The sequence below is a fragment of the Echeneis naucrates genome, chromosome 12, assembly GCF_900963305.1.
Source record: "Echeneis naucrates chromosome 12, fEcheNa1.1, whole genome shotgun sequence".
Lineage (NCBI taxonomy): Eukaryota > Metazoa > Chordata > Actinopteri > Carangiformes > Echeneidae > Echeneis > Echeneis naucrates.
In genome coordinates this window covers 12,709,284-12,819,908 of record NC_042522.1, presented here as the reverse complement: position 1 = coordinate 12,819,908, position 110,625 = coordinate 12,709,284, and the positions used below count along the sequence as shown (strand labels likewise).

General features: G+C 40.9%; 11 protein-coding genes and 1 long non-coding RNA gene across 16 annotated transcripts; 7 read left to right on the top strand and 5 right to left on the bottom strand.

Annotated features, from left to right (window-relative positions):
- Positions 1–324: 324 nt before the first annotated feature.
- LOC115052435 (uncharacterized) lies at positions 325–1,292 on the bottom strand. Its single transcript, XR_003841357.1, has 3 exons — positions 1,150–1,292; positions 727–816; positions 325–619 (listed from the first exon to the last, which is right to left on the bottom strand). It is a non-coding gene; the product is annotated as an uncharacterized LOC115052435 (long non-coding RNA).
- Positions 1,293–2,312: 1,020 nt separating this feature from the next.
- fbxw5 (F-box and WD repeat domain containing 5) lies at positions 2,313–10,980 on the top strand. Of its 2 annotated transcripts, none has more exons than XM_029516037.1 (10): positions 2,313–2,415; positions 3,692–3,887; positions 3,966–4,123; positions 4,380–4,563; positions 5,070–5,218; positions 5,310–5,666; positions 5,775–5,958; positions 6,115–6,262; positions 6,737–6,949; positions 7,953–10,980. In XM_029516037.1, exons 2-10 carry the CDS (start codon positions 3,701–3,703, stop codon positions 8,236–8,238), a joined length of 1,866 nt encoding a protein of 621 aa, XP_029371897.1. In that variant the 5' UTR covers positions 2,313–2,415; positions 3,692–3,700; the 3' UTR covers positions 8,239–10,980. The 2 variants fall into 2 exon arrangements, with proteins under 2 accessions (XP_029371897.1, XP_029371898.1); XM_029516038.1 differs by lacking the exon at positions 2,313–2,415 and adding an exon at positions 2,460–2,479.
- An 886-nt stretch (positions 10,981–11,866) lies between these two features.
- On the bottom strand, positions 11,867–22,298 carry traf2b (Tnf receptor-associated factor 2b). Of its 2 annotated transcripts, none has more exons than XM_029516040.1 (11): positions 22,144–22,298; positions 18,449–18,651; positions 17,388–17,466; positions 17,093–17,191; positions 15,094–15,255; positions 14,934–15,008; positions 14,532–14,606; positions 14,131–14,355; positions 13,734–14,037; positions 13,366–13,514; positions 11,867–13,272 (listed from the first exon to the last, which is right to left on the bottom strand). In XM_029516040.1, exons 2-11 carry the CDS (start codon positions 18,622–18,624, stop codon positions 13,054–13,056), a joined length of 1,563 nt encoding a protein of 520 aa, XP_029371900.1. In that variant the 5' UTR covers positions 18,625–18,651; positions 22,144–22,298; the 3' UTR covers positions 11,867–13,053. The 2 variants fall into 2 exon arrangements, with proteins under 2 accessions (XP_029371900.1, XP_029371901.1); XM_029516041.1 differs by lacking the exon at positions 22,144–22,298 and adding an exon at positions 21,725–22,076.
- coq4 (coenzyme Q4 homolog (S. cerevisiae)) lies at positions 15,943–27,441 on the top strand. Of its 2 annotated transcripts, none has more exons than XM_029516043.1 (7): positions 15,943–16,018; positions 22,877–23,029; positions 24,527–24,623; positions 24,715–24,817; positions 24,932–25,061; positions 25,669–25,762; positions 26,754–27,441. In XM_029516043.1, the coding sequence occupies exons 1-7, from the start codon at positions 15,970–15,972 to the stop codon at positions 26,932–26,934; spliced, it is 807 nt and encodes a 268-aa protein (XP_029371903.1). In that variant the 5' UTR covers positions 15,943–15,969; the 3' UTR covers positions 26,935–27,441. The 2 variants fall into 2 exon arrangements, with proteins under 2 accessions (XP_029371903.1, XP_029371902.1); XM_029516042.1 differs by lacking the exon at positions 15,943–16,018 and adding an exon at positions 18,147–22,465 and having other exon boundaries at positions 26,754–27,440.
- A 1,250-nt stretch (positions 27,442–28,691) lies between these two features.
- On the bottom strand, positions 28,692–34,278 carry bspry (B-box and SPRY domain containing). The gene is made up of 6 exons (XM_029515873.1): positions 33,742–34,278; positions 32,963–33,061; positions 30,951–31,181; positions 30,749–30,774; positions 30,538–30,662; positions 28,692–30,154 (listed from the first exon to the last, which is right to left on the bottom strand). The coding sequence occupies exons 1-6, from the start codon at positions 34,111–34,113 to the stop codon at positions 29,619–29,621; spliced, it is 1,389 nt and encodes a 462-aa protein (XP_029371733.1). The 5' UTR covers positions 34,114–34,278; the 3' UTR covers positions 28,692–29,618.
- Positions 34,279–37,754: 3,476 nt separating this feature from the next.
- Positions 37,755–43,219, top strand: zmynd19 (zinc finger, MYND-type containing 19). The gene is made up of 6 exons (XM_029516167.1): positions 37,755–37,964; positions 39,647–39,706; positions 39,787–39,893; positions 40,504–40,644; positions 41,145–41,325; positions 41,467–43,219. Exons 1-6 carry the CDS (start codon positions 37,914–37,916, stop codon positions 41,608–41,610), a joined length of 684 nt encoding a protein of 227 aa, XP_029372027.1. The 5' UTR covers positions 37,755–37,913; the 3' UTR covers positions 41,611–43,219.
- A 3,728-nt stretch (positions 43,220–46,947) lies between these two features.
- On the top strand, positions 46,948–53,054 carry tmem141 (transmembrane protein 141). Its single transcript, XM_029516083.1, has 5 exons — positions 46,948–47,095; positions 47,204–47,270; positions 51,339–51,422; positions 51,542–51,652; positions 51,808–53,054. Exons 1-5 carry the CDS (start codon positions 47,042–47,044, stop codon positions 51,867–51,869), a joined length of 378 nt encoding a protein of 125 aa, XP_029371943.1. The 5' UTR covers positions 46,948–47,041; the 3' UTR covers positions 51,870–53,054.
- Positions 53,055–55,032: 1,978 nt separating this feature from the next.
- Positions 55,033–65,172, top strand: sapcd2 (suppressor APC domain containing 2). Of its 2 annotated transcripts, none has more exons than XM_029516610.1 (6): positions 55,033–56,011; positions 59,199–59,332; positions 62,485–62,631; positions 63,081–63,182; positions 63,810–63,926; positions 64,023–65,172. In XM_029516610.1, exons 1-6 carry the CDS (start codon positions 55,243–55,245, stop codon positions 64,149–64,151), a joined length of 1,398 nt encoding a protein of 465 aa, XP_029372470.1. In that variant the 5' UTR covers positions 55,033–55,242; the 3' UTR covers positions 64,152–65,172. The 2 variants fall into 2 exon arrangements, with proteins under 2 accessions (XP_029372470.1, XP_029372469.1); XM_029516609.1 differs by having other exon boundaries at positions 63,807–63,926.
- A 3,884-nt stretch (positions 65,173–69,056) lies between these two features.
- On the top strand, positions 69,057–69,968 carry hcar2 (hydroxycarboxylic acid receptor 2-). The gene has a single exon (XM_029516437.1). It carries the CDS (start codon positions 69,057–69,059, stop codon positions 69,966–69,968), a length of 912 nt encoding a protein of 303 aa, XP_029372297.1.
- Positions 69,969–70,625: 657 nt separating this feature from the next.
- LOC115052036 (zinc finger protein 558) lies at positions 70,626–74,669 on the bottom strand. Its single transcript, XM_029515919.1, has 2 exons — positions 74,276–74,669; positions 70,626–73,197 (listed from the first exon to the last, which is right to left on the bottom strand). Exons 1-2 carry the CDS (start codon positions 74,475–74,477, stop codon positions 71,606–71,608), a joined length of 1,794 nt encoding a protein of 597 aa, XP_029371779.1. The 5' UTR covers positions 74,478–74,669; the 3' UTR covers positions 70,626–71,605.
- A 912-nt stretch (positions 74,670–75,581) lies between these two features.
- Positions 75,582–85,788, top strand: LOC115052456 (PH and SEC7 domain-containing protein 4). Its single transcript, XM_029516564.1, has 16 exons — positions 75,582–76,037; positions 77,827–78,570; positions 78,859–78,940; positions 79,077–79,410; positions 79,534–80,568; positions 82,006–82,086; positions 82,187–82,299; positions 82,398–82,456; positions 82,547–82,636; positions 82,740–82,783; positions 82,905–83,077; positions 83,540–83,610; positions 83,766–83,911; positions 84,032–84,176; positions 84,618–84,764; positions 84,864–85,788. The coding sequence occupies exons 2-16, from the start codon at positions 78,043–78,045 to the stop codon at positions 85,149–85,151; spliced, it is 3,336 nt and encodes a 1,111-aa protein (XP_029372424.1). The 5' UTR covers positions 75,582–76,037; positions 77,827–78,042; the 3' UTR covers positions 85,152–85,788.
- Positions 85,789–93,978: 8,190 nt separating this feature from the next.
- Positions 93,979–101,651, bottom strand: pax8 (paired box 8). The gene is made up of 11 exons (XM_029516484.1): positions 101,633–101,651; positions 99,104–99,269; positions 98,756–98,953; positions 98,421–98,497; positions 98,069–98,194; positions 97,514–97,689; positions 97,128–97,248; positions 96,684–96,923; positions 96,177–96,278; positions 94,839–94,928; positions 93,979–94,049 (listed from the first exon to the last, which is right to left on the bottom strand). Exons 1-11 carry the CDS (start codon positions 101,649–101,651, stop codon positions 93,979–93,981), a joined length of 1,386 nt encoding a protein of 461 aa, XP_029372344.1.
- Positions 101,652–110,625: the final 8,974 nt, after the last annotated feature.

Genomic DNA, 110,625 nt, shown 5'->3' with positions numbered 1-110,625 from the left:
AGGATTTCTGTTATTCTAACAGCCGATCATCATGGCATCATCATGTGCATTCTCATTAGATTAGTTGATTAACTGAAAAACTCCTATTAACAAAAACACAAAATCTTGTTTGCAGTTACCTGTTTAAATACCTTTTTATAATTCAGTCTTTTCCTGATAAATAAAGCAGTTTTTGCCTTTATTTTGTCAGGAAATTCATTCAGGCAGCCGTCTTTTTCATCCACAATGATGCAAGATACTCAACCACAGAGACTCATCAAAGAAAAATAAACGTCTCCTGAAGAGAACAGAAAGAAGCACTTACGGAACAAACAATTATGATCTGAACTACCATTTATTCAGTTTATTAAATTAGATTACCATAGAGGTCACTGGTATACACAGTAGATGTAAGTCATTCTGGGCCACTGCTGCACTTGTCAGCTATCAGACGTTATCCAGCTTCCCAACGGGAAGTTTTCAGACAAGTCATCATTATAACAACAGCAGAGCAACACAGACACTGACATGCATCAGGTGGAAAGATGAGTCCATCCCTTTTGTTCATTCTGAAGGGAAGGATTAGGGCAGATTCTTTTGGATGATGTTTGATCCCCAGAGACGGTCCACACTTTCTGTTCTGAGTGAAGAAAACAAGTCCATTCAAAACTATGAACATTATTTCAAAATGTTATGATTATTTCAAATGGTATAATGGTATAAATAATATGATGCAACGAGAAGCACCCCCATGCTGGTGTAGACATCCTGCTGCCTTGTGGTCCTTATCAGAGGAGCCACAGCAAGAAAATATCCAGCTGGCCACATGGCACAAACCTGTCAGAAATCAGATTATTAAATGGCCATTTTGTAACATCAGCCTTACCTCTGTCAGGTCTGTTCTGCACAGATAGTGTTGTTGCAGGTAACCTGATCTTGCCCGTATCAGGTTTAACATGCTCTGTTTCATACAGTACGCTATCCTCCAATGCATTTTCAGCTCTTTTTGTTTTTACATAATTAAAATTGAAAACTAAGAATAAAGTTGTCTCTGGTAAAAAAGAAGCCACAGTTCACATTCTTAAAAAAACAAAAACCTTATACAAAACTGGCTGTTTCAAAATTTGCATTACTTTTGTACGCTCTCAAAGAAAAAGCTTGAATACTTACCGGAGAATATTAGTCACAGCATTATGCCCTTATTTCTTTACAAGTTTGCCTTGGAGTCCACCACTGCTGCTCTCATGCAGTCAGTGTTATAATGTGTGTGATGTGCTCACACAAAAAGCCAACGGCACAGTGTTTGAGCCTCTGATAGATGTGATGCTCGCTGTGGTGTCAGTGAGCCGAGAGCCACCACACAGAGATGTGTATCGTATGACTGCTTATATGGGCTTTTTCACGTTTGTGCTTGGAAACAGTGAACAAAATGAGGATCAGCGTAGAAAGTCATGTGTGTAAGTAAAACAACTGCAATAAAAATTATTAGTCATGTTTTTCAGAAACAATTTTAATCAGAGATATTATGACGTTCATTTTTAAGCAGACATAACAATTCTTCATCAGCTGTTTCCACTGTCTTAAAATGTGCCTGGAAATTGACGTTTGCTACTTTCTCGTTGACACATTTCATTATGTTTCCTACATACTTGTAATGCAGCACTGATGACCATTACCCTCTAACATCTTTTACTGGGAGGTGCAAAGTAACTAAATGCATTTACTCACATACTCTACTGAGGAAGAAACTATTTTGAGGTATTTCTACTCTATTTGCATTGCTTGTACTTCATTGTATTTATAAAGTTAGACTTTCACTTTACCAGAAAACACTTTTAAATCTTTGTTTACTTTGCAGACTAAGATTCTGAATATCAATAGCTTCCAAAAAAGAGATTAAAAAATATTTTTCATACATAAAGTAGTTCAAAGAAGCTCGACGCCAATATTACGGTATATAAATAAATTGAAAAGCCATTTATATGTGTTCTACATAACGAGATCTTTTGCTTTATGTTTTAAATATGATGATGCAAATCCTCATAGAGCCTTCTTTTACTGTTAAGCTGTAGAATGCATGATGATGATGATGATGATACTAAGGACAGTTATTTAACTCATTCATTTCCTCCAGTATTTGATCTAAGTCATGTTATTAGGTTTTTCATAAAGTAACCTGTCCCAAGACTATTTTTATTATCAACCATTAAAAAAGAAGAATAAAAAAAGACAGCAAATTTAAATCTTGAGTTGAAATGAAGAAAACAGAAAACACCAGCTCCAGGCTGGATAGATCGAGTCTTGCTGCATCGATGTTTCTGGGATCTGCTCATCGGGCCTGGCCGCTGCCGGAGGATTGTTGTCATCTCTCCGTGGTTAGCCTTCAGCGTTAGCTAGCGATTTGACTTTCTCCTTCGACACACTTTGGTCCAGCAGGTCGGTCACAGTTTATGTCATCGCCTTTCTCCTCAGCCAAACAGAGACAACTAAAACAACGAAGGTGCCGATGAATGAAAGCAGCCCTTCGTCGTCAAAGATCAAATCGTCCGACGCAGCTAGAAGTTGAAAACAAATGTCAGCCAGCAGCTAGCTCAACGTTAGCTCGGCAGATATCTGTGGTTAGCTTAGCTGAGAACGAACCGAGATTAATCAGCAAACACTCACAAACTCCTTTGAAATCAGACATATTACATATTGATAATGTTCTACAGCTCAGCGTGGAGTCTTTACAGTTTGCTGTCATTGGAAACACAGTGATTTATTCGTTTTTACGAGCAGCGACAAAAATGTCCATGTAAGGAAATTTTTCCCCCGACGGCTTGTTGAGCAAAACGGAAAAGACTAAATGTATTCACGGCTCACCGAGAGTGTTTGTTGATGTTAATCAAGTTTACACACAGTGATTATTATTTTCTTTCTGTTTTTAAACTAATATTAGTCAGGCTGTATTTCAGGAAATGCCACGCTAACATGGCTCTGTTCACGGAGCGACTCTGCAGGATTTATCCCTGTGAGAAACGAGGAGAAGCTTCAAGTCCATTATTATTTTAACTTTAGATCAAAAGACATTTTATGTCACCAGATATTCATTGTGCAGCTCCGTGCTGGCTGTGATTGTGATACACAGCAGAAGGCTAAACCCTCTCTGTCAGATTGTACAGGTGGGGCCTGATGTTATTTCGACCACCAACCCCCGAAAAAAATCTTATTGGCTTCCTTTTTAGTTAGTTAGAATGTGTAACAATAACAACTTTTGCGTGTTTATGCAGATCTAATGAGGTAATCTAGGAAATAATATGCTTATATATATTTTTATGTGAAATTAACCTGCGTGCACATTTTCTTAAAGGAAATATATCTAGTGTGATTATGACTGGACTCCATGTTCTAAGAAAATATTTATTAAAAAAATAGAGCAGTTTGTGAATGTAACACTGAAATGATTAGTAGAAAGAGGAAAATTGCTCAGAATCAGTTTAATTCACTTGTTTTTATAGGAAAGCTGCTAAAATGAAATGAATGGGTTTTGCTATTAGTTTGACAAAGCAGGGCACCTGAAGGAACTCAGACTGTTTACAGTTTTCTGACGTTCAATATACCAAGCAATGAATCGGTTAACTGAAGATGTATAATCAGGAGAATAAATACTGAAATTGCATGCAGTTACACCAACGAACCTGCGGGGGGCGCATGTGTGTGTCTTTGTGCACAGGATGTTATTATGGAGTGTGGCCCAATTCTGCCAGACAGCCTGGTGTTGGAGATCTTCCTGCGTCTTCCCCATGATGCTGTACTGAGAGCTGGTCTGACCTGCAAACAGTGGCTGGCTGTCTCCAGAGACGAATTCCTATGGAGAGATCTGTTTTATAGCTACTACCGCATCCCCCGCTCTGTGCCCCGACACCCATGTAAATATTTACGGAAGTGTTAATAACAAAAATACACGAGTTAAGTTTTAAAGAACTAAATATTTTTCCTCTATGCAGCTGCTGTGTCATGGTACAGGGAGTTCAAGCGTCTATTTGACTGCATTCCCTGTGTGGAGGTTCAGACGCTGAGAGAGCACAGCGACCAAGTCCTCCACCTGGCTTTCTCCCACAGAGGTCACCGGTTCTCCTCCTGCTCCAAAGACTGCACTGTTAAGGTAGAAAGTAATTAATGTTACTGTCATCCTGGATCTGTTGTACTTATTCACTGCCAGAGTGACAAATGACTGCTCTCAGTATTCGGTTAGTATGTTTTTCAGACCTATTGTAAATAAAAAAATATAAATAAATCAGTTTCAGCACAGTGCCCCTTATAGAGCAGCTGACAATGCGCAAACCACCACCACCACCATCATCATCATCATCATCATCATCAACTGATGTCTAAACCTTCCTCTGCTTTCTTCTGAGCAGTTGTGGGACACAGAGCGGCAAGATGGAAATATCTCATTGGTGCACAGCTCCAGCATGCGCCAGTTCAATTGGGGCTACACCCAGTTTTCCCAGTTTAATGCCGATGACAGCCTGCTGCTCGTTTCTGGTGTTTACCTGGGCCCACACAACTCCTCCTCTGGGGAAATTGCGGTCTTCAGCCTTGGTAAGAACCAAAAATACCCCATTTTACTCAACAGTCATAACTTGTCTGAGAAATATTACGTCGGAGCATCATGTCATATGAATCAACCTTTTAGATTAGACAAAAGAAATAATTTCATATTAATTGAAACAGTTTTTTCTGCATTTATAAGGCTTGATGTATGTAAATTAAATGTTTGAAATAGTATGTGTTCATATGAGTATGTTTCATCAATTTACAGTGGTCATTACTGTGATACAGTAATGATAATAATCTTCTGTGGCTCTGTAATAAAATACACTCTATACCAGATGTCTTTTATTATGTTGAAAAAGCATCCAAAATGATTTTAGCCTCTGTAAATTATAGTAAATCAAATGAAAATTTGAGTTGGGAACTAGCCAGAAACTGATCTGACTTGAAGCAGAACTGTTTAATGGTAAAGCATGGACCCAGCTCTTTCAGCAGCTGTGTTTTCACTTCCCTTGATATCGGTCTCACTTGCTCCATTTTGCTTGCCATTGCAGAAAATTACATGCTCTTGTCACGGGTGAGGAACAAGCCGTATGACGTGTTTGGCTGCTGGCTGAACGAGACCCATCTGATCTCTGGGAACCTGCGCTGGATAGGCAACATGACTTCCTGCTCTATGCTCTGGCTCAATAAAGCCTTCCAGGTGGGAGCTTAATACGGCCCAGACAGGAAGATTCTTGTAAAATTAAAATCAACACATTTCCACTTCTTCCTGTCCATCTTTTCTGCCATAGGATATTGAATCAGAGAACATCAACGTGGTCAAACGCCTTTTCAAAATCCAGAATGTCAATGCCAGCACCATCCGCACCGTGATGGTGGCCCATTGCAGTCGTCATGACAACCCAGACTTGTTGCTGGACTATGAGGCCCAGGCCCAGGCCCAGTCTCAGGCTCAAAGGCAGAAAGGGCAGCAGCAGCTGCACCAGCCCCTCCTCTTTGACCTGGGAACCTCTGGCAGTGAGGAAGATGAAGAGGAAGAGGAAGTGGAAGAGGATGAAGAGGAGTGCCAAAGGGAAACAAAGTCTCGCCACCTCCCCACGGCCCGCCTCCGCAACTCCACCATTTCACCCTTTGAGCATGTCATACAGGTGAGCCTGATGTAACACTTTGGCATTTTGAAGCATTTTTTCAGAGGTAACATAGCTCTTCATTCTGCCTCGTATTTTGTCCTTTTCTTTATTCTTCACCTTTTTCAGACTCGTAAAAATGTAGCACCCACGGAGCTAGAGATTGAGAGCCAAGTCGCCCAGATGATGAGCAGAGCACACACAAAAGCACGTGACACAAGCCTCATTGAGCCCTCTGACTCCAAGGAAGGAGAGGACAAAACTTACCTACTATTCACCACTGGCAGCCTTACATACTCTCCTCACCAGATAGGTACAATTGTTTCCAAGCTGCGGAGACTAAACCAGATTTTTGAGTTATGATTTAAGTAGAATCCAACTCATTTATTAAGCTGTGTTTAAAAACAAAAAAGATCTGACACTGCTGTCTGACATCTCATCTGATGTAGTAGCTGCTCTTCCTCTGCAGGTATTAAGCAGATTAAGCCTGACCAAATGACAACTTCTGGTCCAGTCCTTGGCAAAGAGCGCAGTTCAAATGAGTCCTTTGATACCCTGGACCACGTCATTGATATCCATGGACACATTATCGGTATGGGCCTTTCTCCAGACCACAGGTAAATAAACAAAGATGGCTTTATGGCTGCAAATTTATGACAGCGCCATTTTCATACTGCCTGACAGCACAGCACACAGTTATGTTTTAGAGAATTATTTTTGAATTGGATGGTGGTTTGAGGTCACATTAAGTTGTTAAAATTAATGTGGCCACAGAGAAAAACATTTTCTGTGATTAACTTGGAAGGTTTGACTGGCTTGTATCGAGCTCTAATCTCAACCCAGCAATCATCAACGCCTGTAATGAATTTTAAACACCACCTGTGAGCCAGGCTTTATCTTCCGTCAGAGCTCGAGCTCACTGATGAGTGGGAAATCCCTGTAACTGTGTCTTAGCAGTCGAGTGGAAGCAACAACGGCAACATGCTCTAGTATACACATCCTAATACTTTTAATGCAGCATTAAACAATATTTAACACAATATAACCTCTTTGCAAATTAACAACTTTCCTCACTTCCATTAATTGCTCAGGTACCTTTATGTAAACAGCCGGGCCTGGCCAGCAGGATGTGTGATCTCTGACCCCATGTCTCCGCCTCCCATCGCTGAGGAGATAGACCTGCATGTCATTGATCTGAAGAGTTTGAGAGAGGAGAGAAGGAGCCTCCGCGCTCACCGAGCCTTCACGCCGAATGATGAGTGCTTCTTCATCTTCCTTGATGTCAGCAGAGACTTTGTTGCAAGGTGTGTGACAGACTGTTGTTAAAAACAAACAAACAAAAAAATCCAATATATTTTTGAATATCTTTCAGTTGCCGAGTTGCAACATTTAACACAATCCTGTTAGGCCAAGAAGTTGTGGTGGAAAAAAATCTGCTAGCACTATTCCTGACTGCTCACATCGTAGTTAAATTCAACTGTTATTATGATGCCACTTATTTTCAGTAACTGAGCAGTTTTTGATGTTTGCTTGTAAATGAGAGAGACAGTGATGTTAAACTGTTGTTTCTGTAAAGGCGACGATCATCATCAACATTTGGCCTAATTTATTCACAGGAATAAAAGTAGGTTTTAATATAACAGATCACCAACTGAAACTAAACAGTTATTCAAAAACGCTGTCGTGTGAAAGCTACCAACAAGTACAAATGCTCAGGACAGTATGATAACTCTAATAAAACTTTATGGAGTAGAAGTTTAGAAGGCCTGACATCTTTATAGAAATATGACATTTTGTTTAAATGAGCATAATATTTACAAGGGAATGATACCTTCCAACGAAATACTTGACCTTCTGTCTCTGATAGGCTTGACAGTTTCGTTATGCATAAGCTGAAAAGTTACATAATTACTAAGTATATGGTTCTGCTGTTCAACATATAATCATGATGTCTAGGTAATAAAAATTGAAAAAGCATTTAGTTACAGTTTGACCACATGTTCGAGCATTGATTTGGGTTTAATTTGATCACGTTGTATATTTCTGCTGCATTTACCTCTCCAGTATTAGTTTTAGCTGTGATTGAAAAGCAAAAATGCTATTTATTGGTTAGTGAAAGAAAATGAAGCTGCAACAGAGAATTGGGAGATTTTAATTTTGTATAATTTGTTAAGGCTGAAGACTTAATGTAGCACTACCAAGGACAAAACGTGGTGGTTCAAAAGCATATATTTTAAAGGTCAATTGACACTATATTGATGTTGTGAATGCCTTCACTGACTTATGCCTCCACTGTCCTACCTGTAGCGGAGCTGAGGACAAGCACGGCTACATCTGGGACCGTCACTACAACATCTGTCTGGCACGCCTTGCACATGATGATGTGGTGAACTCGGTGGCATTTAGCCCCGCTGACCAGGAGCTCCTTTTGTCTGCCAGCGATGACTCTACCATTAAGGTTTGGCGTTCACCACGCATGGTCCGCTTAGCGCAGTCTCCCTCCCGTCCACCAAGGCCCCGAAACCTTCTGTCGTCCTGGCTGAGCCGCAACAAGAACTCCACATCGGCCAACAGTGTGAATGGAAAACCATGAGTCAGGTTGGAAAACACTCAGTGGGGTGGGGGTGGGGGGGTGTGAATATATATGCACTCCATGTATGTGTACAGCGTGGTTACAGTCAGCGTTGCTGGAGCCCACAGAGTTATATTACAGCAGTGCTTAGTGTCGTCATGTGACAGGAGACTTAATGTGACTCAGGGACACATGGGGGAGCTGTTGCCCCAACAAAAGACAGAGCCTGTGTGGCTGCTGTGATGAAGTGTTACTTCAGATAGTGTGCCATTGACGCCTTCACTCCCAAGACAGATGTTCAAACTTGTCCCAGGAGATGGGTCATCTCTTGGTTGTCATATCCTGCTTGTCATTACTGTACCTGAAAATTATTTTTTTTCCCCCTGTATCAATGGATTTATCCATGTGATGGCTTCAGTATAAATCATCACAGTTTCAAAAGAATAATAAAACCGTTTTAAACCAAAAGGGGAAGAAGACATTAAGCTGAATCTGCTGCAGTCTGCCTCAGTTTTTTAATGATCATATTCTTTTGGTGGTACCAGGATTGATCAATTACTGTTCCATACAAAGTAGAGCTAATTTCACCTAGAATATTTAGGAACAGTTAACATGAAGCATCACTGTGAACAAAAATTCTTGTTTGTGAAGAGCCTACATTATATAGAAATGTATTTAAACAGTGTCTTTCGTTAGTTGCACAAACTGGGACCCTTTAAATTTGGCGAAAGACTGAGGTTGAGTCACAGAAACTGTTCCCTCTTGGACTTTTTTTTTTTTTTTCATAAAAATAAATTATTTTCTTTTCTCACAAATAGATAAATACATCAAGAATGTCCAAAATTACAAAGTGCGCAACTTTGTGTCTCTCTGAACTAGATACAGGTGTCTGTGGTCATTTTAATGTGTTTTTACCCAATTGGCCTTGTTTTTTAGCTAATTTATTCAAAATGTTATTTTTATGTACCACATTGCCACACCCAGAGACAGATTTTATCCTATTAAATAGTCTGCACATTAGAACAAGAAAAGCTACTTATAATTATCTATATATTAACATATTGGATATATATTTGGGGAGAAAATCATTCTAATAACATGACAATTTTTTTTATTTACTAGTTGTTTTTTTTATATATAATATTCAATATTTATAATTATTCAATTTGGAAGTATCATTAATGCTATATAAAGAACAGTAATTGATCTGAGCCACATTAAAACGAAACTTGATAAAACAGGTGGAATTTCTTGAACATTTCAAGCCAGTCAATATATAAATTTAGATGTAATACACCAAAAGTATCCGCTCACCTGCCTTAACTCACACATGAAGTGGCATCCCAATCTTAATCCAAAGGGTCTAATATGATGTTGCTCCACCCTTTGCAGCTATAACTGCCAGGGGAATACTTAGGTGAGGACCCAAGTGCAGGAACAAGAAGAAGGTTGCAGGCAAAATATATTTTAATGACAAAATGAAAAACAACTAGGAACAGAAAGGAACAAACTCCATACATATACTCAAACCAAGAAAGACTATACTGTAATGAATTCAAAGAAACAGTGGTGAATCAGGACTGGGACCAGGGATGAGAAACCAGGACTTAAATATACACTGAACTAAACGAGAAAACAAGACACAGGTGAAACACATTAATGCAGGGAAGGTAATCAGCAGGAGGGAAGAGAGAAGGACTAATAAAACAGGAATAATGGACAAAATCAAAACTGAGTCACAACAGAAACTAACTCACATGGGAGTTCAAGAGCATCAGGCCTTCTCGTCCAACATCAGTATGTGACCTCACAAATGCGCTTCTGGAAGAATGGTCCAAAACACATTTCTAAACCTTGTGGAAAGGCTTCCCAGAAGAGTTGAAGCTGTTATAGCTGCAAAGGGTGGACCGACGTCATATTAAACCCTTTGGGTTAAGAATGGTCACTTAAATTCATGAGTCGAGGCAGGTGAGCGAATACCTTTAGCAATATAGTGCATGTGTGGTACACCCTATAAGTAGAACATCCCATTTAATTTTCTAAAGTATTATGACCGTTTCGTATCTTAAAATGTTCTTTCAGTGTCAGTGATGTACGTAGAAATAGTGGGGGAAAACCTGCCACCTGCTCTATTCAATCTGAAAGTCCCAAACTGTTTGTGTGTACATAGGTTAGCCCTTTACTTCCCATCATGCTAGTACTCTGTGTCAAGGTTTCTTTAATGTCATCATTCAAACAGAAACAAAAACACAAGTTTCAGACTTTTGTTTTTCAGTCCATGAAACCAGTGCAAAGTTCAGGGACTTCACCTCTTATGAATTTAGTTTGTTTCCAAGGATATTTCCAAACATACATGCATGTACAATTTTTACAGAAAATTCCAAAAAATCTCAAGAGCTGAATTAGTGATGAGTCTTGCCAGTAGTATTGTGCTTGTTTTCAAATGTGTGTGATAACTCATGGTCTCTCTCTTTTCAAATGTTGTTTTTACTGTAGCCCCATCTTTTGAATCATTTTACTCCCCTTAAATAAAAAAGCATGCCCTTAAAGGCCACACGTCTCCACAAGTGTCAGATAAAAACCCCTTTTCCAAAAAAAAAAAAAAAAAAAAAACTTTAGCTCAAGTGTGTTTTTTCGAGTTTGGTGAGTGTGTTGCGTGCAAGAATTGTCTTGCTACCGGTTTTGTGCTTTAAAAAAAAAAAAGAAAAAAAAAAAGAACTGGTCCTAAAAGAAACAAGCAAAAGAACATTGAGTTCACACAAGCCCAGTTGAGTCACTCAACAATTCGGCTGGTTACTATAGAAGCTATGCGGTGTATGCAGGTCATACAGCTTTGGTGATTCTTAGAAATATTTGTCATACGTTCTGTGTGCTCCATTTATCTCTGATCTGGGAGAGTCCCTAAACAACCAGCTTTTGAGCATACCAACATGTTTACATGCAGCTAGGTTATCTGTTAACATCTGAATTATGCTACCTAACACAGTAATGACAAAATAAAAGTACTGCTGCAACTCTTTATTTATTTTAAGCGTTTTAAGGGTTTTCCTCAGCCAAAGACCAGCTTTCAGAGCGATATACTGATACTTTTCAAACTCACTTTTTTCTCTTTTCACATTGTCCTGCCACATCCCCCACTGCTCCTCCGGAGCGGGAATCTAATGAACAGGTGACAAGTGCATGTAAGAGGGCAAATCTTGAGGCCAAAATTTAAACTGGACTTTAAACAGACAGTAAAACATGCCCCAATTGGTATTGAAACCGGTTTGAATTGAAATTCTTTTTTTCTTGTCTGCGGTTTTTAATGGCGCAAAAACCAAAATGCCAAACCATAACACGTTTCATTTTGACTGTGTGTCAATGCATCAGCCCATTTTAATCTGTTTGCGGTTATTTAAAAAAAAAAAAACAAACAGAACATGTCTCACTTCTCTGCTATAGCACCGAGTTAAAGCTTGGGCAGGAAGGATATACTTTGATGCTATCCTGAGAAGAGCAACTGTGAGATTTGCAGTTGCAAATCAACACATACAGCTGAAACGTAAAACCCATACAACAGCCGTTTCCTTCTCAACATATATTTTTTGGGGGAGTTTTATTGTCTTCGTTTTTGTAATATGTAACTTGAAACTAAGAATGAAACTGGCTGCTCTAGAGGGGAAACTTTTCAGCGTCTTTTTTTTTTTTTTTTTTGCCACTGCTTCATTTGCAAAGCTAAACACTTGGGAAATATAATTAGGTTAATTATTGTGATTTCCCGGTATTGGTTTCTGTCAGTCTTTTTCTATCTTGTGATGTGTTGTGATTTGTCCCTGACATTTCCTAAGTGGGAACTCTGTCAATGTAACATTTCATGTTCAAAAGGTTTAGTATCACAAATAAGACCTTTCACGTTTATATTCATGAAAACAGATCCTGTTACACATCAAAACCGCAATTAGGCCGCATAGTTCTTTGTGTGACTGAACTGACCTTTTCTTTATGAAGTTTCCCATTTTAATGAAAATAATGCCAGCCCATTGTCTAACCAAGGAAAGGAAAAATACCTCATGCCCACATTCATGGCAAGAACTAAACACGTAATTGTTACCATTACAGAAACTAGTGGCTTAGCAAAAGTTTTCTGTCACATGATTGCTATGTCGTTATTTCTTTTCAGTATTATGCTGCTGGTGTAACCGTAAACACTATCATACCACATCTGCAAAGATCGCCTACAGTAGCCCACTGGGGGAAAATCAGCAGGCTTAACTGATGGGAAGAGACTCTGGGTCTAATGATATTTTTGATCTGAAGATTAAAGATATGGACTTTCTCTGGAACAAACAGCAGCCTGGCTGGTCATACCAGACAGAGATGTAGACCAGAAAGCGTGCATCAACTGTAAACAAACATATGAACTAACGTACACAGTCAAAAGTCTAGACAACCTTTCCTATTCATTTAAATAGGAAAAATGGTGCAATATATGCATTGGAGAAAAAGGCAACAAATATTGATTTTTAAAACATGTTATATAGTTCAAACTATTAAGACTGTTATACATGTTTGATATAGTAAAACATGTGGAATAAATGTACAACAGTACACACACCATAGGAACATAGCTATTTCAGAATATTTAATTATATTTATGATTATATAACAAATAATTGGCCCAGGCACTCAGATTCTGGGGCTTCTGAAATATTATGCATATTTATAATATAATAATATATAACATAATATAATATATAATATAATAATAGTAATAATGTTTTTAATTTTTTTATATATATTTATGTATTTATATATATATACTTTTTTTTTTTATGTGCCGCTTCCACAGCCTGCACTTTATAATCCAGTGAGGTCCACAATGGCTTTAATGAAAATGGTGTCATCTTTCAGATAGGGACTCTTGGAAGCCAGTTTTGCCAGTGGACAGAACAACGGGCAGCCACTGGCGATGTTCATCTCACTGATCGGCCGCTGGAAGGAAGTGGAGGTGACATCAGGACGGAAAGCATCAATAATGTGCTCCCTGTTGTTCTGATCCAAAAGCATCAGGGTTACCTGGGGAGTGAGGAGGAGAGGGACATGAGATTGAAGTGTCACCTATGGGTGAAAGAATGAATGAGTGAGCAGACCAGGTACACTGCTTCCTACCTTCTGACTGAATGGCCATTTGAGCAGAGCATCACACTTGCCCCTCATGACAACAAAGAAGAGAGAAAGGTGTGTTCCTCGACCTGTTCCGTCCCCATTCAAATACAGCCTCAGACACATTTTGTAGCCATATTTGCTGGAGTAAAATGCTGAAAATGGGAGAAAAAGCATGAGACCACAATGTAATCAGTGCTTTAAAAAACTCCCTTTGAGTCAGCATCTGAGAATAAGAAGAATGTGGTTCAGTGGAAAGCCACTTGTCTGGAAGCCAGAAATGCCATAAAAGTCAGGTGAATAACCTTTAAGCTCTGGCATAGCCTATGCCACGTGAAATGAATCTCAGGTAGAAATGTTGTCTTTCATCTAACCTGGTGAGAACATTGCAGGTGTTCGACCAGCCACAGCCTCCTGTCTGCGACGAGAGAATTCAGAGATCTTCCACACAAATATTCCATCATAAGTGCAGAACTGGAGTTCTCGTAGCATCTGTTCAGTCTCAGACAGCTGCAAGTCTCTCATCGTCAGCGTTCGCTCGAGCTGTCGTACTTTGTTGGACAGATTTTCTATCTTTTCTTGGTCTAAACGGTGTTGATGTGAGAAAGCCTCCAATGTCACAGAACTGCGCTCGACTTCCCGATTCAGCACACACACAATGTTTTCTAAAGCATTCACCTGTTGAGGACAACATGAAATTAATTTAGATCTTTACTTATCAAATACAAACAACAGTGGTTCCCAAATAACTTTAAGTCCATTGAGACCCACTTTTTTTTCCAGATCCACAGACTGTGTGGAGGCTGCAACTCCAGTGCCCATAGCGTCTCCCTCCTCAGGAGCCCTGTATAGGCTCAGGCCAGAGTCCTCCTGCCACTCCCCTGGGCCTGACACCTCTGGACGTGCCCGAGCAAAAGACAGCACCATGGGCAGCAGCAGACGCAAGTGCTCCATGGTGCTGCTGTGCTCATGGTCACTGAGCTTCCCATTCTCTACCTGAGAACCAGAACAAAGCTTATTTAGCTGCTGTAGAGCGTTAGAAGATCATTTTATTTGAATGCTGAATTAAGATGGGGCGCATTTAGCCAGGCTTAGCATCAAGACTTGAAGCAGGATGAATCATTTCTAAACTCATATGTCTTTTCTATACTTTTCAAAATGACCATACATACCACTGATTTGCAGCCCACTTCGCTGAATGGACAGGCGCTCTTTGACTTGGCACATGTTCTGCTGTGATCATTGAACTGAAGGCAGAAAGAATGAAGAAAAGTTTGAGTGAGCCACATTGTATCTACATAAACTGAAAGTCAAACACAGGATACTGAATCGAAGTGGCCAAAAAGGCAATACTGAAGTGCCTATAACATCCATTAGAGACCGTAATGTTCCTATGATCACTTTGGCGTATAGATCTACATTAATAGAAGATTATAGTAGTTGGCTGTCCTCGTAATTTATCTTTTTTAATGGCATGTTTACTGTAGCTGTTATGCATGTACACAAGGCACACGAGGTGACAGTTTTTTAAGATATAAACTAGTCTATTCAGTCATTTGTATGAGTGCTCAGACCTTCTCTCTTGGGATCTTCTTCTTGCCGCAGTCTTTGCATTGTAGGGGAAATTTCAGGCAGATTTCATCATGGGCCTAAAATACACCATTAAGGGGAATATTATTATGTGTACATTCAATTCCTTCAGCCACTTTGCTCAAAATAATCTCTGTCTCTCACCTTGATGTCTTTAAAGTTGAAGATCATTTTGCAGTATTTGCAGTTGAGAGTCCGGGCCTCGCATTCTCTTTCATTGTGTCTGTCCTTCTCCGTGCGAAGGATCGAGGCTTGGCAGGCTTCGCACTGTATCCGCTCAAATTCACAGCGACCTTCATGCTGAGCCTACACACAGAGGAAAGAGTCTTCGTCAACATCACATACTTTTGTTTACGTTATTATTGCTTTTCAGTATTATCAAAGAAAGACGTTTGAACTGGTTGGGGTGGTGTAATGTGATGATTGCCTAAACAAAACCTGTTTATCCTGGTGATCAAGACACAATACAAATAAAACGCATCTCAGGTAAAGTTGTGTGGACCGGGCTGGCAGCAGCACTGTGGGAAACAAGTAGTTCATTTTGGTAGAACCATTTATTATCTCAAGTGCATAAGCAAGCCAGCAATTATGATTCTGTAATTATCAGCCTTTCTATGATTGTTTTTTTTTTTTTTTTTTTTTTTTTTGTAGTTTGACTTGATGTTTTTTTTTTTTTTCTTTTTCTTTTTCTTTCCCACAAGTAACCCAATGAGAGGGTTAGAGTTAGGGTTAGACTGATAGGTAAGATTGTGTTATTTGTACAAAGCAATCATTAAAAAAACTATATACAAAGGAAGTGAAAAAACAAACAAAACATACGGTTTGAAGATCTGACCTCAAAGAAAAAAGAAGCAAAACTAGAAAATGAATCACCAATAATAAAAAAACTGTACCATATTACTCAGGTTTTGAATATGTTTAATAATTCAACTAATTTTTGAAATAATCCGGGAAACACAAAGGGGCGGGGCTTAACAGTTGCGCGGATTCCGTTGGAGCAATACGCAAGTTCCTTTCAAAATGACTGCCAGCAGCATGCAGAGACCGCATGCCACCTCTACAATCAAAGGTAGGACAACCTGTTTTTCGCTTTCAGCCATTCCACGCTGACAAACTGACTCAAACCATAACTCGAAATATGAATCATCATCGAAAATGTTCGAGTCAGATCCCACTCCTCCCTATGCCACAAAAACACAACATTAAGTCTAGTTTTCCAGCTTCGGTTTAGGCGTATGTTGCTAGCTTATCGAAGCACGAATGTTTCCATGAGTATTAACCAAGACATCAGAAACAAGAAACAAGAGCATGTCACACATTAATAGAGTACTTGGACCAACAGCACACAATGATGTGGTTCAAAGCAGAAACATGCTGAATGAATGAGAAAGAGGAAGGCTCAACTGCTAGCTAATCGAAGCCAAATTTGGGCACAATGCAAAAACATTTTCTGTGTCAGAGAGGTGTTCTCATTTTGAAATCATTTCCTCCCATCACATCTGTAGAATCTCACCAAAGAGGATCAAAGCTGATAAAAACCACGAACTGAACTACAACCACAGCATTTTCTACATAGCTTTAGTAAGACGTGGCAAACTTAAACTAACACACTAAGTCAAAAGTCCTCCAACACTGAGATATTTTAAGGAGAGTAAAGTGCAGACAGAACACAATGAATAATCCTGTAATTCTACAGACCAGTCTGACATGGCTTAGAGCCAAAACCTTTCTGTTGTAGGTTTTTTACGGCTAGTACTATTTAAGCAGTTTCATAATCATGTTATGATCAGCGAAATAACCGAACAGGAACAATTTAAAGGGGTAATATGATGATGGTCATGCTCCCATTTGATATCTTGGTGCTTTCCCAGTATGCGGTTGTTGATAAGTAAAATACGCTGGAAAGTCCCTGACATCGTTTAGTTTCACTTCCTGTTTTTGCAGCTCATGTAACTCAAACACATTACTGTGAGACCTTTAGGGAGGAGGAGAGCACAGAGCTCATACAAAGCATGATAGAAGAGAGTACAGAGGCTGGTTGTTTTGGCATGAAAATAGAGTTGACACTTGATCCAAGGTTTAATATGGGACAGTCAGAGACAAACATTGAAGTCAAAGCCAGAAGCAAAAAATAGAAATTTACCTCATACTCTTTTATTGACCCTGTCCAATGACAGCCCTGGTTCAAACACCTAGCAGGCAAACTCGCAATTTCTCGGCCTGCTGCATTGTCTGGAAATGCCTAGGAAAGAAAAGACAAAAAGAATTGTGAATCATAAAGGCATCAGGACAGACAAAAGAGGTTGCAGCGCAGGAGGTTTTGTTGCACGAAAATCCCCATCAGATTACCACATAAACAGTCTGGTATTTCAGACAGGGGGGGTGGAGGAAGTTAGCAATAAGGAAGATGGTTGATCACTGAATAGTTTAACACTTACCTCACTACTATTCAGAATGGACATAGGCTCTTCATATATTTCCTCTTGATGACAGGCTTCGCAAGGCTTTGGGCCAGAACTACCAAACAAAACAGGTTTGTGACTTTATAGTGAAAAACAGCAGATTGGCGCCAACAGTCAGCAACAACCTGTTGATCCACTACTGGAACAACTGCTGACCTATATGGATCATGTGCTCAGTAGATGACTGATAAATTAATGCAAGGGCAGAGAAAAAAAAAACTGTAGCGCTCTACAAAATGCAGCAATTTTCATCCTTGATAAGGTGTGGGATGTAGATGACAAAAAAGCATTAGTTATTGAGGGGTTGAGGAAAAATTAATGACTATAGCTAACACAGACAAACACACAAAAAACTGTACAAAAAGCACATGTGAACATATCATTAGAATCAGAGGAAATCACTTGATAGCTCACACAAAAATAAGCTTGGTTTTTGGACTTATTTTTTCAAATGTATAAACACAATTTTGCCAAGTGCTTTTTGCTGGGGCATGGATGTTGAACAATGAGCAATGAGACTCTGTTACATCTGTGTTTTTAAATATTAGTTAGTTTAATAGTTTAATTAATATTGGATTCTATGAATATCTTATTTTTATTGTTAATTTTCAATGAAGATCAACATTTTCTTTCACCTTATATCTAATGACACTACAGTTTCATTAGATATAAGGTGATATACATCGGTTTGTTTAACATAGCACATTCAAACCACACAACCAGTGAGTCAGCAACAGGGGAAAAAAATGACCACCAAAAAAGTGAGTCAGCATCTATGCCAGATTCCAACCAGCAGTCAGTCAGTGACTGGAAAAATAGATCATCGTGATGAAGGATAGAGGTATCCTTTGTCCAGTCATGCGAGGGATGAGTCTGCATATAGTAAGTGATCTTGAATGCAAAAAAAGTCCCAGAAGCGAGCAGAGAAAAGGACACAGGGTGTATTGAAGCATGTCCAGTAAGAAGATAAGCATTAGAGGGTGGAAGGGGGTTTGCATTTCACACAGTTGTAGGTGGTCTGATGACCTCCAGTCTACCTGGTGAGCTGCTTGAAACAGTGTACACAGAAGCGGTGCCCACACTGAGCCTGGACAGGCTTTCTCAGGACCTGGAGACACTGCTGACATTTGTATTTATTCTCCATGGGCACTGACAGCACACTGAGGGGGATCCCTGGTAAGGAGCTGGGGCAGTCCAATGAGATTCGGGCCATTCTCCTCCATCAATCTGGTGCTAATTCCTGTGAATAAACACGTGCAAATAGTTGTGTGCAAATTAAAAAGCACATCAGTCAAAAAATTTTGCCACGTGTTTTCCCAAAGAGGCTCGTAACCACTTAATGAATGCTTCCAGTGGATAATTATTCACCAGAAAATGACAAGCTACAACAAAATCTTAGGCGTTGGTCTGTCACATAATCATAGGCGTGGACGTATCATGCCTATGATTATATACACCATATTTTTGAAAGCGATACCACGGGATTTCACAGTGCATGTAATGTAAAGCCTTTCAACTGATGCCTTTACAATGCAATAAAAGCCTGATTTGTCACTCTGAAACTAGGAGACTATTGTGCAAAAGTAAATTTGAAATGAAAACAGTGGGAATTCGTCCAATTCTATGTAAAACTGGTAAAATTGGTGAAGCTACAGTCAAACTTAAAATTTCAAGGCATTTTGTTATATAAAGTTGTGGCCAAATTTGTCCTTCAGTGACTAATATATTATTATTTTCTGCTGTGGGAGACATGAAAATATCTGCACCATGGAAAAATGGCTATTTTTATCGGGAAAGTCTACATCTACAAAAGGTTGAATGTTTAATCGGCAGATCTGAGAACAAAATTTCCCTAAAAGACATTGAAGCATGTGACATCGAAGGCCATTGGTCTCAAGCCACATGCCCTAGGTACACAAGTATATGTTTGCTTAATCAAACACTGAAGTTTAAGATAAGCGGATCTCGTGTAGTCAAAAGTTGGAATTTATATCTGGGTTAAGAATCGTGCTTATGCTACCATCTAGCGATCATTAAGGGCTCTCCCCACTTATATAACACGTGGATATAAGTTGGGTTTGATCAAAAAAAATGTTTTTCATTTCCATAACAATGGTGTCATGTAAAGCTAAATTTAAAAAATGCAACAATATGACATCACTATGTTTCTGATTTCATTTGCATTCTTTATTTTTTTTTAAATCAAGGATTACATTGTGCAAACCGGAGTTGGAGAACAGTGGCTGGCATGCTAACAGCTGGGTGACAGATGAACTTGTATTATGTACAGTTTAAATAACGTCCCTGGATCCTGCAAACTTTTCCATGATTTAAACAGGTTTAAAGCCATATTAGTGCCAAATATCAAAAGCAGCTCAGATTACACAGACTATGAGCAGCACTAGCCAAGCAATCCAGCAAAATGAATATTGACGGTAACATCTAGATATTGTACCACTGCATAGTTTTGCTAATAAGATTTTGCTTGGTTGGTGATTCATTTTCACAATTTGATTCACCCGCACTACATCCACCAAGAGTACACATAAAAACTCTGTCATGGGGAAACAGGAAGGAGTTTTTCCACATAATCCAGCAGATGCCAGTAGATCATACCACCATATCTAGACCGCCCAACCAAAGGTGGAATGTCAGGCAGAAGTGTGTCCCTACGAACATGAACAGGTGGCAGCTTTGCATGCCAGGACAAGAGAAATGCCCCTGAAATATTTCTGCTGTTATCACTATGCTAAAAAGAGATGGATGATAATTTGTAGTTCAAATGATTTCAACTCTGCAGAACAAAGATCCTTTTGAACAGTGCCTGTACCTACTAATCACCATATTTGACTATTTTTTATCAGTGTCACTGACTGCTGGAGGGCAAACACACCTGTTTACACAATTATAAACCATATCTGCAATTCATGATTTCAAAACACACTATTTATTTTGCACGAACTAGCTTTCATAGAAATGTCATGCCACGTCAAAAAGAAAGCCGTGCAACCTTTAGACTAAGGCGGGGAGAAGCTTAATCATTGTGCATTTCCTTGTCATGAGAGAGTGATTAACTTCTCTTTTGTAATGCTTAAAAAGAGTAAAGATCGAAATTCCTCTTTGTGTTCAAAAAGGAAATCTCCTGAACCTTCTGGCATGGGAAGAGAGATTAAAAGGGGTTTTTGGTCCCCCCCCCCATAAAAGATGAATGAAACTGAAAACATTAAAAGGCCCATTGAATAATTTCAATAGCCATTTGAGTCTGTTAATAGTAATCCACCAACATAAATAACATTAATGTTTAACTCTTCCTAGAGCAAGTTACAATGAAAGACACATATTCAAAAAGGTAATAGCAAGATCATTTGACTCTTATCATGAGGACAAGATCATCACGAGTTAAGTGGCATATGACCAGTAATGCAACAGTCATTAATGATAATTGCTCATCAAACTGACACAATATGTCAAGAGAGACTATGTCACAGATATTACCCTTTCTTCCAATCCTAAATCAATTATTGTTTTAAGTTTATAAGTATATTTATAATTATACGTTTTCAACATTTTAAATTAATATTGTGCATATTTGATAAATTAGTATTACCTTCAACTGATTTCTGCACTCGAAACTTCAACTGAGAAGTGGAGCTTTGAGTAGTAGTACTGATGTTATGATTAAACAGCATATAGTCATTTTATTCCTTTTGAGATTACTTGTTAATTTGAAGAACACCAGCTAAGGTGGGAAATACGAAGCATTTCACCACTGAGAAAAACTTTATGACCCGTGTCTCACAGGTCAGTCATTTCATAATGACTGAAAGTTCACTGTTACTTCTGGGGAAATTACAACCAGGTTTCTGTGATCCATCTCTGTTCAACTCGACTCTTTCCAAAGCAGAAGCACAAGAAGTAGGATAGTTCAGTAAAAACACGATGAAACACGAGCAAACACGAAAACCAGCTCCACTCCTGTGATTATGGAAAGTCGTCATTTCACAAACAGCTGTTATTTAGTTTCGTATCCATAGAAACACTGAGCTAAAGCTTCAGTAAAAACAATCATTAAATCAAACAGTTCATGTAAAAAAAAAAGTAAAAAAATAAAAAAAAATAATAAGCCAATAAGCACAACACCAACCTCTGCTATCATAAAGTTACGCACATTAACGTAAATTAAACGCACAACAATGCCAGGCCCCACACCACAGGGAGGCAACACCCTCCGCCGTGTTCTTGCACAATATTCATCTTTCGATCCTGCCAAGAGTCGCCAGACTGATGAAACTTAAATCGGAAACTTTACTCACCGAGTGAACTTGAAGTTTGTGTTGTTTATAAGGCCAGCCTTCACGTTATGAACAGCCCTGTTTTATATAGTTGGTACACACCCGCCCACGTCACCGTGACCTGTCATTCACTGTTTCTCTGGTCATCGGGATGTTTACTTAGTGCTAGTTCACTTCTACCATTACATTTTTTTTTTTTTCACTTATTTTGGGTCTAAATTTGGAGGCTTTTGTGGCGACACACATACGAATTTGATTCACGACACAACTTGTGTGCCTGCGAGAATCTACGCAACTTTTCCGCGGCTAGGTTAATGCTATATTAGGCTGTGTTTGACTGAAGTTGCTGCCAAGTTGTGGCTTTAACCTATGAACCGCAAAGTCACCCAGCTGCTGGCCTGCTCATCTGTGACGAAGAAATATGGGCTCGGCTAACTAACCTTTCCGTCTCGTTTTCGTTTCTGTGGATGAGGAGAAGACAGTTTGTCCCGCACGACAACAGGAGGACAGCTCAACCTTCGCTACGACGCTGTTTACAATTTTTACTTGGAAGCGCTCATTTCGTCATTGCCGGGCAGCTCGAGAGATCGGAGTTGCCTTCTCCTCCTGCGCGGGAGACGCCGCGCAGCTCTGGAGATTAAAGCGAGTGTACCGCAACTTCCACGCATGCGCGATACCGTTGGAAAAAAAAAAAAATGTGGCAGTTCCTGAGTAGACTCGTTTTACGATTAAATCGGCGACCCGACGTCTTGATCCCCAAAGGTACGAGTGTGCACAGGTGTGGTTTCACAAGCTGACAAAATATCATTTAAATTCAGCAAACGGGCATGCTGCGTCTTTATTACAAAGTTTGATTAATATCAAAGCCTAGCTGCTAGCATAACCTTGCAGGGGAGGGATGTTAGCTCACTGCACTGAGTTAAAATGAATTAGCCTAATCTTATTCAGTGCAGAGAAATAAACAGCTTCTCTTTAAGGGTCATCTGCAGCTATCGATAACTACGGCATAAGTCCTTATTATCGTTTCTTCTGCAAAAAGCCAAAGTGTCAATGTTCACTGGGACCTCTGTAAAAAAGTTTCTGTATCAGTAGACTGCTGAAGTAATAAATGAATATAAAGTGGTGCATTATGATGAACTGGTGGCGTAAATTGCTGTCACATTGCTTCAACAGTGTCTGTGCAGCAGCTGCACAGTAGCAGCAGTGAGTTTCCAGACAGCTGCTATAATGGGCTGTATCCTGGACACATCTCCACCACCCCCATCCAGAAAGCCCTCCTGGCTGTTGGGTCAGGTGTGGCCGCTCTACGAGACCCCTACAGACACGGTGAGACAATCCCATCATCCACATGAGGTTCAGGTCACATTCTCTGATACAGTTAGTCTTCAGCTTTCTTCTTTTGCAACAACCCCTCACCCCCTTTTCTTCTTCACAAAAACAGCCTTTCTGCTCTGTGACTCTGGTTAAGGTCATTATTTGAATATCACCGGTCACACCCCATGCCCTACCCATTTCCTGCTTTTCCTCTCTCTATCCTGTTTCCCATATCCTGGAGCCAGGGATAGAAACAGCGGAAACTGCTCTCCTGATGTTATGCTGTAGAAAAGTCTTCAGAATTCTTTGGCTTGAAAACTGATTGTGAGAACCTTTTCTTGTCTTTATCTCCCTATCAGAGAATTCTATCTGAATCAGAAATAAATCTTTTTTCTCACCATCTTCTTCATCAAACAAGGCACGTGCTGCTGGTTCAAAATATCTGCATCAGTTTGAAAGATGATTCACTGCAAATTACAACCAAATGTAGTGACAATACAAGCAACAACACAAACACACTGCAAATACTCAGATATGAATGGAAGGGTTTACAAAGAGAGAAATTCTTGAAATGTTCATCTTTGGCAAAATGTGGGTCTGGAAATGTTCAGCGAACAGCAAAGGTCGGGATGTCAAAATCAATTCTGGACAACTACACTTGCATGGGGATCTCACAAAAGACATTTTTTGACCTGTGTAATGACTTCTGTGATATCAAGAATTTGCAGCATGTCTGGTGTTTAATTGCGAGAGACATATTTAAAAATTTGCTTGTTGAATTTGCACATTTCTTTGTTTATTATTTGTATGTAGTCGTTCCACTGTAGACATGCCTCCAACAGTGTAAAGCAACATTCATCATCTTTATCATCATACAATACCAACAGGGACTGTATTGAAAGTTTCTCATGTACAGATCTCAAGGTTTTATTCTCTTGAGACCATTGTTATTCTTGGAAACAGAAATGAAAAATACTGTAGGTTCAATACTGTGAAACTCTTATTGAGGAAGAGGGCACTAGCACCTGACATGAGGGCTACTCCTACTGACTCCTAGTGCACAGTAGTGGTTAATCTCATAGAAATGCACTTATAATCTTTTTCTCAGCCTCCTAAATCCAGTTCATTCCTACTATACACCCCAAATATCTGATGCAGGCACCCTGATTAAAAAATTGTGGTCCCCAAACTGGGATGACTTTGAAGATATCGTTACATCTGGTACTCCCAGGCTGTTACTCTCAATAAAACACCTCATTCAGATAAACATTTACACTGACCATCTGTTTCACAGGCTGTGTGGTGCCCTGTGTTATGAGTAATTTGATGTAACTCATTTGAGAAATAGTTGCATGCCCTGTAAGATACAATATAAGTACACAGACTCTAGACTGTATTACAAGATAAAATGTTGGCAAATAAAACATTTGGCAACAGCAAAACAACTGTTTTAAGAACTTGGGACAGTTATTGTACTTAATTCCCTGGGTCTTTCTTTGCATTTTACAGACATGGTTGCAGTGCTTGGAGAAACCACTGGGCACTTAGCATTGATAAATCTCAGAGACAGAATGAAAAATGACCCTGAAGGCTACACTATCCTAACGTGAGGTGTTATATCACAATTTGGTAATCTTCTGATTTAGACATTTTTGAATAAGATTTTGTCCTGTTTCGATATGGACTGGTTCTTGCAGAGAGAGGCCAAGGATCCGGTTCTCAACACTTGATATGAACAAGATGGCTTCATTGCCTGATGGCTCTTTTGGAAAAGAATATTTCAGTTTTCTGGAGGACAATGTGAGTGAAATGTTGCATGCTTAAATTATTTTGTGATGTAGGTTTCATCACATTTTACACTGGCTACTTTTCTCTTTTGCTTTTACATTTGTATCAACATACTTGTTACCTCAGCATGTGACTCCTGACACCAGGGCAGATGTGAAGTTTGTGGACAATGAAGAACTAGCTTATGTCATGCAGAGGTACAGAGAGGTCCATGATTTGTTGCACACCTTACTGGGCATGCCCACCAACATGCTGGGTGAGTCACATTTCATGAAATGTAAACAATTGCAGCTCAAAACGTATTTCAAACATATCTCCGTCCTGTTGAAGTTTTTCATGGGCAATCAAATTCTATTTACAGGAAATACAGATACAATCCAAGAATTTTTTACCTTCTATAAATAACATTTAGGCATGGGAAGAATTATCATTATCATTAGCAGACAAAACCCCATCCAATTAAAGTGGAATCCAGTTTATAGAGCACCAAAAAATAACTTACTTCAAGTCAATTTACATATGGAGCAGGTCTTGACTAAACTCCTTAGTTATTATTGAATTATCTAAAGAGACTCAACAAATCCACCCATGAGCAAGCAGTTGGTGATAGTGGCCAGAAAAACGTCCTTTAAGAGGCAGAACCAGGTTTAGGCTGGGTGGTCATCTGCCTCAACCAGTTGAGTTGAGAAAGCTAGCGTTAGCGAGAGAGAATTGCAATGATTCTCTAAAAGGAAAAAAAAAATCTGTTACCTCAGAGGTTGGTTATGACATACTGCATCATTCATTAAGTTCTTGCTTGTTCTTCTTCTCTGTTGGGCAATTTAGTTGTCAGTTTCTTACTTCATTTCTGCCTGCTGTTTCAGGTGAAGTGGTGGTAAAATGGTTTGAGGCTGCTCAGACTGGGCTTCCAATGTGTGCTCTTGGAGCCGTATTGGGGCCACTTCGACTAAATTCCAGGTACAATAACTTTTGCCACAGGGTTAGGGTTAGGATGTTCAATAAGGCCTGTTATAAAGCAGGTGTTGCAGATGGTGTTGTTTTTTGTTCAGAAAAAAAATTACAAGAATAGTTAGGTGAAGAAAGAAAATCAGGAAGGTTACAGAGATTTGTACAATACCTTGGAAGTTGTTCCACCCACGCACACCTGAACAGCTGTCAGTGGAAGGGGTTTTTTGAAGCTATTCAACCATCAGATACTGGCAATTTTCCTGCCCAGGTGCTGTAACACACATGAAAGGAACCCCTACTCATTGTATTCACCTTCAATGTTTGTGGTACATTCACAGTAAGGAATAGAGCTCACTGCTCTAGGGCACAAATGTAATGAACATTTGAGTGAATGGATCTTCCAAACCCTGACATTTAATACTTGTGGCTGATGAACAGTCAAACTAAATCTAAGCTATCCAGACCCTTTCAGTTTTGTTTTTTTTTTTCCACATTTATTCATTTTGCACTCTTAAGGTAAGCCCAGTCATCCTTATTCTTCAGTACCCCAGAATGACCAGGCAAAACATCTATGCATCTCTCAGCCAAAACACGTTCATGGAACAATTCATCTTGAAATTCACAACTGTGAGCAATTTGGAATAATTAACAAATTTTTCTGCATGTTTTTTGACTGTGGTGTGTAGACATGCAAAACATGGAAAACCACCTGTCTGCCCTTAAAGCAAAAGCGTAATCTGAGGGATTTTTTTCTGAATTCAGCACACAAACATAAATCAGGAGTTGCTATTGCCTCAGCTGCTAGTGTACACACAGAACAATGTCTTATGAAACTATAAAACCGGTCTTTCTTTCAATAATTAATATTTATTCATTGCAAAACTGAACTTTCTCTTTAGGGAAGTGCCTTTATATTGCAGTTAAAACTGAGTAATTGTGGCTAGTTTCGTTTTCGCTGTCAAGTAACAATGAAATTGTCTTTACTTGTGTCATCTTATAGCCGTTTACAGACACTGTTCACATCTTTGGGGCCCTGGGCTGTCCGAAACGGGCAGCGGGCCCGATGTGTCCTCAGTATCTTTTATGAGAGGCGATGGGAGCAGAGCCTTGAAGACTTGAGACAAGAGCTCAACATTGAACCACCTCCTGTCATGCACAGAGGATTCAACAGGAGCTCATGAAGAAGACTCAATTGTGGATAAACCATGAATCTCATTTACTTATTTATGTACTAGTGTGACACAGTGGAATTTTTTGAATGAACTTCTCTAAATTTGGAAATTTTGTGCTTGGCAAACTGTGGTCCGTTCCTGCTTACAGTACATTCTCTATGTAGCTTTCCTGATGCTAAATAAGTTTTTGCTTTACATTTGAAATTATTTTGAGCGACGCCGTTTTAGCTGAACACAAGTATTTGTGATTTTCTAACTGTCAGACAGCTGGTTGTACAGTTGCCATCCGGTCCTGTGATGGTGACGGTGAATTTTACAAATCAGAAATTATAAACAAAACATGTTTGAACTCTTCCATTAAATCCTTTGGAACAATGTAATACTTGTTTTTACTCAATGCATTGTGTTTATGGCAATGGGATATAAAATGTGAAGCCCCGTGATGATACATTTTATGCACAATACTTTTTAAAAATGTTACTCAGAGCAGCCTACGGTTGTATAATAATGGCTGAAACCAGACCTTTCCACAAATAGATGTATATGGAAAGCATGAGACCTCTAACTGGTTGAACAAATTACATTTTTATGAAGTTTCCCCTCGCTTAAGTATTTATGGGGCCCTTGTGCCAAACTCACAACTTTAACAATCTTCTCCATACCCACATCACTTGGACATACTACACATCTTTCATTCCCAGAGTAAATATTGAGCTTTTATTTCTGATCTTTCTTCCTGTAATAAGTCTTATCCATAAGGGTATGGATGAATGGCAGCAGGGTTATGGGTTGGTATCATAAAACCGAAAAGTTGATAGTGACTGAAGATTAGTCTTGTCAAACCAAGTTTGAACTGGATTTGAATTACTCAAAATCAGATTTCATCAGAAACAGTACTTTCGATATGAATCATTTTGGCCTCCCATTCCAACACCTGTTGCACAAGTCTCAATTTAACAGATCTATCCTGAAGCTCAAAGTTCTTCTTACTGTTTTAAAAGTGCTTACTCCAACCACAGTAAAATACATTCGTATACAAAATGAAAGTGATCACGAGCAGGCGAAATGCTAACCCATAATTTTGAGTTAGTTACATTTTCCCTCAGTGCCAGTGTTATTTAAAATCGCACACGTAGTCAGCAGTTATTACTCGCTTACTCAGTTTAAGGGTCTTCTGAGTTCTTCACTTTTTTCAGTCACTTCCTGTAACTATCCGTGGTCCTGAACTTTTCATTTTTCACCCTATTACCTCACTAATATAAGGTGTCATCCTTAAAACACGAATAAAGGCTTTGTTTGACGTCACTGCCCCCTGGTGGTACAAAGGAGCTAACATCCTCTTCTTCAACTTTCAAGTGTCAATTCAATGATCTTAATCACCAAATAGATTTTTTGTTTGATTTGGAAGTAAAATTCTCTACTTAACACAAGCAACAGCTAAAGCAACCACCAATGCTGCCGGTTTTAAGAGCATCCTGTTCACACTCATTCATTCACGTCTGGAAGCTTCCTAGTTGCTGCTTACTGAAGCAGTTGGATGTAAAAGAATCCACATTGATTTATTCTTCACCACAACCTTGCAGGGACCAGCCTACTTCTCTAACAGTTAGATCACTGCTAAATGTGAAAAACTGTAAATTGAATGATTTTGAAACTGAACTCAATCTTCTAATTTTATTGACCATGATCAGTATATCTACAATGACTCTGTTAACATGTCTTTCTGCAGAGTGCCACTGATATCAAAGGATGACCTCAGAGTCAAGTTCAAATTCAAGTATCTTTATTATCCTCAAGGGGAAATTCTCTGTGCAGCCAGCAGTACTTAAAAAACACAGAAAGACACGCCACATGTCATGGCGAACAAAATACATGGAAAACAATTCCTCAAATGCATTAAAAACTAATAGATTACAATGTGCTGTTTAAAAAAGCAATGGCTGTAGGAATGAAGGAATTTTGTGCCTGTTCTTTTTGCATTTGGGCAGACTGAACCTGCGGCTTGAGGGAGGCAGCTTGAAGTCAGAGTTGAGATGGTGGTAGGGGTCGGCAAGGGCCTACCTGCTCTTTTCAGGGTCCGATACCTGTACAGAGTGGAGGTTATTTAGCTTAGTTAATGATTTTGCAACACAGCTTAACAACACTCCGCAGTCTACTCTTAGATTTTGCAGAGAGGGCTCTGTTAAAAAACGTTAAAAAATCTTAGTTTTCTAAGAAAAAACATCCGCTGATTCCTGGGAAAATATTACTGGAAGAAAAAAAAAACAACAAATAAAATACTGATGACGCTTATTAAAATGTCTATTACAATCAGAATACAAGAGTTAATCTATGACAATCTGCTTACAGAGCATTTGTCAGGTAACATTTACAATAGTCCTGGATCCAGCAGCGAAGGGTTAGTCAAGTTAATTATACAAACAAACATATAAAACAAAAGCAAACTTCATAAAAAAAAAAGCCAAATTGTCAGTCTCAATAGTCCATCTACAGTATAATATGATCGACAGGTGGCGTGTTAGAGTTAGACCCCTTTAATCACTGAAAACTGAAATAAAAAAATGAATGAGAAGCTACCACTGAGACAAGAATAAATAGAATCAGAGTTTTCATTATTGTTCAGATGGATTAGCTTCAACTACTGGTCATATGTATATGAGGGACCGTCTCCCAGCCTAGATGTAGGCTGCCTGTCAGTGCAGTATGGTGATACTGCGGTCAGTCACGGCAAACACTGGCAGCAGTGGGGCACTAAAGTGCTGTGTGACGCAGTACAACACCGCACTAGAGTCTGGCTCATAAAACAGCAAGGTCTGACTCGGCCAGTCCAGCAGCAGGCCAATCCTCTGTGGTGTCTTCACCACCTGCAGGGGCAACTTCCTCCCCGCATGAATGAAGGAGTAGTCCCTGTCGTAGTGAGACAGCACCCAGGAGTTAGTGTTGTAGCCCAGCCGTGCCTCATTCCCAGAGCCTTTACGTTCCAGAGAGGCGTAGCAGACCCCGACTTTAAAGGCACCGCTCTGGCCTACATCCACAACCCAGCTGTGGGTGCCGGAGGATATTGACACTGAACCGAGTGCATTGGGCCAACAGTCGAATCGAGCTGGATCGTAGAGAGGAGACTTGCGGGCTTTTTTCTGCAGGAAGGTCAAAGTGCAGGAGTCATCAGACAGGGACAGGAGAGGACTCACGGTGCGCTCGTCAAACTTCAAATGAGGCGATCCATAGGCTGCGGTAGGAAGGAACAAGATGTTACAGGCCACTACATCACCATAAGCACACTTCATGTTTTAAGGCATTTTGAAAATGTTTTTTCTTTTGCACATTTCACACCACAACCCAAAGATGTCAAGGGGACGTCAACTTCATCAAGATTTCATACGACTCGTTATTTTTTAGGCCTCTCTTCAAATGTCCTTTTCTCAATTTTTACAAAGATCGTTTTAAGAAATCTGCACTCTTCATTTGTTAAAATGAAAACAATTAAGAACAAGACTGACATTCTGCTGCTGTGGAGGAGTGTATAACGCATTTTCAGATATTTTTTAGTCCACAATAACAATATTACAGCTACATTCACCTTTTTTTACATTTTTTTTAAGCTCTACTAACCATTTGGCCCAAGAAGCACTGCAGTGGCCCACAGGCCGCTCAGCAGCTTGCTGTCACTGCAACCTGAGTTTAGGTTGAGCTGGTCTGTATCGCAGGGCTCCCCAACCCCTTCTGCCTCCTCCACCCTGACAAACAGATAGAAGTGAGATTAACTCCTGTACGTCCCAAACAAAGAAAATATATTCACAAATGTGTCATGAAAGAATATTACCTTTCAGCAATGTCCTGCACACTAGTCTGAAAGATGAGAAAGGAAACAAGCGATTAGTCTCCTGGGGATTAAGATTGCTGTCCAATACATGTATCCTGCTATCTGAGCACAAGTTCCTCTATTCTTCCCACAGCAATCAGTCATCCCTGAACTTTCCCATTCTGCTACATCGTGCTCCTCCCTTCCCTTCCCGGGCTCTTACCACCAGCTGTGTGTCTGGAGCATGCGTCAGTGTGTGCACCAAACATGAGCGCGTGTGCGACAGACTCGCCAAAGCCTGGTTCCAGTGGGCTTTCTGGGTGAGGAGACATTGCTCCACCCGCTCCTCCTCTCTTTGCACCTGCTCCAGGAGACGTTGCTCCTCCTCCTCCAGGGCTTCACGCGCTGCGCTGACCTGGGCCAGGACCTGTTCCCTTGCCCTGCTCGCTGTTGCCTACAATATGGAACAAACTTTTTTAATATCAATTACTGTCTAAGTAAAGCTGACGACCTAGAGCCAAAGGCCCTGAGGCTCTGTGAGTGTGGTCCAAGATGAGTCAGAGGATTGCCAGAATTATTACAACAATGTTGAGGGAAACTTTAATGTCTGTTATTCATTTCACAACAATCCATTGAATAGTTGCCCAGATATTTCACTATAACCCAAAAATCATCAGCATTTCAGTGCCAGTTCAATTGGTAGATACTGATAATTAATTTGATAAATCCTTTTTTAGCTGTGATGCTATTTGCCAAGCCAAACACCAGAGTAGGCACTTAACCTGCAGTAAACTATAGATGTCTATTACATACTTTTCAAAGTCATGACATAATGTCAGATGTGGCATCGTCTCACATCTCACAGTAGAAGAAGCACAGGCATCCATTTATAATGTTATTATTAACCAAGCATCAAAAAGAAATGTAAAAATATTGCTTATCAATTTTAGGAAAATTACACAAAGGCATTTAAATACATATCACAAGTTCCATCTTTAATCCGCTGCATCATTTCTACCGAATAATGCTGTGGTCTGATATGAATGATAGCCAGTGAATAACTTTCTCCCCTCTAGGAAATGGCTCTAAAAGCTAAACTTTCTACTTGAGGGAGCTAAATCTATTTTCTTGAGCTCATAGTTGCTGACACAAGTTGTGAGACTCAATGGTGATCTAAGTATCCTTGAAGTTTAAACCTTCAGGTACAAGTGGATCAAGTAGTGCCCAAGTTTCTGTGTCTCAGCCAAGCAAACACTTGAATGGCATCTGACACTTCAGACTGGCAAAAACATCAAATGTTACTGAGATTTATTGACAAGGCTATTGACAAATAACACAGATTTGATCTTATTGTTGCAGAAAACTTTGTTTTGGGTAACTTGACTCAGAGGGTAGTTTTCTTTCTAATGTGCTCTAGTTGTTTGGTTGTGGTCTGTGCTTTACGGTGTTGCCTGTAAAACTGTGAGCCCATTCTGTTTGAAAAGGTTAATAAATATGGGTGCAGAGAAAGAGGAGCTCTTGTACAACCTTGGCTTGGAGGTGATAAATCAGCAAAGGCAAAGTTTATTTCAAGGTGAGGGAACAAACTCTTATCTTATTTAACCTTTTAGAGCTGGGGGGTTACCTCATTAAAACAAATTGTACTTATATGTCAACCCTTAGATGTCAATATAATTGTTATGGATGAGAGGGAACTGAGATAAAGACACAATTATATCCATATACATAACCGTCTTTTATATTAAAAAGATTTTAGACTACAGAGATGTTCATCAAGGATAAATGCCAAACATTCACTGGTTGCAGGTATTTAGATGTGAAGATTTGCTATTTTTCTCTGCTTTGTGTGTAAACTGAATGTCTTTAGTCTTCTTTAACAAAAAAGGAATTGTGTCACGATGTTTTAATTGTTTTAAACACCTAACAATAAATTGAACAAACTGAAGAAATGTTCAACAGATTGAGTGATAACTCAAGTAATTATTTGCTACTTCAGTATTAATGAAAAATTAATTGCATGCATGAATCCCACATATGTCTGCAAAGCATGTCTATGTTTTCAAGCAGAGGAGACAGCCAATGTCAAAATAGCATTGCATTACTTGTGGCAAAAGGGTGGGCCACACTGACTAACATGTGTATCGTTGTTAAGGTTGATGATTCAGTTAATTAAGTTGGAATAAGTCTGTTATTAAGTGTGTGGCTGAGTGGGTGGCAGCCAGAGATACTTCTCACCTGAAGCTTTTGTTCTTTGGCTGTCAACACCTGGTTGATAAACCTTTCAATCCTCAGCGCCTGCAGTTGGATTTTTTCACACACATCCACCAGATGGTTCTGGTGAAATCACACACACACACACAGAGGGAGGGAGAGAGAGAGAGAGAGAGAGAGAGAGGACACACACAGCAATATTTCATCAACACAAGAACCTGAAAATCATCAGCGTAAGACACTACAAGGAAATTCTGTCCTTTCAAATTCCATGTGGAGTAATCATAAAGGAAAACCATATGAGGGATATGACACACCCAAGACAGGATGAACAAGAAGCCAACACACATTATACATATTGAAATTATGTCAGTACAATTTCTACATGTCTTCAACAAATGCTTGTAGTTTCATTCCAGCTGCTGACCCTGACACAGTAACTGTGAAACAGACAAATCCACAGTTTGTCAAGTTCAGTGAAAAAATCCCTTAAATCTCCCTTAAAATAAACTTTAAAATACAGAAATATTCCTCTTTTCAAAGAAGGCTTTATGAGTAAAACAGATATGATCAATTACAATAGTAAAATCTAAAGCATATAAGGGCAACCCTTTTCACATAAAGTGAAAGTAACCTTCCTGGGCTATTTTTAACCCAGCAGGTGCCCTCAGCAAATAAAGAACATTCACTTTGCATAGTTCCGAGTTTTGTTTTGTTGTTTTTACAGGCTGCCAAGTAAAGACAAGCTGCTTTCTGGTCCCACGGGGGCCGACAGCAGGCTGTGAACCGGCCCAGACACTCACCCTCACTGCGGTAACTCTGGTGGCCACAGGGGCCACAGTGTGTCCGCGGCAGGAGCCCACCATGGCGCACTGAGAGCAGACGAGTTTCTGCTCGGTGCCGCAGAACCAGTCCAGCTCGGACCCGTGATCCACACACACCTCACCGGATCCGGACGAGATCCCGGACTCGGTGGTCACCGCCGGAGAGGCCGAGTCGCCGCCGCCGCCGCCGCCGCCGGAGGAGCTCCTCGCCCCCTCCTCGTCCTCCGCACCGCCGGTCAACATGGAGAAAATGGGCTGCTCGGAGTCCATCCCTCTGCTCCTCAGAGAGGCCCCCGGGTCACCAGGCGGGCTCGAACATGTTAACTCGCAGGTGAAGAGCTCTCCCGACATGGCAGAGAAACGCGACAGGTGCACCGGCCGGGCAGCAGACTGAGCGCAGGCACGGCTCTGTAACACAGGTGTAACACAGGTGTAACAGGTGAGCGGAACACGGAAGTGACAGGAACATCACAGTATCAGAGGTCAGGCTGGGGAGAAGAAGTTCTGCTGCTCTGCTGTTTGGTTTGGGCGTCAGCTAATGACTGCCTCTAAGTCTTTAAGTCATGCTTATGTATATCGCAATCAGGGAAATCAGCCAATCAGGGAACTCCATTTATTGGATGTAACATAGAAATAAATTACTTTATATCTCAATTCCTCTCCGATATTTTTTCCTCCCTGCTTCTGTTTCCTAATCTTAGTCTTAACTGTTATCAACACTATTTAAATCTGGAAATATTAAAGGCTACTTCTTTGTTCACTGAGTCAGTATTATTGAATTAGTAAACATCTGGTAAACATTGATCAGATAAAGGTTTGGTTTGGAATACAAAATGACCACCAGTTTTGGTTTTTAGATCAACCTATAAGATTTTAGGTAATTTGATTGTATTACTCATTGTATCAGTTATAATATTAACATGCAGCATTAACATCAATGCATCAGGTATTTGAATGTACAACACATAATTCAGTTAATTAAAACTCCAACTACAGGAGTTCATCTTTTTCTTGGAGTGTCAAACACACTTTCTAACGTTTTTTGATGGTGATTAAGGTTTGATTTCATCAGTAATATTTACAATTAAAGCAATAACATTAAAATCAATCAGCAATTATTCTCACTTCACATTTTAAAATTTGTCCTTATATGAGCATACGGATTTACCTTTTTTGGGTGAGTTTTTTGTTGTTGTTGTTGTTGTTGTTGTTTGTTTGTTTGTTTGTTTATTTCGAGAGGATAGACTCTTATAGCAGTCTCATATTCAAAGATGTTCTCTAAATATAATTTAATTTGGGATGTCACTTATATTTAGGGATACAGTTGTAAGAAAAGAGTGTAATTATTTTTTTAAGAGCGGAAGGGTGTAATAGATTTTCTATTTCATCATCTAAGAACTTGCAGGGCTCAGAGGTGCAGCCACACCTCAAAGACAACACAGTTTGCACACAAAAACCACTGTTTGCAAAAGCGCTTGATTATGATGGGGAAAACAACCCCAAGGTAAAACAACTGTGTATATTATTAAAGATGGTGTGTAATAAAAACAACCAGATCCATTTGTCGAAATATCTCTCTGGAAGGTGCAAGGTGTGACATCCCAACAATGATCTTTTTATTCCCAAATCAACAGCAAGACTACAAACGAGACGAAAATAATCTCCTTATATTTGTATATAATGTGTGACATAAAAAATGAAATAGCGACTTCCCATTGTAATTAAAAAGCTGTTTATTGACTTTGTGTTCTTTTCAAACTAAAATGAAAGACCTCTTTTTATGTTTGAGGAGAAACAGCACACATACCTCTCCCACTCCTCCCAGCTCTACCCTTGTTGGTAACTGGAGAGGAGTGACTGACTGAATGAAGAAAGGCATGCCTTAGGTGGGTTTCTACATATTGTACTTTGAAGCAGAAATAGCAGAGGCACAGGGACACCATTGTTTCACCAGCAAAAAAAGCTGACATTAAGAGTAAAACTAGTAAACACATATGGGATAGATATTCCAATCGTGTATCAAGCAACAGATTTCTATGTTTAGAAGAAACATCACAGCATTTAAATCCTTGTACACTCCTTCTCGGTAAAGGCACAAAAATAGTACTAATAATAGAACAAGAACAAGAACAAAAAGAAGAATAAAATGTATTTTTTTCCATGCCTGACATTCTGAACATTTTATCCAGCAAACAAAAGTCTTCTTATTTGACATATAACACTTGCTATATTGCCAGGCAATAAGACAGAATGTATATACATCCTACAGGCCTGGCAATATATAAATGCCTGGCTTAAAAACATATTTTGCTATTATAAGGTTGTTTCCTGTACCTGACTTCCTTACTCGGGTGCATTCAAATTGATGGAAAAAAAGGTTTATGTAAATGTGTTTTGGCTTGGTTTTTTGCATGTTTCTACTGTCATGATATCATGCAGAAAAATTAGAATGGACATAAGACCTGAATATGATTGCATAGCCTTTACCTAGCCAGATGTAACACCATTAAGTGACAAAAAATAGTTAATAGTTGAAGATCACATTAGTCTAACCTTTTTCTCGTAAAAGCTCTACATTATGTTATATTGTTTTTCCAGTTTTCGACAGCCCCTGACACGAGTTTCCATGGCCATTTTCTGTAATACACATCCTGATCTCCAGAGGGTGCTCTACTCTTTAATAACACAACAAGTTCGTCAGTTTCTTCACTGAACACATGAGCTGTGATTTACTCAAGATGCCGGTGATCACGTCATAAATAAAACATTGAAATTATTTAATTAACCAATGCACAAGATACTGTGATAAAACCTCTTTAATGCTTTCATAATCCTACTCTGCATGTCTTTGTCAAATCATTTTAAATGTATCTGCTGTTATGCGGGATGCAAATTTTGGTGTTTTTACTTATATTAACTCAGCTTTATTTGCAGGTATTTTACTTTTAACATGAACTGTTGTATGACTTCGTCAGGAGTACTATTAAAGAATAATAATCCCTCACGGAGTCCCAGTTTGACATTAGAATTTGCAAATACAATGTTACCGGTGCCTCAAGGTGCACCATAGTAAGAGTTTGTGGTATAAGCCGTTCCACAAAATACCTGTCTCTGCCATCCAAATGAAAAGCAAGCTATGGAGAACTACCATTCCTGGGAAAGTACTGCTGGCACTGGGAGCCACAGTACCAATGTGGTATAAGAGTAATGTGCTGCAGTTGTTGTTGGCATTATTAATTTAACAATGTAAAATGAGGATAATAGATTACAAAGAAACTTTAATGCAAACATAAGTAAGTAAAACCAGATCTAGCTAAAATATTGGTATAAACTTAAATGGTTAGAAATGGAGCTAGAAAATAACAATCACTGACATTAAGAAATCTCCAGGTGGAAAAAAGATAGACAGGAATCAAATTATTTTTAAAAAAGAAATCTTCAGTTCTTTCGCTATGAGCAACTGTATTCTGCATGTCGTCCTATCTCTTTACAGCGATATAATAGAAATTTCCAATATAATAATCAATTACTTAAATTAGTAAAGCAAACATAGGAACAAAAAAAGAAAACAACCCACATAAATATGCGTATTCCTTTGAGAAGTTGTTACCGGCCATGCTTTTGCAGTGGTCCGGGTGTGGGGTCGATAAACTCAAAGCCCTGCGTCAGGCCTATTTTCGCAGCAAACGTCATAAACAATGACGTCAAAGACATCTGTAAATAAATCGGTTACGGCTTTTGAATAACGGCAGATTATCCCACCCAGCGATCAAACATTTCGCGGGAAAATGGCTGGAGAGAGTCACATGAGAATGATGATGTAGTAACGGAAACAGACGGCGCTTGAAGATACTCGTTTCCTATTGGACGGCGTGATCGAACGTCTGGCGTTGAGAAAAGTAACGTTGAATTTGATTGGACGGCGTGGTACGGCCCCGCCTCCCAGCAGCTCTGCTTGGCTTTGCTGCGCCAGCGGCGGTGTGTCACCGAGTCTGGGCTGCTGCCGGAGAGACCCGGAGTCCACCAACACCCGACCCGTCGACCCACACCGGCCGCGCAGCGGGGCTGAGGGGCTGCCCCGGCTAGTTTTAAACCTGACTCATCCCAAGGTTGGACCCCGCGCCTCCCTGTCACCACCGCCCGTCCTCCTCATGTCGGACTTCAAGCTCGGGATCGTGCGGCTCGGCCGTGTGGCCGGGAAGGTGAGCTGGATCCCAGGACTGCCATGTGCGGCCGGGGGAGGGCCCGCGGGGATCACAAAAGGCGCTGGGGAAACAATTTTAGCGATGATGAGTCGCTGGTAGTAGATACTGTTATCGGGCCTTTGGCGACGCCAGAGTAGGCGAATTGTACAGATTTTAGCCGCATTTGAGCGGATTGGGAAAGCCGGCCGTGCCGAGCCAGAATGTTATCTGTACATCCACCGCCGCACAGTGTCGCCAGGAAGCTAAAGCTAACTAGCATGTAGCCGGTTGCGTTAGCTGTTGGCGATCGTTTAAACGGTGAAATAATGTCGGAGAGGTAACCCAGTGGACGCTTTTTGTCAGTACTGGAGTCCGGCAGTGTTGATATCGAGAGCCTGGCTGTTTTCTTGCTCGTTGCGGCTCATGTCACGTTAACGGTCGGAGGCTCCGTTAGCTGTGCCACGCTAGCTGTTATTTGGATTACACGGTTGTGTTTCCTAACGAGGAAGCCGTCGCCATGCTCCATCAACTGATCCTATTGTGACAAAGCGCCGGCAGAGACGGCACGCAGCAGCCGTGGCCCAAAACCGAATCTGTGTTTTGTTTTGTTTTTTTGTTGTTTTTTTTATGTCTCGCATGAAGATATGTGATGACCGCGGCTTTAATCTGTGGCGGAATATCGGTCCGTAAATGCTCCGGGGCTGCCGGTGTCACGAGACCCCGGCAGCCCGACTGTGGTGTTTGGCCACCTGCTGAGTGACAGCGCTGCTGCTCTGCTATCAGCAGTCACACGACCAATTTGCATGATGCGAGTCCGGCGTTTTAGATCAACACAATAGTCTGGCAGTCTAGACAACGTGTCACATTGCATGTTTCGACCTTTTTGGTATGTGAGCTGCACCGCCCCGGAGTTGGGTCCCATGCTCGGTGTAGCGTCGGTCGGCCGAGGAGGATTCCTGTCACGTGTATTTGTAAATTCCACCTAGTACCAAAGTCCAGGTAGCCCTTGAATGGTTAAACTTTGTTTCATCTTTGTCACAGACGTGTTGCATCTTCAGTCGAATAATGTTAATGCCAACCAAAAAAAAAAAAAAGTGAAATGCACAAAACATTGCTTGACTCGGTTTTCATTTTGTTTGATGGCAAAAAAAAAAAGTTTGCGATTGTTGTCATATGCAGGGCGAATCACCAAATATTCCAGCTTCCTGCAACTTACTGTATAGTCTTAAACCAAATAAACTTTGCGCTTGTGTGTGCTAAAGCCGGACTTGATGTAGTTTTGCAGGGACTGATGAGTGGTGAAATGTTTGCAGAACTCCTGAATGCTAATAGCTACAGCTAAAAACTGTATGTTCTGCATGAGAGAAGTATCATCCCCTGGAAAATGGCTCTTTTCCTAGTACTGATTTAAAGCAATTATTGTGTTTTTAAATGATATCTTCTTTAATTATGTAGTTAATATATAATTATTTTGGGGGCCAGCTATTTGGTATTTAATAGATAATTATAATTTTGAGATGACAGACAGCTTACATTATGCTAATTGTGCCTATTGGATCCTCTTCTCCTATTGGCCCTTTATTTCTTTGGCTCTCTGTATAAGCTCCCAAAACATTGTTCCACTCGTCTGATTTATGGTTACAGATCAAAGTGTTAACACTAAAATACTTTCTTTCCCCCTCTCCATTTGTTCATTCCAGACAAAATACACACTAATTGATGAGCAGGACATACCACTTGTGGAAAACTATGCGTTTGAGGTAAATATTAGTTTGACAAATTGCTTCTACGTCTTTCCCGATCATGTCAATATAAAACCATGGCAATATTCCCTTTCTAGGCACGCATGGAGGTAGATGCGGATGGCAATGGGGCAAAGATCTTTGCCTATGCTTTTGACATCGGCAAAGGTCGCTGGGCAGGAAGACCGCTGCATGAGCTGCTTTGGTAAGTAGTTTGCTCATTATATCCAGTGGAGTAAAAAATGTTTCTTCTTTTTTTTTTTTTTTTTCCCTGTTCAAACATCTTGAGTGAACCTTCTGTGCTGACAAGAATCCTTACAGTGAAGTTTCCCTTGATTAGACCTGCTGATCATAATCAAACCAGAGGTGATTGGGGGTATCCAGATCTTATTGTTTACTGTCTGTTAAAATCAAAATGATTGCTGTGAGACTGAGCTCGAAGCAGTTTGTAAAACAAAGTAGAGATGCACCAAATGTAAATCCTTTTGTGTCTCTCTACATTCACATACAAGTTTGTTGTAGCTGACCGCTGTTGTCCAAGGTAGCATTTGTACAAGTACAAAAAAATAAATCTTCACAGCAATTTGGTATACAACAAACCTGTGATGTTGCAGAGTGATAGGTCATAAGTTTCTCAAACTTCGCTAATGTGTATCTTCCACAGCAATGTCAAGGTTGCTGTTTTTAAAAACAAAATTGTGTGTGAGCTGGTGATAATGGGTTTAGTAAGAGAAAGGAAGTCATTAGAAGGTGAGTAGTGTTACTTTCTCACAAATTCCAACTGACTGATGATCTGCATATTTGTCTTGACCCAGGGAGAAGCACAGAGGGGGCATTGCACCCAGTTTTCAAGTCATCCACATCAACTCTGTAACAGTGGACAACCGACTAGATAACCTGCGACTGGTGCCAGTGGGCTGGAGCCCTAAGCCGGAGGAGATTTCCAGCAAGCAAAGGTCAGACCACAGCATTGCTATTGCTACTTTACAAATGGCTGAATTCTATGCACTGTAGAAGGCATTACACAAGCATGAAGTTTCATCTATAAAAGAAGCCAGTCTGACATGTTGAGGTCTCAGCATGGCATGTGCCTGAGCAAAACAGGAATAAATTTTCTCAGAAAAACAAGTCACTATTTGTGTTGTTTATTCCCTGTATCCTTTCTTTACTGTCGGTCACTTAATTAACCTTACAGTAGTATCAAACTAACATTTAGTGGCTTTTTTTTTTTTTTTTTTTTTTTGGAGAAGAGTAAACAAACAAACAAATAATGAAATAAATAGCAAAAAACAACATTTTGTTGGTTGCAGGTGAAAAGAGTAGTGGCAGTTTAGAAAAGTACAAGTTTGGTTCATTTATTATGTGCCTTGTGGAAAGGACTAGTGATATTTCATATATGTTTTTGTTGTTTTACATGTTCCGCTTGCCTAACAGTTCTTTTTATGTTCCTTTCCAGAGAGCAGTCTCTGTACTGGCTGGCCATCCAACAGGTGCCAGCAGACCCTGTGGAGGAGCAGTATCTGGAGCTGAGCCGCACACGCTACTACAACGCTAATGGGGAGCTGGTGGAGGAAGAGGAATGCTCCTGCACCTACTATGAGTGTCATTATCCTCCTTGTTCACTCATTGAGAGGAGGGTATGTAGTGTAACTGACACTCATGATTTTTATTCATTTTGAGGCAGACCTTTAGATCCCATCCTCACTACTTGCATAGCATCAAGGTAACAAAGTTCCTCCTCACACCCAATACTGACCTTTCTCCTTATCTTTCCGCAGCTGCGGGAGTTTAACATCTGCGGCCGCTGCCAAGTGGCACGCTACTGTGGCTCCCAGTGCCAGCAGAGGGACTGGCCGGCCCACAAGAAGCAGTGCCGTGAGCGCAAGCGGGTGCTGGCCCTGGAGTCGGAGCCTGAACGATGATCTGCCTTCATCCTCGCCTGGGAAAGGATGGGGGAAATGGGGAGGGGGAGAGGGTTTGACTTGTGGGACAGGAGCGGGGATGATGTGCAAAATGGGGAAAACATCTGACAAGAGACTAACGACGGAGGACAATGTTGGTTGCTTATTTGTTTGGATTCAGGGGGAAAAGAAGATGGAGGAGGGGAAGAAAATAAAGCAAAAAGACATCTGCCACTTCCCAGAACTGGTAGTTCTCCATAGCTTGCTTTTCATGTGGATGACAGAGAAAGGTATTATTTGTTTTGTTTTGTTTTTTTCCCTTTATTTGTTTGTTTGTTTCTTTATTTTCCTCGAGGAAGGGAATCCTCGAGCTCTACCTGCTGCTATGGTTTTGTATGTAAGGGGAAAAAGTTGTCTTGTTGATGAACTGGACAAGCTTCTTTGGACCACAGGCGAGCATGGACAGTTGTTGTCATCCACTTTTGTTCCTCCACCCAGCCACTGGGTGTGGTGACATCTGTGCAAACGGGGGACCCTGGGGCTACAGTACCCGTCGTTCAGCTGGTACAATGGGACATGGACCTTTTCACTGTATTGCTCCCTTTCTGACCTCTGGTGCGCACGGCTGCCGTCTTCATGGTCATCGACACTTTAACCACCTCCCTCTCTGTCGAACTCACCATGCAGCCAACCACGACACACATCAGATAGATTTCACTGATTGATCACACTACCAGTATTGAGTGTGGGTGTGCGTGAATGTGTGTGTATGCTTGTTTATGTATGTGTATGTGCTGCCAATATGTACTGAAGGACATTGAATTGGTCAAGATCGGTTATGGGCTGGAATAATGTTTGTCTGTTCTCTTCTTCAAGGGGCCATATTACAGTTTTAAATTTCATATTTAATCAGGCTGGTGGGTTAAATATTTTCACTGTTCTATAATAAAGTAGCTGCCAAATAAAGGCTTTAATTTTTTTTCTAAAAGTTTTCTTGACCCATGATCTTTTTTTGTTTTGTTGTTTTTCTTTTGGGGTTTGGTTTTTTTTTATGAGTTTGAACTTCTTTAAGATGTGGTGCAAAGTTTTTAATTATTTAAAAACTAGATTTATTAAACTTTTCAAAAACTCAGCATTTTGAAGGTTTTCCAGGTAGCATTCTAAAAGCTGGTCCTGGTGTTATTTGGTACTTTGATAGACCTTTTTCATGATTGCAAAATTATCTGCTGTTCTGAAGACAAAGTCTCTGTCACAGTTCTGTGATAATCGAATGGATTCAACAGAAAAAAATAATCTTTACCAAAGTCTGCTCTTCTCCGGTTTAGCACTTCCTTATCACTTGGTATGAATCCCTCCAGTCAGTCTTACTTTGCTGGTTTTTAACACACGTGTCTTTTCAACGGTATTTTTACATCTGCAGGGTCATTGTATGTGTGTTATGGTCAGGGCGGGTGGGTTGTACTTAGTTTCTCATGTGAGAGTTTGCTCTAAGGGTTATGTTTCTTGAAGAAATTCTATTAATGGAGCTATATTTATTTAAAACATTTGATTGTGAAACATGTTTTTGTCCTGGTGATATTTGAAGGCAAACATAATGAAAAGTGACAATGTGAGACCTTTGTGTCACATGCTTGGGTGGGGTGGGGTGGGGGAATAAGCATTTCATCCCCATTACTTGATATATATGTATTTTTTTTTTCTTTTTCTTTCCTGGTCCTGAATGAATCCTCATGGTTGCCCTTCTGGATACTCCATGAAAACATTGCACGCCATAACTGTCACCAAATTCTTCCACGTGAGAAATGTTTTGGAGTGTAAAACTTGAATTCTTCTCATTACATTTTATTTTGAAGAGTGGTTTTGTGAGCAGAACCATTTAGTCCAAGTTAAATTATTCTGTCAGATTTATCTTCAATCACCTGCCTTCCTAGTATCACCTTAAATGCACACCCGCTGAAACGGATCCTCTTGTGTCTTAGGTGAGGCGTCCAGACACTTTAAACGCATGTGATTTACAGATGTACATGCGACTTGATTGTTTCTTTTCTGTGTGTGTGTGCGTGTGCGTGAACAGGTCTTTGACACTGCACTAAAATCTGGCTCCCATGTTAGCTTATTTGTCATAAATGGTTTGAAGGGAGGGGTGTGATTTGGACAGCGTGTACAGATTGTGTCTGAAATCTTTTTGTTTTGTAAGAATATAAGCATTAATCACCTAGAAATAAAGAGCTACAATATGTGAATGGAAGTACAGTTGGGGATAACTGACAGTTGCTTTTCCAATGTAAAATGATAATAAATAAAATGAACCTCATTTGTTGGAGTGAGTACTGATAAGTACAGGAGGAGATATGTTAATAAGGTTCAAGAATGCTTTACAGCCTCAGTGGGTTCATATTCAGTGCATGGCAGCCTTGTCATAAAGTTCTCGAAGCTTTGTCCTGCTGGGGAAGAAAATTATAAAAGCAGAAACCGCTTCTGTGGACAAGCAGACTGCAATGATCAGAGTTCAGTCTCAGAGTGGGGAAACAATTTAACCAATGGCTTGTGGGTAAGAGTCATATCCAAAGACCAAATGTCTCATTTTAACCAAAGTCAGTTTAAAAAGATACCAATGAACCAGACTGAGCGAGGAATGGCTTGGGAAAGGACAGAAGAACAGGAGTGTCCACAGAAAATTTCAGGAAATGGTCCTATTGTTTATATATCCAGCTCAGATCAGTGCTAATATTCAGGTGGATGTGATACCATATTAACATGCTCAGTCTCAGCTTCAATTTGAATAAGAGTTCAATATAGAAACACAATTTTTAACACGTTAGGGTTTAAAAACTTTCTCGGTTTATCTCGAGTTCAAGCACAGAAGCAGCCAACATGGGCAGCTTTGAGAGCTGAGAGCTGCTAGTGAATTCAGGTGACAACTTTCAGTGATAGCAGGACAGAAGTGAAGGAATTAATATAATATACATTTGCATAAACAGCAAAAATCAAACACAAAACATCTCTGGCATTTCACTTTTGTTATGCACTTTTAAGCAGATGTAAATACAGTTTTGTGTTTATTAATCCATTATTATTATGTTCATGCCCCAATTTTCCATCGACAAACATTAAATTGCTTCAGACGAAGAAAGAGTTTGTAACAGTTTCATTATCACGGATTCATTTGTCATGTAAAAATGTCAAACACTCAATTATTTCATTAGCTTAAATTTGAAGCTTTGGGCAAAAGGAAGATGTGGGGAACTTTTAATTGGTATTCCATTACCATTTTCTGTCATTGGGTTAAACAACAACATTCACTGGGAGGCAAATTGCACTCAACTCATTCTTGTCCTCTTCTGAAACTCCTTCAATGTGCGTTCATAGTGATCATATGACGACATGATGTCTACTCTTTGTAGAGCTGAAGACAATTGGAAATGCAATAATTGCAGTATTTAATACCACTCTTGGCCTCATGTTCAGCCACCTACAAATTCAGAGCACCTATCCGTCCATTCATTATCTATACCACTTATCTGTCAGGGGCACAGGGTGGCTGGAGCTGATCCAAGCTGACATTGTACAAGAAAGGGGTCACCCTGGGCAGATCGCCAGTCATCACATGGCCGATAGACTAACAGACAAATTTGCACTCACTGTCGCACCTCCAGAAGATTCAGAGCCACCAATTAGCCTATTATGTCTTTGAACTGTGGGAAGAAGCCAGAGTGGACCCAACCCACAGGGAGAATGGGCAAACTCTAGGCAGAAAGGCCCCAGACTCCAGTTTTAAACCCAGAAACTTGGGAGTCAATAGTGCTAACCATTTCACTATGTCCCGCCAACAGCAGAACATTTTATACTTATGTGTTGATGATATAGGATGAACTGCATGAACTGTGTTGTAGCTGCCAATCATAAATTTAACAGAATGAGAGTCAGTGGAAATGATATTGAGACTCTTGGCTACTTGATTTGGATGAGGTGGGGGCCATCATGCTGCTGTTGGAAACTTGATATTTGACCCCCCACTTAGACCAGATTTACCAGGCTGCTGTTCAGCCAGTTCATTTCCTTCACTATTGCTCCCCCCTGATTTCTCTGTTGTCCACAAAGATGTAAATGCTACTTTAATGCCATTAACCACCCAGTCAGCTGCTTGACTTCTCTCAGAGATGGTAGTATTAAGCTGTTCTTCATCGCAGTGTCTGGAGCCCTTTGGCTTTATGGTACCTTACTGTTGTGATAGGAAGTTCAGATCTTTTTGCTGACTCAGGTCTTTTAATCTCATTCAGTAAAATGGACAAATCTTTTTTCAAGCCATTCATTCATTTTGTTCATTGGAGCCAATGTGGCGCTGTAGTTGTCATTTGAGTAATGACTAAAAGAGCACAGCTTTGAAACACTGAAGAGCAACATGACTTGTTACTCCCGAGTCATACAAAAGATTAGTTCAGAATGACATCACTGCCTTACTGTGACACAATACATATATCCCACTTGTTTTTTTTTTGTTGATGTGTTGCCTCACCCCCATTTTTTACTTTGTTTTTTGCTCTTTTGATGTCTTTATTTTACTCTGATAATTAACCTACTTTTATTTAAAGTCATTTCTGTTTTACCTTGTATGTGACAAGGACCAGATGTTCAGCTGCTCCACTGTAGCTGTGTGGTAACTCAAACTCTGTTGTCCCTTGTGTCTCAGTGGGTAGTTGGAATCTCTTCAGCTTCTTTGTTTCCTATAAGTTTTGCTGCGGTCTTCGGCAGAGCCATCTGCCTGTTCCAGATCACTGTGGTGTCAAAGATCAACAGCGGGGTCACAGAGGTCAGCGTTGCAGCAGGCCTGACATTTCAAAGAAAAGTTACTCTAATGACTTAATTTCAGCATCATGTAGTTGCATATCTGTCAGCTATTAGTTTACAAGTATGATGATGAGGGGTAAAGCTAGCAGAATAACAGAGGCAGCTACAATTTCTATGTATAATGTAAATCTAAGACTATAAAACATGCATCCTTGTAATAATTAAATGATGTAGGTGGTTTCATTTCATCATTTTGATAGTTGGAGGAAAGACAAGTTTAAAACATGTACTTCAATCTACTTTATTTACCGATGCAATTTAAATCTATCTATCTTAAAATGTAATTTTATGTAGTACTGTCCTTTTTTAGGAGCTAATGTCTATAGATCTAGGTTCTGTATATTATATTATTTCCAAGCACGTCTTCACATTTCTACGGTTATTTTGTGCATTTCTTTTTCTGTGCTCTTGTTTCCAGGAGCTGAAGCTGCAGTGTCTCCTCCGGTCCTTCAGGAGGAGCCGGAGTTGTAGTCCAGCTGCTGCCTCCTCTCTTTCGCTGGTTTTTCTTGGTTTGTTCGTGGACAGTGTCATAACATTACAAGTGAAAACTGTCCGTCTGCAGAAACGGTAAATGCCCTGAAGGTCCTTCCTGACAGGACCGAACATGGTGAACCTCGGACTGACCAGAGTGGACGACGAGCTGGTCGCCAAACATCCGGTGGGTTTTTACTCATCATCGGTTTACTCTTTTACTCTGCTGACAGCTGATTCCCCAGCAGACTCCAGTGTAGTAAAGGCTTGTGTTGTGTTGTGTTGTGTGTTTCAGGGTTTGGAGAGTTATGCTGCCTGTCAGTCTCATGCCTTCATGAAGGGAAGTGGGACGTTTGTTCTCGGTAAGTCGTCTTTGGTTTTACAGATGGCCACTGCTGAACGTAATTACACAAAGAAACGACACTGTGTTGTTATCCATTCCTCCATTAGATTTCAAATAATGGATCTTTGTTTGCATAGATAGACCCCAATTTACACTAACAGGAAGAGAGGTTATCCTATCTTATGAATTTCAATTTGCATTATAAATCTGAATAACCAGTAATAACTAAGGTAAGGTATTCAAAAGAAAAATCATACAATAAATAATTGTAGAGTAAAGTAACAGTGTTAAACAAACATCTGAGATTGTGCAAATCAATAAATAAATGGATAGAAAAATTCAATAAAAAACCAAATTTCAAAGGAAGGTCTAAAATTTAGCTCACTAACCTATCTTACCATCTTTCCTTCATTGTTTTTAAATCAGTCCCTGATGTGACAGAAATGAAATGAAATAAAACGATCCTGATGACTCACAACGTACACCTTGGAAAAAAGGCTGATAAATAGTAAAAATTGAGTTTTGACAAGTGTTTACCACAGGAGGGAGCTGTGCACTTCTACTATCAGAACTGTTTTCTTACATGTTGCACACTGAATTCAACACCGGAAACACAGCTGTCAGTTTAGCATAACCTCTGATATTCCTTCAATGTCAACTTTTTCTTCTGGTAAACTGAGTTACTTTTTACTGCCGTTCTTTATTATTGTCATTTGAGTCCAGGTGTTTTTAATGAAATTGATTGGACTTGATTAGGAAAGGCACACACTTTTATTTGGCCTTGTTCTGTCCATTTATTTATTTTAGAGTCTTTTGCACTTTGAAATAGCGCTATTTTCAATGTTATATTTTATCTTGGCTTGTCACTTGACAGTGTGAGAGCCGTATTGGATCTGTTGGATTTGGCCTTTGTCGTTTCACCTAAACAAGAACCTTCTTAGCAGCCTAAACATGCCGCCAAACCTCAGAAACAGGTGTGGCCTCTGGCCCGTTGATCGTATCTTGCAGCTTAATTTACTGTTGTTTTCATTTAACACATTGAAAAACGTTAATAAAACAAAAAGCAGCAGAAACACTAAATAATGTTTATGTTTTTATTTGGACATTTATAGTTCAGACAGTTCTCGTAAACCACAGATAAGTTGACCGCTCTTGTCACCAAGATTGAGAAACGCAACAGGAGCAGGCACTTGGCTACAGTGGAGAGGGAAAACTCCCTTTAAGGGGAAGAAAGCTCTGGCAGAACCGGGCTCAGGTTGGGCAGCCAGCCATCTGCCTCGACTGGTTGAGTGGAAGGGGGGTGAGAGAGGGGGGAGTGAAATGGAGGTGAGAGAGAGAGAGAGAGAGAAAACTGCAAAGTGTCGGTGCTGCTGTTAGACCAGCATTCGGTCAAGAGCCATTCTTTGGCTGCAGGAACATGAACTGGTTCAATATTAGGCACCGGCCCTTAAGCTGCTCTGGTGAAAGAGGGTCACTTAGCTGTGGAGTAGTCCTTATAAAAAAAAGTCCAGGTGTAACATGAAGGGTCTTTGTATATTTGGGGTTGGGGGGTGGTTACTGTGTGGGTGGGGCAGCAGTTGGTAAGTGGGTGGGCTGCTGGGTAGTTGAGTTGGATCGCTTGTTTCTCGGTCTAAAGATGGAAGTCAGTGTCTTGTGCACTCTGCGGAAGAACTTTTGAAATGCATTGTTGCGGCGACGTTCTGTCTTGATGGCATCAGCGTCAGTTTGGATGACAGCTGTGGCTCCATCGGTTGGTGCAGAGTCAGCTGATGGGCCTGCATCGTCACTGGAAACTGGCAAGTGGCGGTTGTTTGGATGGTCGTTGTTGTGTAGAACAGAGCTGTCTGGCTGTTCCTTGGCTGGAGTGGCTGCGTCTCTGGCCCCATCAGGAAGGCTGCTTTCTGCTGAGGGTCCAGGGGACTTGTTTGACTCTTTGTCGGCTCTGTTGGTCGGGTTTGAGGAACGTGGAATGGAAGCTGGTTCCCAGGATGTCTTTGTATTAGGATGGTTGTTTAAATGATCACAGTAACGTTTCACAGGTTGCCGTCGGCGACGCAGACGTCTCCTCACTCGGGGTCTATATTTTGCGACCCTGGTGACAGGCTCGTCACTGAAAGACTCGATGTCAGCGTCGTATCCGCAAGAGTGACATTTATAACTGTGAGTGTTAGGGAACCTGAAACAGTTACCCTTACTGACTGTGTCACTCTCACTTTGACGGCCTTCAGTTTTAGCACTGTAATCCTGGGCATCTGCATCATAACCGGAAGACGGCGGTGAATCTTTTCTGTCATTACTGTTGTCATCTGATTCATCTGAACTTTCCCGTGGACAAACAGTCATCAGCTGAATGGCAGTATCTGCATAGGAGCTGGCTGCCGTTTTCAGGTGATCCATTGTTACGAAACTGTGTTTTACAGCTTCTTCGGGAGTGATTCTCAGGTCATAATCTGGACACAGGCAACTTCTCAGAAGGTCTAAAAATGTCCTCCTGTCCTCATATTCAACATGGTCTGCTGTTGGTGTATAGGTCATTACAGCATGCCTTAAGTTCCGGGCAGAGTCAAAAAGCCTTCTATTCATCTCTGGCTTCTCACCAGTCACCTCCTGGAACTCCTGCGGTGTCCTTAGTCTCAGCCCTGTGGAGCCATCCCGAATGAAAAATGCCCAGGTCCACATTCCATCAAAAATGTGGTGGTCGGCTGGCTGGCCAACCATTTGGACCATGGTCTTCATCCAGTGATATTCACATCTGTAAGGGAAGAGGTCGGCACCAAAGTACAGGAACGCCAGGATACAGCCCACTGACCACATATCAACGGATTCGGTCAAGGGGAGTCCCAGGTTTACTTCTGGAGCTCTGTATGCAGCAGTCTGCATCATCAGTCCAACCTCCATTTTGCTGCTGTGTGTGGCCAAACCGAAGTCGATCAGCTTGATCTTGAATGGTTGATCCTTGTGATTCACAAGCATCACGTTGTCAGGTTTCAAGTCCGTGTGCATGATGCCAATACTCTTCAGGGCTTCAAAAGCGACGAGCAGCTGGTGGGTCACAGGACGGAGTTCATTAAGATTCAGCGGCTTCCATTGTCTCTTCTTCAACAGGTCCAGAAGGCTCATGTCCAGCATTTCGAAGGCCAGACAAAAGTGGCCGTGGTACGTGAAATCGTCTATGAATCTGACAATATTGTTCTTGTTTGGGTCGAGGACGCTGACTGCCTTCAGCATGGCCACTTCTCTTTCAATGAATTCATCTTTGTGGCCTTTGTGTATTTTGATCGCCACGGTTTCGGATGTGTTTAAGTCGATACACGTGGCAACTTTTCCAAAGGCACCCTCTCCGTTAAAACCCAGTATCTGGTAGAAGGTGGTGTTGCTTTGCATGATATCTTGTTCCTCTGGTAGATCTTCAGGGCGTGCCCGTGAAGTTTCTCTCTGCTTTCTCTTCTCTTGTGTCGGTGAAGGCATCTTTGCAGAAAAATCTTCAACTTTTCAAGCGCAGTGTAGGTCACCTTTGTCTCACTCTGAGGGCGATCAGAACGAACTGACCAAGTTCATCTGAAGGTACTATATATATGTTTCTTTGATGCCATAGGTGATGTCATAGGTGATGTCATGGCAGATGTTAAGCATCAAAGGATCAATGGAGATTGATGGAATGATAGAATTGATAGATTGATAGAATGGAGATTTAAATAAAAACAATTTGCCCTGACAGGTGTGTTCCTTTCCTAATCAAGTAAACACAGCTGAACTCCAATGGAGGTGTAGAACCTTCCCAAGGATGATCAGAAGAAATGGACAGCAGCTGAGTTAAAACAAACGGTCTGAATACTTATGGCCACGTGATATATATGTCATTTGAGTCCAGGTGTTTTTAATGAAATTGATTGGACTTGATTAGGAAAGGCACACACTTTTATTTGGCCTTGTTTTGTCCATTTATTCAATGATGAGAGGACCGTCTTCAGACTGGCTCTAAACCACAGTATATTGATCAAGGTCTTGCCATGTTAAAAAAAATTGCAGGAAGAAATTAATTAAAAATCAAAAAATTGAAATGAAATCATGAATTTGTTGTCTGTAGGTGTCGCTGGCTTATTTGCCGTGCAGATGGCTCTTCAGAAGAAAGTTCCTTATCCCCTTCAATGGAACCTTCTCGTTTCAATAGGTGAGAGGGGAGGCATTGGCTTTAATGGATACTCACAGAACAGACATGCATCTGCGCTAACATAAAAATGGAAACACTAATGATGTCTCCGCAGTCCGTTTAACTTGCTGTCTTCACAGTGGGGTCATCAGTGGGCAGTTACACAGTGACTCGATGGGAAACACAGAAATGCTCAGACCTCTGGCTGCTGCTGGAAAAAGGAAAAGTCCCGGACAGATCACTGCCACAGTGTGAGTACAGTGTGTGGCTGCTTGGTTTTCTTCACTGCTCATATTGTCCTACGCCTTTTATTCTACGGCCCTTCACGATGTACCAAATAAATGCAGTTTCTGGAATTTTCTGCTTAGTATTTACCTTTATCTATGTGTTTTTTTTTTTTTTTCAGTGTCAAATCCAGAGGAATCCAAGGGAACAGGGAAAACAAAATACGGGGATGTAATGGACTGAACATGTTTAAGTACTGTATATGACTGCACCTTTTTTGAAAGTGTACTATTCTGGAGATGTCCAGATAAACTATTTGATAACTTTCAAGGGAGCTCTGTATTTTTTTTTTTTTAACTTTCATTTGGATTTTCTGGAGCTTTTGAATTTCATAACAGCATTAATGTGTGGCTTCACAGATGAATTTCCCGAATCAGAGGTCAGGAATTAGTTTGGGTTTTTGTGGGGAATCAGATATTAAGCTTATGATCCGCTGTTATTATTTGGACATGTTTGTTTGACATGTGACAGAATTAACACTCCACTGCCAACCAACCAAGGCATCAGTTTTCCCACCTCATGGGATTTAGACAGTTGTGTGTTTCAGACCTCATGGGCCAACTGACCACTTTTGGTCTTCAAGCGTATGATCTAAATTACACATTGATTCGGTTGGACTACCATTTCGAACATCTGCCATCAACAGCACTGGAAACATTTAACACATCAATCTGCAAAATTATGTTTGAGTGCAGCACTCTTTATAAAGATATACTTTTGGTTGGTTCTGCTGTCCAAATCCAGAAAAACATTTCTTAATGGAGGCAAATTTCAAAAAATTTATACAATTTTTACAATCTATGTAGATCAAATCAAAGAATCAGCTTGTGGCAGAAAACATGTATAAAACAAAGGAACTTTTTTTTTAAGTTATGATGATTATATTCTGTTATTTGCATAGCTGAACTAGTTTTGCACATGAAGGTTTTTGTAACATGAATTCTGCACCATGCAGTGCAGGTCACTGAAACAATGGAGCCTTTCAAACATACTTTAACACCTCAAGCAAATTAAGCAGCCAAAGTCCAGGATGCTTGATTCGTGGGGAGCAAGCTAAAGGAATTCTGAGAACCTGAAACAGAAATGCTGGTGGAGTGGGGAACCTGTCAGAGTGAGATATAGAGAAAATGCAGATGTGGGAGACTTTCATAGTAAAAGCAAAATAAATAGGGGAGGATTTTGACTTTGCTTTAATGTTCTCTTTTTTCTCTCCATCTCTGGGCAGACCGTTTCCACCCCCTCTCTCGCTTCCTTCCACTCCCGTCCTCCCACTTACTGTAATTCAGATCTAATTCAGCTCCTCGAAAAAGGAAGGAAAAAAAAAACAACAAAACAGTCTTTAATGAATAAATAAGCGCTGTCAAATAGCAGGACTGACTGGCCAGTTGGGCTGAAGATCTGCCCATTAACTAAAACGATGAGTAGTATGGAATAGACGATTAGCATGGTTAATAAATCCTGAAGTGTGTGTGTGTGTGTGTGTATTTGGCTGTTCTGTGCAGAAGCAGTAATGCCTGTGCGTGACTGCATAAGAAAGAGAGACGAGGAGAGCTGTCGGTCTGACTCTGAGTCGAGAGATCACAATGATATGTGCTGCTTCTGGACTGTGTGTCTTTCTCCTCTTTCCTCCACGGCCTCTCTTTTTTTAGGTTATATAATCTGATAATAAATATTACTTGCAACATTTCTGCTGGTCCATGTGCAAAAACCAAAACCATTCCTGGGCCAGCTCTATACTCAGAATCTGTATTATTGGATGTTTGAGCATTGGCTGGTTCTGCTCTTTGGCCTAAAGTCATAATCAATTCCTATGAATTAGTGTGTTAACAAGAACAACTGGTGTATTACTGATTGTCAAAGGGAGGGGTTTTTCATGTGTTCGCCCTGCGGTGATTTATTGATTTTGTATGTAGTCCTGCAACCTCTGTCCGGTGCATTTAATAAATGTAATGTGGAAAATAAGTGACAAAGTATCTGCTCTAACATGAACATTATGCTTTTACATCAGGCTGGAATATTACAAGGAGTTATTTGGGACAATGTGACTTTGACAAGAGAAGTTACTTAAATTTTTTGGAAAATTTAAAAACCCATAGTGCTGTACAATCACAGCAGATGGACTTGCACCACAAGTATAAATAAACAAAGGAATAAAATGTGTCACAAAGTCTAAATCAATTTAAAAGAAATCTGAGATACGAGAGAAACTGGATAAAAACCAGATTAAGCTGCTGAAGTTTTTGCAGTTGATAATGGGATGAGAGTGCAAGTCTGGGCAGATCAGAGATAAACACTGGTCTATGCATGGACTGAGAGTTTCTCTGCGTGACTCATTGCTGAAGACAGAAACAGGAAAAGTGTCACTGAGGTTGTAGAAATGGCTACAAAGTGTTTTCACTGAGTGAGAGTCGAATTGTGTGCAGGGATAGTGCAGATTTTAAGCCTGACTGAGGGAAGATCTTGGTATAAATCATGTTACATAACACCAGAAATGATGCACGATGAAAGAGTCTTTTCAATGGGAATGAAACACAGCACTTTCTTTGGTAAGACTCTTGTGGGTATAAACCACTCAACTTCATAAAAGTCAGAGTTATACAAGCCATGTGTGATATATAATATAAAAATCTGAGTAAAAGGCTAACTCTCACGCTGCTCAGGATGCCTGATTCTTAGGCTTTCTTGTGAAATGACATTGCACCACCATAAAATGGTAAATGTTCAGCCTATACTCTCTGACATAAGAACAGAAATACTTGTACAGTACAACAGAATGCACTGCAGTAATGTCACAAATTCCATCAAAGGGGTGTCGAAAACATTTGCTTTTGCTTTTTTGCATTTCATAATCTCATAAAAAAAAATGTACAAAAACACAACCTTTACAGCAGATATATCAAAGCCCAGATAGAAATTGAAAAAAACAAATCATGCATATTATTCACTTAACTAAAACTCAATTTCAGGTAAAATTCCTGTATTAAAAAAAACAAAAACTGGATACTTATCCTGGAGTTTAATTTTAACACCGACTAGAAAAATTGTGAAGCTCTCCTTTGATCATAAAGTTGTAAAGTTGAAGATGAAACAAAGGAGTTGTGTAGCCCATGATGGAGTGTGTGTCTGTGTGTGTGTGTGTGTGTGGGGGGGGTGTATATAATAATACCAGGCTTTATGAATAACGTCTCAGCAGCGTTAGCAATAACAAAAGCACAACTCAAACTGGAGCTTACCTCAGCACCGCACCAATCAGAGCCGAGCTCGTGCGCACCGCGGCCAATGGCTGGTCCCGGGACGCTCGCGCACAGCCGTTTGAAGGGCGGTCCCGGGGCGAGAGAAGGAAAGTGGACCGGAGAGCGGCGGAGCGGCCGGAGCCGACACACGGTGGCACACTGCGTGATAAAAAAAACTCATTCTGATTCAGGTTTGGGAGGTTTTAAAGCTGATTCCGTAACTCGTATAACTCTGCATGCTCAGCGGTGTGTTGGTGTGAAGTTGGCCAACTTGTGCTGGACCGTTTTGGTTCGTCAATCGGAGGACACAGATCGGGACCTCCATGGCGTTGATAGCGACTGAACGCGGCTGTAAGCTGAACGGGACGTCGGCGATTTACGGCCGAGTTGGGCCGGGAAAGGAGGCGTTTCCAGGCAAGGCGGAGGGCTTTAAAAGTGCCAAAATGCTACCCAAAGAGACGGGGTATCCAACAGATGGTCTGCCCAAAGCCTTCCTGCACAGCCTGAGGACCCTGTTTGACATTTTGGACGACGGCGGACGGGGCTATGTCCACATCTCAGAGATCGAGAGCCGCTGGCAGGGCGCCGACACCCAGGACCTGCCCGGCGGGGTGCTGAGCTGCCTCAGGAGGGTCACCCCTCCGCACGGCTGCCTCACCTTTGAGCGGTTCGTCGCCGGACTGCGGTACTCCATGCTCAACCCGGAGAACAGCGTCCACCTCAAGGCCCAGGCTGCCGTGCATCCGCAGCAGGCTCCGAAGCAGCCCCACAAGCCCGCTCCGCTGTCCGCATGCAGCGTCGGGACCCGGGTGGAGAACAAGGTCCGTCCGCTGGGGACGAGCAACGTGACCAACACTCAGCAGCCCCGGGCCAGGCCGGAGGAGGGGGCCGGGTACCCCGCGTGTGGACCGGCGAGGTACGGCGCTGGCTTCGAGCGGCCCGGGCGCAGTTTGGAGCGGATTCCCGTCGCTCCGGAGGGGGGCTGTTACAGGACCGACCCGGGCATCGCCACTAAACCCACAAAGCCCCAGCAGAGCCGGGTCAGGTCCATTGAGTCACTTGCTCTGGAGTCGCCGCAGCTCCGAAGACCAAGTAAGTGGCACATTGAAAGCCAATGTATGAATTACTATAATTGATGTTTACACTTTCCAAAACACTGAAGAAGTCTTTCAATAAAATACTGAAAAACAGCACATTCACAGATCTGAGATGCTTTAACCAGCTAAAGTCACAATAGAGATGTAAATCATTTATCATCTTGAATTTTTTTTTCCTATTCATTATCATATTAGTCAACCACTTTTTTGTTCAAGGTCCATGCTAGCTGCTCTGTCAGTAACATCTCCATCTCAAGACTCCATTCCCACTGTAAGGATTTAGTCTCTTTGTTTGTGTCTTGGTTTGGATCCGCTCCTCCTGCTGTCGCAGGCTTGAAACAAAAACTTATTTGAACACCAAAAAATGTGCATGAAAATGAGTCAGGAATCTAGCCCCTGGATACCCACGATCACAGAACAGAATACACTTGAGACCTGATTGTCATGAAGAAGCCATTTAACTGCATGCATAACTGAGCTGACATGTCCATTGCAGTTTGCCAGCTCATAATATTGTGTAATTGGATGCAGCCATGCATGTAGTACACACAAGTGAACAATGTCTGCATAGCGCTTTCGTGTCAACATTTTGCCATCCAGCAACAACAAAGTTCAAGATGGTAACTTGTAAAGGGAGCTTAAATCAGAACAGGTCAACAAATGCCTTCATTGGCGTTTGATAACTCAAATGTCGCAATTACGTCACAGCTCAAACAGGCCTGTGTGAGGGACCCTGCTTCATAGTTAGGTCCCCATTTGAATAATTTGCCTATGTTAACCTCAGTTCAGTTCAGAGATCATGTCAGAAATTCACAGGAGACATTTATCCGCCTGAAGGGTCTGGTTTGCGGTGGGAGAGCAAAGTTATCCCTGCTGGCCGTCTGAATGGGAATCATGCAATAGTCGTTTGCATGTATCATGTGCCTAGTTTTTTGTTTTTTTTTTTTCCCTGGTGTGCTGGATATAGATTAGCGAAACTGCCAGTTCTCTTGCTCATTATCTCTCACTATTCCTCTTCTGACAATCATACAAGAGTCCTTTTTAGATGCTCTCTCTTTCCTTCACTCTCTCACTCTCTTTCACACACACACGCACACACTCAAGTGGAGTCTGTACAAATTTGCATGATCTCTATACAGCAAGGCCTGTCTAGAGCAATAACATTCTCCCACTGTCTCATTTAGGCCCTCTGGGCTTTCACTACTTGAGCCTGTCATGCTAAGGACAGTGTTGTCTTTGATTTATGAATATATAAAGTTATAGTTGATGGACAGAAAGAAAAGTGCACACACTTATGTGAGCTTTCAATCAGCAGCTGTTTGTGGTTTTGACTATTTTGAATTATTTAAGGGAAATCTTGATCTAAACCGAAATTGGGTGAAGGATTTTTTTTTGTACACGAACTAGTGTCTTTAAAAACATGGAAAAACTTGAGTGCATTGCATAAAACCCTAATCTCAGCCTCATTTACCATATTTTGGGATGAATTGCAGCGACTCTCCACCAGACTTTATCACGCAACATCAGTGGCCAACGTCACTAATGCCCGTGGCTAAATGGAAACAAATCCCAACAGACAGGTTCCACATTTTTGTGGAGAGCTTTTACAGGATGTTACACTAATGGATGTTATAGGTGCAAATAAATCCCCACAGTAATGAAAGGTTCACAAAACATGCATGGGTGTGATGTTTGGCTGTCCGCATTTTTTTTGTCCAATTAGTGCAGGGTGAAGGACTCACAGTTTCCATGATGTAATCTCTCACAGGCAGCCAACCCTACTGGATTAGGCAAGATTACAGCAGAAAGGCAAGAGTTTACTGAATCACTGCATCTGCAAAAACCTCTCCAACACCCTTGACATAACAGCAAATTCCTGACACTCTACTCTCACTCCTCCCATCTTTTTGGGAAAGGTCAACACAGATGGTATGCCCTTTCATCTAAAATCTGACAATGACACAACAGTAGGTATCAGGGAAATACCGCAAGGGAAAAAAGAATTGTTCTCAAAATGTTTTGCCAGTTTTTTTTTTTTTAATCCCACTTTGACAATCATGAAACAGAAAAATTAACAAACCCTTAACACCCACGAGCAGAGCAGAGAGTTAAAGGAGAGAGTGTAAACTTGCTTTATCAAAGATATTTATTATGTTTGGTGTTACTGAAAAAAAAATTTTATCTGAAAATTTTAGAGATGTTGAATACCAATAAAAAAATTAGAAGTGCCAAAAAAAGTCTAAAAATGTGCCAAGTTCACTGTCTGTTTTAATTTAATTAGATCTCTATATCAATCATCTATATAGCTCAATAAAAAAACAATCTCTTTCTTTGTCTGTTTCCTGATCACTACAAATCAAACAAGTCTATCTAAACTTTTAGGCCAAAATAAATAAAATAGTATCTACTTCTGAATGCCACACTAACAGGATTTGTTTAATTTCCTGCTTTTAGAGTTTCCAAAAAACCCGGCCTGTGGTATTGATTTCTGAGATTTAATCTCTACATTGCATTTGATAGTCCCAAATCTCAGATAAGCTTTTCTTTGATCTCACTGAATTCAACCATAGTTTGGTGAAGTAATAGGACCAGATTAGTTGCACGTAAAATCAAAGTTTACTGAAGCCTTTTCACCTTCACTGCTTTTGTTATGAGTATGATCTCTCCCTGTGTTGAGTACATTAAATCAACCTGACTTGCTGATGTTGCAAACATTTGTGGAGTACAGCTCCCTCCTGTGGTACACACAGGCCGGCATTTGTCCTAAAATTTCCTCTCACTCTCCTCAAGCCAGACACACCTAACAGAACCAACTGTTTTGTAGATGTACCTTTTACTGCTGTTTATTGACTCTGAACATAAGAATTAAGTTTGAGTTGTTTCTGCATCAGATTCTAATTCTGGCTCTGATGACAGTGAATCAAAGTTTGGCTGTTTGAGTGAGGAATAATTCAACAATTTCTAATTTCTTCATCATTATTTCTACTTTACTATTAAAGCTTTACATAAAAGCGTGTTGTATTCCACCACATCAATTCCTAAATGATTAACGTGCGCCACAATGTTTTCTTTTATTCTTCCCAAATAACGTCCGGCAGGTGACAAACAGGACTGCAGTAGTTACAGAGTTCATACCAGTGTTATATTGTAATTGAATACATGTGTCTTTTTCACTTGTCTAGGTGTTGGGAAATCAGGTTTACCAAGATCTCAGAGTGAATCTGCAACAGGATTTACTGGAGGCTCCAGAAGACACGGGCGGAGTCGGGATGAACAGAGACGACACACCATATCCAATGGAGTGGATTATGGCATGGTTAGAATACAAACACACTCAGAGTGTCTCCAAAGTGTCTTTATAAACATTTACGTGCATAGTTTTCATTAATAATCTTTTTCATATTGTTTGGTTCTGGGTTAACATTAGAGATGAGGGGATCTGCTGTGAATGTCCCCTTATTTCTATTAATCCTGTAATTCACCTGTAAAGAATTGGGTTCTTCTAGAGTATTGGTGCTTTTTGTGTATATAGGTGAAACCACAATCTGCGGAAACTTAACTAGAGCTGTAACAGTTGGTCAGATAGTGAAAATACCAAACGTCCTGATTTCAGATTCTCAGATTTAAATATTTAACGATTTGGATTGTTGGTTGACCAAAACAAGGTATTTTAAATGTGTTGGATGCTTTTTCTGGCTTTTCTTAGGCTGTTAATCATTGATGGAAACAGTCTTTATTTGTTGTTCCGGCAGCTGTTTATATTGACAAAATGTGAGAAGCGCTAAACGACACTGAGATATTTAAGCAGCTTTAATATGTTGGATTTGTTGTGTATTTATAGTGTTTTTAGTTGAGGAGTTGTGTGAAAGCAGCACTTTGAGCAGGACAGATTTAGGAATGATTGGATGTGGTAGGGATTGAGGAATTTAGAGATAATAATATTGTTTGTTTATGTGGAATGGTAAATAGTTAAATAACATAAATACCAGGGAAATGTAAAAAAGGCTTTACAGCACTGGCTCTTCTCCATTTCACTTTCTATTGGACCCCACAATCCCCTCCCTGTGCCCCCTGCCTCCCCTTAACTCTGCCCCTCCCACCTCCAGTCCAGAGCTCACTCTCCTCTCACTCTTTGTCTCTCCCCCTGCCTCACCATTTCTAATTCTCTCCAACTCGCCTCTTTTCCCTCCTTCTCTGCTTGTCTGTGTCGTCGTCTCTGTCTCTTTTTCCCTCGGCCTCTGTGTTTGTAGAGGCAGACTGACCAACTCCCCTGATTCTCCCTCCCTCCCTGCCCCTCTCCTCCTCCCCCTTCCCTCTGTCCCTCCCACCCAGGCCGACTTGGCCCGCCGCTGCCCTGATGGTAGTGAGCCGGGTTGGGCCCAGGGGCCTGGTAGAAGTAGAGGACCCGCTTGGCCGGCCTGGCCCAGCCTGGACGGCTGTGTGGGCTGCCTATACTACTGTCTTCATCCCCCTCAGCAGTAGCCTCTACAGCAGCAAAGCCCTGCACTTTTTTCTCTGGGTGAGTAATATGAGAGGAAGCCAAGGAGAGGGAGAGATGTTTGTCAAGGATAGAGGTTCTGTAATAAGTATATTTCAGGATACAGTGATGTGTAATACATTGCTTTAATATACACTGTGATTTAAAAAGAGGAGATTAAAAGTTTCAGCATTTGGACATTCAGTGTCTTGATTAGGAACTGTGCTTGTTTTTAAGCGATTTTGGGGTGTGTTTGTGTGTTGATTGTGTAGCCACTGGGTTTGAAATAGCGATGTAACAAAGAGCTTATGTGACAACAGTATTTCAACTCTTTTATTATTTATTTTCCAGTTGTGGTTTCTCTATTGTGATGATTTGCTAAATGTTTGTATTTTATAACATTGTAAGTTAAAACATTTTGCATTGAGAATTTCCAAACTTTGGCTCAACAAATGTGAAGAATATCATGAGCATTTTCAGTGTTTTAATAACAACATTAGATAAACTAAGGGTTGTGGATAATACTGAAAGAAGTAGCTAGTTACCAATTGAATCAATGTTCCCTGGTTTTATTTATTTATTGCTCCTTTCCTCTTTATCATTCAAAGTTAAATGAAATGTGGTTGTTTTCCTTCTGTTAGGTTGACAAAAAGTAGCAATTTCAAGACATCACTTTGGTAATTTGATGGCATTTTGATAGGGTTAAAATAGTGTTCAGGGTAATTTGTTTTTGCAAACTGAACTGTCCTTGTTTTACTAAGTTTGGGACATTTCGCTTGTCACTGATGGCTCTATTGTGAAGCCTTGAGGTTTCGGACTATTCAGTGCTTTTGTAGATAATGTTTGAAAGGCTTTCATGTCTGTCTTTGTTTTTACCTAAACAACTTAGAACATGCATTGGGTGTCATGTTATTGTACGTGCTTTGCTGTCTGTATTCATTCCCACTCATGCAGTCAGCAGAGAGAACACAGACATACATGCACAGACTTCTCTCCAACCTTTCAGCCATTTGCTGTGCTGCTCCCTCTCACTGTTCTTTGCTCTACTCTTTTCCTTTTTCTTCCTTTCTTTCTTGCAGTGTTTTCCTGCCTGTGACCCACCAAATTCATGCAGCCTGACGCTGGGTCATGCTTAATTTCAGACACAGACCAGAGACCCCCTCTTTTCCCCCTACAACCATCTTCTTGTCTCTCTGCCATCAGGCTTTATAGGGAAAGAGCAGGAGTTTGTAACAGAGGGTTTGAATTTGGTCTGCTTTGTCCTCTGTTAGTTTACTGTCGCAACATATATTCTGGTTGTATGAGTGAAGATCATAGGAATGTACTTAACTACCCAGGGGACAGAGTGATGGAACGATGGGTGGATAGAAAGATGACACACCAGGTGGCTGAATGCCAGCAAAGAGGCCTGCACTGTGGCAATCTGCCGCATGGACAGCCTGGTCAGCACAACTCAATGCAGCCTTGCTGGGGTGCATACACACATACACATGCATCTCTCCATCCTTTCTCTTTCACACACACTCAAACACACTAGAGTGGCCATAGCTGAAGTGGGTCCGCTGTTTACGCCATTCTTAGGTTGTTGTGCGGTTGCTATGACACCGGACTGATTGCTCCTCTAAACATTGTTCAGGATGGGAGCGAGTCGGGGACAATTGGTATGGCGCCATTGTCTCCACCAGCACAAAAGAGTTTGGTTCAGATGCCCTTGTGAAAACATGGGAACTTGTCCGCCATGCAGACGACTGTCAGCTGAAAATCATGATTAGAATTAATCTTGGCAGGAGTCCTATTGTGCTCTCAGTGATGCCATAGGAAATAAGAAAATTAATTTTTTCCTTCTGTTTGGTCTCTGAAGTTTTGCTTGTTTTTTGTTTTTTTGGGTTTAATTAATTGGGTTTTTCTCGTTTCTTTTCTACTATTGCATTCCTTCCCCATCCCCCTGTCATCTCTCCCCACTTTCCTTTTTTATCTCTCGACTCACATAGTTGAAGCAAATGAAAGAGTTGGAGCAGGAGAAAGATTCCCTGCTGGCGGGCCTGGAAGTGGTGGAACGGGCCCGAGAATGGTACCAGGGCCAAATCCACAATGTCACAGAGAGACAGCGGCAGGTCGGCCAGAGCTCCCACTGCACGGTCAGTTCAGACACTGCTGTGAAACTCTCAGAGCTCACAAGCCGTTGGACATGTTGGACTGCTGTATTATGTTTTTCAACTATACGAGTCACTGACCAAAACATCATGAGGAGATATTTTCCACACACATTGCAGATTAAATAACTATTTTGATCTATCTGTAATATTCTCCAATCCATCTAAATTATTCAATGTAATGTAAACTGAACATTATAGTTCACAACAGTTTACTGATTTTGGAATCATTTATAAACCATTAAAATATAGTATTATTTTCTGGTACCCATTTGATGACCTCAGCTTGATGTCTCCTTACCGACTGTCCAATTTTTTGGTTGAGATTAGGCCATTCTCAAAGGTATTTTTGGAACTGTAGGCACTTGGTAACTGAACAGCTGATCTTTGACTACTTTGTCAGGTTAATTTTTGTGTCTGTTTTCGCCACCTAGGATTTTTTCACAGAAGCTAATCAGAGTCGCATGAATGTTCTCATTCCCAAACTTCAAGAAGTCAACCACTGCCTTAATGACCTAATTTCCTGTACTGGAATGGTGAGACTTTATGGCTCATACACATTTTTACTTTGTTCTGGTGATACGGGGATTTAAGTGCTTCCACAGCAATGGAGGCAGTGCTAACTGCCAAGATTATATAATAATATAAAGGGTTCAGTCTTCAGTTTTTAACGCTACTTTTCTATCTATCAAGCAGAATGTTTGCACCTCAAAAGACAGATTTTGGGTGAAATGTCACTTTAAGATTTTAATTGACCAGAATTTTAAGGTAGGGCATTCTCTGTGTTTTAAAGCAATAAAGACCAAGACCAAAAATTTCATCTAATTATCCCTCTTTTATCTTATTATTTAGGGCTTATTAATTTAAGATGATTGAATATGTAGAATATAACTGAATTAGAGATGATTTGAGATTTACGGCAAGTTAGCTTGTCCTGTTAGTTAGCAGCATAAAAATGTTGTTAGATGGCAATAAGAGGAAGTTACCATTGTTACTGGAAAGTTATCTGACCAAAAGCTGGATACTGTAAATGTTTCTCAAAATAGAAATAAATGATGATGTGTCATGACAAACCAACTTTAAAAAAAACAAAACAAAACAAAACTTAATGATGATCTGGCATTGATTTTTATTTAAAAATAGTCCTCTTTGCTTCCTAGCAGTCCTTTCCCTCAAGTGGTGCTCAGACTACAGCGCTCACAGTGAACTCCCAGCCTCCACCTCCAGCTCCTCCACAAGCCATTCAGAGACTGAAGGACCAGAACAGACTGCTCACACAGGTTCAACAAAATCTGCAGGATGCTAGATAGATACAAGACACTGTAGCCTTCAGGATTAAAGTCTGACATTCACTAAATTTCCTTTTTTTCATCAAGGAGGTGACAGAGAAGAGCGAGCGAATCGCGCAGCTGGAACAAGAAAAATCGGCCTTGATCAAACAGCTTTTTGAGACTCGAGCCCGTAGCGCACAAGACACCAGCACCATGGATTCCACCTTCATCTGAAAACCCACCACCATGACATCACAATATTTCTAGGAAATGCTGACACATCTGCACTGGTCTTTGTTTACCCCACTGACCATTCGTGGCAGTGATGTATCTTTAGCCATGACACACCAAAACCCTCGACTACAACATGTCACCACTCCTCCCTAAACCCAACCATGAACTACCTAGGTGTGAACACTCCCAAATAACCCAAGAGTCGAAAGGCTCTCTTTTACTCGATGCCTTCATGCTCCCTGCACAAGCACTCCCACCAAGCTGAAAAGACTGGAAGACTCCTGAGACATGAGTTGGTTCCCATGAGATCCCTTCTCTCCATTTCTTGCAGCATCTGCAAGATCTCCACTCCCACTCCCAAAAGACTGTTGTTTTCCTCCTGTTGCTTCACTGCACAGGCAACCTTATTAATAGAAACTTTACCTTGGTATTCCAAAAAGGAATTGGACAACTGCGGAAAGAATATCTCCTGCAATAAGATGTTGTATTTGTACAGTTTCATATGTAAACAAATCAGCTGCATCTGCTTGCTTTGACCTATCAATCACATTTTACAAATGTGGTCCTAAATCTCATTCATTATGATAAACACTTAACCTTTGTCATCAGTATTTCCTTCCTTTTAATGCAAATTAATAATAATGTTTACCCAACATTTTATTGTTTTTTGGCTTTTAATTTCAAACATTAAGAGAAAGGAATGGCTGCAAGGAACAGTTTTACTGTGTTTTTTATTAGCATGTTAATTGTTATGATGGTTTCAAGATTTGGGTTTTTTTTTTTTTATTGTATTCTTTAAGATTGAAACAGATGGGATGGTGGTTTACAAGCCAACAAGATGTTGTGGTGGAGACAGATGAGAGAAATTTGCACGTAGAAGAGAGCAGAGGAAGAAAAAAAACGGTAGACAGTGAATGTGTCAGAGTTGGGAGATTTTCAGTCATGTTAGCAAAAAAAAAAAGATAGAAGAAAAAATATCACTTTGGCTCTCCTTAGCTATTTCCCCTCTGTGTCTTTTACAGTGGGTTCTTTGCATGGGTCATATTTTCAGCTATAGAATATTTATCTGAAGAGATTTCTGTTTGAAACCTGGAGATTCAATGTTAGCACAGATGTAAAAAACATTTTTGTTTTTCTCCAGAAACTGTTGACATTAGACTGAACTGAAAGAAAAACAAAAACATTCAGCTAACCACAAGTTTACAAAAGAAATATTTAGTTATTGGGTGATGATGGAAAAAAGTAGTTTTATAATGGACTTGTTCGGTACCGCTGGGATTTCTGCACATAACATAGTTATATACTGTTGATGTTTCCCACTTGTTTGATTGTATGTGTCTTGCTGCTCAAGTTATATTATGTGAGTGAAACTCTTCCTTCTGCTTTCTACTGAGAGTTCTCAGACAAAATGTTGAAAATAAATATGACCAAACGGTGCCGGTGTTGTTTGTGTGTCCATTGTTTTTCATCACTATTGTTAAAATGCTGCAGTCAAGCAGAAGAAGAACTTTCTAGACATAAGATGATTTATTTCCAGCTTTGTATTTTTAGTTATTTTAATTCTGTTTATCTGTTTTCACATTTATTGGCTGAGCATATGTTTTATATATATATATATATATATATACACAAAGTCAATAAATGATTTGATTAATGTTATTGTAAACAATTCTAACTCACCATGTGGACATTCATGAAAGTAGACGGTTATATAAACTTATCTAGAACTACAATATTGTAAAATATAACATATATACAATGGGTCAAACATAGTCCAATGTCCAACTTCAACAAAGTTAAACAAAGGTAGCTAAAATAAAATATAAAAAAATGAACGTTTTAAACACAAGTAATATTGACATACATTTGTTACAGAAATATTGTACAATATTTTGTTATCTTGCATATGTTGAATATTTATTTTAGTCATAAATAAGCATGTTTTTGTTCAATGGTCTGAATATTTAAGCTCATTTGTGTTTGTGTGTTTTGGTTAACCCTCCTTCCTTTCCTCTCACTCATCAGTGTGTGTAGAGTTTTATGTGTGGACAAAAATTGCTAGTGTGACAGGTCAAGCTGGAACAAAACTGCTCTTACACCTTTTGTTTGGATTTTTGTACAGCGAGGTGGTGTTTTCTGTAGAATTGTGAACTCTAAAAGTTCCCCCTTAATAAAAATTAAAAAAATATGCTAAACATTCAACAATGTGAAATTATAACAAAAAGGCACTAATAATGAATGGCTGGTGAAATGGGCCTGTGCTCCTGCAGGGTGTTTCCACTCTGATGCAGAATTTAACAAACCTGTGAGGAAGAAACACATGTACACATTTCCTGTGACCATGACACTAATATAAATAGGTCAGAGAAACACACACACAAAGGTAAACAAGCCGGGGTGGGGTTGAACATATGACCTGTCAAGCTGTTCAAACACACAGTAGGGTGTAATGTGAAGACAACACAACCTGTAACGAGGTGATGAGTGACAAAATAATAAACAGGCTTTTAGACTTCAATGTTAGTTCACATTGTATGATGATACTGTTGAATGAATTTGATCTACACAACAGTCTGTTCAAGGCCTCTAAAGACAACGGTCAGGAGGTCAAAGGTCACCTGAAGGGTCATTCTGTATTCCTCAAAAGCAGCTTAAATGACAGAAACAGTCTAACAGAAAGTAAAAGCGCATAATCTACAGAGTAAATGTGAACTACAACGAAGGAGAAGATTAGTAGGTATCAGTCCCTCCTCTGCACATTGGCTGAGGAGAAAATCCCTCCGACAGACATCACACCTTGAAACATGTCCGTCTCATGTAACATATTGCACATTGTTACACCGGTATGAATCAGAAGTGATTTTCTGGACTATTGCATCACTTGTTTACTGACAATTTTCCGTCAGGCGCCATTTGTTTGTTGCATCATTGCCAATCAGTGTGAATGGATGAACACGTCCTCCACACAAACCTATGTGGTGCTCCCCAACACCCAACCTCCCCAAAAACAATATGTTTCATTCCATTCAACTGATTCATCTCCTTAGTGTTTTAGGATTATTTAAATTGTAAATCATAAAGTGTGTTGAATGTACAGGGGCCAAACAAGGGAGAGATCTGCTGCTTCCACACCCTCGTCCTGACGCTGTGATTGGAAGATCAGATGGAGCAGGATCCCTGAAGTGTTGGGTCATCTTCCAAAAGATCTTTTCCATTTGTTTTACGGAGGAGGCTCAGCATTTGCTCACACTGGGACAGATGCACACAGCGCTTACAAGGATTAAGCTGAAAGTGGGGACAGTCACACAAGGAAGGTCCGGCGTTATCCTGTTGACCAGGTCAGTGTTATTCTTCAGAAACGAGGCAATTTGTCACCTTTTCTTTCAAATACAAGCACTGTTCAGAAATGTCCATTAATCTCTTCTATACTGAAACCGTTCTGTTTTGCCCCATCCAGGTTCTTTATGGTAGCAATAATCCTGCACAACAGACTTTATTAGTTCATATGATCTTTAGGAGTCAGGCTTCTATTTATAGTCAGTTGCACATTTACATGTCACCTTAGATACACAGATGGTGCGATGTGCTGACCAGGAACAACTGCGTAGGAAGACTTTAAAGCTGCATTCATTAGAGAGCTGAATGTTGAAAATACATAGATCAGTCGAAGACTAAGTAGCACATAAAGGTAAGAGGCTTCATTCACCATATAAAGCTACATAAAAATCACATTGTGGAAAATCTATCTTTTTGAAGTGAGAGCATTGTATAATGTTGTGGATTGAAATGAAACAAATAAACAAACTTTTTTTATTATTTAAATTTTATACTTTTTCTGTTAGTGTAGTTACTGTATCATTTTTAATACATTTTTCAGTAGATCATCTCCTTTCTCAAACCAACTGTTTAAGGAGACTCTATTTTGCAATGTCTGATAAGATTTGACTGTAAAATGGCGCTGAAGTTCAGATATGGGATTTGGGTGACTCTGTGTCTTTGCATTAACAGAGCAGGTGACAATCTCCAATAAGTTATACTTTTATACTGTATTTCACCTTCACTTCATTATTTTGCAACCTTTAATAAATATAACATTCTAATCAAATTGGGGTATCACAATAACAGCAATCCAATATCTTCTATATGAATGTTAAGTCAGTAAAGTATTTATCACAGTGATCTGAAATGAGAACTTAAGTGACCAAATTAAGTCCCACTCTCTGGAGTCAACTGCAAAAACACATTAGTGACACATAAGTATTTAAAGTCCTGTGTCTGCTGATTTTTAATATACACAGTACAGGCCAAAAGTTTGGACACACCTTTCCATTCAAATTAATAGAAAAGTGTGTCCAAAAATTTGACCTGTGTGTGTGTGTAGACTGTTTTTATCAGGGTTTGCATAAAAAAAATCAAATTTCATTTGCTGTGGTTTTATGGCACTGAAATGTAATCACAACATCCAAGCAGGAGGATTAGTGATTTGTAATTTCCCATCTCTGTCTGTTTTCACTTCCTTGTGCTTGAACAGTCGGACTAATGGAGGCTCAAAATCCCCACCCACACCACAAGGGGAAAGTTCAGTTATCAGTTCATGTATTTCCTCAAACAGAAGTCAAAGTCTGAACGTGTCCTTCTTAATATCGTGCAGGTTAGGTTTTATATGAGGTTTGTCCTCGTGGATATGTCACCATTCAGCATTTACCAGGGCTTCCCTTACTTTTCCGACCAGCATCATTGTAGCACTGTGTGTCTGATATTGTAATATTCCAATGTGAGCCCTGTGTATGTTATCACATAACAAACTGAGACTGAACATCATGTCAGAGCTCTTTTGCCTTTAACAACAGAACCTGATGTGTTTTTCTGACAGATCTACGTTCCTCCAGCTGGGTTCCTGCTGTCATGGAGGTTTTATACATCAACTCCTCTGTGCTCTTGGTCTCTCACAAATCCCTGAACTTTACCTCTGCTGAGAAAACAGTGTATGACCAGTGCAAAGATATGCCTGCCGTTCTCATTTGGTACCTGGCCCTGCAGTTTATTAACATGTTCCTGGGCATCCCGGCCAACCTCATGGTGCTGTGGCTCATCCACAAGAACAGGGGCGACTCCTCTACCTCAGACATCTTCATCCTCCACTTGGCTGTTTTAGATGTGCTCTTCTGTCTCATCCCTCCTCTGGAACTGGTCAGCATTGTCTTCCTCAACACGAGCAGCACATGGTACGTCCTGCGCTTCTTCTATGGCATGAAAGACTCCTCACCACTCTTCCTCTCCTGTATCTGCCTGGACCGGTATGTTGCAGTAGTCCACCCCATCACCTTCACCAAGCTAAAGGACCGCTATCATAGATCAGTCCTGGCCCTGGTAATGTGGCTGATCACTCTGGGCTACGCTGCTGCCAAATGTGTCGGCAACATTATCAACTTCGAGAAGGTCTTCACGGCGATGATCCTTGCAGCGTTCGCTTTCATGGTCTTCTGCAACATTGCGATTCTCTGGGCACTGCAGCACTCTGGCTCCAGCAGAGACGAGATGCACCCTGTGAAGAAACGAGCCTTCAAAATGGTCCTCATCATTCTGGCCATCATAGTGTTCAACTATTTCCCTCCTGTGGCACTCTTCCCCTTCCAGCACTACTTCTCTCCTGATGTGTTTCAATGCTATATTCACTATTTCGCCTTTGGCTTGATGGACTTTAGTAGCACCATTCAGCCCATGCTCTACCTGTCCAAGGAAAAGATGCCATGGAGCCTTCACTGTTGTCACACTGGCACAACTCATATTCAGAAGGATAGTAATGTCCTTACTTGAACACTAATTAACTTAAAAAGATGTGAACATAAGGAGCAGACTGCAAAGACTACAGGACTTGTCTGAATATGCACAAACTTAATCAGCAGCAGCTTATTACCTTAGTTAACTCTGGTGGTTGTACGTGTCCATGTTTAGAGGCAGTAGACTTTTTCAAGCATGAAATGCCAAATATTAACTGGTTCCAGCTTCTAAAGCGAAAGAATCCTCTTAAAAAAAGAAAGTCTTTCATGACTGGAAATATTGTTTTGGTATTCAATCTGGAAAATAATAATGGGGCCTTTTCCACAATATTTTTTCAACAGTCTTTAGTTGCGCAATATCAAATCTCTTTCACCCAAACGTGGGTTGAATTTGCTAATTAAAATACTCATTTCCCGATTACTTTTTGCACTTGGACCACAGAATAAGGCACGTGTAGTGATATATACAGTTTTTACTGGCTTTTTTTGGTTGCACAAAGTGTTTAAAATTACTTTACAAGTTATATTTGCACATTTAGTGGACATATTCAGATTTGTTACCCATACGTTGCCTTTAAGTTTAAATAAAGGCCATCACTCAAGGTCAAAGAGACAAAAAAAAAAAAAAGCTTGACGTTTTCTTTCATTTGGACACAAATCACACAAAGGAGACACAATACATTTGGAGTAGCAACCACTGAGTTTGCTACATACAGTTTAATATACAATGCTCAGCAGGTATATTAACCAAATGCCACAATTAACAATAAACATGAGCTTTTACTCCTGTGTGTCATTTGCACATTATAAATAGCTAGAGATGCTATCTCAGGCAAAAACATAAAGCAGATCCACAAGAAGCTCCATATTGTTTGTGATCAGCATTGCTTGAAAACAATTATTCATTTACAACTGAAGGCCGTTTGCTCAATACTCATTATTTGTTGTGACATTATAACAGATTAGAAAAGCTATATACAGCTATATTATAAATGATCTTCACCTTACATCACTGAGCAGCACACATCGCTAATTCTCTGGCTACGAAGTATATAAACATATGTTCTGGAATTTAATTTTTCAACAATTAAGATTTTAATTTCCACACATGGAGGTCATGAACCTGGAACGCAGTGTCTTACTGGAAGACACTTCAGCAGGGTAAATAAACATACTGTTTAAATCTGATACTCAATCGTTTGGCCTTTCTTATAGAGCATTTCATAAGCATTCAACCAATGTTTTGGCAACACACGGCAAGTCTAGATATGTTTTTTAGGGTATTAGGGAATATTTCAGTTGATCAATTAAAACAAAATAATTCATATCTAAAACAGCACAACAGACTGCAATGGTAGGGGTGTGTTTTTACAGGTACCTGGAAGCCAACAAATTACGGAGTCAGGAAGTCAAAACTGATTTACAGATAAATTGCATGGATTACAGGCAGGGGGGGAGAAGTGGTTAGCATACACAGTCATAAATTGTACTGTTGGCATTTCACAATCTCTCAATATCATTGTCCCATATCTGACCCTTGCCCAGCATCCTCTGTGTCTGGCCAGTCTGTAGTGCCCTCCTTCAATGTCCAGCAAGTTTTTCTTTTTATGAGTCAACTTTTCAACTGTTTGGTTCAAATACTTATGTGTCTGAAAGTTTCTCAGAGGCTGCGACCTATTTTATTCCAGAGCCACTGGTGCTTCCCTTAGACTCACCCTGCTGTTCATGGACCTCATGGATCTTTAAGTGTTTTTTCAGGGACGACTGGTCTGTGTAGGTCTTTCCACACTGGCTGCAGAGGAAGAGCCTCTCTTTGGTGTGGACCAGCTCGTGTCTCTTCAGATGGCCTGCCCTGCCGAAGCTTTTGTTACAGTATGTGCAAGTGTACTCTTTCTCCCCCGTGTGAATCCTCTGGTGCAGTTTAAGGCTGCTAGCCACTGTAAATTTCTTGCCACAGTCGTTGCAGCTGTATGGTCTCTCTCCTGTATGCATTCGCATGTGTATGGTGAGGTGGCCAGACTGGCTGAAGGTCTTCTTACATAGCTCACAGCAGAAGGGCCTCTCTCCAGTGTGAACCCTGTAATGTGTTTTGAGGTCGCCCAAGCCGTTAAACCGTCTGCCACACTGAGCGCAGCAATATGGCTTTTCGCCAGTGTGGATCCTCTGGTGTATAGTTAGGTTTCCTGAATTGTTGAATGCTTTGCCACACTCCTGGCAACTGTAAGGCCTCTCCCCAGTGTGAGTCCGCAAGTGAACTTTGAGCTTGTTTAGCTCGCTAAAACGCTTCCCACATTGTGAACAGCAGTAGGGTCTCTCTCCAGTGTGTATGCGCTTGTGTATCCTGAGCTGACCAGAGTGTGCGTATGTTTTACAGCAGAGGTTGCAGCTATAGGGTCTTTCTCCTGTGTGGGTACGCCTGTGGGACCTGAGAAGATCAGCCCGTTTGAAGTGTTTTCCACAGTAGCTGCAGACATGGGCCTTCTCGTTGTTGTGAGTCTTCATGTGGGCGTTGAGTGAGGTCTCTCGGGTAAATGTTTTAGGACAGGAGGGACAAGGCAACATATCACGGATCTCCAAAAACTCTGCAGGAACGGAGGGTGAATTGTCTTCCTCCTGTGTCTCTTCTTCTGGCTTTGAAGCCTGTGTGGTCAATCCCTCATGAATTCCTTTTGAGCCAGAGTTGTAAGTCAAAACTTGCTTCATTTCCTGCTCAGAGAAACTATCTTCATCTCCATGTTGTAACACCCCAATCTGCTCCTCCTCCTCTTTCTTAATTAACTGTCCATCCTGCATTTGGCTATCAGAAACAATGGTAACTTTAACATCACCATCTGTGCTTCTGGAGTCTTGCTCAGGGCCTGAAGATGGTAGCAGAGGTGCATAAGGATCTTGACTGTCACAACTAACCTCTGTGCTCTCATTTTTCACTGGCGTCATAGTCAGATTTTGAAGGGATAAAGGCTGTGAGAGGTATATAGCACTGTTTTCATCCAAATCAGGCTCTACTTTTACAGATACCAAGCTTTGTGTGGGCATAAGCACCTCTGCTGTGTGTGGACATGGTTGCTCGACGTTATTATTAGTCTGCAGAAAAAGGATGGTCGAAGATGCACCACTCCTCATGTTTTCTGTCTGCTTCCTCCTGCAGCTCTTTTTGTCACTGCTGCATATGGATACTTTGAACGTGCCCTGGGCTGAACCGGTCGGACCATCGTTCCATTCTGAGGCTGAATCCTCCGTGTCTGTGGCATCTTCTTCATGTACATCTGCGAAATTAAAACCCAAACTAATGAGCTTAACGATACAGGCTGTGTGTAAATAGACTAAATGATTACCTGCCAGAAGATATTAAAAAAGGAGAAAAGAAAAAAAAAGAAGAAGAGAATTCACAGAACAACACTATGTTCATCAAGTAGATCAACTTGAACGTATAAAGTTGTTGCATGGTTGACCTTTTTAATGGTTTGGTGTGCGTGGAAAAAAAGTGGAAATACTATGAGAATAGGTGGAATTTTAGCTGTTTATTTTAGAGGAGACATGTGGCCCCGGGTAGGGTTAGGTCATTTTTTGGAGCACATGCCTTGACTGCAGAGGCCTCCCGGCCACAATGCAAACCAGTGGTAGGCTTGTGCCAGTCCCAAGCCCGGAAAAATGGGGAGGTTTGCGGCAAGAAAGTCAAAACTTTAGCCAAATCAATCATGCATGTCACGGAGCTGACTTACATGTGGCGACCCCAAATACAGAAAAGCCGAGAAAGAGAGAAAGGGGGAGGGGGGGGTGTTGACTCCACTTGGTTCCGGAAAAACTTCATGGGAAAAGATCCTGCTGACCAGGTTGTGGATGTTTGTCTCGACATTTTAAGGTTGCACAGACATTTTAGTGTGTGCTGTGCATTGCTTCTTGGCTCGGATTAGTACATTTATTTATGAGGGGCTTCTGAGTTGTTAAAACATTTAGCACAGGCAGGATACTGTGATGGTAATGCTACAGTATAACAACTCCTACATTACACAAACACTTCAGGGCTGCCACTTCAGTTTCGGTTAACTTTTCAATTCTTTGTGTAAAGAAGTTCAGAAAATAGTGTAATTAATAGATGAATAGTAAAAATAGTGTAAGATACATTGAAATTACTTGATATGTAATGAAATCCTACTTTTCCTGCCAAAGTAGTTGCCGGATGATTAAAAAATGTGGGTTTAAAAACCAGCCTTGGTCTGATGAAGCGGCTGCAGCATTGTTTACTTCTGTTTACTGTGGTGCCGCTGCCTTTGTTTACTTGTAGATAAACAGACATGGACGGTCGGGACGAGCCTGAACAAAAGGTCACCGGCTCCAACTCACCGAGGAGGGCTGCAGACTCTCTGCTCTCTTGTGCAAACAGCAGCCTCTTCAGGTCCTTGTTTTCGGACTCGATCCTCCTTATGGTGCCCTGGTACTCCGACAGGGTCCGGTCCACCGAGTCCAGGATGTCGCTCACGGTGGCTCTGAAGATCTCATTCAGAGACGACTCCAGGAAGAATTTCAGGTCGCTGGACGTGGCCATGTTGGACCAGGCGGCTGCGGCTACAGTCCACTGAGCGCAGGCAAGCTGTACGAGGTTTAAAGTGTCAGCACAAATAAGGAGGGGAAAAAACAAAGAAGAGAAAAAGACTGATAGGTGGAGGTGTGTGTGTGTCTGTGTGTGTCTGTGGCCTCTTTGCTGTGCTGTCGTGTGCGGAACAAACAAAGCGGGGACTGGCGCAGGAGAGCGACAGCTGAGAGAAGCTCCCCAAACCGGCTCCGACCAGCCCACAGCGCCCCTGGCGGTCCGGAGCGGGACCCCAGGCAGACCTTATCGGGACCAACCGCGTTGGTGATGGCGTGAAAATACTAACAAGACAAACTGCAAAACCACGGCAGTCATAATAGTTTACTCACAAAAATACTACCAGTGCCACCTCTAGAAAAGTAGCTGCTACGGCTTCTAGCAAGGACGCTAGGTAATGCTAGTGCTTTAACGCCAACGGCAATTCAAAGAGCTAATCATGCTAATGACACAGTTTAATAGTAAAGCTAAATAACAGTGAATACACGTTGGATAAAGGAGCTGCTCAGGTGTATTCATTTGATTAATTTGTACAACGTGATCATAAACTGGCTGTAAGTTAAAGTTAACCGCAACAAGAGCACTATTAAGTGCTAATATGTAGTATGAAAAGCTAAACTTTGATGGCTAAATGCGACTGCTAATGAAGCTAATTCAGAATTTTTGAAACTGATGGTAGTCATGTAAGTAAAGTAAAAACTTTTATTTTTTTTTTTACCTTTAAAATGGTTAACCGCTGAAAAGAAACAAAAACTACGAGGACAGAAAGAGAAAGAAAACCATGTGACCATGTGTTAAATATGACAAACAAAAGCAGTGATGTTGCGGGGTAATTTTTAAAATAAAGAACCACAGTCTGTATTTAGACAACAGGAACTAACGCAGCATTACACTGCACATTGGATACAGACACCTGGTTGTGGTGTCCTATGCAGGAACGACATGGAGCCACTCCCTTCACCTGACCTATGTGGTGCTGTGCTTGCATGCCTTCAGGACAGGAGGCGTTGGCCAAAACCTCTCAGGTGTCTTTGAGTCCCTCTTTCTTCCTCTGTGTTACCATTCAGCGGCTTTCTCCTTTTTACCCTCCTCTAAATTCTCCCCCTTTCTCCCAACAGACGTAGCTGCACAGGGGCAAACAGGACTGAGGTCAACGGGAGGCTGAATGTGATATCCCCGAAATGGACAGGAATCGCGAAGGCGGGGGAGGACGAGTAGGACCAGACCAGGACTTGTGACTTGCATGCATTTTAATGTGACACCTCAGACTGCAAAGCTGCCTGCCTTTTTAAAGAGCGGATGTGAGGCTGGTTTGTTTCGCGCAGCAGGTTTAGACACAATCAACTGAGGGGTATTTGTGTGCTTGTGTGTGCGTGTGAATGTGTCTGTGAAGGCACAGCTCTCTGACAGCAGCATAAACCCAGTGTTACGCAGTGGTGTGTTCCCTCCCACAAGACTTGACTTAAACCCTCACAAGCCACTTGATCATATGATGCTGCTTTAAAGAGCCTGGAAGGGGTAAGTCATTCTTTACAGTTGAAAAGATTCTTTTTAATGAGGTCTTTTGTAGTTCTTTGGGGCTTTAAAATGATCAAGTTTACATTTGCACCATGCTCACTTATAGTTATGAATGAAACATTGGGCAGCGTCTATCCTCTGTAGATACACTCTGTTTTGGACATGCATACATAAATGCATAAAAGTCATTTCACAACTTTCACTTCATCCAGGGTATGTTCCTCTTTTTATTTTTCTCTCTTTAATGGTTTTTTTTAGTACTTCACTTGACACATGCTAACCAGCCGCTCTACTGTCACAAGCTTTCAAATCTTGCTATTCATTGTTAGCAACTTCTCATGGTGCTCTTGAGTTAGAATAAACTGTATGTTGTCAGAGTAATTTTATTTTTGCCAAGACTAATGTCTTGTCCTTTTCTTTTTTCTGAGGCAGAAAAATGTTTCACAGAAGGTCTCCACAGTAATCTAAGCATTTCAGCTACAGTTTGTAGTATCAACAATGCTGTCAAACATTCTAGATCACAGACAGCCGATTATCTGTGCTATCATGTGAAATGCTCAATATTTTGTCAAAGAGCTGTGACAGATTATAATCAGTCATGTGTAATGCTTGACAGCTCCAAGTTATTTCAAAACTTAGTCTTTAAACTGGAAACATCAGGAGATAAAATTTTGCATTTGTAGTAATGTAATGTCCTAGTGTGTCAACTAATTCTGTTTCCAACACAGTGTTTACAGATGATTTTTGTCACTGATCTTTGCTAAGTGTCAAATGTATACTGTTGCACACTGACAGGAACTGAGCACCCACACGGGAAATGTGGTCAAAGTCTGTCCCGGATGTTGGCTATATGACGTGAACAGAAAAATGAAGACAGACATATAGCTGTAAAAATGAAGTGTGAAAGAGACAGGGAGAGATGAATCTGAGATCAAAGCCAAAGATTCAGCTAGGCAGAAAAGAGCATAAATGACAATGTGTTAGCTCTTCATTTGCTGGCCTTGATGTCGTATGAAGAGATGACCTTGGTTTGTGTTGAAGACACCACAGTTTAACACAACTCTGTACCCTCAGCCAGGGTCCCAGGGCAGCACCATGGTACAATGATAAACGCAGGGTGTAGACTGTTAAACTGCTGAACAAAGATAACCCCTCAATGCCACAGACTGCCTCCATTCGTAATCCCCACACTTACACCTTTGTCTCTTTGCATTTTTTTTTTTCTTTCTGTTGCTCTCGCTCACTTGCTGTGCTGATTTTCAGTGTCTGTGGTCAGGAAATGCAAAAAGCATTTGTGACATTTCATTTCAAAACTGTACTCTGCACATCTGCATATCCTATGACAAGGAGTTTAAAAATGTCACGAATGATCAAGATGGTCTTAAAAAAAACCTCCCAACTTGATTAGGTGGTTCTCATATAATCCACTGTAATTCTGAATTCAACCAACTTCTCACAGATAAACTGAAAAATACAGCACCACAGTGAATAAAAAAAAACTATATTTAGAATCAGTCATCGCTATCACTGTAAAACCAGTGTACTGAATGCCTTCCTTTGTCTGTCAGCTATCAGATGTTCTGGATGTTCCCCTAAAAATGTTTTTGATGTGATCTTCAAATACTTAATGAAGAAGTTTAAGAGAACAATTTTGTTTTTGTCAAGCAACACCAGAGTTTTCAAGCCACATACGCTTGACCCATAATTGGAGCACATTTTCCTTGTGCTGCTTAGGTTTGGGGTGTGGTCAACATTTGCAAGCATTAATGAGTTCTCTCTTTTGTTACAGATCTGTGAATGGCAACAGCGGAGGTTGTAACATGATTTTCCATTTTGGATTCATACATACACACAAAATGAACATCCAAATGAACTTCATATAACTGAGCAGGACATTTTGTAGCACACAGCATTTAAAGTTTGGTTGTGTTTTACCAAAACCCACAAAACCTCAAACTTCCTCAACCTCCAAAACAGCGGAACTAACAGAGAGAGAGACACGCTAATGGAGGAAGAACTTTTATACTCCTCTCTTCTAGATCATACAGATTCAGTCTTGCAGCAGCACCAACAAGAGTCATTGACCTCTAAACAACACCAGCACATCAATGGAGAAAAGGATCCCATTGTTTGGGGCGAGACAGAAGTGCAAATAAATCAGGCACATGGGACAGATCAAGTCAATCTCACCCCGAGGGCGGGAGAAGAGACTCCTGACGAGGCAGAACAGTGGGAGCAAATGCCATGGTCAGTACGCCCCATGACCTGTACCAGTCCTCGGATTTCTTGTGCCACAGTGCAGTGGGACATGCCCGATCCCTTTACAGAGACGCCTTCATTCATAACTGATAAGAGCTTGGCCAATGAACTGAACTATGAGGAGGTGACGAGTTCAGAAAATACTTCCCTATCACTTCACCAAATTGAAGATGATCATGCTGAGCTGCTTATACAGGCAGAGAGAGAGGAACAGGATGGGTTTGATTCAGAGCTTCTGAAATCTAATCGAGAGTGGATAGGAAACAGCTCTGAGGTAAGTACTGAACGAATGTAGATATTATAAAGAGATTTATTGCTGCCATATTGCTATTGTTAAGATTGTTGTCTATATGTCCGCGAACTCCCCTGAGACACAGTTTCCTGTGTTTTAACCCTTTCCTGGTAGTGTAGCCACTGCAGTCTTAATGTCGGCAGATATACATATTTTGGTTATTGTGCCTGGTTGGTCATGTTATTCAGATGAGGTTAAGAATATAACTGGTATAATCACGAGTTTTTCTTAAGCTTGTTCATGATTGATGGTCCGTGTTGCAATTTCCAGCCATGTGATGCTGCAGATGTACAACAGCCATCGACACAGGAAAAGGAAGGTTCAACACATGAGCTGACTGACAGTAATAATGGTATGTATTACTCAGAGCAAGAACTTTACACAAAACTCTTTCTGTTCATCGATAAGTTTGGGAATGCACAATTCTCAAATGTCATTTGTGTAGAGTAAGTAGAGCTTTTAGAGCAAAACTGTGATCTGTGTCCCAGAAATTCCACTGAGGACAGATGCAGGAGACGAGAAGATACAGTCATCAACCTTAGTTACTGTTGAAACTGTGAACTTAAGTGATTCTCTTGAGGGGACTGACGGCTCAGAGAATGAGGTGGACAGTCTTGTAAAACTAGAAGAGGAACAGGAGGAGCCCGGCATTCTGCTGACTGGACAAGGAGACTCGGAAGAACAGCAAACGTCAGCAAATGGTGTAGAAATTGATGAGAAGAATGTGGAGGGAGTTGAAGAAGAAGAGGAGCAGAGTGTAGAAGAGGTGTTTTGTACTGAAAACACTGAAGAGACAGAAGCTACCAGTTCTCTGGGCTCTGTGTGAGTATCAACAAAAGGGGAACAGGAAGTATACAGTTAAATAATGCTTTCATTATGTTAATCATGTCACAGTATTCTGTGCTGTACACTGACTACACTTTATATTTCATCCACACTTTGCAGAGAAGTTTCTATAAAGCCTCTACAACCTGATGATACTGGACTAACCAAAAAGTCAGATAAGCTAACTGACCTTCAACAGTCTGTGTTTTTGGAGGAAAGCTGGCACTCAGGAACTGAAGAGGATACAGAAATCCTGCATCGGTCAGATGAAGATTCTGCAGAAGATCCCATTGAAGAACCAGAAATGTGCAAACATGAAGCTCAAAATGCGGACAGTGAACAATCAGAGGCTGTGAATTACAATGAAGAAGCATCAGCACAGGAGGTAGAAAATGCTGGGAAGATAAAAAACTCACAAGATGTACCAGAGCTGACTGAAAACCTGGATGAGAGAAGTTGTTTGGAGCAGCAAGATAGTGACCAGACAAGTTCAGGAGAGAAGGAAGTTTCATCACAAGCTGAACAATCTGTATCTGAGCAGCTGGAAATTACTGACGACACCGAGCAGATTCACACAGAGGCGTCATATCAAATAGAGGAGCAAGACTCCGACGGCTCTGAGCAGTTAGGACAAACACAGCATCTGGAAGAGTCACTACCAATGGAACTGGCAGAACAGCCAGGCCAACTTGAAAATGGTGGGCATGTGGAGGAGCCTACTGAGTCCGAGCAGACCATTTGTGCTGAAACTGAACACCATGAAGATGCAGAGCAGCAAGAAAAGACTGAGTCAATAGAGCGGGCTGAGAAGTCACTGCCAGCGCTCTCAGAGCAGCTTGTGCAACCAGAGAATTCAAATGAGTCAGAAACAACAGAGCAGCTGTCCCCTGAGACTGAAGTAACAGAGCAGACTGAGTTAAATCAGGAGAGCACACATTCTGAGACGTTACATCCGGAGGAAATAGAAGGCTCTGAGAATGGGGATCTAAAAGCAGTGGAGGTGAATGGGGAACAGACACCTGAGACTGTGGTGCCTCATATGAATCATATGAATGGAGGTGAGGTGGACAGAGACATGGCATGCCGCCTCGCTGAACAGCTGTATAAACTGGACGGGATCCAACGTATAGATGTGGTGAAGCACTTGGATAAAGAGTAAGCACCTTCTTTTATTTATTAAATCTGCTTCTGAAAATCAGCATTGTTGCTGAACCAACCACTGTCCAGGGAAGCCTTATCTGTGGACAGTTTTCTGATACTGTCCACAGATATATGCCACATGATCACTGGACCACCTGTGCACTCAATATTATTATTGATACTTGTAGGTGGATGATTGATAACTATACCCAGCAGCCATGAATTTTTACAGTACATTCATAGTGTTCGAACAATAACTGTACATTTTTTTTTCCCATATCAGAGTATATATACATCTATGTCCAAATAGTGATATTGTCAAACCTAACCTCCAAGGAGGCTTTCTATTTTGTCTTCAGTAAAATCAGATTCTTAATAATGTTAATAGAATGCAATTGATCACTCCTTCATATTTATTAATATAACATACAGCACAAAGGAGCTTTCCACAGGTTTTACCTGTTAGGATCAACTAAGCTGTCACAGTAAATGCTGCTCATTCTGGGAAAACAGTTGATCTCTGTGGTTTTGGATGCTCTGAAATACGATAAAATAACTCAGATGATGTCATTAGAGACACTTTGCCACCTGCTGAGTTTGCATGTTCACCCCGTGCCTGCGTGGGTTTCCTCCAGGTACTCCGGTTTCCTCCCACCGTCCAAAGACATCATGTTTGGCTTAATGGGTGACTCTAAATTGTCCCTAGGTCTTAGTGCAAGTGAGTGTGAGTGAGTGATTGTTTGTCTCTGTTTGTCTCTTTGACTGGCCCTGTGATGGACTGGTGACCTGTCCAGGGTGGCCCCGCTCTCTCCCAATGCGAGCTGGGATTGGCTCCAGCCACCCCCATGACCCGTAAACGGATAAGCGGCAGAAGATGAATGACTATTTTTCCTTTCCAGCCAAACTTGAAGTTCAATCATACATTTTTTAAATACTCCTTTAAAGAATAATTTAACTGCTTCAGTGTTTCACCTAAATTATGTCATAATGTCCTGGAGTACAACTCATCACAAAAGCAATGTGGGAAGTTAAACCTCCGTCACTGTTTAATTTGTCAATCAGCAACTTGGATGTGGTTAAATTTATGGTTGAACAGCTTAAAGTAATTGCTCTAATGGTCATGGTTGAATTATACAACTTTCTGGACTTTTTCAACAGCTGGAGTTGTGGGAAAGGATCACTAGCTTCTCCTGAGTGCATGGGCATCCTCAAGAAGTCATGATTTCCTTTGTTCACACCACATTTTCTGCTTTTGCTCCCAACTTATCTGAAAACTGCATTAAATACCATTTTCCTGTGATATTGATGTGCTTTTTTTCTTTCTAGTAGCCCTTATAAAACAAAAAAAAAAGATCAGAACATTTGTGATCAAGTCCATATGACAATATTGATACAGTGTGTATGTGTTTGTTTGTTTGTTTGTTTGTTTGTTTGTTTGTTTTTTTCATTTAGCAATGACTTCAGTCGTGCTGTTGGAGAAGAATACCTGAAGTTGTTTGACTTCACTGGGAAAATACTGGATCATGCCCTGAGGTGAGGGTTATTGATGTAGAGCTCAGATGGCATAAAATGACAAAAACATAAAATGTCTTGTAATCTTTTTATATCGTTTCATTTTCTCTTTATCCCTAAGATCCTTCCTGAAAGTCGTGGTAGTGATAGGAGAGAGCCAGGAGAGGGAACGTGTGCTGCAGCATTTTGCCTGCCGCTACCATCAGTGCAACACCGACTCTTTCTCCTCTTCAGGTGAACCTCTGCTACTTAATTGGTATTTTTGCTGTTTACTATATGTTCATGCGGTAAGTGCTCTCATGTGACAGATGGGTATGACATTATATTCTCAGGAGCGGTGTTTGCTTTGACATGTGCTTTGATGCTTCTCAACACTGACTTGCATGGACAGGTAGGACACATTTATAACCATAAAAGACATGATTGTCTGTTGATTTCTATTAAATTCAAAGTGCTATGTTTTTTTCGTGTGTGCCAACAGCATGTAGGAAAATCCATGTCCTCTGCTAAGTTTGTATCCAACCTGGATGGAATGAATGACGGTGAAAACTTCAACAAGGATCTCCTGAAAGTAAGGCCTTCATTATGGTGTTCAGAAAACATTTCATCAAAGCCAGGTCAAGTCCTTGTTAATGAAAACTGTGTTTCATTTATTTTTCTGAATCTACATTTAGAGTCTTTACAACTCCATCAAGAGTGAGCCGCTGGAGTGGGCTGTGTAAGTGAACAGTGATTATTTTTACCACCTGATTTTTTTAAGACATCTGATCCCTCTCAGTAATTCTTCCATTGTCATGTCTCACACATTATTATCTTACACTTATGTTATTATGCTGAAGTGATGATGAAGAGTTGAAAAGCTCAGGGCAGCCGGAAGAAGACTCAGGAATAAGTGCTGCACTGCGTTCAAAATCCAACCCCTTCCAGGATGTTCCTCATGACGCAAAGGCTGCGGTGGTGAAAGAGGGATTCCTCAAGAGAAAGCTCCATGCCGACATTGACGGCAAGCGCAGTGAGTCCATGCTACTTTGCTTTTGAGAATAGTTATTGTTTTAAGTTAAAATCAGTTTTTCAGGTAGGTCTGATGAAGATTCCTGTGTGTGGTTCAGCATTTTACATACATGAAAACAACATCAGCTGTTGAGTTGTTTGTGATGTATGCCTTTACTCCGGGATTTGTAAAGAAGGATGCACACAGAAAATATACTTGTATCAGACAGTCATTTTGAGCCCTTTGATCTTAGCTTTTATTTTGAAAACAAGCCAACATTTGGTGAACAATTAACACCACATTTCTATTTTTCATTGACATCTCAAGGATCTTCAATCCATTAAGATCCATCAGCTCTCCATTCATTCGGGCATTAATGGAGAAACCTGCATTTTGATAATTTCCTAGTTAAGTTGTAATAGTTGTGAGTGTCTTTATTGTGGGGGCCTTTTCCCATACCTTGTGAATGTTTCTGTGTTGCAGCTCCATGGGGAAGGAGAGGCTGGAAGACTTTCTATGGAGTGTTGAAGGGAATGGTCCTTTACCTGCAGAAGGTCAGTCACTCAGCTCCAGTTTTATTGTGTGAAAACAAAGCCGGCTTGTTTTTGATTATTTCAAGGGAGTTATATACACCTGATACACCTGATGAATATATGACTCTGGGTGAGTAAATGCAATTTTTTAATGTTGGCTGGTGTGTATGTGTCAGGATGATTACAGGAGGGACCAGCAGACCAGTGAGGAGGTGGTGAGTGTGCACCACTCTCTGGCCGAGCAGGCAGTCGATTACACCAAGAAGCCACATGTCTTCCGTTTGCAGACGGCTGATTGGAGGATTTTCCTCTTTCAGGCCTCGTAAGTCACAACAAAGATGGGCTCTGTATGTGTAAATACGTGTTTCTGTTTGTGTGTGTGTGTGTGTGTTTATATAAAGTCCACAGTCAGTGTCAGAGCTCAGAGTTTGTTTGTGCTCAGGTCCAAAGTGGAGATGAACTCATGGATCAGCCGTATTAACCTGGTCTCGGCTCTTCACTCCTCCCCTCCATTCCCTGCGGCTGTTGGCTCCCAGAGGAAGTTCTTCAGGCCCATCCTCCCTGCCTCACAGTCTGATCACACTCTGGTACCCAATGATACATTTTCTTTTTTATTGAGGCCTTAATTTGCTTACAATTGCAAGTTATTTTACATAATTTTTATTATAATTTTAGTTTAACATATTTTTTCTATAAACAAAATCTTTGAATACACTGAAGTGAGCAAAGGTGCCTGTGTTTTCAAATGAACTTTTTATTTGTAAAGTAACTTTTCAAAGGGAAGTGGTTTACCTTTAAAATAACGTTAATTCTTCACTTGTTTGAATGAGACTAATTAGGAAAGAAAATTCTTTATTCTTTGTTTAGCAGGCATGGCACAGATGTAATATATATTTGGCATGTGGTTAAAGAAAATTAACTGACTCTGTTCCTGCTCATACCTTATTCTGTTTGCTTTAGCAGGATTTGCATCATGTGTATTTGCTTTAAAACTTGATTGTTGTTCCTATGTGCTTCTTCCTGTACAGGACCGTCAGCTGCAGTCTCATGCAGGAATGCTGGAGTCATTCAAAGCAGACCTGTTGTACCTGCAGCAAAACATGCCTGAGGGCAGAAAAGCCAGAGCTAAGGAGCTGGAGGAGCATCGTGTCAGAGCGGAGTACCTGCAGCATGAGGTAGGGGAGGTGTTGTGTTGTGAGAAAAAGAGGAATGTGCATTTAATAATGTGAAAAAGATTAAAAAGTGACTCTGCTCCTCTGGCCCAAACCCTGCAGATGTCCCGCTATGAGATCTATATCCAGGTGCTGGAGGGCTGGAAGAACATGGAGAAGACAGAGAATGATGTGTCGAGCAACGCACACCTGAATGCTTTCGATAAAGCTATGTGTGCAGAAGCTGTTGGGGAGCAGGAAGAGGTGGAAGAAGGGCTGAAAAAGTCCCACTCCAGCCCATCTCTGGAGCTGGAGCTGGCTCCTCCAACAGTGATCAAAGTTAGACGCAATATCTCTGAAAGACGGACGTATCGTAAGACTATAATCCCTCGATGGAATAAAGACGCCTAAAAAGTCTTTTAACAGCCAAAACTGATTTGTGTTTCTTGTGCTAACTGGCAGGATTTCAGGTTTCTAGTTTCAAGGTCAAGGTGAACTTAATAATCGCCTATGGGCAATTTTTTTTTTTTTTTTCAGTCATTTATTGTCAAACACCATTCATCATATCCGTTTAAACAAGTAGAGTTTTTCTGCATTTTTGTGCACATTTTCAAAAATGAACCTCAGGAAATCCTGCACACTCATCAGGAGAAAGGGCAGCTGATACATTTGTTGAAGGGCTAAAAGTGTTTGGCCTTGATTTATTTTATTTTATCAGTTTTGGTTGAATACTTAATACAAAATTAGCTTCATTTGCAAAGTTGTCCTGAGGGCAAACAGTGAGCCTTGTAAAATGTAAACCACAAGAGGGTGCTGTAATACAGGACATAGCTCAGTGAGGCTGAATAAGCTGTCCTGTCAGTTAAGAAGTTGATTTGAAAAACCCTAATTGCACTTTTGTTTGATATTCTGCATATGTCGTGAACTTGCTGACTATGATGCTACTGTTACATATTTTGTTCATAGTAAGTGTTTATTATCAAACTGCTGTGTATGTGTTTTCTCTTTTTGGGAAAATAAAATGCAACTCGTCAATGTCAAATGTGAATTTGGGGATGGATTTCTAGACTAAATTTAGCAGAAACACTCTTCACTTATACAGATGCTCCACAGTTACAGGCCTTGCAATTTGTAACGTCAGATTCAACGTAGTTTATTCATTTTCTCTACTGTTGTGTTAAAAAATGAAAATTCCCTTTAAAAAAGTGAAAGTGAAAAGGTTGCTAAGAATGTTTGCTTTCATGTTCACACGGTCTCAAATTTCCAGTGCAAATAATGAAAGGACAACAAATCAAAATCACAATATTGGCCATCCCATCTTAGTATCATTTTCATGTTTTGAGCGAAAAGTATTGAACCCAAACTCAGTGCTTCCTTTTTTCTTCTCAGAAACTAAACCTTAAATCTAAATCTTAAACCTGCCTAGAGACAAGATAGGACATGAACATCACTATCTCTGGTGCGTCAATTCAGTTTTTTTTCTTAGTTCTCCCCACTTTAATCACACATTGGATGAAATTTGAGCAATTAAATAACATAGAATCTTTAATATGTTGCGTTGAAACACCAAAGCTGATCCAAAATGATACTGTCTTGTCTGTCTGTGATTGCTCTCAGTGGCACGGGCCACATTTTGTTCTCTTTCAGCCTGACATGTCGAGTAGCAGTTGACCTGGGGTGGTTAACAATAAGAGCAGGATGTCTGGAATTAACCCCTATGCCCCCTCTCTCCATACAGGAATGTGAAGTGACAAAAGGAGAAGCAGTGAAGAGCACAGATGATACAGTAATGGACACGCTGTCCTGTCTGGGTGTCTGAAACCGGATCAAGGTGCTGGATAAGTGAGTATTTCATTAGTCCTACAGCTTCTAGTCTCTCCAGTTAATTTCTTTTTTCCACCTGGATTCACAAATGTCAGAAATTCTGGACTTTAACATCTGTTTTGCTTAGTTGATGTGATAATGCTCAGCTTGTCCTTTGAATGGAAGTGGCCTCTATTCATCCAAAGGAATAACAAAGATTCATTAAGATAAAGTCAGATTCTGTAGATGAGGGTGACTGATGGGCCACATGAATGACAGGGGCCTGGGGCCATCAGAGCAACTTCAGCGGGGATGGGAGGTGCAGTGTGGCATGTTAAAAGGTGACGCCATCTTTGCTAACCTACATGCTCTCGGGCCTGTGACAAAATGTTACAGTAAAGAATCCGCCATTAGCAGCTCTTGTTTTTTTCCCAGATCAAATTGAAGCTATTAATAATGTTTTGTGTTCAGGGCCACAATCTGTTAAAGGGTGCTCGTCTGGTCTTGGCGTCATCATGGAGCTCTGGACTGAGACTCTTCTCACATGGCCTGTGGACCATGACTTCAGCGGCGGTGGTGGCCTTGTTTTGGAGTGCCATCTCTCTCCTTCGCTCCAGCAACATCGATGACGAGCTGGAGCAGCAGGGGCTGCATTAGCTGCCGAGTTCAGAGGGCATCCTTCCCCAGGAATTGGCCTGTTTTTGTTCCATTTTTGCCAACCCATTCTTGAGCTTTGTGCAACTCAGTCAGGCCTGGGTGGGTAATTAAAAAGGCAAGAGCTCAAGTTGTGATCATTAGGGGCTTGTCCAGCAAAGACCTCGGCACCTAAGGTCACCTCAGTCCCCCTTTTTTTGCGCTTTTCTCCTCCCCCTCACATGCTGTGCTGCATTGAATGTTGCTCAACATGAGCAATAGCTCTGAAATGCACAGTAAATATAAGCCACAAACCCCTGCAAAACAAACATAAACCAGACTGTAGATGCTCACATTCATCCCTGAGATTTTTTTTTTTTAATCTGTCCTCAATGATCCTCCTGACGCACATTCTCCATCTGCTGCTGACGCCTTGCACGCTCTACTTGTTACTTTTTATCTCTTATCCCCACTAACACTTGATTTTTCCCAGTCTGCCTATTGAAAAGCAGTTCTCCTCTCTGCCCCCCTTCCCGCCCCCATACTCCCCGTCTCCGGCTTTTGCTCCTGACTGCTGCTGTTGTGATGTGGCTCTCCATGCAGGGCCCTTGAAATCTCTCTGTTGTCTTTTCAGGGGTTTTGTTTTTCCACTCAGTCTCCATTTGCCTCTTTCACCGAGACATCATCCACTTGTTAGTCGCTGCTGCTCTTATCCACATCCACTTGTACCCACTCCTGTAGTTTGTGACCACAAAGAACACGACACACTCTATATATTCAGTTTTCATATGAGTGTCATTTTCCTTTTCAGCTGGAGGGGTTTCCTTTAATTGCTCTAACTCTGCTTTCCAAGAGTTGGGAGCCACTGAAGAAAAACATCTTCCCTACTTTTTCTTTGGCAGACTGGACTCATTAATGCAGTTTTTCTCGTGGCCAGACGTTAGCCCAGACATTTATATTTTATTTGCCAATCAGACCCAGCCAAAACATGAATCTCTTTAGATTTGATAATAACCGTTCCCCTGCGCTGCCCTTTAACAAATGCTGGCTTTTGTAGCAAAGCAACCTCTCATTGAATGAGTTAAAGGAAGTGCCTTGCTTAAGGGTATTTCCAAGCATGACCTCTTTTTGCCCTCCTGTCTTGCACACACAGTCTGACAACACTCCCCGGGCACAGACTCAGAGGCTTTTAAGACACAGGACAAACACACCAGACCTGATCTCAGCGCGCTCTGTGGGTCAATGCAACGTATATGGCAGAGCAAGAATGTTTATCAACTTACCTCATCTTAACTCAGTTGATCTTTAAACTTGTGCAGGAATCAGTTTTTAAATCTGGATATCTGCATCTATTCTGTTCTTAGTAATATTTAATCTACTGTGTGCAACTCGGGGATATATCACTATAATGGAGATGTGTATGTGATGTTGAATGAGTTGTTTGTCAGTTGTGTTTGACTCCCCCGGCCTCTGCAGGTCAACCCCCACCCTCAGGGTAGTACCTGATACCTGGCAGATTTTATCCACCTCAGTGTGTATGTGTGTATAGTGTTGAATGTGTGTGCTTTGAAAGGTGTGTTTTTCTTGATGTCTCCCAGTCAATAGTAGCTTCCTGCCTCTGGGGCCTGTGTGCTGTTTAATAGGCCGGTCTGACACAGGGCACCTGTGTTTCCTTCCCTCTGTTCCTACAAAGAAACACCCTGTGTTGGACCACTTTGCTCTGTTTGACTGGCACATTTGTCTCATTATGGTTAAAGGTGATTTGGGAGATTAGATTAGTTTCTTGAAATCTGAGGAAGTAGAAGTCATTTGAAGTCCACTCGGGTATTCTGAGGCATTCGCCTCGTGATAACAATACTCTAATACTCTGGTAAATGTCTTTAGAGGCACAGACGTGATTCAGTCGTTCAGTCCACCACTTTGGTCTGAGATTAAATATATGTTTACAGTTGCTGATTTACGTTCTGTACAAGTGAATCTGACTGACCTTGGTGATTCTCTGAGTTTTTCAGTGCCACCATGCGGTTGATTGAAATAATTTTTGATGAAAACTCTCAGCACCTACTGGACATTTCACTTGAAAGCTTTTTTTTTTTTTTTTACCATAGAAATGAAAACACCAAAACAAAACAATCTCTCTGCTCAAGTATCTGCTATCTTCCTGATTCAAGACCATAACCACATAAAGGTTCAAAACTTGGACCAATTGTATCTTCAGCAGTTTTATCGCTATTGGATTTTTTTTTTCCTTTTACTTTGGTGCCTAGAAGATAAACTGTAAATGTTTTGCTTTCTAACAATCATTGAGTCAAAATGAAAATTCCATTGTAAATCTGTTAGATTACCATGAACCTCCCCTACATTTTCTAGTAAATATTAGGATTCCAGCATCCTAAACTAAGATAGTAAAATAAATACCTGCCAGACACAACTCTATTAGCATTAGTCTTCATGAGCATTTAGCATACCAGTGTTAGCATTTAGCTCAATGAGCCATTGTGTCTTGCAGCTTTTAGATTTGGCACTATTGAAATCAAAATGACAAAGAGAGTTGTAGGAAATATAATAGTTCCACATTGAGATGTATAGCAATAATAATGGTGATAACAATAATTATTGGGCTAATATTTAGTATTGTAGCAGTATTTAGTTTTTAGTATTGCAGTTTGTGATCACAGCTCTATGCAGACAGTTTCTGATGCAGAAACCTCTTCGAAAGCAACATGAGGAGAGAGACAAGAATTCACAGAATTAGGGGACAGACAGGTATGAATACATACAGATGGAGAGGCAGCAAAGGAGAGATGAGCTCAGTGCATTTTTGGAAGTCCAGACCAATAGCAGCACAAGCAGGGGAAGGGGTCAAGGCAAAACTGAGCCAGCCTTAACTATAGGTTTTACTGGATTGGAAAAGTTTTTAGGTTACTGTTAAGGTTATCTGCCTCCTGCATCCGAACTGGATGATGGTTCCTCTGGAGGGAGTCTAACAGCTGAAGGCTCTGCTTCTTATTCTGGTGGTTGTGTGTAGGTCTGTTTGTTGGATTGATGGTTTAGTAAAATTAGCATCGGCAAAGTCTAAAAGCTTTTTAGGAGCATAATCAATGCCCTGTCAAGCACTTCAGGCGCAGCATCCTGGCAGGCCATCATATCTGTGTGTGAAGCCAAAGAAGAGTGAGTTGGTGTTGACACTGTCAGAATGGCACAGTGGCACTTAGCAGGGTGAGCATCTGACAATGTGAAAGAGCTCCAAAATATCTGCAGAGATTCAAAGAGGGGACCGTTCGGTTCAGGAGAAGGGTTCAGATTAATCAGCCATGCTTTGTCTGAAACGCTGAATAAACAAGGTGATGGGTTCACTCACACAATCTGGGTTTTCTAGGGGGCCACAAAAAGCCCGAGCCGGGCCGGGCCAACAGGGCAGCGCTGCCATTCACAGTTTAAAACAACAACGTGTTCTGCAGCTCATTTGGACGGCCAAATTCTGCCAGACTACATAATACTTATTTGCTGGGCTGAATTGGTTGGCCAGTGTCTCGGGCTCAAAGATAAGTGGAGAACATTCCAGATGACTGATGCAGGACAACCTCAACCCGTCATCCCACTGATTGCCACACACTCCTCTTCTGCCTTTTGGCAGCAATTTCTCTAGGGGCCCCCCATCCTGTCTTTGAGTTTGTCCCATAATGGTAATGGGACACATGCCTTCTCTTCCACACACACACACACACACACACACACACACACACACACACACACACACACACACACACACACACAGGCACAGATACACGTTCTAGCTCTGTCTCCTCATCACACATACACTGTGTTAGTATGGCTGTGTGTTAAATGTAGTAAGTCTTGGTCGTCCGTCCTGCCAGCTTTGTCTGCCCTCAGCTGTTCCAGCCCGGTGCCTGTATTGTGCTGCTGGGCTCATTACCAGAAGCACTGTGGCCCGAAACCTCCTTGCTAATAGGCCCACAGAGAGACAGAAGGGAGTTATTTCTGCTATGCCTTGTGTGTTGCAGTATAATGTTTTCTTTTTTACTCTTTTGGCAGTGAGACTGTTAATGTTTAATGTTCGCTGCCGTTATTTCTCTGGCTGGCTGTCAGATGGCTGAGAAATCTGAAACTGGGTTTGGTTAAAAGGCCTGCCTCTTCCCTGTGAGGCACATCCACTTAAAAGCTCCTCTGTATGTATGAATGTATATGGATGTGTGTGTTTCTGCATGCCTGAGCAGGGAACTGGAAAGAATGAGTGTCCACTCAGTTGATGGGACTGTCTGGAGTGAGCCAGGCCGCTTGGACAACAATGGGATGAAGTGCAGCTATTGTTTAAAGTTTACAGGGCGGTACGCAGCGTATACAGTGGTGTGGCTGCAGGAGACGGATACAAAGAGAGGGGTGTAAGGAGGTGAGTCAGGAAAATGTTGAAATGTGAGCAGAATGAAGGCTTGAAGGGACAGAGAGAAAGAGAGGTGCATACTGTAAACAGAAAAACGTCATAGCCGGTCTTCATCATCAGACAGAGACTCCTGCCGCTGAACTGATATCGAGGACTTTAAGTGTTTGTCTTAGAAGTCAGACAAAGGCCTTCATACGGTCTGATTCAAGAGTTATGTCATTAGGTTTGAGGGTTTTCTTTAAGGTTGAATTAGGCCATGGACAGCACAGACGTTTTTGAACTGAAAATTCCTGCAGAAGTTACACTGGTGTAATGAGACTGTCACAAGCTTCCATGGGAGAGGACGCAATCCAGCACTGAAAGTGAATCAAGTTCAAGCACACATTTGTTTTCCTCACCTAAAAAAAAAATATAACATTAGTATTAAAAAAGTGCCAAAATAAAACATATAAAGCAAGCAAAAGCATGTTTTTCACAGATGTAAAATGGATGCCTACTAAGTTCAGAAATTAAACTAACTAAATTAACCAAAAAAAGAAAAGAGCATAATATGTCATCTATAAACCTGAAAACAAAATAATTTTAACTGTATTACACGCAACACTCCCTATTTACTGTCCTGTTTGTATGGAAACATCAAAACCTCTATCTCGTTCTTTTTTTTTTTCTTTTTTTTACTAAACATTAGTTGGGTGATAAACTTCATGCTTACATTTCCCACCACATTAATTTCTGTAATTTTTTTTATTGCAATTTGTTTGACGAGATCTTCTTTTTTATCATCCGCTGTAAATAACCGGTTGTCCGGCGTTACCCAGCTGTCAGTGCGGCAGCCCGAGCACCAAGGTTCACGTGCTGTCAGGGCTCGTTCGGGGAGCGCGCGGCCTCCCGTCTTCGTCGTCCTCGCGGGCAGAGTCCCGCGCGGAGGCACCAGGTGGGCCGCGGCACCGCCGAACCGTGGCCTCGTTAACGCGCCGCGATAATGAGGCTGCGAAGAGGGGCCGAATAATGGCGAATAAAAGTACATGATGCAGAAAATAAAAAAAAAAGAAGGAAAAGAAATTAAACAGATGCGCGTGTTTTCGGGATCATTGCTTTCGTCCTTTTAAAGTGCTGAGCGTTGCAAAAACAATGGCCAATATTTCGGGTTAAGCGGCTTTGTAGTAATTTCTTAAAGAACTAGGAAGATTATTATTATTATTATTATTATTATTATTATTATTGATAATAACAATAAGAGTGATGCAGACTAACAATCTTGTTATAATACTAATATAATACTTGTTATAATGTTGTTAGTTTTATTTAAACACGTAACAGATTACATGTTATTATCAGGAGTGTACCATATAACTAAACCACATTTATTTAAAATTAAGAAAAAAAATGTATTCTTAGTTTTTTACCTTTTAAAATTCGACCAATCCGTAAAAACACCAACAGTGAAAACGGTGGTAAATTTGTCATGCTTTAATTAAAATAATTCTTTAGAAATTCCGTATTTACATCTGCAATAATATTAATAACAGTATAAGAAAAAATAGTCACAGTTCTTACCAAACATCAGAACATCAGCATGACAACAAACTGAACATATTTGAAGCAAAACAAATGTATTTCAAGCCTTGTTGGTTTTAGTAGCCAAATCACCCCCTCCTTCATCAGGCATTCTCTGAGTAAAATTGCATCACTTCCCCATAAGTAATTCATCATTTACAATATGTACATATTGCTAAATGGGTACATTAATTGTCTTTGAGGGGCATACGTGGCCATTTTGTTTTAATTATGATTTAATGTGTTAGTCACCCTTTAGTCTATGTTCACTACAGGAAAGTTCTTAAAATCTGAATTTACAGAGAAAGGAAATCACAAAATGAATTTGCAAGCAGACATAGATCAAGAAAACGAATCAATTAGTGATGATAGGACAGGATTCACAAGTTTAAAAAAATGTAAACAAAAGCAGGCATAGTTCAGTATAAAGAAGTTGCATATCCCTACTCACTGAATCAGTGGAGTCAAGTTGCAGATGTGCGAGAAAGAAAGTCTTTGGCCAAAACAGCATTAAGGAGCTCTATGTACTGAAAATATGCACCTTGATGTGAGACATCAGGCTGAGTCTCTGGAAACAGGCCCTGCGAGGAGCTTGGTGATAGAAATGTGTAAACGTACATGAGTCAGAGATAACCTTGGGAAATGGTGTCAGTACTGACAAATAAATAATGCAGAAGTAGGTGTGTTGGACCATGACAAGATGTTAGAAATATGCTGGTTTGTCAGCAGTCTCATGTTCACATCCAGTTTTGACTTTCAGGCCTTGGTCCGTGATCAGTTGTGTCAGCTGATGTAAAGTCCTCCGCCCGCTGTCTCGGGTCCGGTGTAGTCCAGGAGCGGGGACTAAAGGTGGTCATAGGCAGCTGCAGACGGTGGAGCTGTGCGGGAGGCTGAACTGTAGTAGTAGGGAGAACCTGCGGGGGGAGACACAGAGAGAGGAAGGTGTTGGTGGTGAATCAGACTTTCTTTATCCATCTTATGAGGTTTTACAGCAGATAGTTGGGCTGAGAGTCTGAACAACTTGGCCTGTTGGTCCTGCAGGTGGCTTGAGCCTGAATTTTGTGCCAACAAATACACAATAATATACCATGTTATCAAAGTGTTTTTTTTTTTTTTTACATCGTTTATCATTTTTATTTCTATAATCTTGGACCTAGTTTTTAATCTCATCTCTTTTTATTGGTGGTACAAGTTCTTGGAATCACTATATATTATGTATGAAAAGGGAAGGGAAAGAACAACCTTTGTGTTTTCCTGAAAGTGTGTAGACTGTGCTACCCGCGTGTCTCATTTCTTTCTTGGTCGGCATTTGTTGCTTTCTTGATTTCGTATTTTTTCGTCTGCAGTTTTATATGCAGCAAAGAGAGTAGAACTTAAAATTGAAGGTGTAAGATAGAGCGCTGAGCTCCAAGGTAACCTTAGTAATGCAACAAATAGAGCATATTATTAGAGGAGGGATGGCGATTACATGACATGTGACTGTAGGAATTCACACATGACTTCCTGGATGCCATACACAGACAAAGAAGTCAAGACTTCACTGCTGAAAAGCAAGTCAGCGTCTAAATTATTTATCTTTTATTGTGAAGGTCTTTTCATTACCATCAAACAAAATGAAATATATTCATTGATAGGGTGTTTGGTGCAGGAGGTGGTTAGAGTAAAACAAACACTGTCAGTGCTGTCGGACTGTCCGTACTCACTCAGGATGCTGGAGTTGGTGAACCTCCAGGCTTCGCTGTAGGAGGTGTAGGGTGAATGGCTGTAGGACTGACCAGTGTAGTCTGCACCGGCTGCAAGAGGGAGAGAAAGTTCATCAAACACTCACATTCTGCAGACAAAACACATTGGAACAACAAGGAAAAACATTTTTAAAAGGAAGAGCGAAGTCACGGCCGGTGGCTCTGTGGAGCCGGGCTGTTTGTGCGTTTGGCAGCATCTGCTCTGCCTTGGCTCATAATTCACCAACAGTTAGTGCAGCCTGTAAACCATTAATCTGTGGTGCAGGTGGATGGCTGAGGGTAAAATCCCTCAGCCCAGTGGTGCGTGCATGCAGCTAGCCCTCTGCTCCCTCTTTCCTCAGCACTTGGCCCCTCACATCGTTCAGCCTCTGCCCTCCTCCTCCTCCTCTCCGTCCTACACTTCCTGCTTTCAAGCACTCCTCTTTCTTTCTTTTCTCTTTTTTTAACATTCCAATATCTAATTGGTAATTATGTTGGCTGGAATGAATCCCTGAGCTCCCCACCTCCTCCTCCTCCACCTCCTCCTGTCCTAACTCCCCCCCCCCTTTTCACTCAGTAATTGTGTATCAACGCTTCCTCACAGCGAGCCCACCAGAAAAATAATAAATCAGACCCTCTCATTTCGCGCTTCGGAGGGCAGACTTCAAATAAAAAAGGTACATCACACATACACACAAAAATGCGCGTGCACACACACAAACACACACACACTACAACACACAAACACACACACACATACACACACACACACTCTATTTGGTAGTATGCCGCCATCTTGACACAGACACACATACATGGACAGCACACACAAACAGACAGAAACATTCACATGCACATACGCACACAAAAACATGCCACAAAGACCGCCTCCTCGACGGCCATACCCAGACTTCACACCCCCCTCCGCCCACCCCCGCGTCTCCCTCCTGGGCCCCCTGGTTCCCATGGCAATGTGTGGTCAGAGGTGTCTGGGTGGGTGGGTGAGGGGGGGTAGTTAGGCAGCAGGGCGGAACCTCTAGCCTAGTCCCTGTACCCCCTGGGCCCATGTGCACCCACACACACAGTTCACCACACTGGCACAGCCACTCATTAACTCAGCCTGTCTCCCTGTTAATCTACAAGCCTCCCTCCAGTCTTTTCTTTCCATTTATTCCTTTTCTTTGTGCCCCCCCACCCCACACACACACACACACACACACTTCTCTCTACCTGTTTGACTCATTATTTCCCTTCAGGTTTTTATTTCATGCTTATCCTCCATTTGACTTGTGTATTTTTGGTCACATGTGGGCTTCTTACCTGCTACCATCCCTGTGATGGCAGAGGAGGAGTATCCTGTCTGGGCCGGGGAGGGGATGTGAGGAGGGTAACCTGGCAGGGTGGAGCTCACCATGTCACGCCCTGTAAACACACACCTTTACAGTAAATAAGTCATTCTATTAGGCTATAAGTTGGGTATTTTACTGTGCAGAGAAAAATACAGTGAATTGCGACAGAAATAGATAATGAATCAGTTAATCATCAAAATATTCAAAGCAAATGAGATCCTAATCCTAATATTTTTATTAGGAAAGATATTTTAGCTTCTCTTAAATAGTGAAGGGGAATAAGTTCTGCTTTCGTCTGTCTTCTATCAAAGAAAAAGTTATATTTGGGAGTTTTGGACTGCTGGTCCGACAAAATAAGATTTTTCAATGAATGCATGAATAATGGGAATTATTATTAGTTGCTGAAAGTTACATGCAAACACAAACGCGTATTCCTTTGTTCTGATTATGAACATGATGAGATGGACACCTGCATTACCTGAGATGACAGACTGACTGCTGAACTGTCCATACACTGGTGCATGATGGGAGAATGAGTTGAATGAATTGGGGAAATGGTTGGCGCTACAGCTGCTGCTGTTTACAGAGACAGGTTTCTGCAGCGCCTGCAGCTCCACGAACGCCAGGTTGGACGCTGCCACGCTTGGCGATGGACTCGTGCTGGTCACTTCCGGGGACAGCTCCTGTTTTAGACAGAGCGGCAGGGACTGTAGGGGCTCTGAGGTGGTGACAGCGAGGGGGGAAGCCGGGTGAGAAAATGAAAACAAATGATGCATATGAGTGGGACTACAAACGTTAAAAAAGTGAAGAGTGAATAATGTCAGGATTGTGTCACAGCTGCTGGTAGGAGTTGGCATATTGAGGACTTCGGCCTTGTGTCATGTGCTTGACAGGAATGAAAGGGCAGCGTCAACTAACATACCAGCCACCATGGTGTAGCTCTGGTGTGCCGTCAGATTCCGTCCAATGGTGGAGCTGGATGTTGAGAGGCTGGTCTTGGCCTCATCCAGACTGCCATTGATGAGGGACAGTGGGTACAAAGTCTGGGGATGACGGATAGGGATTAGCTATTGGAGGAAAGTGGAAGGAGCAAATGTGCGTTGAAGAAAAAACAAACAAAAAAAAAAACAACAGCAACAAAAAAAACAGAGATCTTTTGAATTTCGAATTTCCAAATCATTGCGAAACCAACCAGAAATGGCAATAAAACCAGGAAATGTATTTATTTATCCTTTTGAGTATGTTGTGCTCCCAGTTATCAGTGTTTATATGTTTCTTGAACATTAGTTACTTGCTGTGTGCTGCTACCTGCTCTGTCTTGCTGCTGGAAGCTGAGCTGAACGAGTCCGGTGGGTAGTGGTGTCGCTCAAACCCGCAGTCCAGATGTTGTGAAGCTGCTGAGAAATTATCCACTCTCATCTGTTTCCTTGGGACACCCCCGCTGCCCTGAGAGTCCACGCTGTGCCGGCAACTGTCCTGATCACCTGTGAGTCACATATTCATTTGGAAATGTTCTAAATTGTCGCAAAACATATTCGACCGTTTAACAATGACGGTCTGTAAAGAGATAGGTGTGTTTCACCTTTTAAAAGTACGTTAAGTCCTGCATGCAAAATATCTTATAAGAAAGTAACAATTACCCTAAAAAAAAGTTGCTGGATGTAAGTGCTTTAATTTGGGAATAACATCTGTGCAATTTGTGCTTCAAGCTAATTTGCCTGTTTTCTCTGCTTTAGAGGAAATAGTCACAGTCTCTTCCATCTTTCATGTTCATACATCTGATGGACTTGTTTCCTGGTGCCACCACAATAATTCTAATTGTTACTGACACTTGCTGCCTCATTCGTTTGCTCTAATTCTTACTGTCGTCGTGGCTCCTCTTGCCCTCGGCGCTGGGATGGGGGATACCCAACAAGCCGCTGATGGAGTAGGTGGAGCCCAGGGAGTCCGACTGAGGAGATTCAGGGGGGGTGACAGCTGAACTCGGGACTAAGGGTGTGAGGAAAAACAAAAACAGAGATTTGAGACAGAGATCTGAAATGATGCTGCACACGTCAGTGGACCTATTAGCACAAGAGAACAAGCTTAATCCTACAGAACAATGAGCACACTCCATCTTTAACCTTAATCCTTCAGCAACCCTTAATGATGCTTGTAGATATGGATAATGATAAGCAACCCTCAGTATGAATGTGTTTGAATGGTGTAGACCTACTTATGGTTTGTCCCGGACTCAGACCTTTTCCATCCAGAGGCAGATTGAAGGGCTGTTGGACCTTTGTCCGGATTATTCTGTGACCAAAAACAAATTCCCTTTAGCTGTTTTGTTTGGTGCCAACACTGCCATGATAATTGCATATAAACGGTGTTGGAGGATGCACAAGGGGAAGTTCAGGACCATCAGAGCTTTCTTTCATGCCTCAGTTTAATGTAGCATCTTTAAATGGAAAGATGGAAAGGATTTCATAACCCCAAGGCTGTACTTCCTCTCACTCATCCACCGAGCCAGAGCGGCTCTAACCTGATTACATTCATAATTCAGTTTGTCACCTGTTAATGGAGCTCACGCTGGGCACTGTGTCTCCATCACACACGCCTTCCGCCAGCAGCCGGTCTCTGATTTCCCAAGCAAACATGGTGGGATTCTGCCTCTTGTACTCTGCGATCTTCTCCACAACCTTTGGTGTGGCCACCTTGGGCTTGGAGCCACCAATCACACCAGGCTTGATGCTGCCCGTCTCATAGTAGCTGAAAGAAAGAAGTGTGTCAAAGACTTTTATACTGATGTAAAGGAAGTTGGGTAAGAGAGAGCAATATTAACTATCAAAGGTCAAACACCTCAAACAGTTGGATTAACATTTATGGGAAGTTGAGTAAGATGCTTGTTGTTGTATTTACCGTCCCAGGATCTTGCTGACACAGCCATGGCTGACCCGGAGCTGCCGTGAGATGTCACAGGGCCGAACTCCCTGGTGGGCCATGTCTACAATGCGTTGCCGGATCACCTCCGGAAGTGGACGGCCATTAACAAACATTCCACCTAGTTGGTTAAGACCCCCATGACCTGGGGGAGGAGGGGGGATGAACACTTATAAATGTCATGGAACCTGAGACGGGACACATGCCAACATCGGTGCACAGCAACAGGTAAAGTCACACACACAGATACTTATAGATACGCCAACCTCCAACCACAACAAATGCATGTTTCTATGACAGATTTTCTGAATCAAATGATCTAAAAAAAAAAAAAAAAAAAATCTCAGGAAATGAGACGGTATAATGCACACCCTGCATATTATTTGACATTTTACATGCTTTACATTGAATATAGGAGAAATATTCACAGTCATCACATGGAATTACATTCACAGTCTCTAACAGGCTGAAGCATACAATACTATACATTAAAAGAAACCAAGAGAACAGCAGTAAAAAGAAACAGACTTTAGCTCCACTGAGCAAAACAAACTGCTAATGGAGACTTATCATTTCGCAGAGTTGGTTCGTTTACCTTTATAAAAAAAAAAAAAAAAAGAGGTTCCTTTAATTCAAAAATTAGGATCAAATGAATCACACTGAAAAGGTATTAAAAGCACGTGACTGTGACATCACGCCCCTGTTTAACTTTAAAGCCAAACTTTTAAACTGATGATTCTTTGATTGTGCACAGACTAATTAGCTTGTTATAAATAACACCTACAGGCTCACTCTCAGCAGTCTCATTGAGATGCAACTAATTTATTGTGAGAGTTGAAGCATGAGGCTCAGTTCACTTCACTGAAGGTGACTGACTGTCATTTTCGGCTCAGAGATTATTTAGAGATTATTTTTTTTAAAGATAAAGAAAACAGTAATATTTGATTTTCCCTATTTGGACATATGCTATATGCATTTCTGTTATATCTATATATATATATATCAAACAGAAATGCACATTGAAAATTGAAGTAATTTTTAAGTAAATTTAAACTATACATAAATAATGTGTATTACTATTTATTGTTACTATTGTTATGTTCAGAATCTTTTCTCAGAAATTTACAATATGAGTTATTTTGTTGAGTTGCAATATAATAACAGCAACCAAAGTTTTTAGATAAACCTTATCAATTTATTACTTTTTTTACATTCTCATTATTTGTTATTTCGAGTTGTTGTAGTTGTTATAGTTGTTATAGTTGCGGTGGTTTGATATTTGTGAAAGTGTGGCTGTTGAAAATACTGGAACATCAATGTATAGTTGCATAAACTTGGATCTGGTTGAAGTATTCTTATATATGTAAAATATGTTGTGATAAAGGCAGAGGGGGTGCTCAGTAAACATCCGCAGACAAAGCACCTGCCGTGTCCCGCCACTGGCCTCAACTATCTTCTCTATAGACTGCCCGGTGGTGACTCTGCAAGAACACCATCGCCTTTAATTTAACCCATTGAGCCACTTTCAGCCTTTTCCCAGCTTTCATTTCCACATCAAACAGGCCGGACGAAAGGAGGGAGGGAGGAAAGAGGGGAGTGGGGGGGGGGCTCTATTAACGCTGCCACCGGAGTGTGGAAAAAAATCTCCCTGCCAAGCTTCATCAACCTGCAGGATATTAAAGAGGAGAAGGGAAGCGGGGAGGGGGTCACAGCACGCGCACTGACACAGCGTGCACACCACAAAACAAAGCATAGATAGATAGATGGATAGATAGATAGATAGATATACGACCCAGCTGAAGTGGAGGAGATCATTCTTTAAATGACCAATGATCCAATAAACTTCCTCGACATCCCAGATAATCACCCCAGGAAAATATCATTTCATACATTCAAGAGTTATGATGTCAGATTGTTTAGATGAGACACTTCTATCTATGTGCCACTGCAGGGACTTTTTGTTTTTCACTGTTCGAACGTGGCTGAAAGATCTGCCTTTGAAGCAGCCAAACTACCAAACACTGCTCAAAGCCAACAAAACTTTGCTTTAAATACCCCAGGGCGCAAGCTTCCAACCCCACATGTCAAGCGAACTTCAGGTTTAAAAAGCGACGTATGAGTATGATTGGTCATTTGTAAATATCATGTCACAGTCACCTGGAACAAGCAGATACACAAGCAGGGTGACAATAAGTCATGCCTGCTTCATGACGTCTTTCTAAACGTAGGAATGTATTTGTAGCCCACATTTTTTGGCAAGGACTGTAACTTCTGATACATAGACACAGTAAGCGGCTGTTACAACTGCATTTTACTTTATCATTCATTTTCTGTTTGCATATCAGCTCCTATTTGCATAAAGATGTATAAACCTAGTCTACATACATGGCAATATAGGGGTTTATAACAAATGTCTTAAATGTTAACATACTGCTCAAAAACGCATCATGATGGTAAATCAAAAGGGAAATGTTACAGACTGCGTCAGCTTGCGTTACGTTGTGTTACCTCTTCCGGTGTTAGACATTTCCCTGAGTTTTTGGCCCCTGCTCCACCAGCTGAACGTGCTGCTCGCCTCCACGTTGTCCCAGTTAAAGTGTTTTTACTCCTCGTCCTGCCCCGTCTGGCATGAGTGTGCTGCTGAGTTCACCGGCGATCACACACTGCAGAAGGACACAGGGCTCTGTGAAACTGCCTGTTTGTCTCGTGACTTGTCTGAGCTCGAACAGAGCAAACACTCAGCCGGTGTTCTCCACGGCTCTCTGGGTGTCTTCATTGGGTCTACAGGAGATGCTGGCTGTTGCCTTCAAATGACTGCTTTTATAAGCGTGGCTGGCAGAGCATTAACACTTTTTTAGCTCCTTTAACTTCAAGACTATGTAGAAGTCCACGTGCCTATTTTTTTTTTTTTTTGTGTGTGTGTTAAATTTGTAATTTCAATCAGTATTTTTAAAACAACAAAGACTTTCTTCCCCTGCGGCCAACCCAGATGGCTGCTCCTGTTACACATTAAATTTCCCTTCATTAACCACTTTTTAATTAGAATTGACTGGCCTCATTAATCACCTTATAATTGTTTTAACCAGTACTGTATATCATTTTTGGCTGTTGACTAAAATAATAAATATACGATGATGTAGAGAAAGTAGAATAATAATGCTTTGGGTTAGAGTTTGTGGAGAAAAAAATAGTTTTCTGGACAGTGTCCAACTTTTTGAACAAAATTGCTATTAAAGAAAAGCTTACATTTTCTGTTACTTCCTACTCCCCCCCCCAACAACACAAAAAAGACAAACAAACAAACAAAAACAAAACAAAGCATGCGCTGTAATTCCAAGATATCAAATGAAGATAAATGAATGGATTTTTTTTTAAAGATCAAGTTGCTACTCAAGTGGATTTATTCAAACGATTAGACATTAAAAAGAAGAAGAAAGACGAGTGATGGCTTTTAAAAAGATTAGTAGCTTGTTAACTAAAAACATGTTGAGCATGTTGTAAATATGGTGACTAGTAATTATTGCACTTGTCCACCTGAAGAATGAAATTTGTTTAAAATGACACCAGCTGCACAAAGATCATGGTAATACAAGCAAAAATATTATTTGCTGTGTAAGTGACAACATGTTAATAATGGCTGGACATCAAGGTCAACTGCTGGAACGATGTAGGATTTTTTTTTTTTTTTAAGTGATTGAACAGAAAAAGAGTCATTGTTGATTTCAATGCGTGTTGCAGCTAAATGCTGAGACTCAAAGTGCCATTTCAGTGAGTCAGGTGTTGTCATGTCCTGCCAGAGGACGAACCAAATAATCAGCAGACTGTCACACACTTTTAGACAAATGTTAGATGTGACGATTGACAACATAAGTTGAAGTGTTTGGTTTGATTCTGACTTATTTTGGTTTGCTGTTAATAACATTTACACTGTGATAGGATTAGGAATAAGCCCTACTGGGCTGTTGCCAGATTCAATTAGTTTGTGTGATGATTATCTTATTTGGCAATAATTATTCAAGAGCACATTTGAACAATTAAGTGTAACTGAATATGTTCCTTAAACTTTTTGTTGAACAAAAAAGGGTTTGCCTCTCAGTGTATCTTGAAAACAAAAATCAAATTTGCAAAGACCCAAACATTTAGATGTCAAATTTTAAGTACCTAAATTAATTATATGATGTAGGATCCTTTTTTAATTTTTTTTTATTTTATTAAATTATTAGTATTAGTATTGTTTGGCTGCACCAAAATGCAGCAAAAATAAGAAATTATTCCAATAAAATATCAATATAAATATATGCATCAGTTTAATCACACTGAAAATTGGCTGAAGGATTTAAAACAAAGGAAATTATTACAATTCCACAATTTCAAAATGGAGCAATTTGGTTCCATGTATTAATGTTTTTAATGTTAACATGGATACAAAACCACTCTGTTAACGTTTACCAATTGATATTAATTATTTTATTTTATATTAAATAAAGGTGAATACAGTTAGCATGAAATTTGAAACACTGAATTCCTGCAGGATTTCCCCTCTTGACCTCGGTGTTACAGAAATTGGAAGGGAATTTGTAACTTACCTTTTATTTTGTCTTTCAATCTCTGAGGGAATTTTCGCATTTAAAAAATTGTTGCTCATGCCAAACTAGATTTTTTTTTCCGCCGTCTCCATTTAGCAGTTTCTGTTTTATTCTAAGACTGAATTATTTCCCGTTTGCTATAAGTTCATTATTACGGACTCGGTCGACCGTCATGCAATTTTACTGGAGAAAGAGTCGGATGGTTTTCGCGAAGGAATCGAGTTATTTACAGCGTTTCACTGAGAGGAAAAACTCTTTAAGGAGACCAAGCACACAGATACACATGCATATATATTTTCTATTTAGAGCCCCAGATTCACTCCTGAGTTTAATTTCACATTCAGGTGGGACGGTGAACGGTGAACGTCCTCTAAAAGTGAACGATTATTCCTGTTCATCCACAAACTTTCATCTAATATGTGGACGGTCAGGAAAATGCTGCTCTCATTTATTATGCCTCGTTTTATTGTGTATCATTAGACATAGCGATAGTGATGTTTTGTTGTTGTTTTTTTTTTTTTGGCACAGGTCTGGATGTTTTGGAGCTCGCAGTGTCTCCAGACTGCGGATCACCGCGCTGCCACTATCAGACATCATGAAACAGACACATGCGGGTGAGCAGTTTGAATTAGAGCTTACCTTTCAGCAGTGGAGCCCAAAATAAAACAGGTCCTCCCGCAGACGCTCTGATATTATCCAAATGTGTGACACGGTGTCCGTGCGGGCTCTTGTGTTGTGTTGTGTTGTGTGCGCGGTCAGGTTTTATCCAACCGGGGTTGCGCAGAGGATGGAGGCCTGCAGCCATTGGAGGAGGAGGCGGAGAGAGAGGAGGAGGTGTGGTTCTGTGGAGGGGAGAAGACAGGACCCCCCCCCCCCCCCTCCTCAGCCTTTGGGATGACTGACCCTCTGCTGTGTTTTGATGGCGTTGAGCGACTGCACGGAAACACTTGTCACGGAGACGGCTTGTTTCCAGCCCCGCTCTGAGGAGACCGTGGCGGCGCTTCCGACGGTCCGAGCTGCGCTTTCACACACGATTTAGTGCCTGATTTTCTGTGATCCGTCACAGGCTCCTTCTGACAGGTAGACCAACACCTGACTGACGGTCACATTCATTTCAACACCTTTTTTTTTTTTTTTTAGATGACAATGAAGAAATTATGACAAAATAAAACTAACAAATTAGCCTAACTTCCAAAGTTGTGAAGTACAAACTTTTCAAAAATTGTCAAGCAGGTTTTAATTCACAGAGACAACTCCAGCCACTAAATCTAAATATAAATTAACACGATCGATATCTCGAAATTACATGTGGTAAATCTGAGAACTATTTCACCTCCCAAATCTTTACATTTTATTCATTGGTTTCTATTTATTTGTCTTTTTGCTAAAATAAAAAAAAAAAGAATCTGGACTCAAAAATCGTCTAAATTTGAAGTCGTGTGAGCTGAATGTTGTGACCTTTACCCCTACCCCAAAAGAGCCTTAAAAAAATCTGAAATAACTTTTAATGAGACCTGTCGCGGCTCTTGCTCTTTTCCTTCACTGCATCTCTAGAATTGGGTTTATTGTGAAGCAGGACAGGCGGAGAGGGCGCAACAGGAAAAACAAAATGCTTGCACTCCTTATCGGAAATCTTCCAGCTTTTCTCTGCTCAGTTAGTTGCCTAGTTTACTTTTGGATGTTGTGATTTATTTCCCAGCCATGTTGTGCCTGTGCTGGGGTGTTGGATGCTGCAGCACAGAGTCTTTCTGAGCTGCGCTTTTCTTGCATGAATGAAAACGACTTGACGCCTGTGGGGAAGCGCACTGAGTTGACTTCTCTCTCTGAAGCATTCCCTGCAGACGCGTGATGTCACCGCAGGGTGCCGGGATCCCCCTGAGTTAAAACACTGTTAATGTTGTTCTCACAAACCTGTAAAACAAACTCAACACCTCCGATGACAGCCATCCCTGGCACCTTGTGCCCTGTCTGATAAAAGCAGGTTCGTCCAACCAAATGGATCTTTTACTGAATGGCTAACCGATCTGCTTCACACCAGAGAAAGCCAGGAGACGTTCACGATTAGTTATAACTGTTTTCCATTTTGTAGGTAGAAAATGGAAATAAAATGCTGGTCTCGGCCTCTGCAGCTCTTATCTGCTCACTTGGTGTTTGAAGTCTTTTAAAAGCTCTGACTCTACTTCAGTGCCACTGCAGAACAATGGGAGGCCTGTTTTCAAATAAATAAAAGCGTCAAGAGACTAAAGGGAATCATAACATCAGCTGGAAACAGAGACAGTCCTCTGTAAAGTGACCACAGCGCAGAGAAAATGAAGTGCCCGCAGGTAGAAGTGGCAGCAGAGAGAGAGAGGGGTTACAGAGAGTTTAACAAGGGATTAAAACTCACAGATTGGTATCTATCGAGATGATACTGTGAATTAAAATAGCTTGTAATTATACGGGTCCACTCGCCAAGGGGCAGAATTCATACACACCCTAAATCCGGCTTTCATAGAGCAGAAAGCAGGAGGATATGAAGAAAATGTGGAAAACTAATGACTTGAAACTGTAACTGGAAGATCTCAAAAAACTTCGCATTAAGCCCCCAAAAATATATAAATGGGCTGTCAAGTAAACTGCTGTCAGACATAATTAGAGCTCATGCAGCCGCTTATAGGCAAAACAACAGTTGCTCGTTTCAGTGCAGTCAGAGAAAGAAATGTTGATCTTTACCTTCAAGTCGGTGCTGATGCGTAATGGCACACACGCACAGTTTATACTGTGTGTGTCTGCCATTGTTAGATTGTTGAAACTCTTGACTTTGTCATAATTTATAATCGTCCTTTTCACTCAAAAAGTCTGCTGTCTACACAAAATATGAGATGTTGGCAACAACCCAAACTATTTAGATTTACAACAAATCGTCGTGACAAGACAAGTTGAATGACACCAATTTTGGCCTTGAGGTCATTTGTCTCAGCCACATGTATTTATTATTATAATTATTAGTACAATAATAATAATTAATAATGTATCTTTATATATATTTTTTCCCATTCTCTGGCCCTGGGGGGGGGGGGGGGGGGGTCACTAGTGGGGCCTCGGCGATAATGACGAGGTGCGATTTAGGAAACAAAAATCAGAAACGTATTAAAAATGCTAATTTAAAAAAATACAATATCTCTTACATGCTGAGCAACATTTTGTATTTAATAAACATAGGTCTGATACAAAACTGTTAAACTGGTAACACTTTAACATGAATAAACACCAGAAATAACCACCTGCTGCACTTCTTTCAAACAGTCATGACTGGAGGCTGCTACATGAACAGATGACTTTAGAAATAAAGTCATGATTGTGGACACAGAGTAACAGCACATATTAAATGTCTCCCTTTGACGCCAACACACTTCTTGAACCTTGAACCCGGTTTCAGCTTTCATGTGTAACCTTTGGAGCACATAATGAAATCGTACAATTTTAGTTCTTTTTTTTTATTCTTCTTCTTTTTTGTCGGGTGTGTCTTGTTGCTGGCTAATTTACTTCCCCCAGCAAAGTTTGTGTCAGCATCGTAACCTGCGGCGACAGAGGTGAATGTAAAAGGTCAGATCAGACACTTCCGACTGCAGTGATAAGAGGCTGCAGCTCCTCTGCCGTTTATCTCTTGCTTTTGGGGATAAATTTCATGTGACTAAAGCGGAAACTGCCAATAAAACACGCGTGCAGCAAACACAAACATTACAGGTTTCATTTCACAGATGAAGGTAAAACTACATTTTACTCAGTAGATCAGTCTCTTTCTGCGTGTCCACTGTCTGAATGCAGAGATATTATAGCAAGAACCATAATTTATTTTAAAATTAAAACATCACGGGGGATATAAGATGGATATGTTTAATTAGGAATAAAGTCATTAGAAGGCCCCACAGAGACAGTGCACACACACAGGGACCACAGTGACTGACAACTTTGCAAAATCTGGACTTAAAATGTGTGTTTACCCCCCCCCCCCCCAATCCCTCTCTCCAACTGTGCAGAGGTACGACTGTCTGTCTGACTCGCAGTGTGCGCGCTCCCGCGGTGATGCATCACTCAGCTCCCGCTTCACTGCGCGCACCCGTTAGAGATGAATGAGGGGGGAAAAGGCGCCCACTTAATGACAACTTTTATAAATCTGGGCCGAGCGAGCGCACGTCTCTTTGTGGTCAGCGAGTCGAGATGAAGCAGGTAATTAGGTCATAATAGCTGGAGAAACACCTCAGTATTGATGATCCCATTAGGGGGATGATTTGCCGGGTGCACAAGAGCTGAAACCCAAACTTTCTACCCCATCCTGGTTAGATTCTCCCACTCTGATATTTGCATCCACAATTACTATATATATTTTTTTTCTTTTTTTTTCTCTGAATATAAGATGAGTCCAATTTTATGTTTTTTCATCCCCTTTCTGTCCCCAGACATTATGGATTAAATGACACATTTAATTTTATCACCTGGTGATATTACTCATAATGAGAAGTGAGTATTTTTGTTGAACCGTTTTCCCAGAGATCTGTACACCTGAACGTAACAGTGGTTGCCTGTATGTTACCATATGGGATCCAGCCATGTTTAGGTTTTGTGCCTCTCACCCATGCTGTTGTTGCCAACCAGCCTTTCAGCTTTCCCCCTCTCATCCTTTTCTCTCCAACCAGCCTTTACCATCTGTTTTGGATCCTCTCCATTCTGTCCTCTCATCTTTTTCTCCTCATCTTCCTGTGTTTTGTGCACTGTCCACCCTCCCTCCAGCTTTGTCTGCCTTAGTCCAGCCCCCTCCATTGTTCCTCCTGTGCCTCCCATTTCCGCTTTGGTGTTGCCCTCTGACCCCACACTCTGTCCTCCCTCTGTCCCTCCCGCTGATACCCCCCACCCCACCCTGCCCAGGTCCCCAAATCTTCTTGTTCTTCTCTTGACTGCCCTGCCTTTAAGTTTTGGGTTTTTTTTTTGTTTAGTTTTTTTGGGATGGGGGGGTGCTAATAACTGTTGCCAGCAAGTTTCACACAAAATCCCAGTGTGATTGCTATTGTGGGGGCTACAATAGCATACAGGCTGTAATGGCCATTAGCAACAGAAGGACCTGGCTTCTAAGCAGTGTTCATTTGTGTGTAGCTCACATTAAATTTGGCCTGGTGGTCTGATGGAAATTTATGAATTTCAATCCATCAGCTAAGTTTTTACTCTGCTCATTCTCACTTGCTACCAGTCTGCCACTGAGTTTCATTATCTCTCCTAAAAAAAAGAATGCAAAAGTGGACGAACTGACCAAAATGTTTAGCCATCACCTTAATGATTTACATGAATGAATTCAGCGTGGGTGATACAGACCACAAGCATACACAGGCACCCCCATCGACACACACGAGTAATTACAGTGGACTTTGAGGATCAGAGAGACTGGTGAACCTTGTCTTCATGCCTGTCAGTCAGAAGTGGTTTCCAAGGAGATGGGCATCACAAGGTTGGCAATTGGCTGTGATGTTATGAGGGATGTGGAACTGGGTGTCCTCATGGGAACTCCTCTTGCAAGCAAGGTGCTCCTCTTGCAAGCAGAGACATGAGAGAAAGATTTAATCAAATGAATAGTCAAAGAACCTCATTATCCACCAAGCAGCAGTTTGCGGTAATAATGCAGAAGATATAAAAGCACAACTCTGTTATCAGCTGGAGTGAATGTCAACGAGCAAACCAAAATACTTAGTGTCATCTTCAGCATCAGTGCCTTGTTCCTAATTAACTTGCTAAAGAGACTCAGAGCAGGCCAGTTTCCTAAAAGAGCAAGATTTTGTTATGTAGAAAAGCTCTCCATCGATAATTGAATAAAATGAAAGGGTCATTTAATCAAATTGCAAATAAGTACAAATACACATAATTTCTAAATTACCCTCAAGTGGCTGCAAAGTACTAATAATGTGGTCTGTGGATTATCCAAATTAAAGGAGTAAAGCAAAATTTGGTGAGCTGGCCCTTTAACACAATGGAAAACAAGGTCTCCAGCTTACTTTTGTCCTGTTATGTTAGTTAGTTAGTTAGTTAGTTAGTTAGTTAGTTAGTGAGTTAGTTAGGGACAACATTTACACAGTGATTGTACTTGTGTAGTGTAGCCTAAATGGCCAATTACAGGGTTATTTGACAGAAGCCAAATAATTTTGATCCACTCAACAAGAGGCTCAGCAGTGCAGAGGCAAAATAGTTGTTTTGATCGACACTTTTTGTTGTAAAGCCACAAATACTGAGTTGATAACAGTAAAAGGGGGCTAAGTTTGGTAGTTATTTCATACAGTCAATTTCCTATTTATTAGACTCGTATGATAGACTCATATTTGGCAGTCTGTTTTGTCAACAAACAATAAAGTGTAAAGAAATGTTAACGCTGTAATGCTAACAGGCATTAAGAGAGACAGAGAGAGTGCCTGCAGATTTACTGCTGTGATGTCCCACTGATGCGTTGTGTTTGACGATTACAGATAGCCCAGGGTAATAGCAATGTAATTAGGCCTTTACTGTCGTGTAATTCTCCGTCAAGCACATTGTCAATATCTTGGTTGATGAGGTTGAAAGTGAGATTGGAATCCAGTGACCCAGGCCAGTTGGTGTAATGACACACACACACACACACAGCCAGAGTGCTTGTAATGCAGTACTGCTGCTGTGATATTTGCTTTTGTCCCAGTGTTGATCTAAGCTGACATTATGCTGTATGGCCCTGATCGCTGTTTGTCTGAGTGTTACATTTATCATCTGTGGGAGGGCAAACGAGGGATCAGGGGGACCGGAGAGCAAAGTGAGAGAGGAAGGGAGGGATGGCCTGGCAGGTGAAGGAAGGAAGGAGGGAGGGATAGAGAGTGAATGAGTAAGAGAGCAAGAGAGAGAGATAGTGGGGAGAATGGGCTGGAA

Coding starts and splice junctions, on each gene's coding strand:
- fbxw5 (XM_029516037.1), top strand. CDS start 3,701: ATGGAGTGTGGCCCAATTCTGCCAGACAGCCTGGTGTTGGAGATCTTC. Junction 5,667..5,774: donor CCTTTGAGCATGTCATACAG/GTGAGCCTGATG, acceptor CACCTTTTTCAG/ACTCGTAAAAATGTAGCACC. Junction 6,263..6,736: donor GGCCTTTCTCCAGACCACAG/GTAAATAAACAA, acceptor TTAATTGCTCAG/GTACCTTTATGTAAACAGCC.
- traf2b (XM_029516040.1), bottom strand. CDS start 18,624: ATGGCCCGAATCTCATTGGACTGCCCCAGCTCCTTACCAGGGATCCCC. Junction 17,467..18,448: donor TGTTTCAAGCAGCTCACCAG/GTAGACTGGAGG, acceptor TTTGTTTGGTAG/TTCTGGCCCAAAGCCTTGCG. Junction 14,038..14,130: donor CTGTGGATCTGGAAAAAAAA/GTGGGTCTCAAT, acceptor TGTCCTCAACAG/GTGAATGCTTTAGAAAACAT.
- coq4 (XM_029516042.1), top strand. CDS start 22,399: ATGTGGCAGTTCCTGAGTAGACTCGTTTTACGATTAAATCGGCGACCC. Junction 23,030..24,526: donor ACGAGACCCCTACAGACACG/GTGAGACAATCC, acceptor TGCATTTTACAG/ACATGGTTGCAGTGCTTGGA. Junction 25,062..25,668: donor CATGCCCACCAACATGCTGG/GTGAGTCACATT, acceptor CTGCTGTTTCAG/GTGAAGTGGTGGTAAAATGG.
- bspry (XM_029515873.1), bottom strand. CDS start 34,113: ATGTCGGGAGAGCTCTTCACCTGCGAGTTAACATGTTCGAGCCCGCCT. Junction 30,775..30,950: donor CTCCAGACACACAGCTGGTG/GTAAGAGCCCGG, acceptor CTCATCTTTCAG/ACTAGTGTGCAGGACATTGC. Junction 30,663..30,748: donor GTGCAGGACATTGCTGAAAG/GTAATATTCTTT, acceptor TCTGTTTGTCAG/GGTGGAGGAGGCAGAAGGGG.
- zmynd19 (XM_029516167.1), top strand. CDS start 37,914: ATGTCGGACTTCAAGCTCGGGATCGTGCGGCTCGGCCGTGTGGCCGGG. Junction 39,707..39,786: donor TGGAAAACTATGCGTTTGAG/GTAAATATTAGT, acceptor TTCCCTTTCTAG/GCACGCATGGAGGTAGATGC. Junction 39,894..40,503: donor CCGCTGCATGAGCTGCTTTG/GTAAGTAGTTTG, acceptor GTCTTGACCCAG/GGAGAAGCACAGAGGGGGCA.
- tmem141 (XM_029516083.1), top strand. CDS start 47,042: ATGGTGAACCTCGGACTGACCAGAGTGGACGACGAGCTGGTCGCCAAA. Junction 51,423..51,541: donor GAACCTTCTCGTTTCAATAG/GTGAGAGGGGAG, acceptor CTGTCTTCACAG/TGGGGTCATCAGTGGGCAGT. Junction 51,653..51,807: donor GGACAGATCACTGCCACAGT/GTGAGTACAGTG, acceptor TTTTTTTTTCAG/TGTCAAATCCAGAGGAATCC.
- sapcd2 (XM_029516609.1), top strand. CDS start 55,243: ATGGCGTTGATAGCGACTGAACGCGGCTGTAAGCTGAACGGGACGTCG. Junction 59,333..62,484: donor ATGGAGTGGATTATGGCATG/GTTAGAATACAA, acceptor CGACTCACATAG/TTGAAGCAAATGAAAGAGTT. Junction 63,927..64,022: donor AGAACAGACTGCTCACACAG/GTTCAACAAAAT, acceptor TTTTTCATCAAG/GAGGTGACAGAGAAGAGCGA.
- hcar2 (XM_029516437.1), top strand. CDS start 69,057: ATGGAGGTTTTATACATCAACTCCTCTGTGCTCTTGGTCTCTCACAAA.
- LOC115052036 (XM_029515919.1), bottom strand. CDS start 74,477: ATGGCCACGTCCAGCGACCTGAAATTCTTCCTGGAGTCGTCTCTGAAT. Junction 73,198..74,275: donor AGAGTCTGCAGCCCTCCTCG/GTGAGTTGGAGC, acceptor TTAATTTCGCAG/ATGTACATGAAGAAGATGCC.
- LOC115052456 (XM_029516564.1), top strand. CDS start 78,043: ATGGAGGAAGAACTTTTATACTCCTCTCTTCTAGATCATACAGATTCA. Junction 83,912..84,031: donor ATTTTCCTCTTTCAGGCCTC/GTAAGTCACAAC, acceptor GTTTGTGCTCAG/GTCCAAAGTGGAGATGAACT. Junction 84,177..84,617: donor CACAGTCTGATCACACTCTG/GTACCCAATGAT, acceptor CTTCCTGTACAG/GACCGTCAGCTGCAGTCTCA.
- pax8 (XM_029516484.1), bottom strand. Junction 98,498..98,755: donor AGCGTGAGCTCCATTAACAG/GTGACAAACTGA, acceptor TTTTGGTCACAG/AATAATCCGGACAAAGGTCC. Junction 98,195..98,420: donor GAGTCCGGGACAAACCATAA/GTAGGTCTACAC, acceptor TCACACCCTTAG/TCCCGAGTTCAGCTGTCACC.